Source organism: Drosophila innubila (genome assembly GCF_004354385.1).
Source record: "Drosophila innubila isolate TH190305 chromosome 3L unlocalized genomic scaffold, UK_Dinn_1.0 0_D_3L, whole genome shotgun sequence".
Taxonomy (NCBI): Eukaryota; Metazoa; Arthropoda; class Insecta; order Diptera; family Drosophilidae; genus Drosophila; species Drosophila innubila.
In genome coordinates, this window is record NW_022995376.1 from 6,712,006 (window position 1) to 6,818,921 (window position 106,916).

General features: G+C 38.2%; 5 protein-coding genes across 5 annotated transcripts in view; 1 reads left to right on the plus strand and 4 right to left on the minus strand.

Moving 5' to 3' along the window:
* Nucleotides 1-3,544, plus strand: part of LOC117788309 (connectin) — a 24,795-nt gene extending 21,251 nt beyond the window's left edge. The window contains exon 3 of the mRNA XM_034627039.1: nucleotides 1,665-3,544. Within this exon, the coding sequence (XP_034482930.1) occupies nucleotides 1,665-2,599 (935 nt within the window). The 3' untranslated portion in view covers nucleotides 2,600-3,544. The remainder of the gene's footprint in view (nucleotides 1-1,664) is intronic.
* A 26,404-nt stretch (nucleotides 3,545-29,948) lies between these two features.
* On the minus strand, nucleotides 29,949-46,532 carry LOC117787758 (ammonium transporter Rh type B). Its single transcript, XM_034626364.1, has 9 exons — nucleotides 46,527-46,532; nucleotides 41,890-42,082; nucleotides 39,742-39,910; nucleotides 38,874-39,039; nucleotides 38,550-38,811; nucleotides 32,461-32,651; nucleotides 30,875-31,069; nucleotides 30,722-30,815; nucleotides 29,949-30,662 (listed from the first exon to the last, which is right to left on the minus strand). The coding sequence occupies exons 2-9, from the start codon at nucleotides 42,056-42,058 to the stop codon at nucleotides 30,559-30,561; spliced, it is 1,350 nt and encodes a 449-aa protein (XP_034482255.1). The 5' UTR covers nucleotides 42,059-42,082; nucleotides 46,527-46,532; the 3' UTR covers nucleotides 29,949-30,558.
* A 484-nt stretch (nucleotides 46,533-47,016) lies between these two features.
* LOC117786963 lies at nucleotides 47,017-49,556 on the minus strand. The gene is made up of 3 exons (XM_034625395.1): nucleotides 49,426-49,556; nucleotides 47,742-47,825; nucleotides 47,017-47,438 (listed from the first exon to the last, which is right to left on the minus strand). The coding sequence occupies exons 1-3, from the start codon at nucleotides 49,475-49,477 to the stop codon at nucleotides 47,167-47,169; spliced, it is 408 nt and encodes a 135-aa protein (XP_034481286.1). The 5' UTR covers nucleotides 49,478-49,556; the 3' UTR covers nucleotides 47,017-47,166.
* A 1,142-nt stretch (nucleotides 49,557-50,698) lies between these two features.
* LOC117787529 lies at nucleotides 50,699-52,196 on the minus strand. Its single transcript, XM_034626075.1, has 2 exons — nucleotides 52,140-52,196; nucleotides 50,699-52,041 (listed from the first exon to the last, which is right to left on the minus strand). The coding sequence occupies exons 1-2, from the start codon at nucleotides 52,140-52,142 to the stop codon at nucleotides 50,875-50,877; spliced, it is 1,170 nt and encodes a 389-aa protein (XP_034481966.1). The 5' UTR covers nucleotides 52,143-52,196; the 3' UTR covers nucleotides 50,699-50,874.
* A 2,296-nt stretch (nucleotides 52,197-54,492) lies between these two features.
* On the minus strand, nucleotides 54,493-95,908 carry LOC117788382 (dynein heavy chain 3, axonemal). Its single transcript, XM_034627145.1, is given in 53 exon segments — nucleotides 54,493-55,346; nucleotides 55,766-55,976; nucleotides 56,419-56,828; nucleotides 57,029-57,188; nucleotides 57,249-57,428; nucleotides 57,493-57,975; nucleotides 58,301-58,473; nucleotides 58,539-58,713; nucleotides 59,477-60,036; nucleotides 60,276-60,443; nucleotides 61,050-61,222; nucleotides 61,292-61,426; nucleotides 61,903-62,113; nucleotides 62,935-63,082; nucleotides 63,143-63,454; nucleotides 63,751-64,838; nucleotides 65,015-65,140; nucleotides 67,049-67,280; nucleotides 68,116-68,430; nucleotides 68,565-68,770; nucleotides 69,091-69,273; nucleotides 69,344-69,487; nucleotides 70,690-71,898; nucleotides 71,968-72,138; nucleotides 72,889-73,076; nucleotides 75,020-75,222; nucleotides 76,580-76,773; nucleotides 79,978-80,146; nucleotides 81,564-81,678; nucleotides 81,739-81,837; nucleotides 81,895-82,042; nucleotides 82,467-82,637; nucleotides 82,694-82,798; nucleotides 83,309-84,199; nucleotides 84,965-85,031; nucleotides 85,502-85,659; nucleotides 86,157-86,304; nucleotides 86,370-86,487; nucleotides 87,304-87,488; nucleotides 87,714-87,904; nucleotides 88,919-89,133; nucleotides 89,192-89,357; nucleotides 89,422-89,841; nucleotides 89,905-90,196; nucleotides 90,831-90,997; nucleotides 91,493-91,609; nucleotides 92,390-92,537; nucleotides 92,597-92,729; nucleotides 93,107-93,265; nucleotides 93,327-93,596; nucleotides 93,682-93,723; nucleotides 95,330-95,533; nucleotides 95,589-95,908. Coding segments are annotated over 53 exon segments (13,230 nt in total). The 5' UTR covers nucleotides 95,812-95,908; the 3' UTR covers nucleotides 54,493-54,995.
* Between the last annotated feature and the right edge of the window lie 11,008 nt (nucleotides 95,909-106,916).

The window sequence follows — 106,916 nt, forward strand, 5'->3', positions numbered from 1 at the left end:
ATTTGTGACGAGCCATAAACTAGCTTTTTGCCTATGACGGCATTAGCTGGCAAGTAGGCAGCTCATTTTCGGTGTTGCAAGCTCACCAAAATGCTTCAAATTGTTGTCAGTAGACTGGGTGTTAATTGATTAAAGTAGAAAATGCTGAGAATAAGCATAGTTGACTTGCAGATATTCTGTAATCAGAGCTAAAGTAAGCTCAAGTGGTGAATCTATGTTTGTTTCTCAAATAAATTGTGTATTCTTAATGCGATTGTAATGAAATTTTGAGGAAATGTGTAGTATATATAAAAATAACAGATGACTAAATATTAAGCTCATATCTGCTAAAATGAGGCTGTGGTGAAATTAGTTCTTGAGCTAAAAATGGTAAAATTCTCTAAAAAACTTAGGAAATTTTGAAAATGCATCTCTTTATTTATAAGCATTACTTAATAATACCAATTCGACTAGTTTATAACTAACAAACGGAAAATTTGAGTAGCTCTCAGTCTTTATCAAACATTTATAGATCGAATTGAAAGCATTTGAATGGATGCTTAATAATTAACTATAAATACAAGTGTATGTGTGGGAAATATGTGAGAAATCTGTTGAGTTGTCTGAGGGAAATATACGAAATAATTTGCACAACTCAACTTAAAGGCGATTTCCCTGCTGAACGCCTCATTGCATCGTGATTTTCATTAGAATCTCTGGGGATTCTTCGTTGCTCCGTTTCTCATTTATGCGCTCAATTTGGGGCTAAACCATTCGAACTTAACTAACCAAACAACAAATTGGTTTGCGCTCGAAACGAATCAATGAAAATCGATGCAGACGCAGCGGGCGGTAGTCCCCCTCTCCCCTCTCGCCCCTTCCCCTCCACCCATGTTGTCGCCTGTTGCCCCCTGCTGTCATCTGTGGCACGCAGGACACACGAGGATGACTACAAAATAATTGACAGCAGCAGCAGTTGGGCGTTCAGCTGAGTGACAGAGCAACAGACAGGCACAGTCAAAATCCTGTAGCTGCAGAATTGTTATACTCAGATACGTGGGATCCTGGCAAGCTGCAACTGCTGCTCTAGCTCTAGAAGCTGCCGCTCTGGCGTCGCCTAAATTGGAAATGTCATTGAGGCGTTTAACTTGCATGGACATGGAACGATTGAAGCCTGGCAGTCAGGCAGAAGGCACGAATTTAACGGCAAAATCAGTTAAAACGTAGCTGGCAACTGGCCAGAGTCTGAAACGGATTTGGCATCGGAGTTCGATGGTTGGGGTCATCAGTCTGGTCAGGTCATGGTAGATGGCAGCCATATCCGATTCAGGAGTCTCTGTTTCTGTTTCTGTTTCTCTGCCCAGCAAATGACAGCCAATTGTTGCTGGCGGCCACTTAACAGCTGACGGCGTTGGCCAGCAGCAAAAATCAGACGGAAAAGCGACGCTTTCCTTCCCTTCCCACCCCATGCCTGACTCACACTCACACTCACCTGGGTTAGACACACAATAGGCAGCTTTTCCGGGGGAATGGACGACAACTTGACAAAAGCAATTTCAGTACGCCGTCCGAGTTGAGCTGTCAATAGTGCCTTTTATTTCTCTACTCATACCTGCTGCTATCACACTCACTCACTCAATCTCTCTCGCTGTCTCTCTCTCTCTCTCTTTCATGCACTCTTTTAGACAACAAATTCATCTGCGATTGTCGTCTACAATGGATCTTTGAATTGAAAAATCGCACACGTCACCTGCAGCTGCGGGATTCGCTGGAGAATTTCATTTGCACACTGCAGGAGCCGAAGCTGTCGCACTTTGTGGACCCGGTGCCATCGCATATCCTGGACCTGCTCAACATTGGCGGCTTCACGGCCATCGGCAGCAACAGCGCCAGCATGGGCGGCATTGGGAACGGTGTGAGCAGCGTGAGCAGCATGAGCAGCAACTATGCGACTCTGGATGAGCTGAATGCTGGCAACAGCATTGGCTCCAGGAAGCATGCCTCGAGTAAGTCGCGTCAGGCGTTGCGTGGCCAGCGCCAGTTTACGGATCTCGCCGAGAATAATGCCGTGGAGTCGAAGCTGCGGCAGCGACGCAAGCGGCAACAGCAGCAGCAGAAGGATGTGGCAGGTGTGGCAGCTGTGGCACAGACGCAAAAACGCTACGATTACTACGATGAGGCAACTGGCGGACATGTGTCTGGCATGGGATTGGGACACGGCGGCCTGGACATGGATGACAACCTGAATCTGCACAAACAGAGCTCGTTCTATGGCGGCGCCGGCTCCGGTTCCAGCAGCAGTGGCGCCATCTTGGCCCACAATGATGTGGACGTGCTGCTCGGCGGTGGCACGTTGCATCAACCAGCAGTTGGCGACTCTCTCGATGCTCTGGCCACCAAGAACTCGATCAGTGTGCGTCTGTTTATGCTGAAACCCGAGATGCTGCCCTGCCACGACGAACTGAGCGATCCCACCGAGCTGCCCCTCTCCCGTGACCTCATGGACGTGCGCAGCAATGCGGGACAGGATCAGCTGATCAATGGTGCTCCACTGCAGACACTCCAGATTGCCCTCTGTGTATCACTCAGCTCGCTGGTGGCACTCTTCAGCCAGGGTTGAATCCCTGAGCTGCTTGGCTCGTTCAATGAGTTTTAGATCGTTGTAAATACTCGTGAGCATTCATTTGGTTGTTCGAAACTAAAGAAGACGCCTAGCTCTTAAGTCAAAGTGAGAAGCAGCAAACTTCTTGGTTTAACTATTTTGGAAACGAGCTTCACACACAGCAACACACACAGGAACAGACTCACAACACTCAGATACACACTAAAGATACAGATACAGCAACGTGAAATCTAAACTAAACTCTTGTAAATATGTAAAAATGGAAATTCGAGTAACCTACTAATTTAATCCTAGCTGATAGCTGTAATATTAGTCTCTCGACTTTGACGCAAACTTTAATACAGAACCGAACTACAACCAAAAACATAACAAATTGAGAACCTCCGAGCAAACTGGCGTTTCATTTAAACTCAAACTAATAACCGTTAAACAAAACAACTGCAACAAGAACCGAACAAAAAAAACCATAAAGAAAATCTTAATAAGAAAAATGCAAGTGAGCAAACCAAAGTGAGCAAACACTGTACTACATAGCATATAGTTTGACTAGCCATAGAGTTGAATTATTTGAGATTCGTTTAACTTGAGCAAGGTACACACTACATACAGTAACAGTAAAAACTTGGAAAGCGCTAAACGTCTTAGGTACAGTGAGGTCAACAACTAACTAACTAACTAGAGTCAGTTTTAGTGTACTAAGGTCCACATGAGGCATGCCTGTAAAAAACTTGATAGAAAATGATAAAAACGAAGCAAAAAAAAAAGAGAAAGCTGAAATTAGATACAGATGCAAAGATACAGATACTTAGATACATAGAGTAATGCAGCCTGCATCTGGGTTCTATATATAAATTACAGTTAAGATTGCTTTCTAGCTGTAAGTCACACACTCACTCCTCACTCCCTGTCTTTAGAACTGCTGCTGCCACGCCCAAAAAAAAACCAAAAGAAAGAAATAGAAAATCGAGTATAACTGTCACCTACTTTTTCATTTCCATTTTCCAAGAACTCATGCGAATTGCCGAACTTATACTTTTATTTGTTCATTTGCTGCACTCAACCATAAATGAAAATTGAATAAGTGAATAAATAATAATTCAAATAAATTGCGAATTTAAAGTACTCATTTGAATAGATTCAAATTTTTAGCAGATGAATGAATGAATACAACTACGAGTATATAAAACCAAAAACCAAAAGAGCAGAAATATGCATAACGATTTTTGTAGCTTAAGACTGAATAAATAAAGGTAAATTATGATAATATATACACACCATATACTATATGCAATACTATATAAACATATATGTGTATGTATGTGTGTGTATATGTGTATATGCACGTGTGTATCATGTATTATTGTATTGTATTTGTATTGTATGTTTAATTGTATTGTAATAAATGCAAGCTGGGGGAAAGGGTAATGCAATTTATATAGAAAACAATAATAAAATGAATGAAGATAAAATGAGAAAAACCAAAATGGAAAATGGAAAATGGATAATTCATACATAAATACATACTTACTTACATAAAATTAATATACATAAGTGCATATTTCAATTTATTTAAGCTCGTCAATAAATTTATTGCCAATTTCATTATGCACAAAATATAATTTTCATTTTTGCAAAAGAAAACAAAAACGAAAAACCAACTGCAACTTTTTCATGTTTGATTAATGTGTATTTAACGGGAAAAAAAAACAGAAATTGCAAAATAAGTGTAAAATCCAAAAAAGCAGAAAATATTATTACAGAATTCAAATAGAAGAAAAGAAAATAAACAAAATTAATGAAAAGAAATGGCAAAGCATTAGAAGCAAGCATAGTTTTTAGTGGACAATCAGCAGATAACAAAGAAGAGGAAAAGCAAAGAAGAAGAAGGAGAACGAAAGAGAGCAAAGCATACTTGAAAGAAAATTGGTCAATAGCCAAAACTAAAACGGGAAAACTTGACAGTTTAGCAGCACGCAAAAAGCAAAAGAAAAACAACACTTGAACAAAAGCTAAGAAAAACTTTATAAAAAATATATATAAATAAAATGAATAAAATGGAAAATTAGTTTAAGCAATTGAACATAAGCTAAATGTATTTAGAGTTTTGATTAGAACTAAGCGCAATAAGAAAGTTAAATAAATGTGCGAAAGTGGCAAGAAGTAATGTGGAAAATGGGACAAAACCAAAGTGAAACTTCTAAGAAAACAGCACATTTTACTGGTGTTTTGGCTCTTAAGTTTTTAACAACAATTCTATTCAGTTTTTCAAATATATTGTCAAACGCTTTGATTATGCTTTTGCAACGACCGCAGCTGAGAATCGGTTTACTGAGATCTCTGAAGAAAATAAATAAATATTCGATTAGCTTAGTGACTCAATCTAATGCATTAAATGCTTGTAATAAATAAAAACTAACATTTTATTTAATTATTTGATAAATAATTAGCATAAGCTTATTCTTAACTTTCTAAAACCAAAGACTCCTGAGTTCCTGCTCTCAACTGAAGCTTTGCCAGATTTTTATTTGTGTTTCGCTATGAAAATTGTTTGAGTTTTTGTTTCTTTTATTATAAATGGTAAACACATAGCACCGAGTAAAGTAATTTTAAATATATATATATTACAATTAAATGTAGCTTACATAATTATTTTAACTTAAATGTACACAAAAAAGGATACAGTGAAATATTTACCAAAAATAAAACCAAAAAACCAAAAACATAATTATAAAATACTTATATAAATGTACTTGATGTAAGAAGTTTGCTAAAACGATCAAAGAAAATGTCAAGAAAATTCCCAAAAAACAAAAAAAAAACAAATATATATATAATGCAGATTCTGTGGCAAGTGTGTGTAGTGTGTGTGTGTGTGGCAAGGCGAAGGCGCAATTGAAGGCGTGGCAAAAAACGAAAAACATTCCAAACTGCATTCTGCCTGTCAGCCTGACGGCCTGCCCCTACCGCCCCACCCACATTTGCGTGACAAAAACAATTTTGAATGAAAAACGTCTAAATATATTTAATGTAAAAAAAAAAGAAAAAGAACTGATTAAATTGTGTTTTTATTCAATTTCGGCAAGGATGTAAGGATATGCGCTCGACAAATTATAATAAATAAAAGCTTCCTTTTCGCCTGTTTCATCACTTCCGCAATTTAATCGCGCACAAAGCATTTCGGCACTTGCCCCATCGCGTTGCTGCCACAAAGTATGCCAGCCATTATGCGGAAGGACACAAAAGCTGAAATATGCGCCGCAAGACTAAACTCAAAAGCGATTTTCCCTTTTGTTGTGCGCGAAATATTTTACTAAATTTCATTATTGATCGATTGGCGAATGTGGAGTGTGGATAACACTGTGTATAGTGTGTGGCATGTTGCAACGCATCATTCGCATTAGGTTTGCATAAGAAATTGCTTAAGCGGTGGCAACACACACATTACTCATACGCCGCGTTGCGTTCGCTGCCTAATGAAGTTGTATTGCACATTGGCGAGGATAAGCCGCCAATCGGCGACGCCTGTTTGCCACTTCATAAATGCCTGATTGAACGGGGGGCGGGTGGGCGTGTCGCTGCTTGCCTGTGCGTTTGCTGCTACAAAACATAGAGAGAGAGGCGAAAAAGTAGGAAAAAAAAAGGTAATGTGTAAAGTCTGCAAAGTGATAAATTGGATTCAAACAGTGGAGCAGATTTATTGATTTCATGGTTACACAGGAGGCGGGATCCTGGCGTCGCGTAGAGCCACGTCAAATTGAATATACGCCAGCAGCGACAAAAATCAAAAACAGATATGCAAATACATGCACACACACACACACACACACTCGCTTATACAAGAAAATGGCGCTGAAACGAACGCTAACAGCAGCCAACATATGGGAGAGCGAGTTTTCCAGGAGAAGGACTAAGCCAAATGTGTTTTTTTTAAGCCAAACGACGTGCAACGCGTCAAATTTTTGCAACTGATTATGCCACAGGCAAGAGCGAGAGAGAGCGAGAGCGAGAGCGAAGAGTGTGAGGGAGAGAGCGGAAGTGCCTTGCATTTGTGTGCGTGTGCCTACGTCACGCGGTTTGCCAGACGCGTTGCTAGACGATAATATCAAACAAAACGACAACAACAAGGGGCAATATGTGTGGGCTGCCAAGTGCCCTGCGGCTCAAGCTGAAGTGTTGCCCCACTGTGCCATGGTGAGTGGGGGGAGGGGGGTCTGCCATTTGGTCCCTATTATTACGCGATATGCCAGGCAACGGCCACAGGCATTGGCATTGCCGGCGACGAGGCAGTCAACAGCAACTGCGGCTAAAAAATCAATCAAGCGTCATAGTGCACTGCAAGAAATTGCAATGCGATAAGTTATTTATAAGCTTACTACCAAATGTCATCTTATTGCGCGATAAAACTGTCTCAGCTACGTTGTGTAAAAATTTCAAGTTCCTAGGTCATATGGTTTAGGCTGTGCAATGATCAGTCAGTGAGTAAGTAAAGGACAAAGAATTTTTTATTTGTATAGATTATTATCAATTGAAGGCTAAAGTTAAGTTAGCAGACATTTTCCAATTCAGCAATTTCAAATATATGCTTTATCTTAGGCAATATTTCGCACAGTGTACCTATGAGGAATGTCTAACCCCAACTCTTGGTCATGTACGCCATGTCCATGTAGTTTATGGCGACGAAGGACTCAGGCAGCGCATGTGATTGACATCTGTCTATGCCACAAAAGGCTGCAACTTGTCCTGCGATTTGCGTGGAATTTTCCTTTATTTCCCTTTCGTTTCTTTAGCATTTCTTTTTATAGTTTTTCTTGCTATTCATTTTCCATATTTACAAGCTGATTGTTATTATAATTCCAGGGACTCACAGTTATGGCAAATTGCATTGATGTTGCACGCCAGTTGAAGCTTGCAACATGCAAGTTAATCAAATAGAACAGACTGTCGTATCAATGTGGCACTCGGCAGGTTGTAACTTTTGACAGGCGAGCAGAGTGGGAGACGGTAGAGGGAGGGGAAACGAGATGGAGGCTAGATACTAATAAAGTTAACATGGCAAAACAACTTGGCAATCATGTGAACTTTATGCGCAAGCTAAATGTCGTTTTAGGATCAAAGGACACAACCAACGAGTGACACGCTCCAGCGGATGCGTCCAGCTAAAAGCTTTTGGCTCAAACGCACAACAACAAATGCAGTTGCAACGCGAGAGAGAGACAGAGAGAGAAAGAGTCAGTTAAAGAGTGGTACAGGTAAATATTGGCAAATTGTGAGGAGCCAAGTGAAGCATGTCGAAAAAAAATGAAAATATATAAAAGAAAAGCCAGCGATAACTCAACGAAATCTAAATACTCTTACTATATTTTATATATTCTGGAATGGGAAAGTTTTCATGAGAATTCCGACCGTTTAAAACATATCTATAGCTTTAAGCAACACAGAAACTTAATTTCTTAATTATTACTTCATAAGCTAGGCATATAGATGGGTAAAAAAGACTCAAAGCTATAGTTTTGTATTTATTTTCAGATTTCCATTTTGATACGAATCGCCTCTTCTTAACCTTTTTATAGTACACTACTCATACCCTTTCTAGTATTTGTAATAAAAAGTCTAAATGGTTGTGCAAGACAGCAGCATGGAAAATGTCAAGTGGAAATTCTGTTTATAGCTGCGTTCGTTTACTATTCAATTACACAAATAAAAAGAGGAAGAAAATTCGATTCACATATGTCAAAGTTTGCTTTGACTTTAGATATCGTATTTCAATCGAAACGTCTATCTGGCGATTTTAATTCTCTAATGGATTTAAGAAGAACGCAATTAACAAGCACACTTTGAATGTACTTTAAAGTTCGGTTTAACCAACGATTTAATACATTGTCTTGCGACAGCTATTTTGTTAGTATACTTTCCTCGTTTAATTTATACTTTTTTGTATTTATTTAAACTGCTGTTGTTTTATTTTAGCAAAGCAAAGTTTACCTGACAGTTGAGCGAAAACTATTGTGGAAAAACTTTACTCATTGGGATTATGTGTTAGCTGAGACTATAACCCGATTTAGAAGGGGTTAGAGTTTATATAGTTTTTTTATTTTGTATATGAATTAAAACCGCAAAGTGTTTGGTAAATGCTGAGCTTGACATTTGTCAATACTAGTAAGTGGCCAGAAGACTGGGCAAACGCAACGCAAACAGTTTAGAAATGTCTCAAAAATGCAGAAACAAACAAATACAATTTAACCACAATTCGAATTGTGGCAAAGCAACAAGCCAATCTCACAAACGAGCGGACAAACGGAAAGACAACATAGTTGAAGGTGGAGGCAGTGGCAACATAAGGAAACTTAAGCTAAAAGACTGTCGCATAAATACAAAACAATGCTAACAAAGTGCTTAGCCAATTTTCGGGCTATGCTCATACCCTGTACTTATAATTGCCAGGAATAAAGGCATTCCTAGATATATAACAAACTGAAATATAATTACTTTTGGTTAAATTGTTATTAAAATTAAGTATACGACGAGTACTTTTATGCAGAGTATATTCTGTAATATATATTAAAAGTAGGATACATTGCAATTGATAATTGTTATGATTATTGTAGATAAAATCTTGTTCAGATTAAGTATACGACGCGTAATGCCAATCACACTTGGAATATTTTTATATAAGGGGTACTTTATAGTCGAAATTGCCTCATTCTCTCAAATAGTCTGTTTGCTCTCGTGGGAATTTTGGTTATTGCAAACAATTTTCAATTATTTATGCTTTGGTTTGATTTTATGGCTTGCAATCGGATACGTTTGACAACCCCCTTCCACTCAACCAGTTGCCCAATTGGCAATATTAATAACCTTTTTCACAGTTGCCAAAGTGCTGCCATATCGAAACTGGCATCCTAATTAGACGGCAACTGACAGGACAGCTGTCCTGTGCATTGCTCACCAAATAACCAATAGCGATTGCGATTGCGACTCAGACTTCGACTTCGACTTTGACTTGGACTCCAACTGCGTCTGCGACTGCAAATGTGTCTAATGAAGTCCTTTGCTGATTGATGGCCAGGCATTTCCGACAGTTCCCCGACCACAAATCGAGCTAAGAGACTCGATTGCCACACGATTAATAGATGTGACTCAATAAGTCAGACAGGCCCCATGAAGGCGCCAATTTCCGAGAACTAACTGGAGAGACAGGCCCAAAGTGAGTCTCCTCAGTTACTCCCCTCTCTCTCCTCTGTTCGCTTTGCCCAACTGAGTGTCTTGCCAGTTTAATGGCAGCGCCTTTGATGGCCTGATCATTGCCCAAGTTTATTACTTTAAAATCGCAAAATGCGCCATAACATTAACATGAGCTGCACGAAACATGCGGGGGAGTTGCTCTGCGGGGGGGTGAAGGGAGAGCTGGGGTGTGTTGCGAGGTTGCCAGCTCATAAAATGGCTTTAAAAGGTCATAAATATAAATTGAAATTGCGTTGACAACAACAAAAAAAAAGAAATGAACAAGAAACTTTATCAGTTGGCAGTAGAGCAAGGAAATTTCCAGCCGAGAAACTTTATAGCATTATTTGCTATGTTTTAATTAAATTAAACTTGAAAAATATATTAAATAATTAAAATTTAGAAATATATAAAGCAAGTATTCTGTATTTCTTAGAACTTCAAATTTATATTTTGTTAACAACTTTGTAACAGATTGAAAAAGAAATGTTTTAGGAAATATTTATATTTCTGGTTAGAATGACAAGCTAACATGATAAGCAAGGCAAAAAACTAAATAAAAACTGCTTTATTTTTGCTGATAAATGTTTTTTCTTTGCTTTCTTTATTTTTAAAGAACTGAATTTATTTACAATTTGCATAAATTTTTTTTGCCTACACATAAATGTATAAAAAAGAAAATTCTTATATTTAGAATTGTATAGCTAAAAGTTAAAAAACTATTAAACTAATTGCCTCTACAACTTCAGCTATGAAATCCGAGCAGCTCGATAAAACTTTCAGCTGTAAGAGTCGAGTTAGTTTAGAGTATAATTTGCCAGCGATTGTGTGACGACTTTAAGCTGATTTTCACGCAATTTCCTTGATTATGTCATGGATGGAATGTAGTTTGATTTTATTTTTAGCAAATAAGCCGAAGCAAATAACAACAGAGGAGAGCAGTGAAGTCTTTACCCTGTTGCCTGGAGGCAATAGCAACCAATGACCCTTGCTGTGTCTAGTGTTGCCTAGTTACGCAGTTGTCCCCCATCTACAGGAACCGACCCCAAGCCGACTCAGGCCCACAACCAAACGCCCTCAATCCGGCGAGCAATCATTTCTACGGTCATTTGGCGAACGCCGTGTGCGCTACTCAGCCTTAAAATTGGAAAAAATGTGTTGGCCAGGACTAGAGCAGAGTAGAGCGGACGTTGCAGCATCAGCATCAGCTTCAGCTTCAGATACAGCTCCAGTTTGAGCTTACTGCTCGTCCCTTTTTATGACTGGCGTTAAAAATGTGCAGCGCCCGGCGGCTCGAGTGCAATAAAAGTAAAACACATTGCCAAAGGCAGCTTGCAGCAATATTTGCGCAATATGGCCAGTACCGGGACGGAATGGGCCAGGCTAAGAGAGAGAGAGCGCCATCTATGTGAGACAGCTAAAGGAGACGGCCTGCAGAGCATCCTTGGCTCGACTGCGTTCATTATTTATTTTATTTTATTAGAAATTATTTAGTGCTGCAGCAACAAGAGCAACAACAACAACAACAACACTGTCAGAACAAATGGCACCGCCTACTACTGCTTCATTTGGCCATTGGCAACGCGGCTGCATGCCTCATGCCGCATGCTGCACGGCCGGATTTCTTTTTATTGTTATCTCAGCCATTCAACTTGGGGCCAGAGCTGGCGCCCAAAGTGCATTAAAGTTGATTAATTTTATTAGTCGCGTTGTCTGCTTAAGCACGGTAAGCTTCAATACAATCCGGAACAACAAGAACAGCTACAAATCGGACTGAATACGCAGATTGATTGACTTACATATACTCTGTAAATAAATATTTAAGCCACTAGAAGCTGCAACTGTAGCTGAAGCTTTCTTTTAAAGACTTATTTAATTTAATAATATATTTATTAAATTTAAAATAATAAGTACATATGAATATTAAGATACTCTAGAAGTACCAATATTTTTAAGATTACAAGGTAAAGGTATAATAAATAATAAATAAATAATAAATTAATGTGATATAAGACATAAGTCACTTTAATATATTTGAAGTCATATTAGAAAGTGTAGGGTATTATTATAGCTTTATTCTCCTACAGATATTACCTTGGTTTTTTCTCAACTTCAAAATAGACTTTTAATTCCATTTTACAACAACTGAGTATAAATATTGGTTTCATTGCTGCTCCACAATTTATTGAGAATCGTTGTCCAACTTTCAATTAACATTAAATTACTGATGCTGACTGGGAAATGACTTTGTATTTAATTTTCGTTAATTATTCTTAAAAAATTCCTTTTAAATTGTGCATCGTTTCGGAAAAGTCGGTGGAAAATGCACTTTAATTACAGCTCATTTACTGTGGCGCTGTGTGAGATGCCCGGAAAAGCCGAGCGTTGTGATGAGTGAAAAATGCCTTTTGCAGTCAATTTGCTACCTTTGAGAAATATTTTAAATGCCTCACTCAATTTACAATGAAATTTTCACTTAACGGCCGCAAATCAGTTGCATGCAGTTGGAGGTGGAAAATGCTGGGAAAAGCCTCATCATAAAAACGCATCAAGAAAAGCCGCAGTGGTGTCTGGTTGCAGCCACAATTGATGTTGTTGTTGCTGTTGTTGTTGCTGTTGTTGTTGCCGTTGTGAGTGTTTGTGTAGTTGTTGTTGTTGTTGTGCATTTGGCAAGCGCGATTTGGTGATTGTCATCGATACGGATGCACATTATGCTGGCTCCGGCTGCGTTGTCCTTCTGCCACATGCCACATGCCCCTGCCTCTACCACACGCCACCTGCTCCTGCTCCTGCTCCCTCCGTTCAGTTCAATTCGATTTGAGCCGTTGCAGCCAATCAGCCGCCGGAAGCGACAATTGCCAATTGGGCGCCATTTTACACCAACAGCAGCAACAGCAACTACAACAACTACAACAACAAAGGGTAACAACCAAAAAAACCTCATCGTTTGTTTCCATTTGTCTGCTGGAGCGAGGGCAGCCCAAGGGGCAGAGGGAAACAACGTTTATGCGCTTGTTTGCGCGCATTTTCAATGCAATTTTCTCTGCTCCACGCACTCCATTACAGTCGCGCACAAAAGTATGCAACAGTCATTGGCAAGCGGCGCCGCTTTGTTATTTAGCCACTGTTCATTTGACGGACGCCGGCGACAACTGCGACTCCAACTCAGACTCCAAGTACGGCACACAGTTTCAGCTCTAACTGCAACTCGTGCTGTTTTGGGGCTTTAGTGGACGTACACCTGAAAATGACCATAATTAATTGCATGTACCTGCGGCCCCATTGACCCCCATGCCGCCAATTAGCGCCAGTTGAATGAATCGCCTGAATTGCTGCCTCTCTGTCGCGACACATTCTTCTCAATACCCTGTAGAGCAAACGCTTTCTAAATGGGTACACTGATACATTGACAGTTTGTCAAAATCAAATATATTAAATATAAGTAAGATCTCCAGATTTCAAATTTTGGAAAAAAAATTTTTTTTTTTAAAGTCAAAGGGGGGACTACATGATGTTTGTCGAAAAAATTCGAAAAATAATTTTTTTTTAATTATCAATTATTTTTAAATGCAGAATCAATCTAGAGACAAAATTGTGATCAAAATGACATTTCGCTTGAAAATCGATTCAGTTTTAACAAAGTTATGCAAGTTTGAAGTCTGGTAAATCTGTGGACTGACAACTTTACAAGTCAAGTTTTTTGTTAATTTTGGCTTGATTTTTGACAGGAAAATGAACCCTCTCAGAATCAAATTTAAAGTGTCGTTTTATACTAATTGGGGCACCAGGAGTTGAATAAAAGTAAAAACTCAAGATTTAAAATTTTGAAAAAAAAATTTTTTTGAAAAGTCAAAGGGGGGAGTACATGATGTTTATCGAAAAAATTCAAAAAATAATTTTTTTTAAAATAACAATTATTTTGAAATGCAGAATCAATCTAGAGACAAAATTGTGATCAAAATGACATTTCGCTTGAAAATCGGTTCAGTTTTAACAAAGTTAGGCAAGTTTGAAGTCTGGTAAATCTGTGGACTGACAACTTTACAAGTCAAATTTTTTGGTAATTTTGGCTTGATTTTTGACAGAAAAATGAACCCTCTCAGAATCAAATTTAAAGTGTCGCTTTATACTAATTGAGGCACCAGGAGTTAAATAAAAGTGAAATCTCAAGAATTAAAATTTTGAAAAAAATATTTTTTTCGAAAAGTCAAAGGGGGGAGTACATGATGTTTATCGAAAAAATTCAAAAAATAATTTTTTTTTAAATAACATTTATTTTTAAATGCAGAATCAATCTAGAGACAAAATTATAATCAAAATGACATTTCGCTTAAAAATCGATTCAGTTTTAACAAAGTTATGCAAGTTTAAAGTTTGGTAAATCTGTGGACTCACAACTTTACAAGTCAAATTTTTTGGTAATTTTGGCTTGATTTTTGACAGGAACATGAACCCTCTCAGAATCAATTTTAAAGTGTCGTTTTATACTAATTGGGGCACCAGGAGTTGAATAAAAGTAAAAACTCAAGATTTAAAATATTGAAAAAAAAATTTTTTCCGAAAAGTCAAAGGGGGGAGTACATGATGTTTATCGAAAAAATTCAAAAAATAATTTTTTTTTAAATAACATTTATTTTTAAATGCAGAATCAATCTAGAGACAAAATTATGATCAAAATGACATTTCGCTTAAAAATCGATTCAGTTTTAACAAAGTTATGCAAGTTTGAAGTTTGGTAAATCTGTGGACTCACAACTTTACAAGTCAAATTTTTTGGTAATTTTGGCTTGATTTTTGACAGGAACATGAACCCTCTCAGAATCAATTTTAAAGTGTCGTTTTATACTAATTGGGACACCAGGAGTTGAATAAAAGTAAAAACTCTAGATTTAAAATTTTGAAAAAAAAATTTTTCCGAAAAGTCAAAGGGGGGAGTTCATGATGTTTATCGAAAAAATTCAAAAAATAATTTTTTTTTAAATAACATTTATTTTAAAATGCAGAATCAATCTAGAGACAAAATTATGATCAAAATGACATTTCGCTTAAAAATCGATTCAGTTTTAACAAAGTTATGCAAGTATGAAGTCTGGTAAATATGTGGACTGACAACTTTACAAGTCAAATTTTTTCGTAATTTTAGCTTGATTTTTGACAGGAAAATGAACCCTCTCAGAATCAATTTTAAAGTGTCGTTTTATACTAATTGGGGCACCAGGAGTTGAATAAAAGTAAAAACTCAAGATTTGAAATTTTGAAAAAAAAATTTTTTTCGAAAAGTCAAAGGGGGGAGTACATCATGTTTAACGAAAAAATCGAAAAATAATTTTTTGTTTAAAACTAATAAGTTTTAAATGCAGGGTCAATTTAGAGACCAAATAATGATCAAAATGACATTTCGCTTGAAAATCGGTTCTGTTTTAACAAAGTTATGCAAGTATGAAGTCTGGTAAATATGTGGACTGACAACTTTACAAGTCAAATTTTTTGTTAATTTTGGCTTGATTTTTGACAGGATAATAAACCCTCTCAGAATCAAATTTAAAGTGTCGTTTTATACTAATTAGGGCACAAGGAGTTTAATAAAAGTGAAAACTCAAGATTTAAAAAATTGAAAAAAATATTTTTTTTTTTCCGAAAAAGCAAAGGGGGGAGTACATGATGTTTAACGAAAAAATCGAAAAATAATTTTTTGTTTAAAACTAATAAGTTTTAAATGCAGAATCAATTTAGAGACCAAATAATGATCAAAAAGACATTCCGCTTGAAAATGGGGTTAGTTTTTTTCGAGTTATGCAAGTTTGAATTCTGGTAAATTTTGTAAAAAAGTCATGGGGGGATGTCGGTGATTGATAAAAAAAATAGTTTTTATTTCATTGTTTTTTTGCTAGTTATTTTTGGTTTTTTGGAAATAACTACATATCATTTCATTTAAATACTCGTATACTTTTATGACAAATTTCATTCAAGACTTTTATTACATTAAAAATTTCAATATTTTGTCTTCAACTCTTTCCACATAAATATTTACACTCAAGTTAAATTCCAAGAATTCCTTTCACGATATTTCAGAAAATCTCCTATATCCAAAGCCCATTCATAATATTGTCATGTCTTCGCTTTATCTAGTTTTTGGTTTGTCCGGGATTCGATGCGTTGGATAATTCACTGGAGCACCATTATTGATATCGAGTGCTTCCCAATGATTAACAAGTTAACAGCTCTCGACTTGGCCACACTTTATCTACAAAAGTGGTCGCCACTTGGTCAGTTTCCTTTTTTTTTATGCTGCTGCATTGCATCACTCACACGTACACAAATATCACTTGAGCATTGTGTGTATGTGTATGTGTGTGTGTGTGGGGCTTTATAATCGAAGCGGCAGCAACAGCAAATCGGTTTCGCATGAAACACAATTGTCTATAATTACATTATCCCAACTATCAATTAAACCAAATTGTCTGCCGGCCACGCCGGGACCTAGCCCGGAAGTCTGCCAGACAGGCAGACAGACAGGCACACACGCATGATACACACGCCTTTCCACACACTCACACACACATACACACACCTCCCATTAGCCCTATAGCTGCAGCTTATACATAATGGGAGCTGTTGTATGTTTTTGTGTTTGTATAACAAGGACTCCTTCAAATACCCTGTCCATACACATGTATGTTCTTCAGAGTACATGTCACTGCATGTGTGGGTGTGTGTGAGTGTGTGTGCATGTGTATTTTCACTTGTAATCCCCGCACACAAAAGCATTTAAATAATTTTACTGGCGCTGTCGACGCTGACGCTGATATCGGAGTATTTTTCAAGTAATTGTTGTAATAACAATCGCAAAAACAACACACACATACAGAGAGAGAGTCATGGCAATAACACGCACACACTCACACATACACAATCGCATTGAAATATGGAATTCACAATTACATTTAGGCACACGCACACTCACATTCCCGTACTAACACACATACACGCAAATTCAAATTCGAAATTAATGTTTACGCGTTGAACGAAATCACGATTTAAGTGTAATTTTGATCTGTTGGACTGTAATTGTTAAGAAATTAAACTATAACATAAATATAATCGATATGGGACTTTTTTATTATGTTAAATGATATTATATTTACAGATCTATCAGTAGATAATGAATAGATAAGCTTGTAATTTTCTTGATTGTAGTCTGGATCATCTGTTCTTCTTCTGCTTACGAATATGCTTTAGTTTTATTGCATGCTCATTTTATATAGTCTCTTTAAATTATAAGTTATAGAGTGTACAATGTATACTTGACAACTATTGAAAAATAAATTATTTTCTATAAGTACCACATTTATATTTCATACCTAAAACCTATTCATGAACTGTTGCCGCATAAACGTAGCTGGCCAATTGGCAGCAAAGCAGAGACACGTTTTTCGTCCAACTCTCGAGTAAAGTTAAAATTTGTTTTGCTTTCACATTTAATTGAAATTTACGCCGCTTTGTCGGCGTCTCACTGTCGCGACAAGCGGCGACTTTTATCATTTTAAAGGCCGCCCGCCCGTTGTGTTGGTCCTGCCTCTGAAACTGGAATCGCAGTTGGAGTTGGAGTCGGAGCTGACGCTGCTAGGGACGCTGACGGTGCCGGCACGACTGGAGCCGTACCTCGTTCCTGGCCAGAGGCAGAGGCAGAGTCAGCATTGGAGGCCCGACAGCCACTTTGCTGCAAATTAAATGCATTTTGCACGCACGCACACTTATGCACTTACTTATAGTATAATACTGTGTATGTGTGTGTAAGTGTGTGTGTGTGTTGGCTTGTCATTTAATTTTAAAAAAGTTTCACAGCACGAGATTTACAGCGCCCGAATGACTAAAGAGTTTCACAGGCAAACCTTCAACTCTGGTTCCCTCCTCGCCCCATTTTCATTTAATTTAATTGAGAAGTTGTCCGAATGACTTGCTGCATGCCTCATGCCTCTTGCCTGGCTTTTCACTTGCCACATGCAATTGCAACAGCGGCTGCTTTCAGGTGAGCATTTTGCTGACAGCGTTGTAATCAATAAGGAATGTGTTTACACATGACCAAAAAATAAGGATCAGGTCAAGGATTTAACTAAAGAGACCTATTATTTATGGCGTAATCTTTCTAAGTTGCACAAGTTGGTTTATAATTAAAGAGAGAACAGGAACAGCTATTAGTGATCTTATAATGTGGACTTAGATGTCAAGATCTTTGCTCATCTGAGTTAAATTCGGTGAATTAGTGATTCTTTCAAGAAAAGCTGATGAAATTTAGCACACGAACAAAGAAATATCAAAATCAATTCGAAATACTATATTATATAACTATCTTATGAACAAACTGTAATTTCACCAAAAACATAAGCCCAAAAACGGAGTTTTGTATAATGAAATTTTGTTATTTCGTTAGTAATTTCAAGAAAATTCAGCTGATAGTGACGTATATTAGGTTTATTATAAACGTAATTTAAAAAAAGTAATAATTTCTAAAATTAAATATGTTATTACGGAAACTGATTTATTTATACCTATCTTCTCTATAAAAATCCTATATTTTCTTAACTTGAATCTCTTCCTACTACATTTTAACTTTAAGCAATTTTATATTGTAACGCAAAGTTTGACTATTTCTGTCTTTATCAGCTTGAGGCTAAGCATAAATGTAACAAGCTTTCTCGGTCAATATTAACTTTTATCTAAATATTAACTTAAGGATTTTAATTAAATATTTCGTACATATTTCGGCATCTGTGGCGACTATGTGCATAGCTAAGAAACTGTGAAACTATGGAACTCATATGACACTTTAGCTCCATCGCCCCAATGTATGCAATACCCGTAAAAGCATATTATGAACCAGAGTCTCAACTGAAGACAGACATGGACAGAAGGACAAAACGACAGAGAGACAGAGAGACAGACAATCAGACAGACGTACAAAAATGCAGCAAAGGCAAGTGCAATATTGATTGTGGTCAAATACAAAAAGGACATGGAAGCTGTTCCCTCTCTCTCTCTCTCTCCTCTCTTGCTCTCTCTCTCTCTCTCGCTTTCTTAGGGTATGAGAGAAGTGGTCAAAATGCTGCCTGGGGTTGCTGGCCACATTTTACGCATTTGAACCAGGGAATTTATGAAATTGCAAAAGGAGCAGCGAAGCAAATCAACTCACACAAAACTTCGACTCCATGTTGTAGGTAGACGTAGCTTGAACAAAGGACTTGCAACAGCAACAACAACAGCAACAACAGAAAATGCCATTTATTTGTTAATTTAGCCACGCAGCATCAAATATGTGAAGTCAACAAAACAACAGCCCTTTAGCCAGGTGTCCGGGAAGTGGTGGAATCACGTACAGCAACTGAACTGAACCGGACTGGACTCCCTTGGTTACCTGACAGACGCCGCAAGCGTTTTTAAGCTACTTGTTTCTCGGTTTCTATAATCCGGGGGAGGATTGGGAGATTGAGGATTGGCTCTGAGCTTAGTCGGAACGAGTAGTACTCGTCTAGCTTTGACTACGCTTCAGCATCTGCACTCCTCATTCTGCACTCTCTCTATAGCTCACTCTCTCCCTCTCTCTCTCCCTCCCTCTCTCGCTCTCTCTCTCTAGTTTATTAGTCCACAACGGACAGCCTAATGATGCCTGTCCACAACAGCGGCCTAAGCTTGGCGCTTGGCTCCGTTTGAGACCGTTTGATTTGGATTGTCTGTCTGTTCAGCCCTTTAGTTAACGCTACAATGACTACACATGCAATACTCTAACATTGTACAGGTCTATTGATTACTAGATGTAAAAAAGAAATAAGTAATTTCTAAATAATTATAAAAGCTAACAGATTAAAAGTAACTCAACGGCATTTGTTTGAGTTTACTTAAGGTATATTCATTTTGGTACAGGGCTATACATCTTTACTACCATGTGCGTATACCCTAATGGTTTTGAAAGGACAATAGAGAAGTGTAAGATAGAAAGAAACGTCTTTTTATTCTCATCAGCTTTGTCTCTTTTTTGCTCTAATGGAGTAGATGAAATTACGATTAGATAACTGATAGTAAGATAGAATACTCAACTGGACAAAAAAGCCCTTAGGTTTTTCTAAGTACATATATACTTAACTTTGTCAGCTATACACCCTGAAAATATTAATACTATATATATATGAATGGAAATCATTTTCTATCTTTATCTTTTTCTTTATCAAGAAAAAGCGACAATTTTCAATTATGATTTGTTAATTATGATTAAGATTGTTAAATTTAATTAACTTATGTCTATCTATTCATCTGAATAGTAGACTCTGATATATATCTATCTGTAAGTGAATGAAATGATTATATGAAGATGTTAAGTTTTAAGTTCTTTTAATATAAATTAGATATTTATCATTACAGGGTAAATTTTAAGTCGGTTACTCTGTAGAGTCTACTTTCTGGGACTTTTCAGTCCATAATTCCGAGTAAAAAATGTTTATCAAGTTGATTAAATGATAAATTAAGTAGATATCTCAGTTTTCATATATTACAGGGTAGCCAGCTAGTCTGCTATGCTCCCGTTTGCAACTGCTGCCTTGTATTTTATTTTTTAGACTCAGTGCCGTTGTTTTTGTTAACAATGTTTTCAACTTGTTGCCCACTCTCTTTGTTTTTTAATTTACATTGGCATTGTATAAATATTTAGACAAGCTGCCAGACTGCCAGCGAGAGAGCAGCTGCTGCTTCCCCCTCGTTGATTTATGCAGTGGGGGGGAGTCACTGAGAGGTGGTGGTAGATGGTAGATAACAGGCCGCATTCTCATGTTGATTTTGCGTCTTTCTGCGCTCTCAAGGCGAGTCGCAGCTTCGGTCCCCAGCGCATTGTTTGCGCAAATGCTTTTTCAACAATTGCATGCCAGGACTCGCTGATCCCCCAGAGATTAACGTGACTAGCACTTATGTGTGTGTGTATGTGTGTGTGTGTACGTTAGATAATCCAATTAATATGCACACAAAAACGCAACTCGACAGCAACAGCAACAGCAATAACAATAACTAAACACGAGCAGCAACTCGGAACTCAGAAACCTGCACGCCATGTTGAATATCTGCCAAACCGGAAGCGTTGTTGCAACAGCGGCAGCGGCAGTGGCAGCAGCGTCTGTGGCAGCGGCAGCGGCTGTTCAAACATTTATGAGTCTGGCCAAGTTGCCTGCCTCGCTGCCTTTGGCTCGGGCAGCAGATGAAGCAGCTACAACAACGCGGCATAAAACTAATTTGCGGCCGTGGCAATTATGCAGGTTGCAGGTTGCAAGCTGCCGCTTGTAGTTGTAGTTGTAGGTGGCATGACCAAGCCACCTGATAATTTCTTCATTTAGCCATATGAAGTTGTATCCCAAATGCAAACAGTTGGTCACAACACATGCATATTTATCGAGAATCGCGGCCAAAAAGGCAAACAAAAATCCAATGTTAACTTGCCTGAACACAGGTAAGTCTTCAGACCAGTTAAGTCACCTGTGATCCACTGTCAGAGGCAACACATTGAAGAAGTTAATTTTGCTTTCATTAGCGTCTGACATGAGCATCAGTTAACCCCCTCCCCCTCCCCGTTCATCCCCTGGCACCACAATGCGAAACTTTGCTTATTATAACTATGTGAAAGTGTCGCTCGCGTCGAAACGTATTCACTGGGCCATATTCAAATAACTCCCAGCTGGGGGTCCATTCTGGCCAATTCAAAGCCGCACACGTATTGCCAGCGAAAGTTTTTATTAAAGTGTGGAAAGTAGGGAAATAAAATCAGAGAGTGGACTCTTTTAGTATAACACTGCGTATGATTAATATGCTGTGCACGTAATGCCGCAAATATTGATTTTTAAATGAGATGACGCCACGAATGTGTGGCAAACACACACACACACTAACACACTTGCTACTAGACATCGAAAAATCGAAAAATCAACAACGAAATTATATGATTTGCTGTGTAATCAGCAAACTTTAAATGTGAGCCAAAAGCTCGCGCTGTGATTTGAGCTGATGCTTGATGGCTGTTGGGCTCATGCGGCGTATGAGTAATGCCCGCCTATAAGATTACTCATACGTAAAAGCCGCAACGAGAAAAAAGTGACAGTCACTGCGAGCGAATGCTGAAAAGAATTCCAAGAGTGCCGCCAAGCACTTTGACAAATGAAACACAGCCAAAGCAAAGGCAGAAGAAGCGGAAGTGGATGGAGAAAGTAAGGCAGTGTGGTGGGGGTGGGGTAGGGGTAGAGGGAGGGTGAGGGGGGCAGCGTGCGCGTTGGCGACACCGTCACTGGGTTTTAATGCCATTGATGGCTTATTTCAGGTTTACGACTTTATTTTTGCTACCTAGCCAATGTCTGTCTCTCTTTCCCCCCCTCTCGCTCTCCCACTCACTGCCTGATCAATGGCATTCACTCACGGTGCGCATTTGTAACTTTTGACTATAGCAAAACCAGCTCACATATCCACACATCCACACCCACACTCACACACACACACACACACTCATATCGAGCAGTCGCCTGAAAGTATGCTTGAGTGGTTTTTAGGCGCAGTTGTTTCTATTTTATTGCAGTGGCGAATTCCACGCTTTTTATTGCAACTCCATTGAAGTCGGGCAGGCATTGAACTGTAAATGTTTTTTATTATGTATGCATACCCTGTAAAACAAAAGGCATTATAGTTTGCCCATAAACACACAGCGCCAAACAGATTGTGACTCATTTCTCAGACTTCAATTCTTACTTAAGCAAAAAGGCAGACGAAATGTGTGGAGCATACTTTTATGCAGCAGTATAGAGAGCTTCTTGAGATGTCTCTTCAAACAATGCTTTATATTTTCTGCAGAATTAATAAAAGTGGCAGGAAGTCAAGAATTTAAATTACTTTGATGAAAATGTCAGCAGATAAAATTGTTAATTGAACAAAGTAAAAGTCTTCTGACATAAAACCTGGCAACAGTGGCAGTAAGAAGTAAATTTTTGCAAAATTAAAAATACATTTCCTAAAGGAATCTTGAACAATTAGGGATACCAATGCAAATACAAATTAATTAGTTTTATTATGAATTTCAGCAGACACAAATGTAATAATTCAATAAAAATAATAGTAATTATTGAAATAAATTTAGTTTTAAAACCAGTATAACATTTATGCATATGTTTATTCAAAATTTTTATAGTTCTTCATTAACTTCGACTAAAATCAGTACATGGAAAATTATAAAAAACTATTATTTAAATTAAATTGTACACACTATTAAATTTCGTACTGCAAAATATATAAAATGTAAGTGTGCCAGGGTATTAAATATTTACTATGCCACATAGAACTTTCCCCTTCATCAGTTTCACATGTAAATATTTCGTATGCAGGTAAAACTCTATCAGTCTGTCCAGATGTCTATCTGTCTGTCCAACTGTCTGTCTGTCTGTCTGTCCAGCTGTCTGCCTGCCTTTTCAGCTGTCCAAGCGCCTGTCTGTCTGTCTGTCCGTCTGTCCGTCTGTCTGTCCGTCTGTCCGTCTGTCTGTCTGTGCAACAGCATGTTGCATGCTGCTGAGCCGCTCAGCCGACAACAAATTTTTATTGTCAGCATATTTTTTATGTTTCAAGCATGCCACCCACCTCCCGCTTCCCACTTGCCCCTGCCACTTGCCACTGCCACTTGCCCCTGCCTCTTGACTAAAGCGCTTCCGTGTGATGTGACGAACGCGGCCTGCGCATTGACATTGTCTGTCTGTGCAACTTCTGCCCCTTGACCCTCGTCCCTCGTCCTGTATGCCTGCCTCCTTGCCACGTCTGCCGTCTAGCATTGTTTGCCGCTGGCGGTAAATAAAATATCGTTGCTATAAAAATACAAGTGGCGCCTCTCCTCTCTCCACCTCTCCACCTCTCCCCCCCCTCCCCCACCTACCTTCCTTCACAACACAACACTCCGCACAACCGCCCGCTGTTGCATCGATTAAGCGTGTCTAACGGTTTTGGGCCGTACTCTGATCCGAATCCTTTTTTGCTGCAGTCAACAGGGCAAAAGAATTTCCTCGTTGTTGTTGCTGTTGTTGTTGTTGTTGTTGTTGTTGGCGTTGTTATGCATGCTACACGTGTTGGTAACATATTTTTGGACATTATTACAATGGTTTCTTTTTGTTTGGCCCGACCCCTGAGCCCTCAGTTGCCCCCACCTCATCCCCTTCCTCCCCCCTCTGTCTCTCTCTTACCTGATTCTTTTGCCTTTTACAAGTGCCTCACTGTCAATATGGATTTTATGACTAAGAGTGTGCATCTGTGTGTGTGTGTGTGTGCATATGTGTGTGCGCCTTTTTTATAGACACTTGAGCGTATTCAAGTTCGCAGCGTGTTTTGAATGTGTTTTGGGTATACTCCACTTCTCCCTTGGGTCCACAGCTACCAGAAGTCCCTCAACTGCCACAACAAACGATAATAATAACAACAACAACAAGAGCTACAACAACAGCACAGTCAAGTGGCAAATGCATTTTATTTACTGCATATTTTATATGATATATTTTTGGTGCCCAAAAGGTAAAGTCAAGTGCGTTGGCGAACTTTTGATGGGGTTCATCATGGAAATGTTATACCTAAATTGAATGGAACTGACATTATGTTGGGCGCTTTACTGTCGGAGTGTAATAGTTTGTAATAAATGAAAAAACTTTTATGATAGAAATGCAATCAAACCAATAATATATCTACTTTAGAAATCACTCTGGGAGTTAAGGATTACCACTAATATAATTAGTATAAAAAACTAATTAAACTGATAGTTATTTATGAAATTTATTATCAAGGTCTGCATTAAAAATATATTATTTATTATATATTTATTTATATTCTGTAAATAAAAAAAGCAGTTACCAGGTTCAATTAAATGCTTTTTATATAAGCTTTGCTGGGTAAATTAGTATAACATTAATGGTTGTAATAGGGGAAAATCCATAAAAAATCCTAATTAAGAAAAAAAAGGTAAACCGTATTTAACAGAAAAAATGGGTTATTTAAAAAACATTTTAATAAAAGAGAGAATTCCTTTAAAAATTCGAAACTTATGAAACTTTAAACAAATGCGAAACATCATTATAGGATAACATAGATAGATTTGGAAAAGCAAAACAACAAAATTAACTTTGTTGTCTGACAATTTATCGATAAATAAATCGACAGGGTCGAACCACCCTATAAAGTACTCGAACCGAAAAAAAAACGATGAAAATGCGTTAAGACTTAAGTATTTTTCCATATTTATTTGAATGAAAAGTGAGCTGGCAATAAAAAAGATTAAAATGCAGTCATAAAATATACAATTTGATGTGAGCAGCACCCTTAATGAAAAGCGCTTGAAGAGCGGCAAGAAGAAGCAGCTGAAGTGGAAGAAGAATCATAAAGCCAACAGCGACAATCAGGATGACAACGCGTAGACGAAGGAGAAGGAGATGAGCAAGGAGGCGGTGACGAAGGCGTGGCAGGGGCAGAGGGAAAACCCCCAACTCACAGCGAATTTCATGCTTAAGCTCTGTAAAATTAACATTTAATTGAAGCCTACATTTCGGCGCTTCTGGCTGTGCGCAATATTAACGAAAAATGTGCTCAACGCTGAGCTGCCACGCCCACACAATCACATGGGGGCGAGTGCAAATCCCCAGGACACTGCGATACACAGGGATACAAGACAAATGCAGCAGAGTCAGGCAGGTGAATGGGTTGGTGGAAAGGTCAGAAGGGGGACAGGGAAGTGCATGTTGTGATAGCGTAAATTATGTTATAAAATTTATTTAATTTCACTTTTGCTGCTGCTGAACGTTTTGTTGCCTGCCCCACATGGAATGTGCGATGGCCATGCAAGCGCAGGTGGAATGAGATGTGGCATGCCACACCACACAACACACTCCACACTCCACCCTGCTGCCAGCTAGCTGATGTAGAATGCACACACAAACACACATGGCCATATCTAATGCCAGTTGGAGCGATAAGTCCCCAGAGTCTAGCAAAAACTGAGCTCGGATGCTTCTCCTGCTTTCCCCTTGTTCCCCTTGTTCCCCCCGCTCTCACACTTCGCGTGACACTGGGCAACCATATTTATTGTATGTGTCTGTAAGCAAGCCAAGAAACATGCAAACACGCTGCTTGGCCAGAGCAGAGAGAGAGGGAGTTGGCCAAAAATGAAATGGAAAGCGCGACCAGGTGAACAAACACAGCGAGCAATTCGCACGTGTGTGTCGCAGTTATTGGCAACTCTTAGCTGCAGTCCTTGGCCCCATCAAATAGAGATGGCAGCGTGAGCAGCAGTTATTACTGTAGGGCAAGAAAAGAACACGCAGTAACTACTGTAGTGAAAAGTAGGAAGGTTTAAATATAGACAATCCCTAGATGTGAGATAGAATCTTAAACAGGAGCCACTACTGTAGTTTCAGTAAAGACCAGTTGCTTATCAAGGAGTTACTACTGTAGTTACTGTTACTGAGGTTTAAGCAGTTCTTTGCACAGCTACTAAAAATGATATAGCTACCAGTGGCTCATCAGAGAGTTACTACTGTAGGGTATAATAGGCTATTTCCACGACCACTCACATTTGCCACATTTGCTCACATTTGAATGTGCCTCACGACCAAATGTGAAACTGTTAAGACACTTAAAGCAAAGCAGCTGTTCGGCTTCTGTGCACAAATTATAAAAAGCAAACAATAACAACATTTTATTATATATTATGATATTATAATTGGCGCAAATTTAATGCCTACCGAATTTATTGATGAAAACAGCTGGTTAAGGTGATTATTGCTTTTTTTTACGAGCTTATCGATAAACATCGCGTGTTCGATAAAAAAATACTGAAATTCACAGGGTCGAATGACAAAAAATCGGCTCATTCATTATGAATGAGCCAAAATGATCATTCGGATTTTGTACTGAAATGAAGTCCACATTTCGGCCAAATGATGAAAATGGCGTCGAATGAGCCAAATGTGCTGTCGTAGAAATAGGCTATAAGAATCTACAAAAATATACAGTAGGTCAAGAAAGTGTTTTGACAAAATCCAAATCCAAAATTTACATCATAATTAACTAAATGACTACAGCTGCTCAAAAATTGTAGCTCTAATCTTGCTAGATACAAAATAGTAAACAGTCGGTCATTAAGAATTACTATTGAAACTATTGTTATTCTAGCAGAGACAAGTTAACTTTCAGAAAGTTTGTAATAATTACTAAAGTAAGTAATAATTACAAGTTATTACACCAAATAGCCTCAACTGTTTTATATTTCGACCAACGATAGTTTTGCCTCACTCAGTCATCTCTAGCCCAAGCAATCTTTCATCTATAGCAACTACAAAAGGGAGAATGCGATATCGGAAGATTGGGAGCTCAACAACTTAAACGACTTGGGGGCCATCTAAATAATTAAATACCAATGACACTTAAACGTAAATCATGAATTTTGCAAGGGATCCATGGCCACGTGCAGGAAGCAGCGACACAGAAGGGACTCGAAAGAGACACAGAAGTGGATACAGAAGGGATACAGAAGGGATACAGTTGGGGACACAGCCTCGATAAGGCATTAAGCAAATGGCAAAGGCTTTAAGCCAGAACGGGAGACTGTCGCCCAACCATAAACAAAGACTGGAAAATGTCAACGCCGGCGGAAACAACACCCAAAAAATTACTGTAGCAAAATGTTGTACAAGTTTCCGCTCCGAGTCAGAGCTTCCTGCAACAAGAGCAACAACGGCAACAGCAATTGCAGCTGCAACAAATTCCCAGCTGGCGAGCTCTAACATTTTCAGCACTAACAACAACAACAACAACAGAAAGAATAGAGAGAACAATAAAGATAAAAACAACAACTATGTAGATGTATGTGCAACAATTTGTTGCTAGCAGACAAAAGGCAAAGTCAATGTCGACTGAGTTGTCAACGCTGTTTAAAGTCGCCTTAATTGCAGTTGTTGTTCTAGTTCTTATTGTTGCTGTTGCTGTTGTTGTTGTTGCTTCTCTTTTTTATGGCTGCCGTGTCAGAGTCACCGCCTGCAGCACATGCATAAAATATGCTGCATACTTCGTGGCGCACGGCAGAGCACAGTGAGTGCCAAAAGGCTGGCAACGTCGCCATCGCTGCTGCCTTTCATGCTGTTAATTATTATTATAGACGTGTGAGTGTCCATCTGTCTGGCTTGTCTGGAGCAGGCACAGTAGCTGCTCCAACGACCCAAGCGACCACATGCAATAAAACAGCACTTAGACAACGACATAGACATCCACACACACACTCGTACAGAGACAGCGACAGCAAAGGTAGACAGACATTCTGCATAGACGTTGTCTGGTCCGTTTGAACCGCTTGGCCTGGCCAAAATAGTCAAACGGCGCACCGGGGAATACTTTACCAAATTGCACAGCCCAATCTCACCCCAATACTAACTTCAACTCATACCATTCTTTTCTATTCAACCTTTGGTTAGACATCACTCGCATCCTTGGCCACTCATTTGACTACACGCTTTTGTCGTCCTTTCATCTCTATAAATATTTTTGCACTTAGTCGCCTTACACGTGTCGCTGTCCATCTCTCTCACTCCTCTACAATCACTCACTATCTTTTTCTCTCTTTCTCTGTGTATGTGCATGTCGTTTTGTCAACGTCTACGTGTTCCATTTAACCATTTAGCTATTATTTATCTTTTCACCATACCTTAAAAGCGTAATCCGAATTGCCATTTAATCTAATTTTAAAAAAAAAAAAAAAAAAGAAAAAGCTCAAATATTTAGTATCCTTTGTACTACATAAAGCTAGTAGATATTGTTGAAAAACTTTATAAAAATTAAATTAAAAAACAGCTTATGCGATAACCTGTTTTTCGAACTATAGTTTTTATGACAGCTATATGATAGAGTCATTCCAATTCGCTAAAAATTGAGACAAGATCTATAAGACAGAGAAATATTTGGTATCCGTGAAATTTAATCAGATAAATTCAACACTCACAAAGTCTACTAAGCAGCCACCTGATTTTTATTAATTAACCCTGTCATATCTATAAGTAATAGTAAACGAATTCTTCTAATTTCTTAATTTAATCTTACTAGTACTTTAACAAGCAACTGTTCAAAGTCTCAGCAACATAACTTTTAGCAGACCCTAGTTCAAATAGATCAGACCTTTAATAATAATACTATCCATTCTGTATTAATATCCAAAAGACATAGCAAGCAATCATTATCGGAACTTGTAATGTTTTCAATGCATAATTAAAACATTTAACTGCTTTTATAGCTCATTCAAAAGTTTTACCAACAATCTCTAGCCAATCTGTTCGTTGTTCATTGCAGTCATCGCCAAGTGATTACCAATTTCATTTGATCTGCTGCAACAGTTCTCATAGTTAAGTAGTACTTGTGGTAATTGTTATTCTTTGGTACCAAATCCAGCTAAGACGTTGCGAGCCAGCTTATCGTATCCGTAGTTACCCTCTCAAAGGGAAGTGGGTGCATTTAAAAGACATTATTGGGTTTCGCTTTTGTTTTATTTTGCAGGTGCGCTAATCGCCGGCTAAGCTGGCCGGAACCGACCAAGTAGCTGGCTAAAAGTCAGCTAATTAGTTGACACTTTGTCGTGGGCCACTTAATTAGCCTTTGCTGCAGTTTGCCTTCAACTCCAGCGAGTTGACTGCCGTTTCTCTTCTCTTCTCCCTTCCACTTTCCACCTTCCCCCTTTTTGGCTGCTCCTTTAGTAAAGTACTCCCCGCACATACAAATTGTTGGCGGGGACAACTGCATTCCAGTTGCGTAACAGAAATGGGCGCCAATTAAAGTTGGCGTCTGGTTCGGAGTCGGCAACGACATTGGCGCCATCCAAAACTTCGTGGGGTATATTTAAACTTTTTGCCATTGTTTGTGTTGTTTTTGGAATTTGTATGTATGATTTTAATTCCATTAAAATTCGCGGATAGCATGCAAAATAAATTTACAAAAATAATAATTGTGAACAGCAGAAAAAAGACAGAGTGAAACAGAGAGAGAGAGAGAGAGAGAGAGAGAGTAAAAGTTGAGGTGGTTGTCACAATTAAAAATATTTTCATTGCTAATACATTTTGCTTGCAATTTTATTCAGATTTCTCTTTTCATTATTATTGTAGGTTTTTTCCATTATTTTTATTGTTTTTTATTGCTGTGCGTTGCGCTAATTAAATGTGTAAATTTTTTGAACTTTTTAATTGAATGCGACAAATGTCTACAAAAATTAAGCGAAACAAACAGAGCACAAAGGATTGTCAGGATTCTATTTAGTTGGAGTTGGAGTTGTTGTTTTTGTTTTGAGTGCTGTTGAAGCTGCAACTGCTGCTGTTGTTGTTGTTGTTGTTGTTATTTTGTTTATAACAAAAGCTCATCAACAATTTTTAGTTCACTGAAAAAAGAGTCGGCAAATAAAAAATTCAAGCAAATAAAGCAACAAATTGTTTAACAAATGCAATCTAAACAAACAATATGTGCAAATGAGGACAATGTGTATACGTGTATCTCTGTGCTTGGCATAATAATATATAGTTTGTTATAATCAACTCTCGGATAAAACAGCATAAAAGCATAAAATAAAAGTAATATTTCGACATTTGACAATGCATATTCGATACTCAATAAATTGGCATGTGATTGTGTTTGGGAAGGAGGAGTCAGGCAAGTACAAAACTTAACTATTCCTCTTTGTTCTCCACTGCTGGCACCTCCCAATACTGCTCATCCTGATGCTGCTCATCCTTCTGCAGATTCCGGAAGCTGGTATACTTCAACACGGCGCCTGTAACAAGTTGAACAATTAAATTTGCGGGTAATTAAAGATTCAATTTGTATACGCACCTGCCAAGATACCGCCTCCGATGGCAATGAGCAGCGTTACGGCAATGCCAAATAGTTGATAGCCAGCTTGTGTGCTGGCATTGCGTCCCAGACCCTGAAGATGGGGAGGATTAGCTTGCGAAGGTACATAATCAATGGCAGCTGTTAACTTACGCCCATAATTTTGGTAGCTGTGCTATTGTTGCCCGCCATGGCTGGGAAAATGTCCTGCAGCTCGGATTGATAGTCATCTGCGGTGACCATTGAAGCATAGATAGCCGAGGCAACGGCTGAGATGAGGGCCGGCATGCCGTGTAGATTGTGTACGCCACAGGTGTCGTGCAGTCTCAGGTTGCTGCTCAACCAGGGCTGCAATTCACATGGAATATATCTTATTAAAGCACCTACAAAGTTACCTAATTAAACATTATAAAGGTGAAATATGCAGCTGCATTTCCGCTGGGCTGCTGTTTGGTCATTTCAAAAAAGCGTAAATTTATTTACACCACGGAATTTGGACCCGGAACGAACGCGACAACCGGCTACAAAATGGCACCAGCGGCAACGTCGGGCCAACAAACTTTACTCATTAGCGTCACATTTTTGCACTAGGCGCACTAATTAAAACGCAGTAGGCGACACCACGGTGCAGACTCGGGTCCAGAGTGCGAATGCTGGACAAAACTCAAACTGAAAACTGAAAACTGGCAACTGGCAACTGAAAAATCTAAAACCCAAACTCAAGCTAGTGCCTGCTAGCTAGGCATTTGAATAGCGACTCATGTTTGTATGGATTACATAGGTCTGTGTGTAGTTCGGCAGTGCGGATGTGGCCCCATTAGTCTGCTCCTCTTTTTTTGCCACTATATTTGTTTCTTTTTACACCCTGAGTCCATTGAAAATGTGTAAAAAAGGGTATAATGTGTTTGGCAAAATGTATGTAACAGGCAGAAGGGGGAGTGGCAGACCCCAAAAAGTATATATTCTTGATCAGAATCAACAGCCGAGTCGATTGAGCCATGTCCGTCTGTCTGTCCGTCTGTCTGTCCGTCCGTCCGTCTGTTTGAAAGCGTCGATCTCAGAGACCATAAGAGCTAGAGACTTTAAACTTGATAAGTAGAATCCTAAATACCGTACGCAGATCAAGTTTGTTTTTTTTATTTGGATCGGACCTCTATATCATATAGCTGCCATAGGAACGTTACATCGAAAATAAAGTTTAAGTATGAAAAACTTCTTGGTTTTTTGAGATATCTCAACCAATCCAAACTTGGTAAAAAGCGGCAAACTATATCATATAGCTACCATGGAGACGCTCAGTCGAAAATCAAGTTTTAGTATGAACAAATATTTTGTTTTTTTTTTAATATCTTAACCAAACTAATAGAATGTGCATTTAATTGGGTTTCGTCCATCTTGGCCGAAGTTCGTTTAAATCGGTCGACTATATCATGTAGCTGCCATAGAACCGATCGGTCAAAAATCAACTTTAAGTTTGAAAAAGTTTTTTGTTCTCTGAGATATCTTAACCACACTGTTAGAATATGCATTTAAGTTGGTTTTGTACATTCTGACCAAATTTGGTTTAGTTAATATCCATACATCATATAGCTGCCGTAGAAACAATCGGTCGAAAAATAACTTTCAGTACTGAGTATGTGGGCACAGGGTATCCTACTGTCGAGCGTGCTCGACTGTAACCGCCCACTTGTTCCTCTTTTTTTTTGGGAGGGGGGTGTAGTCGCAGTCGTTCAACTTACGGTTAAATAGCGATAGCCGAGCACCGAAACCGTGCCGGCGATAATGCCAATTAAGACAGCGCCGTGAGCGCCGAGCAGCAAGTTGCAAACGGTGCCAACGGCAACACCACCGGCCAGTGTCGAGTTCTGCACGTGCACCATATCCAATTTATTCTCATGGCTGACAAGTGCGGATACAACGAAGGTGGTCACTGCAAGAGAGAGAGAGAGAGACGGAAGAGAGAGAAAGAGTGAGAGGTAAATAAGGTTACAACAACATCAACAGAAAGGGGCACACTTCCAGTAGGCTGCTCTGCCTTTTCAACGAGCTCCACTTCAAGAGTTCTAGTTACGATTTCAATGGGTTGTCCTCACTCTGCACTGCTGGCCGATTCGAAGGACCTTTCATGGCTTTCGTATATTTGGCAATAGACACTTACCACTGACTACTGCCTATTGCAATGTGATTGATAGCCATTTTGTGTTACATTTTGTATACAACATTAATTAGCCACATTTTTGTACAGTACAGTACAGTACAGTAATTTAAAGTGTCATTTTATACTATTTGGTGCACCAGAAGTTAAATAAAAGTGAAACCCCAAGATTAAAAAATTTTGAAAAAAGTATTTTTTCCGAAAATGCAAAGGGGGGAGTACATGATATTCAGCGGCAAAATTCGAAAAATAATTTTTTATTAAATAATAATTATTTTTAAATGCAGAACCAATGAAGAGGCCAATCCATGATCAAAATGACATTCTGATTCAAAATCGGTTAGGTTTTGACAAAGTTATGAAAGTTTGAAGTTGGTCGAACCTTTGACCTAGCAACTTTACAAGTCAAATTTTTGTACAATTTCAGCATGATTTTTTACAAAAAAATCAAAGGTTTCAGAATCAAATTTAAAGTGTCGTTTTATACTAATTATGATATAAGGAGTTGAATAAAAGTGAAATCTCAAGATTTAAAATTTTGAAAAAAATATTTTTCCCGAAAATGCAAAGGGGGGAGTACATGATATTAAGCGACAAAATTCGAAAAATAATTTTTTATTAAATAATAATTATTTTTAAATGCAGAATCAAGTAAGAGGCCAAACCATGATCAAAATGACATTCTGATTTAAAATCGGTTAGGTTTTGACAAAGTTATGAAAGTTTGAAGTTGGTCGAACCTTTGACCTAGCAACTTTACAAGTCAAATTTTTGTACAATTTCAGCATGATTTTTTACAAAAAAATGAAAGGTTTCAGAATCAAATTTAAAGTGTCGTTTTATACTAATTATGATATAAGGAGTTGAATAAAAGTGAAATCTCAAGATTTAAAATTTTGAAAAAATATTTTTCCCGAAAATGCAAAGGGGAGTACATGATATTAAGCGACAAAATTCTAAAAATAATTTTTATTAAATAATAATTATTTTAAATGCAGAATCAAGTAAGAGGCCAAACCATGATCAAAATGACATTCTGATTCAAAATCGGTTAGGTTTTGACAAAGTTATGAAAGTTTGAAGTTGGTCGAACCTTTGACCTAGCAACTTTACAAGTCAAATTTTTGTACAATTTCAGCATGATTTTTTACAAAAAAATGAAAGGTTTCAGAATCAAATTTAAAGTGTCGTTTTATACTAATTATGATATAAGGAGTTGAATAAAAGTGAAATCTCAAGATTTAAAATTTTTAAAAAAATATTTTTCCCGAAAATGCAAAGGGGGGAGTACATGATATTAAGCGACAAAATTCGAAAAATAATTTTTTATTAAATAATAATTATTTTTAAATGCAGAATCAAGTAAGAGGCCAAACCATGATCAAAATGACATTCTGATTCAAAATCGGTTAGGTTTTGACAAAATTATGAAAGTTTGAAGTTGGTCGAACCTTTGACCTAGCAACTTTACAAGTCAAATTTTTGTACAATTTCAGCATGATTTTTTACAAAAAAATGAAAGGTTTCAGAATCAAATTTAAAGTGTCTTTTTACACGAATTATGATATAAAGAGTTGAATAAAAGTGAAATCTCAAGATTTAAAATTTTGAAAAAAATATTTATCCCGAAAATGCAAAGGGGGGAGTACATGATATTAAGCGACAAAATTCGATAAATAATTTTTTATTAAATAATAATTATTTTTAAATGCAGAATCAATGAAGAGGCCAAATAATGATCAAAATGACATTCTGATTCAAAATCGGTTAAGTTTTGGCAAAGTTATGAAAGTTTGAAGTTGGTCGAGCCTTTGACCTAGCAACTTTACAAGTCAAATTTTTGTACAATTTCAGCATGATTTTTTACAAAAAAATGAAAGGTTTCAGAATCAAATTTAAAGTGTCGTTTTATACTAATTATGATATAAGGAGTTGAATAAAAGTGAAATCTCAAGATTTAAAATTTTTAAAAAATATTTTTCCCGAAAATGCAAAGGGGGGAGTACATGATATTAAGCGACAAAATTCGAAAAATAATTTTTTATTAAATAATAATTATTTTTAAATGCAGAATCAAGTAAGAGGCCAAACCATGATCAAAATGACATTCTGATTCAAAATCGGTTAGGTTTTGACAAAGTTATGAAAGTTTGAAGTTGGTCGAACCTTTGACCTAGCAACTTTACAAGTCAAATTTTTGTACAATTTCAGCATGATTTTTTACAAAAAATGAAAGGTTTCAGAATCAAATTTAAAGTGTCTTTTTACACGAATTATGATATAAAGAGTTGAATAAAAGTGAAATCTCAAGATTTAAAATTTTGAAAAAAATATTTATCCCGAAAATGCAAAGGGGGGAGTACATGATATTAAGCGACAAAATTCGATAAATAATTTTTTATTAAATAATAATTATTTTTAAATGCAGAATCAATGAAGAGGCCAAATAATGATCAAAATGACATTCTGATTCAAAATCGGTTAAGTTTTGGCAAAGTTATGAAAGTTTGAAGTTGGTCGAGCCTTTGATATAAGGAGTTGAATAAAACTGAAATCTGAAGATTTAAAATTTTGAAAAAAATATTTTTTCCGAAAATGCAAAAGGGGGAGTACATGATGTTTAACGAAAAATTTCGAAAAATATTTTTTTGCTAAATAATAATTATTTTTAAATGCCGAATCAATATATAGACCATAAAATGATCAAAAAGACATTTCGCATGAAAATCTGGTTAGTTTTGACAAAGTTATGCAAGTTTAAAGTTTGGTAAATCTTTGGTCTAGCAACTTTCAAGTCAAATTATTTGTTAATTTTGTTAATGTAAAAATTGTGCTCGAAATAAAACGGAGTACATTTAATTAAAACGAACTTAATTCCCACAAATCTCTAGAATAAAGCGAAATGTGGTCCAATATTTATCTTCATGGCACATTGCTAGCAGGTTTCAAAGCCAGGGGCGTGAATAAGTCATGCAGGGATCAGCTTAATATGTAAGTGAATGTTTATTATATGGCATACAAATAATAATTAAGAGACAAGTTGCCATCGCAATATAATATGCTTAGGGTGAAAGCTGGATCCAGTTGGAGCAAATACTCGTAGCATGCTCTTAAATCATCCAAGTGGAGCAAATGGGAAACACAAGCCGCAATTCTCGGTCACAACCGCAGTTCATAAACACAAAACTAATAAAAATGTAAACAAGGATACACAGAGACGAGTCTTGTCGTCCTGTTGTCCAGGCAACATCAGAGAGGGAAGAGGGGAATAGGGACATACTTCAGTTTATTACCCAGGCAAACATAAATCTGCGCAAAAATAACACTAAATACTTAAAAATCTCCATTTTATGGCGAAACATATGTTGCAGCCATAATAATTTGCATAAATTAGTTAATACGGAACGCCGCTCGGTTTCTGTGGCAAGTGCAAATAAGCAGCGCAAATCACAACAACAGCAGCAACAGCAATGAAACCACAGCAATTTCAAAAACAGCTTTTGACATTGTCCAGGCGACACAACAATATTACCGAGAACAGCAAATGCTGGCTTAAAAATCAATTAAACAGCATTTTTACAGCCGGTCCCCAGGATTTTGTCGGAGTCGAGACTAAACCAAAGCAAAGCTAAGGCAAGGCCAAAAGCAACCGAGATTCGGGGCGTCAGTTGTTGTTACTTGTTGTTGTTGTTATTGTTGTTGTTGTTATATGTGTTGTTGTCGCTTGCACATTTAACAATTTAAATTAACGCCAATGGTGTCACTTGTGACTATAAAATGTGTTTTGTGCTTAACATTGTTGGCCAATGCGGGCAGCGGGCAGCGGGCAACAACCATACTGACCATGGCCAGAAGCAGAAGCAGAAGGAGACTCGGTATCAGAGCCAAGCTCGCTTCGAACTTGGTGTGAAAACAACAACTGGGGCGTATTTTGCTGTTGGCGCCGCATTTGGACACCAAATGGCGTCGTCTGCTATGCATGTCGCAACACCCGCATGGCCAACACACACACACACACTCTCACACCCAGACACAAGTATGACACACCCACAAGAACGCCTCTAATTTCAGCATTGAACTGAATCCCAGCTTTAGTTTAATTAAGGCAACAACTAGCGAGCCAAGTAACTGGCCACTGAACGGGACATACAGGACAAACGGCCCAGAGCGACGGCAATGGCGGCGTCCCACGTTGACTCAACTAATCGCACATCCTTCCGCATAAAATGTCCCTGCCAGACACCCCTTAGCCCTTTTGGTCCTGCCTAGGTATTGTAACATTGCAGTGGGGTATATCGATGAGCCTATGTGACTTTATAATAAAGATGTCCCTTGGGCACATTATTTACTGTATCTGTTTATAATATTAATAAGCTAAGCAATAAGTATGAGAATACATATATTTTGCAACTCTTCTGGCGGACATTTATCATATAATATGCAACTTTTTATTTGCTTGAAAGGATTTAAAAAAATGCAACCCAAATTTTTACCAATGCAGTCTTCCATAAAGAGTACTTCGAATCTAGTCATTTATATTATTCATATCTTAAAAAAAACTTTTCATTATTTGAATTAACATGTTATCATATTAAAAATTAAAAATATTAAATTAAAAGCAAATTTACAAAACCAATCTATTTTTTTATTATAGGAGCTTTACAGTCTTGATTATAAGTTCAGTTGAAAACTTTTCCAAATGAAACCTAAGTATTTTTAATTTTATATTTTATTTTCATTTAATTAAACTCAATTAAATTTAGAGAGTATTTAAAGTGCAACTTGTTTTATCCAAGCTTGTTCTGATGTGTCCTATGTTGCTGTTTAGGTGTTAGCTGCGTTGTTGCAACGTGAGGGCTTTAATATCATGGCCAGGCTGAGACCACAGCCGTCCCAGTGTCGCCGCCATAGAGAGTCATGAGCCCAGTCCCAAACCTGGACACAAACCCCAACCCGGAAGCAAACCCCAACCCGCTTCTCAAGCCGAACTAGCTCCCAAATGCTGCTTGCAGCTTGGCTTATCTCAACTGTTGTTGTTGTTGTTGTTTTTGTTGTTGTTTTTGTTGTTGTTGTTGCTTGTTGTAGTCGTTGCCAGGCGCCCTTTGTATACATTTAATTTGTGTTTTGTTATTTACATTAACCGAGCGAGGCAACAGCAGAGTTTTCCCTCCCCACCCTTTTGCTACTTGGGTTGTTTTTGCTTTTAGCACATTTTCTATATATGTTGTGTACGACATGGCCATGGTCAAACATAGTTGACCCACACAGACACACGGACACATGGACAGCTGAATGCTGGACAGTCTTCTACTGCTTCTTCTCCTGCTCCTGCTCCTTCCCTGCCTGCTCTCAGTTCTCAGCTCTTGGGCCGTTTTTATGTGCGCTACGTGCTCAAAATAAATTTTCAAATGTGTTAACGAAACTATTTGACATTTAATTAGTTTGTGAGTTGCATGCATAAAGATTTTTGCACTGAATGCGAATGGCACTGAGCTCTTAACCTTTTCAATTTCAATGCTTAGCGACCAAGTTAATAGGCTCGCCAACATTATAATTAACGCAGCTGGTCAGCATATAAGAAATATATATATGAAAGAAAATGGAGAAATCTAGGCCTGCCTACCACTTGAGCCAACTAATTGCCCGAACAGAGCTGTGTGGCACGTGACTCACCTGTTGCCGCGGCTAATGATAGGAACGTGTTCAAAATGGCGCGTTCTCCGCCGGATCCTTCAGCCAGCACCGAGTTAAAGCTGGGCCAGTAGACCCACAAGAAGGTGGTGCCGATCATTGCGAATATGTCGGACACATAGTTGGCTCCCTCATGCTTGCCAGCATCATTCTCATCCTTGGCCGGACGCAGCATCATGGCCACGGCGAGGCCAAAGTAGGCGCCAAAGGCATGAACCGTAATGGAACCGCCGCAATCGCAGATCTAAACAAGTCACAAAGGACACGGCTAAGACTACGGGGTTAGTAATGGATTAATGGACTTACACTCAGCACATTGAGCGCCAGATACTCGTTGGCCGCAAACAGAGCCACCTCAAAGATGGACATGCAAAGCAGCTGGATGGGCGTGGTGCGTCCAAGGAGTGCTCCCATGCTGATTAAAGGCACGGCAGCTGCAATGTCCGCATCGATGATGTTTTCCAGCGAAAGGCTGCCAGCAAAAAAAAGAGAGAGAGAAAGAACTTGTCACAACTCAATAAAAAGGATAAAAAGGGACTTTTGTCTCTGTTTGTTTGCAGTTTCACTTAGCCTAAGTAGCGCGTTAGACGTTCATACACTACACTGATAAAAAAAACTGTGCTAAAATCAAACACTATTAGAATGTTTTTATTATAAGAATAAATGTTTTTAAAAAATTAAGTCAAGATATATAATTTTTATTCCTGTTTTATATTTTGATATATATACCAATTTATTCTGGCTTGGTTATTTCTTACTGTGTGTTTTTCCTTGTAACAAGTGGGACTCGAACCGCCGTCTGCCTGCTGCTTTCAACTGAAACTGCGATTCTTACTAGAGCACCACGTTTCCTCTACTTGTTTCGTATGAAATAGTTCATTTACATTTTTACTTTCCTAGCAATTTAAGATTATTATTCTAGTACTAAGAACTTCGATTGCTTAGATTAATATTCTTAGTATTAATATAATAATCTTAAAATGGTCTTAATTTAATGAATTGGTCTTTTTTTCAGTGTAACTTAAAGTAATTGCATGAATTCATTACCGCTTTCAGTAATTTCTCTTAATTTCCATCAGAACACCAGTCAGTTAGTAACTTCTGTATGCAATTTATTCATGTCCTTTGTGCAATTATTTAGATTGGCAGCTCGCATTTGTTGTTATAAACTCACCCGATTTTGCCATCTTCCATGTGAAGGAAGCCCTTCATCAGCACAGCCCACTGTATGACCAAAGCGGACATGAACAGAGTGTAACCTGTAGCGCTGTATCCATATTTACGCAAAAAGGTCATCAGAAATCCAAAGCCAATAAATATCATAACCTGTATGTCCTGGAACTCTATAAGTACAAAAGGAGGTGAAAAGGGAATTAGTTCGTGCATGAGAGGGTTGACTGTATTGGCGCCTTGGCACGCTTATTAATTGAGTCAAGTCGTTTCAATTAGTGGCCCAATTGTCTGCTGCCAAAAGTCAATTGCATTGAGATTGATGTCACCATGGCGAACGGGAACGGTGGCCGAGCAGAAGCCATAGGAGAGCACGGCATCGAATCACCCTGGAGCCGAGCAGCTCTTAATATGTGTGTGTATCGGTGTGTGTGTATCGGTGTGTGTGTGCAATTAGTGTGAAATACGGTTTAATTTATTTATTATGAATTGCAACAAGTTGTTTACAGACGCATTTGCATAAATTGAAATTAATGACTTTAATTATTCATTTGTGTGCAGCTCATTCCGTCCCACTGTTTCGGTTCTCTCGGTTCTCGATACGATACAGTGGGGTATGATTCGGTAGAGTTCGGTTTTTGGGCTCTCGTCGCTTGCCCATTGTGGCAAAAGTAATTAATGCAATTGGTGCCGCGGGACTTCAAGGAGACTATGCGAAAAATAACTTCATTTATTTATGAGCCGCCAACACTTGGCAAAGGCAACAGCAAAAGCTCTACATTCAAAACATGGCAACTAATGCAACTGGAATGGGTAATAGCCTTAACAGTCTCAAAGCCATTTCAATATCAAGGATTAAATGTACATTTTTAGCAGGAGCTTTATGCCTGCTCACCAGCTTCTCTTCAGCTCTAATTAATTTTTGATCATCAATATTACGCTTGAACTGTTGACGTTTCTTGTTATTTTTTAGACATTTTCAAGGGGTCAGAATATGTGTGGTTTGCAATGTGGGTAAAATTAAAATAAACAGTTGAATAAAATATTCAAAAAATGATAAAGGCTAAAGCATAAGTCAACATCGATAAATGAGCTGAATAAGTTACTTATTAATATAACAGAAGAAAGAGGTTTTCATTCAGAATTTATGGACAGAGATGGTAAGCTTACGAAATGCTCTGCAAAATCATAATAATAAAATATAAGTAAGTAATATTCCCAGAATATAATGATTTAATCTAGTAATGAATACTAGGTTACATTTGCTTAAAAAAAAAAATAATCAAATAAGAATATAAATAAATATTAAAATGTGCCTCTTATGTAAATAGCTTTCTTCTTTATTATGTTTCGAAATTTTTTGTATACAATTTAAAAGAAAATAACATGAAGTTTATTTGTCGATAATTAAAATAATTTAATACAATACCTTTGTTTCATTTAATCATAATTTATTTTTTACATTGTTATCTTTTATCATAACATTTCATTTTTATATCTTCTTATGAAGTGGTTTGCATAACCTAGCCTAATTTAAAAGTATTTTATCTGCCTTATCATTCTTATCAGTTCTGATCAGTCGTAATCTTGTAAAACTTCTTTATTATGACGTTTTGATTTGCTACTGACAAGTTTCTTTAACTGTAACGAGTATTTCCCATAAATAAGGTTACATTACGCTATTAATCAGACTCAAGTGAGTCAGTTGTCTTTTGCTAAGAAATCTTGATGGCCTTATCAGTTGTAGATGTCTCGCAATCTCATCATGTGATGGACAGCACCTTAACAGCTGGCAAAGTCCATGCGCTATGCAGATAAAGTTGCCACAAATAAATATCATGTCAACACCGACGGATTAATGAATGGTGTTTAGTTGTCTTTTGAGTGTTGACCGGCAAGTTTGTTGTTTCCCCTTTTTACTTAGCTTGTCAGTCAATTAACATAGTTGTAAATTGTATCACATTTAATGAAACACCCCACAAACAATATATAGTATAGCAATCACACACAGAGTACCCCTTTAGTCATAAGATAAAATTGCTTAAATTTTTCACAACATTGCGACTAATTTTAGAATCAATGGCAAAATTTGCCAATGTTGAATGTTGTGTGTTGGAAAGGGGGATGGGGGGCATATATATTGGCTACTCACGCGGATATTTTGAAACGTGTTCCTTTGCTGATCCAGCGTCTTCAGCTCCGATTGGCGTCGGGAGCACAGCCTTCTCGTAACGCACGAACAGCCAGAATAGAACCAGGAAAATTATTTGCACAATCATCAGGACAATGTAGCCCGACACTTTGCCACCCGGCGTATGCATTGTGGAGTCTCTGTAGGATGTGGTCTCAAAGTCGCAACAAAAAAAGAAATTGTGAAATGCTCGTATAAAACAAGCGATTGGAGATTGTGCAAAGTCCTGGCAAAGTCGAGTGCAGCTCTCTCGCTTGCTCCCAAACACTGCGTCTCTCTCTCGCTCGTTGTGCAGTTGAAATCCGCCTTTGAGGCGCTGCAGCACGCGTGTGGATACGCCGGGGAATTAGAAGCGTAAGTGCCACCAGACAGGAAGTCGATAGCCCCAGCTACACTCTGTCTCTCTCTCTCACTCTCTCACTCACTCTATATCCCTTCTTCAAAATGCACAAAAATTTGTGTGCTTTTTAGTTTTCTAGCACACATACACACACGCACACACTTGCACTCGCGTGATAAGTGATAAGTGAAGAGGCAGGAGGCGGGATTCACATGCACGATCTGTTGCCGCTGAACGCAATGCGCGTACTGATGCCCAGCAGTGTGTGCGAGACTCGTAAGTAGCTGAAAACAGTTCGCAGTTTTCGCTATTTGGCTTGCGGTCAACGGGGCGTATGTGCGATATATCCACGGCGATTTATTCGCATGATATAACTATTTGATTTAATTTGCTTGCTGCTCGTGCAGTTGCTGAATTATTCACTGGCTACCCATAGCCATCTCCACACTCACACACACACACACACTCACACACACACCATTCACATTGAGTGCTTGTCTGCGGCTTCGTAGTTTCTATTTTATTTAAATTGTTTTGTTTTAGCTGCATTGTAATTTCAATTTCAAATCGTTGCTCTTTCCCCACACAACAGCAAAAAAAAAAAAAAAAGAAATGGTCATGTCTTCTGTGGTGTTTAAATTGATTGCTGCATAGTTATTATTATTTCATGTGCAACTTGCAACCTTTAGCTTAAACTTTGATATTTTGATAGACTTGAATTTGATTCATTTATCATTTAGTGAGTATCAGCATCGCATATAGAAAATGATACTACAACTGCATATGTATCTATGTATCTATAATCGCTTAGCTATCTTTTGCTTCTCGCCTCAAAACAATTAGCACGCTGTCAACAGCAATTGGCCAGAAATGGAGCAGCTGATCGCTCGCTGATGATGCAAAGCACCCGACAGACTTCAATTGCTTTGCCCCACTGTCTTCTCTGCCATAACTCGCAGTCATTAACAGTTTTTAGTAGTTTAGTGCGAAATTAATGGGCACATAGAGTCGCATATTCGTGCGAAGAGCTCAAAGATATATGTGGAATGTGTATCGATAAGTGTGAATAAGCTACAGTTTGAGCTATGAATATAAGTGGATTAATAGCGTAAATGCTGCCGCTTCTTAATAAAATATAGATGAATATTTATTATTATTTAATTTATTAAATGCTCAATTTTATCTACAATATTTCCATCTGTTTATCTATAATCTTGAATATAAGTGGATTAATAGCGTAAGTGCTGCAGCTTCTTAATAAAAAATGTATGAATATTTATTATTATTATTTAATTTATTAAATACTCAATTTTATCTTCAATATTTCCATCTGTTTATCTATATTCTTTCGCTCATATTGTTTTCACCTTGCACTCTCTTATTATTTTTAAATATAATAAAAATCAAACAGCATTTAACTAATTACCAATGAAAATAGCATGAAAAATTAAAAAGAGTGTGTAAAATAAATAATAAAACGTGCTCCAAGCAGTCAAGACAGTTGTTGCTGCTTAAATCGGTCGTTGGGGCGTATGATTGATATTTATTTTTTCAACAAACACAAGCACCTGTGTTAAAATTGAAATTCTCATAGCAGGCCAACAATAATAAAAAAAAAAAAGCAAAACAAGGCAAAGTAAAGTAAAGTAAAGTAAAGCAAAACAAACCGAGAAAACGACATAAGAAAATGTGTGAATCCGGCGCAAAAACCGCAAATGTTGCCAGGCACGCGCTCGGTAAATGCTCTTCAGATCTGTGAAACCAACACATACAAAATAAAAAAAAAAAGCAGGAAAAAGAATGGGAAGTTGAAGACTATTGGATTGGGGAGATGTTGTAGCCCTGGTACTATATCAGAGCCATTTGGTTCTTCGTTTTGTTGCTCCAGCTGCCTACGCTACACACACACACACACACACACACTTACACACACTTGATAGGGGATGGTCGGGGAAGTAAGGTACAATTTGCATCCGCAATCACTTTAAATGTTTCCGTTTGAATACGCAAATAAATCGAAAAGGATTTCCAATGAATGCTTATGAGTGTGCACCGTTTTTCCCTCGTCGTCGTCCTTGAAGCTTTGGCAAACCCTTGTTAATGTTGTTGTTTACAACAAGTGTACATGGCTAAATCCGGGCCAAAGCACAACACCAACAACCACACCCACAACAAATGAAAAGAAAAGAAGCAGCAGCAGCAGCAAAAAAAAATGAATTGATAACATTGTAAAACGGCTGCCAAACTGTCAGCTGCTACAGCTCGAAGATGCAACCTCGAGACTCAGTCTAAGTCTCAGTTTGAACCTCAACCTCACAACCTCAGGCGCCAGAGCCGTGCAACTTGTGGCCAGTCTGAGGACAAGCAAAAATCTATGCATCTACGTGTGTGTATGTGTGTGTGTGTGTACAAGTATTCTTTGGGTTTTTAGCTGAGCCATAAATAAATATGAGCGAATGTGCTCTGACACTGCAACGGGGCAGCAATGTGGACGATATGTTGATAAACTTTAACACCACAAGCCGAGCACAACACACACACACAAACAAATCACACTAAGACACAATTCTAAATACCCACACTGATAAAAAAAATGTTCTAAAATCAAGATTTTGGTCTCAGAACTTAGATTTTTGGTCTAAAAAATGCGTCGAGAACATAAAATTGTCAAATTCAGAGAACACATCTTGATTTTAAGTACATTTTAAATAAGTTCTTATTTTAAGAATAAATGTTCCTAAAATTAAAATAAAAATCGAAAAATAAAATAAATAAAATATTCATATTTAAAGAACAAAATATTTAATATGAATGTTCTTGATTTTAGAAGTTGGTCTTTGTTTTCAGTGCATAACTTAATAAAATCTGCGGGTGCTTTTTAGGAAGGAAACGCTTTCAACCTGGCGTCCAAATAAAGTAGAAAGCGTATTTAGGAATTGCCCCTGAATGTTGCTTTAAGCTCGCTGCAGTTGCAACAGTTGCAACAACTGGAACCACAGCAATAAGTAAGAGCTGTAAAGTCGTGTATCCGACTACGATATACCCGCTAATCCATTTTTATTACTTTTATACATGAAATTTAAACTCAAACAGTAAAAAAATTACCTGGTTTTTTTCTTTTCAACTTAAAAGAGTCATGGCTAAAGTTATATTCATTCGATCTTAATGCCATTATGTAAAATAATTACTAAGAGTATGCGAAAGCTTCTGCCAGCAAAAAGAGCGTTTTATCTTAAAAACTGTGAGTTTGATTTAATTTTGGTTGCTCTAGCTATTATAGTCCTTGATATATACTAACTTGAACTTATACTTACAGAGGGACATTACCAGAAAGACTGTCAATGCTGAATAGAATAGAATAGAATAGAATAGAGTCTAACATGCTTCCTTCTCTCTTGTACACATTGCAACGATTTTATTTTAGATTTTTGATATGCATAGGTAAATTTAGTTAGGACATGTTGTATGCTACTTGAAGCAAACCAATACAATATACCCTTTAACTCTATGATTAACGGGTATAACAACGGCAACAGCATCATCATCATCATCATTATTACTGTCGCTGTGCAGGACCAAGTCTTTTGTGTGGCTTTGTTATGCCAACCAAAGTATCCTTCAGCTGGCTGCCTCACTGGCTTTGCAGGCATTTGTATCGCTGGCTCTGCTTCAACCTCTCCCGCTCCCTCTCCCTCTCCCTCTCGCTCACTCTTTTTTTCTATTTTTGTCTGTCACTATGGCGCTGCATCTCGCTGGGGTTTTTCGGCAACTTGGCTCCGTTACACAAATTTCGACTGCCACTGTATGCATGTGTGGTGTAGTTGCTGCTGTTGCTGCTTCTTCTTCTTCAGCCGGTGGTTGCGCCTAAACGATTTGCTTTTTGTCTGTTTTGTGTCAATTTGAAATCCGCTTTGGTTATGCGGCTGCAACTCTACGCTTCTGCTGCTGCCTCACTTTTCCCCTTTCCCCTTTCCCCTCTGCTGTCGCTATAGCAAAGCCTTGCGCTGCGGCAATTGTTGGCATTTACAGCTACTTGGCTGCCATGGCAGCAAGCTCTCTCTCTCTCTCTCTCTCTATCAGTGTGTGTGTGTGGCATGCAACATCAGCTTGAGCTCAAGTGCCGCTGGGGGATTTTTCAATTGCGTTTATAATAAATTTCGATTTGTCAGCGCAAAGCGGACAACTTGCAGCGCTTCGTTGCCAAGCCAAGTAGCGTTAAGTGTCCGCCGCAAGTGGCATCAGTAGCAGCAACTACAACTACAACAGCAACAACAACAACAATAGACAAGTTAAGATACTTTTGCAAATACAAATTACAGCAAGTTATTTGCCTGCCCATATTAAAATCTAATTTCAGCTATAAGATAGCTAAAGTGCCATCACTGACACTCAACTATTTACACACAACGCTTAAAAGTATGCTACAATTTGTAGCACATGCAATGCAATTACTTGTGCCGCCTTAACGTATGCTTAACACTTGTAGATTAACTACTTTGGCTAAGACCAGTTTCAGTTGACAACAAAATGCGCTTCGATTAATAGTTGGACAACTTTCAATCTATCTGTCGTAGACAAGATACATATGCAAAGATAAGACGACAAACTGGATCACAAATCGGCGCCTCTAAATAGCCGTAATAAAAATATCAAAAGCCACGCCAAAAACTGTCGTTCCCCTCAAGTCTCCCTCAAGTCCATTAGAGTGATGATTAGCCATCCAAAATAATTGAATTTACATATCGTTTGTAACAAATAAAAATTTATTCGATTGATTGATAAGAAAAAAAAACGGAAAGAATTTAAAGAGACGTTGTTAATGGGGTTTTATGTGTATCGACTATTTCAGGTGGCGGATTGTTAACTTCTCAATGACAACTTCTACTTCCGCTTGGCCTTTAGGCAATCTCCGTAGCATGCGACGGTGCTGGCTGTACATGTGCTGGCTGTACAGGTTGCACTGGCTGCATTGGCTGCATTGGCTGCATTGGAATGCTGTGTTGCACACTGGGCGTGCGATCAATTGTCTTTGCTGGAGTGTAAGTTGTTGCCTGATCGGGGTCCTTGTCCAAAATGAACTTATACATGATAAAGTAAAGGGCAGCACCCAAAAGCAGCTCGGCAATCGCCACACAAAGAATCACAGCCCAGCCGGGAATGGCAAGTCCAGCTGTAAGAATAGAAATCGTTAGTAATTTTCATTTTATTTCAATTTTAAATTAAATATTATCTAAAATAATTGTTACATTTAAATCTAAACTAATATATAGCTGACCTAGTTATCTCAGAATTAAATTATGTATTGAAATTTAATTTTTAATATTGTTTAAATTTATTTAATTTATTTATTTATGCATTTTGTTTGTTAATAAATAATTTAGGCATTCGAGCTATCAATTTTTGTGATCTCTTTTTAATCGACGTTAAATAACTTAATAATTAAGTAAACAAATAAAACATATAGCTAACTTACTGAAGTATCTGCGAGTGAGAGTGCGTCGACCGCGATTAACGCGTCGTGTGGCATCCGTTTCCTGCATGCAACAAGCGAGCAGAACTGCAAGTAAATAACAAAAATAATAATAATAAATATTCAATAATTTACTAAAGACATAATGCAAATATTTAAAGAGCGCGCTGAATCGTGTGTGGTCTCTGACTCTAAGGTATCTCTCTCACATCATATCACACATCGGATCACATCACACATCATATGTAATGAGGCAAACAAAAAACAAAGAGCAAAATGCGAGAAACGGAACGGAACTCATTGAAAACGACGCTAACCATTCATCAAACAGTTGAAACTGACATTCTTCTTATTTGTCCGAAGAGTTGTTTAAATATTAATAATTAATTATTAAGAAAATGTTTAACAGCAAAGGCAAAAAAAAACAACAACAAAATAGCTTAGCGCGCGCGCCAAGTTCGATGATAAATCAGATAAACACTTGACCAAGGGAAGCGGGGCGATTGAGAAGTTGTCGTAAGAGACTGAGAGGGGGAGGGGGGGTCTTTGTTTTGGCATATTCTGCCATTGTTTCCATTCCGGATGTCAGTTTTGATTATCTGCTCGCTTCTCAGGCACAGTTCAATGTATTTCTCATAGTTTTCATGTTAATTTTTGAACTTGCCATTTATTAATTTAACTATCGATTTGAAACATTTTGAATAGCAAAATCAACATGGCCAAAATGCCATGAAAGGGACACTCGACCGCTAACCAAAAACTAATTGTTTTTCCATATTTCATAATTTATACGGTGAAATGATTATTATTGTTGGGCTTGGGCCACATCCGGTATTAGCAATGTACCATTACATTCAGCCTTAACCAAATTAAATATTTATAGAATAAATTCAAATATAATAGCCAAAATGAAATAAGCAATTCCAAGTGAAATTATATTTGAGCTCTTTAAATAATATAAAACAAATTGTGTTGGCCTAATTAATTTTTTGGATGAAGGTTACACAAAGCTTTTTGCTTATTTTATTTGAGGGGGAATGGAATTCTTTAAGTTTTCGACCTATACAAAACGTTGTAAGAAGCATTTAGTTTTCCAACATTTTCTTATCTAAAAATTAACCTTACAAAACATTTTACACTAATTTTAGAGGTCTACGAATATTTATTAGTCACTACAAACAAATACGAGATTGGGACAGCGATGAGTAAACCAAGTTTATCAGCATTAATGTTGGTCATAACGCAACGCGACTGATAAGAGCACATTTTTGTAGAGTTTCCACTTGTTGTGGATTCCATTTTCATTGTTTCACTTGATGACACACATTTTATTATTTATTTGTTACTCATATTCCTTAAGTTGAATCAGCGATGTACAAGATATTTTTAAATCTTAATTGTTATATATAAATGGAAGGCAGTTTTTTTTTTTTTTAATTAGATCTGTATTTTTTTTTTTTTTTTTTTTTTTTTTTTGTTTAGACTGGTAAAAACACATTTAAAATAACATAACGGTGAGTAAAATAAGATCTGTATTTACACTATTCCACTTGTTTTGTAACCTATTTGCATTCAGTATATTTGAATCCAAAAAAATGTAAAAAACACTTCGCAAAATACATATAACACTCTTTAATTAAAATCATAGTTACATTTTCACACTCTCAATTATTTTACAAAACATTACCTAGACATATCACCAAATAGGTGGAATACTTTTTTGGCCACATCATATTCATTCGATATATTAATTTGGAAACTTCAAAATAAACTTTTAAGCGTTTCGAATTCAAGGCAAATTGATCGCCAAAGTGTAAAGTGAAACTAAAGTTGAAAACCTGTGCGTTATTTTACCGAGCGACAGGTAAGCTTATCTTATCAGCAAGTTTTTATCGTAATATGACTGTTTCATATAAGATAAGATTAAATTGGATGCTTTCTGGGCTTGCGCAATGTAGTTAAGGGTGAGAAAATAATAATAATAATTATTTTTAGACCCCGTACTTAAAAAAAAGTACAGGGGTCTATTAGGTTTGTTTTAATGAATATGTGCGTAACTGGCAGAAGGAGGCGTGGCAGACCCTATAAAGTATATATATTCTTGATCAGCATCAATAGCGTCTGTCCGTCTGTCTGTCTGTCCGTCTGTATGAGCGCCTAGATCTCAGAGACTATAAGAGCTAGAGACACCAAACTTGATATGTAGGTTCCTCTAAATAGCAAGCAGATCAAGTTTGTTTTAGAATTTGGCCACGCCCACTTTACCGCGTAAAAATCGACATAGAAAATTTCATATCCAAATTAAAAGAACAATTTAAAAGCTAGTGACCCCAAACTTGGTATGTAGATTACTCTATATTGCAGGCAGATCAAGCTTGTTTCATTTTTCGATCGGACCACTATATCATATAGCGCCCATAGGAACAAATCAAGTTTTAGTATGCAAAACTTTTTTGTTTAATAAGATATCGTAGTCAAACTGATACAATATGCATTAAACTTGGTTTTATATATCCTGTCCAAAGTTGGTTCAAATCGGACCACTATATCATATAGCTGTCATAGGACCGATCGGTCGAAAATAAAGTCTTAGTATGAAAAACTTTTTTGTTTAATAAGATATCGTAGCCAAACTGATACAATATGCATTAAACTTGGTTTTATATATCCTGTCCAAAGTTGGTTCAAATCGGACAACTATATCACATAGCTGTCATAGGACCGATCGCGCGGAAATCAAGTCTTAGTATGCAAATCTTTTATGTTTTATGAGGCATTGTAACCAATCTAATAGAATATGGATTTAAGTTAACTAAATATTTTTTAATTTATTCCATTATTAGTTTTTGCTATAGAAAGTACGGGGTCTCCGACAGTCGAGTTTGCTCAACTGTAGCACCGGCCCACTAGTTTTGTTTTCCAAAAATGTTTCAAAATATTTTAAGAATATGACAGATATGTTTTTGTTTTTTAAAAATGTTTTATTAGTGTTTCGGTTTTGTACTCGAATTATTCATAACTCGTTATCATTGACTAATACGCTTATGTTAGCTTTCAATTGAGTTTGTCAGAGCCATGATACGGCCTCTGGCAATCTCAAATCCTGAGGGTGTAGGTGGGTAAATAGTGTAGGTGCTTAGTGACGGCGGTGCTTGAGACGACGGACAGTCTTGTAACGGTAACCATCATCGGCAAGGACGGTAGCCTCGGCAGGCACATCAATGATGGCAGACTCCTCGGCGACTGGGGGCAGGTACTCGGCGGTGGGGAGCTCGTTGACGTCACGACGATGACGGACCACTACACGCTTGACGGTCTTGTAACGGTAGCCATCATCGGCCAGGGGAGTCTCAACTGCGACTTCCTGGGACTCAGCCTCAACTGGGGGCAGGTACTCGGCGGTGGGGAGCTCGTTGACATCACGACGACGACGGATCACACGACGCTTGATGGTCTTGTAACGGTAGCCATCATCGGCAAGAGGAGTCTCAACAGCGATTTCCTGGGACTCAGCCTCAACTGGGGGCAGGTACTCGGCGGTGGGGAGCTCGTTGACATCACGACGACGACGGATCACAACACGCTTGACGGTCTTGTAACGGTAGCCATCATCGGCCAGGGGAGTCTCAACAGCGATTTCCTGGGATTCGGCTTCAACTGGGGGCAAGTATTCGTTGGACAACTCGTTGACGTCACGACGTTGACGGAGCACACGACGCTTGATGGTCTTGTAACGGTAGCCATCATCGGCAAGAGGAGTCTCAACTGCGATTTCCTGGGACTCGGCCTCAACTGGAGGCAGGTACTCGGCGGTGGGGAGCTCGCTGACATCACGACGATGACGGAGCACACGACGCTTGACGGTCTTGTAACGGTAGCCATCATCGGCAAGAGGAGTCTCAACTGCGATTTGCTGGGACTCAGCCTCAACTGGGGGCAGGTACTCGGCGGTGGGGAGCTCGTTGACGTCACGACGTTGACGGAGCACACGACGCTTGACGGTCTTGTAACGGTAGCCATCATCGGCCAGAGGAGTCTCAACAGCGATTTCCTGGGACTCAGCCTCAACTGGGGGCAGGTACTCGGCGGTGGGGAGCTCGCTGACATCACGACGGTGGCGCAGCCTCAGGCGACGCACGGTCTTGTAACGGTAGCCATCATCGCTCAGGACAGTTTGCTCGACCGGTACATCGATCGTTTCGGCGACGGCTTCGAGGTGATTGTCCACTGGGGGCAGGTACTCCGTGGAGATGGAGGTGGCAGCAGCAGCTGCGATCACAGCAAACACAACAACAAAGAATTTCTGTAAGAGAGAACAGAGATTGGATGAGTATGATGATAATCAGTGGGTTAGTCCTGTGTGTGGTCGTTTTGTTGTCCCGTTGAGGATGGTAAACTAACCATTTTTGAGATGCTCCTAGACGATGCGTGTCTATGAGATTAATCCAAATTTGATTCTGATTTCAAACCAGACCTTACGACACTATTTATACACAGATTTTGCAAAAAATAAAAATCAAAAATGTTCTCGCCGGTCAGCAGAAGCAAAGCAGAAGCAGCGCTCTGTGTATACCATTCACTTTAGAGAAGATACAAAATGAAACCGGTTACTTCCCCATGCGGCAACTACCGCATTATATTGTAGTAGCTTGTTGCGGCGATCTCGTTGTCGAGTTGTCTATGTCGATCGTTTGCTTAGGCCACTTCTTCATCATCATCATCATCATCTTCATCTCCATTGATCTATTGTCAAAAGTATCTCAAGCCGTGAGCACACATCAGTTGTACCTCCTCCTCCTATAGTTTGAATATTTACCATATATGTATGAAAACAAATGAACAAATGATGCGAACCATAAAAAAAAACTAATAATACAAATACCATATGTTTTAAACAAAACGAAAGTCAACAATATATTTGATTTGATTCCACCAAAAAAAATAAAAAGAAATACTAAATAAAAAAAAACAAATCGGCTAAAAACTTCTCAAACAACAGATATGTTGAACGTGGCCGCCACGACGATATTTGAATTGTCTCGAGACTTTTGGCAGAATCAACAATAGTCGAGGGCTCTTTGCATTCTTCTCCGTGATCATTTCGATAGACTCGATTTATGTGTATCACATTATACGATTTTTATTGCATATGAATAGCTGGGGTCGATCGATCGATTGTTCGCTTTAGTTGTAGATATCTCAATGCCTCCTCGCGTGGTAATTGCAAGCGGAAGTTGTCGTTGTTGTCATTGTTGGACACAACACTTCTTCATCTTAAATCTGCCTGATGGACAGCTATTTAGACCCCGTACTTCAAAAAAGTACAGGGGTCTATTGGGTTTATTTTAACGAATATGTGCGTAACAGGTAGAAGGAAGCGTGGCAGACCCTATAAAGTATATATATTCTTGATCAGCATCAATAGCCGAGTCGATATAGCAATGTCCGTCTGTCTATCCGTCTGTCCGTCTGTATGAGCGCCTAGATCTCAAGGACTATAAGAGATAGAGACACCAAACTTGGTATGTAGGTTCCTCTATATTGCAAGCAGACAATGTTTGTTTAAAAATTCGGCCACGCCCCCTTTGTCGCCCACAAATCGAAGAAAAAAATTTCATATCCAAATTATAAGAGTAATTTAAAAGCTAGTGACACCAATTTTGGTAGGTAGATTCCTCTATATTGCAGGCAGGTCAAGTTTGTTTCTTTTTTGAATCGGACCACTATATCATATAGCGCCCATAGGAACAATCGGTCGAAAATCAAGTTTTAGTATGAAAAACTTTTTAGTATCATAAGATATCGTAACCAAACCTATAGAATGTGCATTTAAGCTAGTCTTATACATCCTTACCGAAGTTGGTTCTAATCGGTCAACTATATCACATAGCTGTCATAGGACCGATCGGGTGAAAATTAAGTCTTAGTATGAAAAACTTTTATGTTTTCTAAAACATTGTAACCAATATGGTAGAATATGCATTTAAGTTAACCAAATATATTTTTTAGTTTTTTCCATGATTAGTTTTTGCCATTATAAGTACGGGGTCTCCGATAGTCAAGTATGCTCGACTGTAGCACCGGCCCACTAGTCTTTTTACTTCTTTCAATTTTTCAATATTTTTTTTGGCGACTCTTGATCAACGCTTAAGGCCAAAGCTCAGTTGGATTGAAAGTGTGTGCCACGATAGAGACGAGCTCTTGAGCTCTTGAGTGTTGCTATTTTCGGTTACGCCACATTAGGCATCTATTAATAACCGGGTGATTTAATAGATCCACTCAGATCGATCGCTATGAAATTTTTTTTGAAATATGCCTCTTCAATTTGTGCTCGTGGCAGAGTGCTTAATTTAAATATAAATTTGTATTTTCTGCTGCTCCAATTGTACACGAAACACGCAATAAATCTCATCAAAATGCTAAAAACCGATTATCATCATCTCCATCATCCCCTCTCATGTGGGCGTCTTAGAATGTTAGCATCAGTTATTGTCTTCTATTCTGTTTCTGTTTCTCTTTTATTGTGAGTTCTATTAGCTTAGACAATCGAGAATGTCGTTCGTTGGAGATCTCGTTTAAGAAGAGGATATGACGGGATCGAAGACCTTGGATAGTCTATTTTTATATTCAATCCACAATACACTATGCCACTAATGCTTCTTAACTAAATTTAAGATATGCTTTTAGCTTTTACAACCAGTTTTAAAAAATATCATATATCGTGGCACAGCAGGTGGAAATAAAAATACACATGCTCCTGGTTTATTTTGTCATTTATTCATTTTGTAAATGGCGCACATAAAAAATATATATTCAACCATTGCTCTACAGTATTCTGCATATTTAATTTATATCTGGCAATCAACATCATCATCAAAATGCCACTGCGCATTGCCCAATACCCATGCGGAAAAACGGACAAAAACAAATAGAATCGGGGAGAGAATTCGCTTTCTGCGCTTCCTGGCACAACAAAAATAACGCAAGAATCAAAGTATATATATATATATATATATATATATATAACTGTGTATATATCCACATATGTAGGTTTCCAAACGGGTCAGACGCTTCTCTTGATGCCAGTTTAATACTATATGTATATCCATAAAAATATAGGCAGTCGCCTCAGTCCATGTTCCAGTCTCGGCTCCAGTTTCAGTTCCCCGTGGCAAATGTAAATCGTATATAAATCGTCGCTTGGTATGGCACATCCGTCCCCGGTTTCGAGAGTCCAGGATGCCCGTAGGTCAACTTTTAGTCATCCAACTGGCAGAGGCATGCCGTGCCCCGATTAATCCAATGCATCGGAGTCTGGGAGCATCTCAACTGCAGGTACATCACAAAATTTGTAGAATGGCCGGTGGTGGAGAGAACACCGCGACGTTCGCTGGTTTTGTAGACGGGACAGTCGTATATTGCACCTGTTTCCGCCCCACCGCTACCACGTGGCTCCTCCTCACCACCACTGCCACGCGGTATCTCATCCGGCAATCTTAGCACCGGACGCAGATAGATTACGGGCAGAGTATCGAACAAAATCTTGGAGAAAGATTCATCAACTTCTCTAGTCTTGCGATTCCAGCGAGCGCCTTCTATAAAAATACCCTGGAATAATTGTAAAATTAAGAAATTATTAAATGTGTGAAAAGAAAAACGGTTTTCGGTGTGATCTAAATGAAAGTTCTTTAAAATTGTGCATCTATTCTAAAAAAATATATCAAAATAAAAAAATAAACTTATTTATTTGTAACTCAAAAAATTAATAGAAATAAAATCGGGCGTGTTATTAATAAAAGTTTTTTAAAATTGTGGAACTATTCTACAATAAAAACACAAGTGAAAAACAGATTTATTTGAAACTAAACTCTTAAAATTGAAAATTCTTTGCCTCTTTCTTACTTGAATAAACTTAGTCTCATCATTTATCTCTTTTTGTTCCTAAAGAGTTGGCCAAACAAACAGTTGATAAAGTATATTATGTAATTTATTATGTTATTGTAAATTCAGGAACCCTTGTAACTTACCCTAATATAGGCGCCTATGTCAGCTACCTGCGAGGTTTGAGTCTCGAATTTGGTAACAGCAAACTCAATGTTGATCATATCGATTTGGAAGCGATTCTTACGCGAATAGTTCTGAAGCACACCCGTTATGAAGGACTGGGTGAAATAAAAACCAGATATCCAGTATACATTTGGTTCGCCGTTGTCGATCCACGACTGGAAAAAAGCCAATCTGAGTAGGGAAAGCGTCAGACAGATGAGTTATCTTATTTTTCAATTTGTTAATAAATATTAAATATTTGACAACAAAAGGCTGCGAGTGCACAAAGCATTGGCAGGAGCAAAAGCACACACACACACACACACACACACACACATATACACACAAAGAGCATCGTCCTTTGATGTCAATAGCAAATAAGATTTTTGCCATGAATGGCAGCAACAATATTGAACAGCAACAGGATTGAGTTGGGCTCCAAATTGAGGATGAAGGATGAGAGAGTGCGACATATGAATGTGGTACTCCCAAACACATTTATTATATTTGCACAATTGCAGCAAAGAACGCAGCAGCTCACAGAATACAATACCATTCATTGAGGGCTTTACTCTTAAAATAGAAATTTGGCATTCACACACACACACACACACACACAAAATACGCTACTCACCGGGCTAGGAAATCGGTCACGTAGCTACCCAATGGCTTCAGCGAGGGATAGCTCTTTTTCAGCCAATCCGCCGGCAACTTGCCTATAATCATGGAGGCATGAGTCCGCTCCAATTCGGGTATCATGGCAATCTGTCCCTTGACAGCTTTGCCGACATTCACGAGACTCTTGCGTATATAGGACAACAGGCGATTGAATCGTATTAACTCCTGTCGCAACACTGTATTCATTGAATTCGTATAGATGACGGGATACGTCTTGGACACCTCTTCCAAATCGAATTCCTCGGGCAAACGCAGCAAGAGCTCCTTGCAGATGGCTATGGCAGGATCCTCTTTAGCACCGCCTGCCGAGCTGGCCTTAACCGATGCCATCAGATCGGTCTGGGTCAAGAGCACGCCGCTTATGAGCTGTGAAAATAAAAATAAGCAATTACTAATGATGATGTAGAATTTATAGGCACAGTTTATGATTTTTAAACATTTTTACTCCTAAAAGAACTCTCAGTATAATAAAGAGAAAATAACAGAATTAAAATGTAGCAAAACTTAATTTTGTAAGAGCTGAAATTAGAAAGACTCTCGACTGTATTTTAATATAAAATTCTTACCGCATTAGTTTCCTTAACATTGCGATTGATGTCGGCATTCTCGTGTAGACCATAAACCTCCGGTTGTGGACTCAGAGGAAAAGTGCCTATATACTCAATAGAGTTCAGTTTCGTAGGACTCAAAGGAACACAATAATTGCCCGACTGAGACAAGGCATAACTGTACACAGATTATTTGAAGTTATTAACTGTAGATAATATTATAAATAATTGCACTTACTTATCCTGTTCAATAGTATTGTTATTGTAAATCATATTCAGCAAGGATAATATCAGTCGACGATCCTTGTCATCGGTGACACGACCGCCGTAATTGCACTCACCGGTCAGATAGACATGTCCGCGGAAGGGTATGCTGTGCGTCTGTGTGATAAACATTTTCAGCTGCAACAAAGAAATTCTGCAAAAGATGAAACAGTATAAAATATATATAAAAATATATGAAAATCTATAGAAAAACCAACTTCAGATCCGATTCATTGAATTCATAGGGTATGTTCCAGCCAAGTGGACCGAACTCGCGTCGTTCCTGGACAACAGCATGGAAAAAGACCAAGGCAAATACGCCGCGTAGCCAACACTTGTTGGCCGAGTCGGAGAAGAGAAAGGCATTCGTAAAGAACTTGTCCCGCATCAGGGGATCCGATGTGAACGAACGATGCATGTTGGCCCGAAGTCCCTTGGGTGGCTCGTTAGTCATCTTGACCGAGTTCTGGAGCACAGAGACGGGGAACACAGAGCTCGGATATGATGTACACCAGAGACGATAGTCACTGTTGGCCCCATCCGTTAGTGTGGTATCATTGCATATGCGCTCCAAGTCGCCCATCCAGCTGAAGGCGACGTGACAGTTCTGCAATACGACCCATTGACCGTGTCGCGCTGCCTCCGTGATCATCTTTTCCGCACGCGGTCCTTGACCCTGACCCAACGATATGGTTTTCAATCTAGGCGAGAAGAAGTAGAAAAATAAGTTGGCAAATTTACTACACTTTAAATTTACTACAAGCCACTTGGCAAACAGTTCGCTTCCCCTTCCCAATTCTTGTTTAATTCTCCCAGCACTTGCTGGTGGTAGCTCTTATGTCGCCTCATCCGACCAAACAGACACATATCGTTACAAGGCGCACATGTCGCGCTTAATCGAAAACAAGCCATCCCCATTCCCATATCCATATCCAGACTCAACCCACCCATCGACTCCCCGACACCGACACCGACACCACACGACATGGACACGGAAATATGAAGCACTCTCGTTAATTAACTTACTTCTCGTACATGTTGCGTTGTTTGGCGAACATAAAGAGGCTGGCCATGGGATCAGAGCCAGCTGATAGCAGAAACACCAGCGGAATTTTCGGTGAACTGTCCGCAAACGAGGCGCCCAAATCGAATGGCGGCGGCTCCACAAACGACTTGTCCAGGTTACGTGTGATGAAAGCCTTGCAACAAATGAAGCACCATAAATAAAGCTACTATTTAAGGGTGTACTCCTCGCTCAACTTACTCTCACAGCTGGCACCAACTTATCTGGCCGCAGACTCTTCAGCACGATCAAATGGAGCATATCATTAATTTTATCGTAGGGCGAGGGCAGTGGCAAATCTTGAGGATTGACAGCATCGTAATAATCACGCCAGCCCGGAATATTATTCGCTATTTTCAGATGGAAGTTCTTCAAGCTGTCAATAAAAATGAGACGGCGATTTTACAAAAATTATTAAATTAAAAATATTAAAAAGTTGAAATATTCCTGAAATATTTAAGTATTTATGAAAAAATTGGAATTAGAATAGCAAAATTAGTCATATAGCCTGTTTCCACGACATCACATTTGGCTCATTCAACGACATTTTCATCATTCGGCCCGAATGTGGACTTCATTTCAGTACAAAATCCGAATGATCATTTTGGCTCATTCATAATTAATATGAAGATTTTTTGCCATTCGCCCCAGCGAATTTCAGTATTTTTTTTTATCGAACACGCAATGTTTATCGATAAACTCGTGAAAAAAAAAGCAATTATCACCTTAACCAGCTGTTTTCTTCAATAAAAACGGTAGGCATTAAATTTGCGCCAATTATATCAAAATAAATATTTAAAGATTGTTATTGTCAGCTTTTTATAATTTGTGCACAGAAACCGGAGAGCTGATTTGATTTGGGTGAATATCAAATGTCTTAACAGTTTTACATTTGGTCGTGAAAAGCAAAAAATGTGCCACATTCAAATGTGAGCAAATGTGGCAAATGTGAGTGGTCTTATAAGAACTGCGATGAACAAAATATTTGTTAAGAGCAAAATGAAAAACTGAGCTTCAATCAATTTTTTCGTGCCAGCTTAAAGAATATTCCTCAAAATCGTAATTTTGATACAGTTTATTATAGAATCCCGGATTTAATTTGTATATTTTATCTATATTTTTTTATTCGTTTTTCTTACCCGTCCAAATCGCTGGCACGAAAGACTCCAGCCCAGGCCTTGTCAGGCAACCATTCGCTATAGGGATTAGGTATGAGACTCTTGAAGCCAATGCCGCCGGTTAGGAAGAACAAGAGCTCATCCTTTTCCACACGACCCTGGGAAACCAGAATACCCAGACACATGACCAGCGAGATGACCAACTTATCCTTTTCGAACAGTGAGCGACAGACATTTGTATAGATGGATTTGGTGAAGTAATCATTGAGATTATTCAAACGCTCGGCGAGCACAGTGGACTTGGGTGCCTTCAGAATGGTGTTGACGAACAGATTGAGGAACCAGGCCAAGGAATACTGATACATGGGATCCACATTGGCCAGCTCGCTGATGCAGAAGAATAGAATGGCCGAGTGCTTGGACACGGGAATATATTGTTGGCGTGCCGCATCGATTTCAATCTCAGTGGCCACTGCAATAACCTGCTTCTCCTGAATATCCTCGGATAGAATCTTACTGGACGAGAGTATGTTGATGGCGTTCTCATCCTCCAGCACATTGCCCTCCGAAGTGGATAGTACCTGGGTAAGTAAGTAAGTTGCAGATTTAAACGTTTTGTTTCCAGTTAATTGAATTGTCATTGGCCACGCAGAGAAACATAAATTGTTTGTCCGGCTCTAATTGAATTGGTGGAGCAAACCAAAAGGAAACTACCAAATGCATTCAATGGAAAAACATTTATTATAAAGCAGCGACTGCAGTATATGCAATAGCAAATAAAGAGAGAGAGAGAGAGAGATAGAGAGAGAAAGAGACTTACCTCTAATATCTTGGATTCAATGGTGTACAATGCATCACGATTCCTTGCGGATTCAATAATCAATTGTTCCTTCTTCTCTTGCAAATCGGGACGCTCGTGTGCCACCACAATCGCTAGCAATTGTTCGCGTAATCCTTGCTCCGTTATCATGAAATTTAATACTGTTACCTAAACACGACAGAGAGACAGAGATGGAGACAGAGATGGAGTGAAATGGGAAGAGTGAGCACGTAAAATGGGGAAAAAATGAAACTCAAAATAAACACACAATGTGAGAGGGACTAAAAAAAAAAAAATGAATATACATAGAATAAAGACACGAAAACTGCTGACAACAGTTGCAGCATAAAAAGCAATGGAAACGCCAACAGAAGCGAAATGCTGGAAAATTTTATAAACACGACATAGCATAGAGCAGGGACTAGGACTAGGGATTGGGTTCAGGATAGGAATGAAAAGAGGACTGAAGAGGAGGAGGTAGGTCGCTAGTTATGCAGCAGCAAACAGACGGCAGCCACGTACATCAATGGAATGGATGTCGTTCTCGACATTCTCGATGTTCTCGTCAATGCCAACGAAAATTTGCATATTGCCGCCGTTTCTCTTTCCTTCCCAAAAATATCAATTTAAGTTCCTCGTTTTTATTACACAACAACTAACGTCATCATTGGCATTGGCTTGCCACAGACTCTCCAGCAATTGAAGGAGCAGGAGGTGGCATAAAAGAGAGTACGGAAGCGGCAATTGTAGACTTGCTGCATATGTCAAACTTACCATAACCATCACTTCCGGCGGATAATGCGGATTGCGCAGACATGTCGTTATGTAAAGACGAAAGTCGGGATTGTATTCAATCATTGTATCGCCACTTCTTATAAACAGACCGCCCTTGTGCTTAATAATATTCTTTTCCAATATGGGCGTCAGATTCGAGTCCAGTTTTTCACCTTGAATAAGTTTTTTTATGAAATTAATATCCAATTAAGACAATCTAGTCCAATCTTTTTCAAACTCACCCACATTCTCGATGAGCACAGGTTGGCCATATGTTAAGGCCAATTCCAAGACCTGCATATAGTTGGAATCGGTTTGCTTGACCACCTTAAGATTATTGTTCTTTTCCATATTCTTAATCCATTTATTGGCTTGCACTGTAAGAGATTTTATAATATTATTTTTAGAATTGTAGTGTAATAATTATCCCACAAAAAAAACCTCTACACGAGTTAAAAGTCTAGTGACGAAAGCAATTTCTAGCCCCAAAATTTCTGATATCCAATTTTGTGACGATCGAACAAAATTCAGTTTAATTATAAAATTTTAAATAAAAATATAAATTAATAAAAAAAAAGCGAAAATTGGCATTGTGCACTGTGAGCAAAAAGGGTGAGCTTCTTTGTACATAAAATTTACTTTTTGCGCAGTGCCGAATGCCAATTTTCTCTTTTTTTTTTTATTAATTTATATTTTTATTTAAAATTTTATAATTAAACTGAATTTTGTTCGTTCGTCACAAAATTGGATATCAGAAATTTTGGGGCTAGAAATTGCTTTCGTCACTAGACTTTTACCTCGTGTAGAGGTTTTTTTTTGTGTTTTTAATATTACTACTCAACAGTGTACTCACCCTGTGGATCGATGAGCAGCGAGTAACGACTTGAATTTGTCACAATGATGCCATTCTCCACGGAGAAATTGTCCGCCGGCAATCCGGCCAATGACCAGGCACGTATGGTCATCGGATGACCCAATGTGGTGGCCAATGAGAAGGTCTCACTGCTGGGTATATGTCGTCGCAGGCACACAGCATTCCAGTCTTCCAAAATGTTGGCTCGGTACTACAACAGAAATTAGGATTATAAACAATTTAAAAAAAAAAAAAAAAAAACATAGAATAAGGTGTTAAGCTGGAACGCCACTTTTGTTTGAATATTAACATGTCAGCATTTGTGCACTTTATGCACGCTCCACACACAAAATATACCCTGTATGTGTGCAAACATACATTTGAACATACACAGATATGAACAACTATGTATAAAAATGTCACGTCAGCCGTAAAACTAAGCGCTGGGAAAATTGAAAAGGCTACGCGAAAAGTAACAAAAAGAACATGGAAGCAATTTAAATTGGAAGCTAAATAAGTGTTTAGACTAAAATGTACCCTTTATTAAAGAGTAATGTAAATTAGATGATTTTTAAATCATATAAAGAAGTAAAGAGATGAAAGAAATGTACTCTGTTTTCTGCTGTCGCTTTTTAGCTGCTTACAGGGTATCAGAATAGCTAGCTGATTGCTTTGACTAACTATATATTATCATTTTTATTTTTCATATGCAGAATGGAGCTCTATTTATAGAGCAATGTGTCAATGTTAGATGTTAGCAAAACATTGTCCGCATTGACAGCGTCTGACATGCTCATCAGACGTGGACAGACTGCACAACACCCTGTTGAGAGAATGAGATATATGTAGAAGAAAAAAAAAAAAAAATTACTGGAGAGAAAATCAATGCAACGTGCTCATGCATATTAAAATCCTTTATGGAAAACTCGCACGGCCATTAGCTCCGGCTCCTGTTGCAGAATCCTGAAATCGGAGCTCTGGTAATGGGGAAAAGTGGCGCACTTGCACTTAAATTTCGCGACGCGAACTCACCTCGGTGGTAAAGAAGCCCAGGTAAGCGGTACAGCCACCAGCGAGCAGCACATCACCCACAATATTGCTAATAGATTCATGCAGATGCTTGGCTGCCTCCGACCAACGTGTCTTCTCGCCTCCCAAGCCGCCTAAAAGTTTTTCAGCTCTGCGAGAGAATGGAAATTTAGTGGTGAAGAATATACTATTATATGTGGTACTTTCTCACCTGTTGAGCTTCTTCTCGCAGTTCTCAATGTCGTCCTCCAGTCTCTTCTTCTCACGCGATTTCTCCGCAAAGAAATCGTTGAGCTTCTGTAGCTTGTCCAAGATGACTTGCAGCTCGGCTCGCTTCGCATTGAGCTTCTCCATTTGCTGGGACAAATCCCCTTCGGCCTCGGCCAAGGCCGCCTTCTTGGGCATGACGATGCGTGCAACTTTGTCATAGACATCCATGGCACGAACCCAACGACAGATACCCTCGCAGGCCATGGAGGCAGCCTTGATCTTCTCAGGCACAAAGTCGCGATCGGCTATATATCTGATAAAGGGGAGAGAAAGAGAAGAGTAGAGAGAGAAAAAATAAAAGACATTCCGAGAGAAAGAAAGGGAATAGATCAAAAAGAAGAGAGAATATGTGAGAGAATTACAGAAAAAATTAAAAAATAGGAAGAGAAGGGAAGCCGAAAATCAGAAAAAAAATGTCAAATGTTAAATAGTAAAATTATAAGTCAGAATGTGCAAGAGAGAAAGAAAGACAGAGATAAACATAAAAAAAGAGAGAAGAAAGATTACTATAACCTATACTTGAATATTTAAGAATTGGCAGAAACATACTTATCGCGAATTTTCTTAATGATAGCTGGAGGAATGTTATCCTTATCAAAAGTCTTTAGGGATTCCAAGAACTTCATGTCGCTGAGCATGCGCATGGAGGGACCCCAATAATCCTCCACCATGTGTCCACTAGGATCGGGTTTGCGATCCGGTTTAATGCCTTTCAGAACACACACCGCTTCCAGGGTTAGCTTGACACCATAGGGTGGATTCTTCATGGACTTGACCACACCAATGTCAGCGGGCTTTAAGGTGTTAAGCGCCTCCAAAGCCGCCTCCATGGCGGGTATAGCTTCAGCCAGATCCGTTTCGCAATCATCTTTGATGGCCTGGGCAGCAGCAGCTGCTTCATTGGCCGCCGCTTCATCGGCACCCACGACTTCCTTCTTCTTCTCAGCCTCCGCCGTCTCACGCTCAATGTTTACCATAATGCGATCCGTTTCCTCGGAGAGAACTTTCAACTTGGGCTGCAAGTCGTAGAGATTCGCCTGCATCTCTCCCACCTGACTGGCGGCAAAGTCTAGTTTCTCCAGACCCGTGGTGTATCTGTCGCGCAGTCTGGTAATCTCGTCCAGCTTGCGGGCATAGAAAGTGCGAAAGGCCTTGAGCAGTTCCAGATAAGCGGAGGGAGTAACATAGTTACGACGACTCAGCTCCAGATAACACTTTTCACTGGCATCCACGACGGATTGATGGAAGTACATGACACAGTAGACGAGATCCTCCTCCAGTTGGCTGAGTTCCCGCTCCACCTCGCCCATGGTCTCCCGCTTGCCGCCCTCGGGAACCTCCTCAGAGGGACGGGCCGATGGCGTTGCCGATATGGCAACCTCCTCCTTCTCATCCTCGAGCGGTCGATTCAGATTCATGGAGGTGACGAAGTAGATGCCCACACGAGACAGTGCCTCCTCTGGCCAGGGCATGTACCAGTCGATGGTGCAACAATTGATCAACGAGGGATACACACGTATGCGCTCCTTGAAGGATTCCCCAATGGGCGAGAAGGCCAATGCAATGTGCAGTTGCTCCCTAATCCTTTCAATATAATAGGCATACACCTCACTTGGCAGCGAGTCGAGTACTTTACCCTGCAGACAGATTGACACATAAGCAAGGACATTGGACATTGGACACTGGACATTGTACAGGACTCTTTCAGGTAGGCGAATTTGTTGCCGACAGGCGGCAAATCCTTTGAGGGATTCGACCACCGTCTACAGTTGGTTTCAAATTCATTTGTATGCGATTCTTTCCCTCTACTCACCACTTGCTTGGCCACATTTGCCATATTCTCCATAATGGACGCCTTGTCCTCCAGTTGATAGAGATTTGGCAAATCACCGGTATTAAGTACGCCATTGATATCCTCCACATAGCCCTCATCCGTTGCCTGTGAATATACAAAGAATGAAGAATATATCGAGAGCAAATCCACAAGCTTTGTTTCAACATTTCAATGTTGTTGTTGTTGCTGTTATTGTTGTTGTTGGCGACTGCATTTTTATGTATTTGGCCAAACCAAAGTTGCAACTCTCCAGCTTGCAACATGCATTTTGCATTCGTCCTAAGTGCCACAGGATTTCCAGCACACAGAAATTTTACAGCTGCCTGCCTTCGATTGGAGTTGGATTTTGGAATGGAAAATGCCATTGGAGCTGGAGTTGTAGGCTCCTTGAAGCATTTTAGTGTAATTGTTAATTAATGTGTGCATGGATAATTCTCTCACTCTCTCCCTCTCTTTCTCCCTCTCTCTCTCTGTCTGTGTGTGTGCACAGCAGGAGTGTAGATGCAACGGACAAGAAACCAAAATACAGCATTGATTGATTGGCCAGTTGTGAGTTTGAGTTGAATTTGCTCATCATCTTTCTAATTTGCACAGGTTGCATTGCAGCCAAACCTAAAAGCTATGCCTAGTCTATATCAGGTATATAATCATTTTACCATCAATTTGCAGAGCACAGCCTAACATAGCTGAATACTGTTGACAGAGACTGTGACTGCATAGTTATTACTCTATATGAGGGATTTAAAATGGTTAATGAATGAGTTAAGACTGTTAAGGGATTGCTTTAAACAGTAATATGTCTCCATATGCAAATGTCAAATCAGTGCTCAGAAATTTTCTATAGGAATGCATACAAAACATTGTAATGAAATACCAATACTTATTACTTGGAACAAGAGTATTAATGTTTGTTTGAATTAAAGATAAATATTATTAAGACTTTATTGTCTTTTAAATGAATATCTATCTGCATGCGTATTTCTATTTCGTTTATCTATATTTTGAGTTGAAATTAAGACTGAACTTGAACTGAAATTAAATAAATATTTTCTTAGAAACAAAGCTGAGAATATTGATTTAGATTTGTTTTCATTAAATGTGTAATAACACAGCTGAAATTGCAGACAACAATAAATTAATTCTGACTTACTCACAGCACCCGTAAATATTTACTCATTTATTCACCGACCAATATTATTTAAATTGATTTTTTTTACCATTTAAATCTAACTAACTAAATACTCGTATCATAAAATTTAAAAAAACAAGCATGCACTTTGTTTCGAATAGGGAAATACCTTGAAAGAGTCTTAATAGTTCGTTAAGCGCTTTTTGAGGTTTTCTTCTGCTGTTTTGACTCAGTTTTCTTATAGACATAATCACACATAATGCAAATTATGCCTGACAATTCATAATTAGCCATAAACAAACTTGGGAATATTTTCAGAGACATTGTTTATCATATCGATTGATTTTTGGACATGCTAATTTATTGAGTTCAAGTCTTAGATGGTTCTTGATTTGGCCATAATTGATAGCTGTTGTTGCTGCTATTGTTGTTGTCATTTCTGCTGTGTATGCAAATTATTTAGCAATAATTAAGTTACAGAGTTGCAACAATTAACCTAATTATAAATGTAAATTTTGGGAAGACAATGAATGTGGCTTGACTTGATTCGGTTTGCACACACAGTTTAAATAAGTCAATTTTAATATTCATTTTTGTGTTGCACAGTGTACACACACATGTGTCACGTTTGGACACATCTGTCCACGCGCCTGACAACCAACCATGTCTAGAATATTTAAATGAATTTAGATTAATTTCCCCTCAATTGTTAAACTGAGCTCTTTATGGGTTTGTTGGACTCCAGAGTGTTGGCATTGATTTGGGACTGAGATTTACAACATTCAGCATTAGTAAATGTCTATTTCATTGACCATAACTGGTTGTTGTCTCATGTTTTATGCTGATGGATTAATATAACGAGCTCAAACTAAAGACCCACTCACCTGGGCATCGGAGAATAGAAATACAGTGTGATTCAAGTTGAAACTTGATGCCATTAGTATCTTCTTTAAATCATCGCGCCAATCGGAAATCGTATACGACTTGGACACCTGGACGGTCATCAGACGACAGTCGGCTATGTGTGCTGCGAGTCGACAAGAACTTCGTCTTCCAGATCCTCCCATGCCCACCATGAGAATGTTGCCCCTTGGCATTTGCAGCACACGAGAAACCCTGGAAAATTGGGAGAATTTCAATAGAATTAGTGGTAGAAAAATTGTTGCTCTTCAATATATTTTTTAAAGGTAAATATATTAATTCTGGGAATTTTAGGTTTAAGATAAATATTTTAATTCATGAGAATAGAAGTCGTTAAAATAAAAGTATAAAAATATATAAATTCTAGGACCAATTATTTCTTTTTATCTTAACAATTAAGTGTTAAAATTAAAATTTGTGATTTTCGATTCTTTAAAGTAATATAATTTTATCAATATATGTTCCCTTCTTTATTTAAACTCTACCTGTTAAATATTTCAATTTATGAGAATAGAAATAGTTATAATAAAAATATGGGAATATATTAATTCTGGGACTTTTAGATTTAAGAAAAATATTTTAATTCATTAGAAAATAAGTCGTTAAAATAAAAGTATAAGAATATTTAATTTCAAGGACCAATTATTTTTGTTTCTTATCTTAACAATTAAGTATTAGACTTAATATTTGTGATTTTCGATTCTTTTAAGTTATATTTTTTTTATCAATATATGTTCCCTTCTTTATATAAACTCTACCTGCTAAATATTTTAATTTATGAGAAAAGAAATCGTTATAATAAAAATATAGAAAAATATTAATTCTGGGACTTTTAGATATAAGATAAATATTTTAATTCATGAGAAAAGAAATCGTAAAATTAAAAATATAGGAATATATAATTTCTAGGACCAATTATTTTTGTTTCTTATCTTAACAATAAAGTGTTAGAATTAATATTTGTGATTATTGATTCTTTTAAGTTATATTTTTTTATCAATATATGTTCCCTTCTTTATTTAAACTCTACCTGCTAACGTGCTCAATGGCAAATCTGAACATGACCAAATCCATTGGAGTGCTGGAAAACGAATTGTATTCCCTTAAATAATACTTCATGAGCTTCTCCAGCTTCTCGTAGCTTTCGCATTCATCGTAGAACTTGGGCTCGGCATCTGGCTCCATATAGTTGCCATAGAAGAGATTTCTCAGATCATTATCGCTGAGTTTTTCGCCCGGTTCAATGCGTTCAGCGAATGCAGCTTCAAGGGAGAAACGCATACAATTCTTGCAGGCATCAACAGCCATGGTCAGGAGACGGTCACGATCCAGTTGGTCAATCAGGCTGTGTGTGTGTGTGTGTGTGTGTGTATGGCGACAGCCAGACGACAATAAAAAAGAAGCAAAAAAAAAAAAAAGTAGAAAAATGCTTGGTCATAAATGAAGTGAAGTTTGGAAAGGAAGAAAAAGGTTATGTACCGGTCATAAAACACACGATAAGTTTCATGCGCCCACAAACGACCAAGCTTTTCCGGATCCGGCATACGCTTTGGCGGCACCATCACAATGCCCTGGAAGACGCGCGTTATGTCCCGCAGCGAGAAGGTGTAATGCGACTTGGCCGGAGTTGGTAAGAAGATGCGCATTGCCTCGCGATAGACGCTGACCATTGCCTCCGCTAAGCCCTGCAAAAGGTCACAGAAACAAACATACACACATCAACTTACCTGTAAAAACAACAACAGCAACAACAACAACTCGACAAACGCACACACACACACACTCAGCTGGCAGAACATGGACAGTCGAACTTTTGCAAAATGAAGTTATAAAATACGCCATTTTAATTTTATTATGCGACATTGCCTGGAACTGAGCCAAAAAAAAAACGCTGGGAGACAATTCCCCTGAGTGTGCATGAGTGTGTGTGTTGGATTGGATGAGTTGTTCTTGTTGTTGTGGACTCTGAACTGAGGATTGTGGGTTGAGTTGCTGAACAACATACACGCGATAGCAGCGCCACCTTCTCGGGATAACCCTTGGCAAAGTGCCAATCACCAATTGTCGTGAATATTCGAATGATGGTGGCATCCTCAAAGGAGTCAACGGCCACAACGAACATGTGGCGATAGAGACGCGGAAAGATAAAGTTACTGCCGCCCAATTGGCCCATGGCACAGACCAGAGTCTATAAGGCAAGATAAACCAGAGTAACTGTCAGTTTATCAAGAAAAACAACATTCATTTATCACACCCACCATGTCAACCAGCTCTATTTTGGTCGTGTCTATCAGATCCGACCAGTAGCCATGATCCAGCCACGTTCGCAGCAGCTCCAGCGGCGGCTGTGAGCCATAAGTATCCTTGGCGGGCATGGCAACATCATCACAGAAGACTATGCACTGCCGGAAATTGGGAAAATATATTAACACTACAGTGAAAGTATATAAACTCACACATATCTTTTATGCACTCAAACTCACTTCTTCACTATATATGACTCAATAAATTATTGACTTGTTACAAAAAAATTCGATGCAGATAAAGAAAAATTATATCAGTTTTAGAGTTTCACTAAATATCATAAAATATCTAGTCACTTAACCCTTTTTTAATGAAAGTTTTAAAACAAGTAAGTAGAAGAAAATAATATTTTACTATTGTAAAAATTAAAAATCATAAAATAACTAGTTACTTAAGCCTTTTTTACTTCTTTTTTTACTTTTATTATTGTAAAAATTAAAAATCATTAAAAAAAACTAGTAACTTAAGCCAAAAGAAAAAATTATAATAAAAAATAAGAAGAAGAAAATATAATATTATTATTGTAACAATTAAAGCCAAGTTACGAGTCAAAACTTTGGGTTCAGGTGTATTTGAAAAATACACCTGAATCGGCTGCAAGCCGATTCTGAACCGAACCTTGTAGAACCGGTTCGGTTCGGGTTTTTTAGCAGCTGAACCTGAACCGGATCATGAACCGAACCCTTGAAATTATTTACTTCGCGAACCCGAACCTTAACCAAACAGCTTTTTTAAATAAAAGGTTTGGTTCGAAAAAAAAAATAATTTCATAAATTTTATGGTTTTCTAATATTACGCAATTATTTGAGACTTCGGATTAAAGTAAGTCATATTTAAATGTTTAAATAAATTTAAGTAATCATCAAAATTTGATTTTTTTTTTTTTTTAATTTGTTCAAAATGTAGAGAAAAATGTATAATACAAATAATTTTTTTTATGAAATTGAACCAAGGTTCGAACCCAAACTTTGGGTTCAGGCTTAATAACCAATTCGCGAACCGAACCGATGTCTTGCTCTATGGTTCGAACCGACGAACCGAACCTTTAGCAAAATTCTGAAGGTTTGCAGCCTTGCTTGAAACAAGTCTTTTTATTAGTTTTTTCATTTGGCACCGCCAGAATAAATTTTGTGTTATTATCTAATCGCTAAAATGTTCAGAACAGTTCAGGACTAAGTAAGTATATTATACAAAAATATGTTCACCAAATTTATAAGCATTAAATCTAGGTATCAATGCGGACGGAAAGAGGGACTCTAATTTAAATACTAAATATATTCAGTAAGATTAAATTCCCTACCTTCTTGCCAAGTGCTGGCCCAAAGACGCCCTTGCGTCGTCGATCCAGCTTACTCATGATGGTGTCCTGCACCATTTGAGCCGAGGTGCGTGCCGAGAAGTTGATGATATTAATCAGATTGGCGAACTTGGGCATGCTCAGCAGATTGCTGGTGATAATGGCGCTTTTGCCCGTTCCCGTCGGACCGACGACCAGCATGCCGTAGGATTTGGCAGTGCAGAAGTCCTGCCAATAGGATATGTAACCCGTTTCCTTGGTCGGCACAATCAGCTCACTGATCTGAGCATGCTCCGGGAAATTGGCACTGCCAGACGAGGGATCATCTGAGGACTTTTGCCACGTCCACCAGTTTTCAGCTTCATCGAAGCGATAGTCGAGAAAGACCTGTTTCTCGGGGAACATTTGTCCGCGATTCAAGGAGAAGTATTTGGGCTTAGGAAACTCCTCATTGGAGCCATAGATGACCTTGCGGAGCAGCGTGTCGAAGGTGCGTTGACCAGCTCCAGTCAGAGCGGAGCAATATGCCCAGGCATAGCAGAAGAGGAACATTTGCTGGAACCACGTCTGATTGAAGACCTTGTGCTTCTCGAGGAAGTGCAGGAAGAAGCGTGAGAAGATCTGGTACTGATAAAGTGGTGACAATTCCAGCATTTGCTTGCAACGTGGCAGAAAATCCAAGGCAGCCGGGATTAACCAGTCCACCATGTCCTCAAAGAGCGTCATGTAGATATCGTTGAGTCCAATGATGTTGATCAGCACATGGGTGAAGCTCTTGTGGAAGGTGCGCCAACCCAGCTGCGAGGGCTCCATGTAAATCATGCCACAACGGGAAACGGTCGCAGGGGAAGCCTGCTCCAGATCGGCGGGCTCAAACATCATGTTCATCAGCTTGGTCATCTGCATGATCTCGCCGGACATCAGGCACAGCTTTTTGTTGTCATCGAGCACCGTGTTCAAGTTCTCGATCCACACGGCATCCACAGGACCATCGAACATGACCCAGGCACGTTCAGTTTTAGGTCCCTGCACCTGTTCCCGGAATGTCTTGGCCAGCACACCGTCGGACCACTCATGTGAGATGGGATCAAATCGTCCATATAGTTGTCCCATTGTTATGGCCTTTGGATTTATAATGCGAAAGACCACCGGAAATTCCTTGAGCGTCGCATCCTCATCAAATGCCACATTCCGCAGCGTCTGAGCAAGGATCTGCAATTGGATTCGGCCATTTTGTTCAATTATTAATTCCAAGCCATTTAATTGGCTGCCCACGCTCACCTGGTAGGCTGTGGTCTTCCCGCCCATTGAACCGCCCACAATCATGAGACCGTGCCGCACCAGCAACATCTCGTATATCTGCAGTATTTTCTCCAAATACCAAGGTGTGGCCTGCAGATTTCGTTCCGCCAGATTAATACGCAGCCACTTGAGGATGTCGTCTCGTTGCGGCTGTAAGAGTGAAACGAGTTGAATAAGCGGAATGAGAAAGAAAGAGGTGGAGAAGAAGGACTCATGTCGGGAAATGGCAAAGGGAATACAGGTGTAAATGAAATATGAAAAATATGCAATGAAATATGCGAGCAAAAGAAAAGTTGAATGGGCATTTCATTATATTCTTTCGCCAGAAGGTAAAGCGTTTTCTTTACACAGTTGGTGACAGTAATCTTGATGGATTGGAAAAACCATGATAATATGACCAATAATCAGGTGAAATTTCAAAACTTTAGTTTTTTTTTTTTTGAGTTAAATAGTTGAGAACAGAAACATTAAATTTTATGTTAGATGTTAAAATATATTAATTTGTAATAAAAAAGGAATATTAAAAATAGATTTCGGGATTGAATAAAGGACAACATTATATTTAATTTTATTATTCAAAACCTTTAAATATCGTGGCTAAGGCTACCTCAATATTTGTATTAAATAAATTATTTTAAATATAAAACAACTTTCAGGTGTTCTCCAATTTTACAGTATTATTTTCTCGACCCATTTTTTCGACTTAATGTCTACCATTTATTTTAGGGTATTCACTAGTCGCACCGCTGTAAAGTTAACTCCTTTTGTAATGTAATTTTATCAGGCATCTCAACCGGTTATAGCTTCAATTTGCGCTGTTCTTAACTGCGTCGCTTGCGCCTCATTACACCCGATATTTATTACAAATTTCTATATATATATAGTACTAGACGGACTTACCATGGGCAGCTCGACGCCTGGAAAGAGATCCATATAGATGCCAATAAAGAGGGAAATATCCTGTTCGAGGAATTTTGGCAAATTGACATCAACAATGGCGCGCAAAACAATCTCTGGCTCTGGGAGGTCAGCGTAAAGTCGACGCAACGATGCCGAGGCCAAGAGCACGGATTTCACGGCTCGCATACCTGTCCAGAAGGAGTGAGCAGTAGGGAAAGGATCAGTGGATTTGGGGGCGTGACATTAGCTTAACAGTTATGCGGCATTTTTGGCGAATGCATAACTTAGCTCAGGTTCAAACTGAGGCATTTCAGCGAGGGACTTTGTGGCATGTGGACATGTCCTTAAACGGCTGCTTCATTACAGATGCCGTGGAAAATGCGCAAAAGTTTACAACTGGACAGCGAGGCATGCAACCAACAACAACAGCAATAACAATAACAATAAGCAACAATAAGCAGCAACTAAATGTACAAATAGTTTTTATTATTACTTTGCAAAATAGCACGCAGACTACATTGTTGATGTGTGTGTGTGTGTGTGTGTGTGTGTGGGATGTGCGTGTGTGTCTGTATTTGTAGTGGTGTGTGTATGTGTGTGTGTGTATGTGTTGCATTTGTCTCTCACACACGCAGCACAAAAGCGCTGCAAACTTGCAAGAAAGTTTTTCAATTTAAACTCAAAATAAGATACTGATCAAATGTACTTTGCACATAAACTTGCACAGCTGCCAGAAGCCTGCAATTGCAGCCATTGGCCGGACACACACACACACACACACGCACACCCACACACACACGGAGATACACAGATACAAAGAGCAGACATGTTGTAATGTCATATGACATGTTATGTCGTAAAAGCGAGCAATATCTTTGCCTTGAAATAAGAAAGAAAACAAGTGAAAAGAAAACACGGAGAGAGACAGAGAGAGAAAGAGAGAGAGAGAGTGAACGCATTCAGGATACCAGGATACAGGATGCAGTAAAGCACACATCCACACAGCACGCAGAACAAGCGTAAAGTTGAAGTTACATGTGGAGAGTTGGAGGAAAAACTCCTGTTGTTGACTACTTTTGTACCTTATTAGCAGCCAGTTGCAGGTGAATTACAACAAATACGAATACAAAATCATGTTAAAAGTGCAGCTACAGTCAAACGTAGCTGTATAGTAGACATTTAAAAATAAAATACATTGACGAGTAATTGCTCCATATAACGGAAGTTATATTAAAAATTCAGAAAGTATAAAATATCTCTGAAATAGTTATCAAACCACTCAACAATTTAATTTAATAATTAGTTTGGCCTCTATGATCAAAATGATATTCCGTTTGAAAATCGGTTTGGTTTTGACAAAGTTGTGAATGCTGGAAGTTGGTCAGACCTTTCACCTAGCAACTTTACAAGTCAAAATTTTTGTCAAATTTAACATGATATTTTACAGAAAATTGAAAGGTATCAGAAACAATTTTAAAGTGTTGTTTTATACTATTTACGAGATTTGAAGTTGATTAAAAGTGAAAACTTGAGATTTTAAATTTTAAATTTTCCAAATTTCAAAGGGGGGACCCTTAGCATCGAACCCATGATCTAGAGGAAAATAGTTTTTTTACAAAATAAATTAATTTTGAATGCAAAATTAATAAAGAGGCCAAACCAAGATCAAAAGGACATTCTGCTTGAAAATCTGTCCAGTCTTGACAAAGTTATGAAAGCTTAAAGTTGGTCAGACTTTGAATCTAACAACTTTACAAGTCAAAATTTTTGTCCAATTTCAGCATGATTTCTTACAGAAAATTGAAAGGTATCAGAAACAAATTTAAAGTGTTGTTTTATACTATTTCCGATATAAGGAGTTGATTAAAAGTGAAAACTTGAGATTTAAAATTTTCAATTTTCAAAATATCAAAGGGGGGACCCTTAGCATCAAACTCATGATTTTGAAGAAAATAATTTTTTTTACAAAATAAATTAATTTTGAATGCAGAATGAATTAAGAGGCCAAGCCAAGATCAAAATGATATTCCGCCTATAATTCGGACAATTTTTGACAAAGTTATGGAAGCTTAAAGTTGGTCTGACTTTGGATCTTGGGAAAAATATTTAACTATCCGTAGATAATACCCACCATAATCGTAATGCGATTGGGATGACAACTGTTCCGAGCACAGCTTGTAAGCCTGCACGATCTTCTGGGAGAGAACACGCGCCATATCGAAGCCATTGGAATAAAGAGTGATTTCGCCGATCATCGCATAATCTGGCACCATCATGGCCACTGTGCGGAACAGCACCTTCAGATTGTCCGGCAGCTCTGTGCGGCCAGCATAACTGTTAATGGAGAGAAAGAGATGGGGTTGGAAATAGAAAGAGATTTGAAGCGATTGAACCAATCAAATACATCAAAATGCAAGTGCTAATGGCATAAATACTAAACCAAGAAGAGTCCAGAATTGGAAGCGAAGTCATAACACGTACTATGAGTGAGTGCTTCTAAAAACGTCTGGCTGTGTGACAAATTGGCAGGACTAAAATAAAAAAAAAGGAAAAGGGAAGGAAAGAAAAAGCAAAGGGAACACTTGCGTTGGCCAGGAAAAACTGCTAACCAAAGGATATTAAGACCTTTGCTGAATGGCAGGCAAAAGGCTTTCGACTCAGTGTTCAGACACAGCCTCAGTTACAGTTATGACTACCAGCCAGAAGGGGAGGGGAGGGGAAGGGCGTGTTGCAATAGCCAGTGACTAGGCCTAATACGCATGTTTGTCGCAGCTGTTCCACATGCATGCCAAAGCAATAAATATCCCTAACCGTATGGGTGGAAAATCTCCAATAACGCAATAACTACCAATATCATGACCATGCCCCAAAGGCCTGCCATTCTTTTGCAAACTAATAGCCTCACCCTGGCACTGTCACTGACAGTCCCCCCTCCCCTTATCATCCTCTCGATTAGCCCCCTCTGGGCGTGGCATAGGCATAGTCCGTGTCGGCTTACAAAGTAACTAAATGCATTTTCAAATGCACAACGGCAAAAAGAGTTGGACATAGAACGGAAAAACTAACAGAGAGGGCTACAGTCGAAATAACCCAACTGGAAGAGACCCTTTACTTATTTTGAAAAATATCATAGATAGCAATAAAAAAAAAAAAAAATAACCAAAAAAATGTTTTTTCATCTTTTGGATCGAAAATTTCTTTCTGCAATAATTCCATAAGTTTTTATCCGATCGTAGGAAAATTTTCTGAACAGTTTGGAACTATTTCTGATTGCTCTTTGAGCCAGTTTTCAACGTTATAGCTTTAAAATTGTTCTAATATTTTGTTTTTATTAATAGTGGAGCGGAACGAGAAGTTCCAATATTCCAAAAAATACTAGCTGCTTAGAGCATACAGATTAATTGCAAGTTTGGTGTTTCTAGTTTTTTAAACTATGAGATCTAGGCTTTCATAATTATTAATGGGACCCACAAAGCACATTTCTTCTTTTCAAGTGTATAGACCCTTTCTACGTTTTCAGTACAGGGTCTAAAAAGAAGAAAAAAATAGAGGAGGCAAGTAAATTGGTGGCGGGGAACGTTGAGCTGCGTGAAACCGCAGCTGCTGTTACAAGTTGAAGCAGGAGCTGGAGAAGGAGTTGAAGTTGGAGTTGGCTCTGTCTCCGTCTCCGTCTCTGCCTGCCAGCACTCACCCAGGATTCATGGTTATGAATATGGAACAAGTTGGATCCAGTTTGAGCATTGTATCCTCGAAAAAGAATTTCACAACCTTGCGACCAATGGCTCGCTGTATGGTCAGAATCTGTTGCGCGACCACCGACAGCACTTCCAGCTCAATGCGATTGAACTCATCGAAACAGGCCCAGGCTCCCGACTGTGCCAGACCCTGTAAGAAAACAAAAAAAATGAGAAAAAAAAATGGAGCAAAAAAATGTAAGAACATTCATAAAAGGGGAGAAAATGAAGAAAAGAAAATATGGAGTAGGAACAAGGGAAATAACACAGAACACAACGAACGCATCCAGCAGAGAAATGGCAAAAATAGCAAAGGCAAACAGCAGCATAAACATTATTTTCAGTTTCTCATCGTTTGCTCGGCTTCTGTTTTGGATTCTGTTCTGTTTTCGGTTCGATTTCGTTCGGTTTGTATGTACATATGTGTGGGTGTGTGTGTGTGTGTGTGTTTAGTTGTTGTTGCCAATGTTTCGCTGCTCAACAAACGGCAAAGGCACAAACATTGCAGCAGGGCTTACAAATGTAGACGAGCCAGGAAAACAGGGTTGCACCCTGAAGGGGTTTCTCTCATTCTCACCCTCTCCCTATTTTTGAGAGATCGGGAGCGTACGAGCTGCGATTGGGTCAGCGTGAACTAGGGGCCAATACGGCGCCCTTTGATATGCTTTCTTTTGCATGTTGCAATAAATATGCAGCTTTATGCTAACAGTACAAGCGCTGGCAGAAAGGGGCAAGAACAGGGGGCAGCTTGCAATATGGAGCAAGGGATACTCGTAACATATGCCAACTGACTGCTGTTGCTGCAGAATGGGCACACGCTGGGGCAGAGTGGCAGAAAAGTGCACTTTAAAGAGTTTCGATAGCTGCGCATACTTATTATACAACAACATTTCTATGTATTCATTGTTGTTGCCACATGTGAAACGAGAATAACGAGCAGGAGCAGCAGCAGGAGCAAATGAAATTAAAACTAAATATTTAAAGTTATACAATGCTCATATATGTTTTCTGTGTAAATTTATAAATAAAATTGGCATTTATATGAGTTTGTTATGCGCAAAAAAAAGTTGCAGTTGTGTGAAAACAAATAAGTTTATTATTACGCAGCTGACATTGAAGTCGTATTAATCTCTTATCAAATTTAATTTAATTTAAAACATGCTATTACAAATCCAATTAATAGCACAAAGCAAGGATTCAGTTTCATAGTTTTTACTATAAAACTAAATAACAGAAAAATAATAATAATAACCAAAATTAAAATAAAATAAAAAAAACAACAAGAATAATAAAAAAAAAACTATAAATCTCATAAAACAATTTTGTTTAAAAACAAATATTCCAAAAACAGCCATGTGATTTTAAGAGAACTTTGCCAAACTTTCGTTAACATAAGAAAAACTTTCAGATTGGCAGTTTTTGTTGTTATGTCTAAAAATTAGCTGTAGCTTTTATGCAGATCCTTATAAATAAGATATTAACTCGACCTGATGAAAAGAGTTTATCTTTCTAGAAACGTATTTTAATATTAATGAAAACAGCAGCATATTCTCTATCTTTTCATCATCCTCTCAAAACTGATGGGGTATAATAAAGAAATAAGTAAACAATTTGCTGTAATTTGTTATCAATGTGCGAGAGTTTCCACAGGCATTTTCCAGAGCATCAGTTTTTGCAGCAACTACTGCTAAACTCGATACACAACAGCAGCAGCAACAACAACAGCAACAACAACAATAACAAAAGTATCGATGTGGCATCAACAACTACACTCAAAAGCTGTTTTACATGCTGTTGCGCGTTCGCACAGTTTTTCAGCTCAAAGTCCTTGTTGTTGTTTCTCTTGCTATTCTTGCCACTGTTCCTATTGTGCAATTAGCGCCACTGTGCGTGGGTATGAGTGTGCTGTGTGTGTGTGAGTGAGTGTTGTTTGTAGAACTTTGTCTGCGCGTTGCAACACAGAAAAAGGAAAAAAATTGCTTTGCCTTTGCGCCAAACGCGTGGCATTTGAATACTTTGAACTGTATCAAAGTGGTTTGTTGCCGTTGGCAGCTGCAACAAAGCTCGCGCAACATGACCCCATACCACCGCCCCCCCACCTCCTCCTCCTCCTGCCCTCTAAGCGCTTTTTTCTATTTCGATGAGAAATTGAGAAGTTTTGGACATCCATTGAATGTGGGCTTTTGTTTGTGCCAAAGTTGTTGCAAGCTGTGTCCCATTGTTGTGGCCATTTTATGGGCATTTTCATTTATACTATGTGCTGTTGCTGTTGTTGTTGTTGTTGCAACAATAACGACAACTATTGTTGCAGTTGCATGCATATTTGCCATATCTTGGCCGGGGCATAAATCGAAATCAAAATAGTTGAAATTGTTTGCCAATTGTAAATTATTTTATTTGTTGCAAAATTGTTTTGGCCTGACAAACTGCAGACATTTTGCGTATTGCTAAATTTACGACTTCCGACAACGGAACGTACAATTCAAGGGGGAGGTGAAGTGGGTGGTTATCAGTATTAAAACTACTTTCTAAAAAAAAAACACTGGCTGACAACAAAAACAATACAAATGATTAGCTTAAACTGAATAAAAAGCAATAAAATGCACGCTTACCACTCAAATGAATTCATTAATCTAAATCGAAGTTTTCGGGTTCTTAACTCGAATTTAAAGTTTGTCATTAATTGCAAATCGCATGCAAATTAACGACAGCTTAACCACACAAATCATGAATCAAGAATATCGAACGGGGCTTTAAACTATTATGCAATTAGCCAGCAAATTAAGCGATTTAAGCCCAAAAGAAATATCCATAAATTTCAAGCTACATCACCCACTTAAAATGTGTATGTGTGTGTGTGTAAAAGAGAGCGGTTAACGACCTGCTTATACAAATTTGCATAGATTTTTGATAGTGAAACATAGGCAGACTTAAGAAGAATAAGTTAGTGCCTTAGTTACCATATACTTCAACTGGTTACTTTCACAAAGTTTGCCTAATTAGTTAGTCGAGAAGGGAATTGCATAAATTTCAGTCGTTCTGACTGTCCCACTGTCTGTATGTGCCAGATGGTGAATGGCTCCGTTGTGTCTGGACAAGAGATATATCTATGTATCTGTATTCGTGTATCTTTGTATCTGTGAGTACTGAAAGTCATCATTGCTGCGCGTGCCGCTGCCTGGAACAGGTTCCTTATTTGATTAATGTTGTTGACCAACATTAGACCATCAATTAGCAGCCTGTATCGAATCGATTCGCGATGTTGCTGAAGTCACCGCAGACAGAGCGTCGCAATATTCAGAATGGAAAAGTATCGCATTGCGATTTGTGTCCAGAAATGTGTTAGCTTACTCACCTTGAAGAACTTGCCCAATGCTTTGTAGTCCAAGCCGTCGGAACAATTGAAGACCACACACTTTTTGGCCACAGCCTTGGCCAAGTCCTTGCAGGTCTCCGTTTTGCCAGTGCCCGCGGGTCCTTCAGGAGCACCACCCAAACACAACTTTAAAGCGCCCATCAAAGTGCTGTAAACGGGAATTAGAAAAGTGCTTTTACAGTTAGTACGGTGGTGGGTTGAGTTTGTTGTCTTCAACATGCCGAAGCATGTTTTTAATATCTATTTTGCATTTTTTCACATTTTCCGAGGTTGCAGCTTAAAAAAATTGTCATTTATGGTTTCATTTTTTGCCACGGCACAACGACGAAGCAGCTTTTATACCCTGCACCCATTAAATGGGTGCATAAAGTTGAAGTAATGCATAAAACGGAACAGGAGACAGTAGTTGTTGCCCTATAAAGTAGATATACTCATTAGCGGCCATACAAGCAGTCACGATCTGACCTGATTTTAGTGAGTTATAAAGCTAAACATAATTTTTCTTAAGCTTTCATTGACATCAGTTTACAAGTGACAATAAATTAAAAAAATTTTATAGCTTTTCCTGTAGTTTTGGTAATGTCTTAAGCTATTAAGTATTAAATATACAAAAGATTAAATTATAAATATGAAATCTATTCTGGTTATTTCTTAAGATCCTATAAATTTTAATTTTTAAATTCAAATTATTTAAAAAAAAGTTTAAATACAATAATGTTACTAATATATTCGGATAAGTCCTATGTAAATAAACTGAGTATATTCCAAACATAAAGAAGCATCTTGAGAATATTACAGGACATAGGCAACATCTCATTAACATTTTTTAGTAAACTCTATTATTATTAATAACATTTCTAAAGGGTATTTAAGCTTCGTCATACAGTAGTCAGCTTTATTTTCATCATATTTTTTTGTGCTTGTTATGCAAGTTCATATTTTTATCATATTGGCAGCGCTGCCAGCTTCGCGTTCTTTGGCTGTATATTTTTTAGCTTTTCCGGTATAACCATTCACAAATATCTATACACTCGTTTCTCTTCTTTTTTTAACTATGCATGTGTGTGTGAATAAGGGAGTGTGCATGTGTAAGTGTGTGTGTGAAAAACTGTCCAACATTGATTTATTTGTTTAATATAAAAGTTTTATCGGAAACCCCATTAAAATGTCCTTTCTGCCAGCTTGCCCAGCCAACGAGCCTGGTTCATGTCCTGCTGTTGCTACTGTATGTCTTGTTGTTGTTGTTATTATTGTTATTATTGGCGTCTTGTTGTTGCTGTTGTTGTTGTTATTGTTTGCGTTTGTCGTAGGCAGCTTAAACATCAAAAAGGTTTTCATCTCTTTTTTGCGTATTTTGTTGAAAAATGAAAACGAAAATATATTTAAAATGCACTGAAATAAAATAAATATTTTTCCAATAAGCGTTGACTTTTAAGAGACACTGTGGACAAGGCAGAAGGCTCAGCTGCTTGGAAAATGTTTGTCAATTAATATTTGCATGTGTGTGTGCGGTGTGTGTGTGTGTGTGTGTATTTTATGAGATAAAGATATAATTTGTTACCCACCGATAGCAACGATCTGTTAGAGGCGTAACCACCAGACGTGGTAAATTGCCCAAATATTCCATGCCATATTTGACATCGGTGACCACCATACTAACACACACCCAGTCCTCATTTTCTGCAGCAAAAGCGGGGAGATTAGTGGAGATTTAGTTAGTGACTTGATGCTTTTACTCACTCTCATCGACTTTCCAATAGTAGCGCAACTGTGACATCCAATCAAAGTCCTGTGTGCTGGTTATACGCATATCCGTCAGATACTTGACCACATCGCGAGCTAAGAGAAAGAAAAAAACACTCTCAGTGCAATCAAAGGCGAGTCTTGTCTACTTACCATGCACATCCAGCACAATCAACGCCTCGACGGCAATCCTCACGCCAGCCTGGAGATCCGTGCGGACGAGTTGCACAAGTTCGCCAATTTGTGCATTGGACTTTTCCAGGTACGCTGGCAGTACCTTCTTCTCTATGGCCTCCTCCACCTGGGGGCAGACGAAGAAAATGAAGAAGCAAAAAAAAGGAATATAAAGTGCATGAAAAACTACAGCAACAGGAACTGCAGCAATGGGCAAGCAAATAAATGGCAAAATATGATTTTCAATTTTGCAACGCGAACGAAAAATACATTCAGAGAGAGAGAGTCAAAGCCCAGGAGGAAAAGCTGCGCTCACAAAGAGCAGCGGGGTGCAGTGAGAGAGGGGAGCAGTGGGAGCAGTGGGAGCAGTGGGAGCAGTGAGTGAAGGGAGCAGGAAGCAGGGAACAGGGAACAGGGAACAGAAGCCAAGCTAATCGCACTGTCAGTCGTGTCTTGTGACAGCAGGACAGTTGAACCCACCATGGGATAGCGCCTTTGTGGTTGAGAGAGAGTTTTTTGCGGTTGCCAACGATTGCGGGCTATTTGCTTACCTCATAGGTCCAGGCCATGCAGCTAATACCAAGGACCACTTGGCCAGGCCAGGAAACAACCCAGGAAATGCGATCGACCAATGCATAGTCCTCCCAGGACTCGCGCATTTGTTCCTTGACGCTGTCCAGCATTACATACTCGACCTCTTTAAGCCAAATCTCAACCAGGCCCTGAATGGAAGATTAATTTAATATAGCAACAGATTTATGTGAAATTTAAAACATACATTGGCCGCTTGAGGATTAATTCTGCGCACCAGAGCAACACGTTCATCCTCATCGCTTATCATTTGAGTAATTTCCCCGGCTTCATCAAAGGTTAAAGTGCCAATCTGCAAGGATTAAGAGATTATACTCTAGCAACAATTGATATTATATATTTTAAGCAAGGCTGTAAATCTCAAAAATTTCAGTTCATTTTCTTAATATTTTCGAAATTGATTTGCAATTATTTACTTGATAATGAAAGCAAAAAGAATTCTTTTGGTAATAAATTTGGCAATACTTTAAACTTTTGAAAATTTTTCAACTTTTCTTATATATTTAGTTTTAAATATTAGTTTATATATAATGATCAGTCAGCAAGTCAGGACAAACAGTTTTATATACATCGATTACTTTAATTTTTAATCAAACCGAATTTCTGAATTTTGAACCATAATTTTTTTTGGTAAACAGTTCTTCAAAAATTTTTTAAATTTAACAAATTTAAAAATCTTGAAACTATTTTTTTCGAAACACAACTTTTTTGAAGAAAATGTAAATTAAAATTATTTATTTAAAATTTCCCAATAAATGGAAAGTTGGTAATTTTAGTTTTAAGCCTTTATTGTCATACTTACACCCTCGAAGCATTTGCGTAGATGCGGCTGGACACGCATTGGATCCTTGGTCTCGGAGAGAATCTCCAGCAGTTCGTCATTGGACAGGAAGAAGAAGCGAGCGAAAAATAGACGCTTCTGTTCCAGATACGTGTTCAAGCCCTTCTGCACCGTCTCCAGATCCTCAATGGCCTTGGTGAAGATCTCCAGCATGCTGGGATATTCAGTGGCCGCCATTACATGTCTGTCCTTTATGGTGTGCTTCATAATGCGTCGCCAGATCTTGTCCACAGCCTTGAAGTTGCGTCCCTCGAGCGGCATTTGTCGCATAATGTCCTCCGAGCTGAAAATGGGCTCCAGATACATCCAGGTGACCTGCACCTGTGTCCAGGCATCAATGATGTTCTGTATGAGCAAGAGACGCTCCTCCCAATCATCCGCCTTGGAACCGAGAGCGACAATAAACGGAGATCGCTTCATTGCCTGCGTTCGCATGATATGATCATCGAGCAGTGTTTGTATATCGTCTATGGAAGCAAGGATATGTGTGTCCGAGTCACGATACTGCAGCACATCGAACATGACATCCCGCCAATCGGATTGCATGTTCTTCAATCCCATATTGAGATCGTATTCCTTGCCCGCCGCATTCGCAATCTCCTCCAGCTCCGGCAATATGCTCATGATATCCGCATCGATCATGTCCTTGAGTGTGGGATACAATTTTGGATTGATTTGTCTTCCCAGTATCTCGGATACCTTGTCCCAGTGACGCTTCTCCAGGCCATGGCGACAGATCGAGTCTAGCACTGGCAAATAAACTCGAAACTTTTCGATTTTAATGCGCATCTGTTCTGCGGCACGTTTCGCGACAGGATTGTAGGACAGCTGCCTCGACAGCTTGTGCATAATCTGGTGATGAGAGCGAGAGAGAGACAGAGTGAGAGAGAGTAAGACAGGGAGTGAGAATGAGTCAAGTGTCAAGCGTGTGCGTTGGCTTTTTAAAGCCAACTTTAAATGCAGTTCCCTGTCTGCTAAGCCGGCTAAACGGGAGTTCTTCATCCTCCTTGGGTTTCCTCCTATTTTTTTTGTTGGCCACTATTGTTTGTTGTTGCTTTGCTGTGTCCCCACTTTGCCGCTTCAGCTGTGCCGAAAAATTCAATTCAACTGCCTTTCGCTTTGAGCTTTGTGGCACTATTTTTTTTTTTTTTTTTTTTTTAGCCATTTCCTTCTGCCCCAATGCCGTCCAAGTTACCGCCAAATATGTTGGCAATTTTTTTCGTTGCATACTTTTCGGCTGGCAGCATTTTTTTTTTGTAGCTCTTTCTCTGCTCGACCGGGCTACTACTGTTGCTGGCCGGAGGCGGCTTGAGGTTTTTAGTTGCATTTTAGCTGCTACATTGGCTTACGAGCTGACTTGGCGACACGGGACTGACATGCACAGACATGCATGGCCAGTGGCAAAAGCGAACAGCAGGAGCAACAACATGAACAGTGGATCCGGCAACAGCTCAAAACTTTGCTACTTCTGTAGATCTGTCTGTCCGTCTGTCTGTACGTCTGTCCGTCTGTCGTATATACACGCAGCATGGATGCACAGCTCGCTGCTCGTTTTTATTTCCGCCAGGCAATGACAACTTCAACTTCCGATTCCGATTCCTACTTGCAACTACTTACCTTGAACATGGTCTCGATCTGCTCCCGCACACCATCCGCATTAAGGCATTCGAAACGCTCGAACATCCTGGCAAAAAGATGTAAATAGAAATATACAAAAAGTACAGATAGAAATGGAGAAAAACGAGTGGGGAAAATAGACAGAAACCAGTTGAAGTTTTTTTCATGCTAGTGCAACAAGCAACAAGAAGGACAACAACAACAACTACAGCTCAAATCTGGCTATTTTCCGCTGCACTTCAAGTCAACTTTGTGCTGGCATTTGCATTGCGGATTTGCCAACGGCAATGTCAGTGCAAATGCCCAGCAGGTAAGTAGACTGACAGACTGACTGACTGACTGACTGCCTGTCGGTTTGTCTTGCCGTCTGTCTGGCACTTCAATTTCAAATATTTTGTCATTTGCGACAAGTGCCCAAAGGAGCCAAAGGAGGTACTCAAGCGCTGAGTCCATGTCCTTGCTGTTGTTGCACGTTGTACGTTGCACGTTGCACGTCTAGAAATAATTGCAATCGTTTTAAGCGTTGCCATTGCTTACCAAATGAGATAATCCTTTTCGAATTCATACGATGTTTTCCATAGTTTCTCAATTGGTTCCATTTTCTCAATGATTTCGCCCAGCAGCGGAAAGGCGGAGACATCAATTTGCAGCAGCCCCTCCTCCACATTAATTGCCTTCGCCTCACGACTCAAGTTCTGCAAAAAATACACACGCAAATTTAAGATATCAACTTTGACTGCAGTTCAACGCAAGTCTGCACACTTTAAAAATATTGGAAAAATTTTTATATAGAAAAAAAATATTTATTTTTAAACATGTTTTAAATTTATGAATGGTTCCTTATGCCTAAAAAAATATTTATTAAAGAGACTCTTAACTTTTTAAGTATCTTACTTAAGATTAAGTTTTCTTATTTTTACACTGTTCAAAATCAAGCTTATAAGAAAATTAAATTATGGATTATAAAATTTAGAAAAGTATGAAAATTTTACTACTATTTTTTTTTTTGGGTTGATCTTTACGCATGTTTTGGACAAAAACTCTTATTTTTCAAAATAAATTTTCAATTTTGAGACCTTTTTCTGAAAATTAGGCAAAATTTTTAAGAAACAGAAATAAGATCTTTTTGATTTCAAAAATCAGTGTTTTTATCAGGCCTTTTTTAGTGTTAGTGTCGAGGTATGCCACTTACCTCAATCGTATTGAAGAGTACATCTACTGTATCCACACGCTCCTTGAGTTCTTCCAAGGTGAGCACATCGCGTATTTCCCGTATACGAAAACCATCCATGGTGCGTTTCTCTTGGATCAAGAGCTTCTCGAATTGTAGGCGTCGTTCGCTATTGAGTATTTGGATGAGGAATGAGTTGAGAATTCTGCAACATTAAAATTTAATAGTACTTACCGCAATGCCATCTCCAGATTATCACGGACCACAGACAAACGTGCAGCACTCAGATCGAGTACCTCCTCCAACTCACCGGGTAGTATGAATGTGCGGGAATTTAGATGAATTTCATCGCCTGTAAGTATGTATGATATATACATATATATATATATGTATTTATAGAGTTGCTAGATGAAGTGAGTGTACAAACTGTCGTGCATGCTCTTAATTAACTGTGCTTAACTCTTAATTAATTGGCTACGCGCGTTTTTCGGGCAAACTAATTAATTATGTGTACGAGTATCTTTGTGTATTATCCTGCCAGTCTTTCTACACTCCTCCTTTCCCTTTATCTACCTATTTACTGACAAGTTTTGTCTGCCTGCTTTTGTAAATGCGGTTGTCGTATTTGGTGTGACAAAAGCCACAGACAACTGGACGGACACAGAGACAGAGAGACAGTCATATGGCTTGCACACATTGTAGCTATTTCAAAGATACACACACACACACACACTTGACGATAAATCGCACTTGTCTGCCAATGCAGATGTGTGTGTGGAAGTGTGTGTGTGTTTTCTAAGGGGGTTGGGGGCTGAGGTTTTGTCTGCATTTGTCGGTTGTCAAAGCAACTTTCACACATTCATGAATTTGTTAAGCTCATTAAGTTGCATTTTCGGGGTTTTAGCGCAGCTCAATGTTTGGTGTCTCACCGCAAGTAATTATAAAACCAATTAGTAGACTCAGCTTGTTAGTTGAGGTTAATTATGTTAAGCATGCTCACTCTTCTATACTAAACTTGCTCCCCCTCTACCTTTCTTCAAGCTCTCACAACTCGCACATCACAAAGGCAAACAGTGGAAACTCTGTAAAACAAACGAAAGCTGCAGCTCGTTGGCGTCAGTTGCCAGCTGCACAAGCAGCTGAAAGTTTCCCTTCCCCGCTCACTTACTGGTCAGGTATGCATGTGTCAGCAGGAATACAACGCGCTTCAGCACAAGCTTGATTTCATCCTTTATGGCGAATATGCGCATCTCACGGCACTCGGTTATATAGTTTTGCAGGGCGACCACCTCTGGAGTTTCCTCCGGCCGCTCGCCGGCCTTCATCGACATCTCCTCGAGCTCCTCACAGATGCTGAAGTGGCACAAATAAACCAAAGACCGTATAAGCAAAAATAATCAAAATAAAAGAAGAGAAAAGTATAAAAGTATAAAAGTTATCTATTAAGTGGCATTGCCAATGCAGTCAGCAGTCAGCACAAAAACTTTAAATGAAAGGCACTTGCAATTCATTTGGCTTTCGAACTGGGACGGATGGGGGATGCTAGGATAGAGGAAGGAGCAAAGCTCTTGTACTTACGCGCGATTCTCGTTCAGATTGAGTGCTCTGTAAAAATCAATTATGAAATCGTAGATATTCCTCACGTACATGCGCAAGGATTCTTTAACATGCCGATTATCCAGCAGGAACAAATTTAACGGTATGAAATCACGCAGATAATAGGTCGTATCGCTGACGGCGCGCAATTTTTTCATTAATTCCTGAACAACCTGTTGTCGATGGAGCAGATGGAGAAATGGAGAAGTAGCGGGTGCAAAATGCAGCATATAAATGAATATGCATTTAATAAAAAACCGTAACTATATATATAATACATATATAAATAAATGTGTGTGTGTGTGTGTGTGTGTATTTGCATTACATGCATGAAAAAATTGCAGGCAACGCGTTCGCAATCGGAAGCAATTTTTATTTTAAATAAATTGCGCAAAAAAGGAAGTTCGATATTGGATGCAAGCAGGAGGGAATATATTGTTGGTAAAATTGTCGGTCGTTTTCATAAAACTTAATGAATGTGAACTGAAAACTGCTGGTCAGAATGGGTTAATTGAGAGAGAGTGCTCGGACACACATATATACCCACACATACATACACATATATATGTTGTTAATGTGCAGCTGTCTAACCAAATATTTTATGCACTACGTGAACCAAATGACATGGCAAATTTTGTGCACTCGACAGCAAATGAAATTTAGTAATTGAACCAACTTTAATTAACAATGCCAAAACGAATTTTCCATTCCATTCAGGCGATCAACAGCTGTGCAACAACAAAGCTTGCAGCATAGTTACAGTTGCAAATACAGATACAGATACAGGTATAGCTAAAGATACAGATACAGATACATCGCAAGAGAGAACGAGATGTTGTTATGTAGGCTTCACTCGCATAACTTGTTCAATTACAGAAATTGCCAGGCAATTTTAGCAACAGTCTGACACGACAGTCAGACAAATTGTCTGTCAGCAGTTTATTAATATTGCATAATGAAATTTTATGTTAATTCTACGCATCATTGCGTATAATCAAATCGAAATAAATAATTAAATTCATTTCAAGGCGAGACGGCAACGCAACAGCCCAAAGGCATTGTCATAATGCGAGGCATGCAACACAAGGGATGCAAAAATTTCTATTCCTAATAATACACACATACACACACATTTCAACTTACACATTTTACATATATATATAATTTTGAAGTAATTTCATACGCACCACTAATTCCGGCAATGTATTATCTGTCCAGATCTTTTCGACCATGGGCATTATCATCTTTTGGAACAGGCCATAATAATATTTGTAGATGGGCTTCAAATACACATTCACACCACGCCAATTGACCCTAACAATGGCCTCAACCTTGTCGCAGAGTGCCAGAAAATCCACATGATCCTCATCAATATAGTGCAGACATCCTTCAGTTTCCGGTACTAAAATAATACAAAATATTTTAATTTAAATATAATATAAAGGCAGTTCTCTACTTACCTCCGCCAGACATGACATATTCGAGACGTGGTATCTCATAGCCAACCCTTAGAATGAGCTTAAAGAGATCCCTAATAATAGCTGGCAGCTCCGTCATATAGGGATAAATATATAGCTTGTAGGAATGTTCTATTTCAAATACCGCCACATCATCGAAATCGGGCAACTGTTAACATAAATCAAGTAAGGAAATCTTTATATTATCAGACATAAATTATATCTTTGCTTACATAGTCCATACTCTGAAGTGCAGGTCCAGTTTGAAATGGATCCGCATCGTCGGCATCAAATTCATAGATATTTTCATCAGGCCTAATGCCGGGACCAAAGTCAATGGGTTCATTATCAAAATGAGCACCAACTACAGATACAGTGAGTGCCATCAGTGGTCTTCGTTTTAGCTTTGGATTGTACATGGAATATTTATCTATTTGATTGCCATCCTTGAATCCACACAAGACTTTAAATAGATACGTAAGACTCTTGTTAATCAGACTGCCTAAATGACGGGACATCAACGAGTGAACGCATTTAAACAGGGTATCTGCGCGTCCTCCATACTTGCCCGACATGGGCACCAAATCCTTCCAGCTGTTGCGCATCAAGTCCATTAAATCCGCACAACGTGGCAGCCAATCATTGATCAGCAGCTGTCGAGGATTCATTTAGAAATTGAGCAATATATATAATATATATAACTGTGTAGAACTTACGTCTCTGACTTGAGCACAGCTTTCCTTGACAAAGGTCTGCACAATGTCCGCATCTAAGGGTCGTTGGGAGAGCAGCAACTTGGAGAGATCCACAATCACCAGATCCCCATAGAGTTGATGCCAGAGTAGATTCAATGCCTGCACCGTTGGATGAGTTGTCATTAGCATTTCACCAATGCGACTCTTGGACAGCAATAGACGAGTTCGCCAAGGCACTGGGGATGTGATGGTTAATGCGGGAAAATCAGGTGGCTCCACCTCCAGCTGTAGGCGCTTGCGTTCCAAGTTGGATCTGGCCAGGAATTAAACATTTTCAGGATCAGAATTGAATTTTATAAAAAAAAATATTATAATAAAATATAATTTTTTGTAAAATTTCTTTTGAAATAAATTATATTTTTAATATGTATTCAATAATTTCAAAACAATAATTAAAAATTAACTTAACATAATTTTATATTTTAATAAAAAAGGAAAACTCATAGTATTACGTTATTTCTTAATACAATTCTTATATAAATCTTTTTTCGGCATTTTTAAAATATATATAAAAAGACAACCTGGTAGTATCTTATTTTTATCGAAAAAAAAAATAAAACTTCGACTTCCGTAAAACAACACGAAATATAAGTTCAAAATAATAATTACAAGTTAAATAAATATTAAAATGAAGAACTTTGATATTTTTATTTTATCTTTAACTTAATTTGTATACTTATAATTTTTTCATTGCCAAATGCTTTTAGTCGTGCATAAATAAATAAATAAATAAATAAAAAATATAAATAAATAAATATTAAAAGGAAAAGTAATAACTTTGTTGTAATTCCATTTACTGTACAATATTATTTTAACAGTGATTTTTTAAATTAAATTTAGATCCAAAGTAGTTACTTTTGGGTTCTGAAATTTACGGGTAAACTTACTGCAGCAGATATCGCAGAAAGGCACGCTTGACAAAGTAACGAAAATCCTCCTGCAGATCGATAAGGCAAACGATGATGAGAATGGCCACATCGGGGGCTGTAGCTCGTTCACCAACAAATAGATAATCCATTAATATAACTTCGGGCGGCAGTTGAGGCCAATATTTCTGTAATGAGTTGATTAGTCAGTGAATCATGGCAGGTAGCACAAACTTTTTGGCAACAACCCCTCCTTTTCCCTCCCTCCGTCGTTGTCGTCGTCTTGTTGCTCATTAACTTGGCTGCAGTGATTTGCCAGTTGATGGCAAGTGCTTGACTTGAGCAGTGCGTTCTATCCAAAAAGCCAAAGTTTCTATGGAGCACACGTCAAAACATCAACACTCGTCTCTACTGAGTTACCCCCCCAGAACCTTCTCTATCATTTATCCCCCCCCCCCCTACCCTGTACGACCTGTAGACGTGCTCACGTTCGGGAAGCGTGTTTAATATGTTCTCGTTGCTGACAAACTTTTGGGCCAAAAACTTCTTGAGCGCGCGTTAAGTTTGCTAATAATGTTGACGCTCACGACTCCCAGTTTGCAGTCGGAGATGAAGTGGAAGTGGAAGTTGGAGTAGGAGTAGGAGATGAGTTGCCAGCTGGCAATGTGTTGACAGGAACTTACCTCTTCCTGCAATATGAATCTGAAGGCATCCTGCAACATTTTGCAACGTGGATTAATATGCCTTATAGCCTTGCGTATGAGTCGAGATGGATATGTTTCCAGCTGCAGCACACTTATCTGTACAATAAAAAGTAGTGGCATTAGTAACTGTATATTTAACTTTATTTTAAACTTCAACTCTATCTGTTATCTTTTATCTGTAAAGTGCAGCTGTTAACGGATGAGCTATAAAAAAAAAAAACACCATTAATTCGCCACCTTTCCATCTTTTTTTTTTTTGTTTGTTTATTTTTTCACAACTAATCACGTTATTCATAGCTTTGGCCACGCCACAGCCGCCCCATAATGTTTATGAGCTATGAATTATATAATTTTTATAAGCACGTTTCTCCCAGCCAAAAGCCAACGCAGCTTAATTTACTCGCACGCTCACGCACACATATTTACTTTGTATTAAGTTTATTATTATCATTTTTTATGTCCGTCTCTGCGCTTGGACTCGCACTTGGACACGGACATGGACAAGAAGCTGGAGGTGGAGGTGTAGGTGGATGCCATGGTATAAAAGTTATTTATGTTTGTCGGTGCTCATTTTTGATGTGGCTTTTATGTTTCGGACTTGGGGAGTTGTCAGCAGCATCGACAACACAACACACACTGTAAATAATCAGTAAGTCCTCTCTTTTTATTTTAGCATATGTTGGTCAGTTGCATAATTCAAGAGATTTATTCTCTGACTACTTATGAGTACAAGTAATAGATGTAAAAAGAGAAGAAGTCAGATGTTTTAGCACTCTGCAGTTCCTTAAAGAATATATTGCAAGTGAGTTGCAGAGAGAATTTAGTTTAGATGTAGAAGTGTGAAAACCCTATTAAAGACATATTCTATCTACTTACACTCTGTAACAGGCATTTATAACGCTTTTGTATTGGCAATGTAAACTTCTTCTCAGCTGACAACAATTTGCGCTGATATTTCACCAACAATTTTAGCTTCTGATCCTCCGGTTCCACAGGCTGCAAAGGTGCCATATAAGGAAAGCGTCTAAAAGATAGATAACAAAATAAGTAAATTAAATGAAATTAAAAAATAAATATACATACGTTGCTTCCATTTTCTTGAGGCACTTTAAAAAATCCTCATTAGTAGCAAAGTTACGACGATGAATGCGAGGCTGACTGAGAGAGCACTTGGGCTTTTTCTTGAATTAAAATAAATAAAAAAAATTTATTATATCTCAATATTATTATGACGATGTAAAGAAGATCCAAGTCCAAAAAGTTTTAAATTTTTACAATAAAGCGTTTTAAGTAGGCGACAAAGCTTAAATAAAAACGAGTTTTACAGAAAGCTTTGATGTAATTTAGATATCTTAAATTAAATTGCAGATTGTGTACTTTCAATAATTTTTTATATACCAAGAAATTATTTATTATGATTATTTTAAATAAATAAGAATCGACTAAAAATCAACCTTTAGTAGAAATAACTATGTTGTTTTATAAGATCTTGATAATCAGTCTTACCAAAATAAATAATATGGAAAATTTTAATTTTTCGTAGTATATCACAACTTTTCTATAATAATTTAATTAACTTCATTAGAGAATAACTGCTTACCCGCTTTCGTGCCATGTTATTTAGATCTTCGCAGGTCGGATCGTTGGAATACTTGAGCAATCCGTGATCAGTGCTATGCTGAGCCTCCTTTATAATAGGTTCAATCATTTTATCAATGATTTTGCCCATACGCGCCAACTCATTGCGGCATTCTATAAATAAGAAAATAAAAATTCTTTAAAATGGCATTGCATTATTTTATATAGTTTCTACCTTGTGGCGTTCTAAGCGCATAATGATCGCCAGCTTGAAACCTTTTTTTCTTGGTCTGCGGGTTAAGGGTTGTCACACGCAGATGCCTCGCTTGGGGTGAATTATAGGCGCCAATCAGCTCAGAGGGCGGACCATATTGACGTCTCAGTTTGTTGGTCCAGAGTGAAGATCTTGTGCCGCAGTCAAAATAAAAGATACGTACACGTCTTTTGCAGTAAATATCCAGAAGTTGATTGGTCATTTCATAAATTTCGTGCTCGCTGGGTCGCTCTAAAGGGGAGGTGGGGGGTGGGGGGTGGATTGCATCAAATTTTTAATAATGCTCGCTATGTAAATATAAAGTTTTATTTATTACCGCCAGCCATCCATCTGTCAATCCAGGGAAATTGATGACAAGCTGCAAGCAAAAGCAAACCGAAAAATGTGAAAAATGAAAATGTCATGGCATTTAATATTTGCACACGAACTTGATATGTCTGCATGTAATTGTGTGAGTGTGGGTATGGGTGTGTGTGTGTGGGTGTGCAAGCATTTTACATATTTGTTTTGCTTGTTATTTTAACATTTTTCAAAGGCAGCCCATGAAATTGTTTTAAATAAAAGTCAATGCAGTAAAGTTCGCTTTTAAAATGATTAAACTAAAATTAATTTTCATTTGAGTTTCCCAAACCCCCGTAGGCTGCGCTGGCCAATCTCCCAGCGGTAATTTTACCAAATGGACCTCGTCTGTGTCCTTTCTCCACCCACAGAAATGTTTCCCGGCTTTTGCTATCATGATGTTTGTCACATTTTTATGCTAATGTTTATCGACAACATACTTTTATGCCTCATATTATACACACATAAAAATACAAATATATATAAACACACATATAGATACATACATATATGAGTGGGACTATACACCCTCGGTGTCGTGCTCTGTTTGCATTTACATCTATCCATAGCTGATATTAAATATTAAAAAACTATACGTAAAATGAAACATTTTTATCACAGAGCCAGCGACAAAGTCTCTCGTTGTCCCCCAGTAAATACAAACATGTTGAAATTAAATGGAAATAACAAATGTAGTCGACTTTAAAATACACTCCTGAACTCACGTTGTCTTTAACTAAGTTTTTAAAACTTTCTATATATCACAGAAAAATATATATGTTAAATTTCCTACATTGGAATCGACTCTTAATCGTAGCATCTTAATCAAAACTTATTTTTAATGTAATTCTTATTATATTTACAGGTAGATGTATTTTCCTGAAATATTATTAAATATTTCTATACATTTAAAAGTATATAGTCGATCTTCTCAAACACTATTTAATATGAATATTTTAACAAAGTAATACCAATTTATTTTAAAACATATTTATACGTTAATAAGCAACGATGAAATAATTTTTGTCATTTAAGTTTATTTGCTAATAATACTTGCCTTTATTAAGAGTAAAGGTAGCAAAAAAAAAAGGAAAAAATTTATATATATTCCATGTAAATGCTAAATAAAATACTATGATAAACATGTTACAAGGGCCAAATGTTTTTCCCTTGCAGTTCCTTCCCTTGGAGCCTGTTCCTGTGCATTCCCAAAGGATATTCAAATAAATGTCATACGCATTTGTTTTTTGGTTACTTTTTTTTTTGTTTTGTTTTTTTTTCTGCATATTTTTTGGTTATAAAATTTTATGTTTAAAGGATAATGTTTGAAATTTTTATGTTTACAGGTGAGCAACGAGCTGCCACAAGGGGAAAGGGCATGTCATTTGGGGCGGGGGTATGCCCTATGTGCATGTTTTTCGCATTTAATAAAGTATTAAGTGTTATGTTTCTGTGGTTAAGTCGTTGTTTTTGTGTTTGTTTGCTGTTGCTTATTGAATTACATTACATGTTGTTGGGCAATTTGTTGTGCACCTTCCCCAAAGCTTTTCCCTCTGTTTGCAGAGGTAAGAGGTCTAATGCGCAATTGTTGTTCAATTGGTTTACACTGGGCTTAACTCACTCACCATTGTTGTCAAAGTTGTAGGCATGATTCTGGGCTTTCCGCAGCATTTCAAATTGTTCAGGCATTACAATATCCTCCAGCTGAAGTTCCCGCAGGCTATCATCATCACAATCCTCGTATTTCTGCTTAACATTCTCCAGATCATACAGATGAAAGTCAAACTCTCGATTGCAACGACCAACAATTGTATCATTTTGCATGTGAGCTAAAAGGGAAATTTCTTTATTAAAATGTTTTTATAGTAAGTTTATAGTACTTACAGATTTTCTCGAGAAGAAAGTCCTTGATTGGATCCAGCGGCAGCTGATCAAATTCATATTTCAAGTCGAAGAAGGGACAATCATTGAGGGGTCTTTTGCCGCTTTTCTTTTGCGACTCTGCGACACGTTTGTGGTGGAGTGTACGTTGCCGGCGATAATTTGCATCCTGCAGCCGGGGATCACAGTAGGGGCGCCTTTCCGGCGCGATCTTCTTTGAGGCCATGCCGGGGGCGACGGAACGTGTACAACGCTTTTCAGTTTAGTGGCAAAACGAAAGAAATAAACCAAAAAAATGTTGTTTTTGTTGCCTGATATTGCCGGATTCTAAACAGTTTTTTTTGCCTGACATTGTTCGCCAGACAAAATACACGTTGGAAAACTGTAATAATAAAAGTTTACAACACGGACATTTGTGTGGCCAGGCCAACACAGTGGCTCTTGCTGCATATACGTGAAATGTTTATAAACTAACTTCGGATCGGAGGCAATGGCAACGGAGACCCGGACAAACAGCGTTGGTTGCGCCTGGCAACCAGCTAAAAACATCCACCTCCTGCTTCAAAACTGGCTTGCAAATGTTGTTATTGGAGTTAGACTAACAGCAGCTGACGGAGACAGAGACAGAGACGGAGCCGGTGACGGTGACTGACGAAGATGTGGCTGACACTCCATCAATGGTTGTTGCCCCAACTCGCCTTCCGCCTTCCGCCTTACACTTCTCTAGCTCAACTCAACTCAACTCAGCTCAGCTCAATAATATTTGATATTGGTGAGTGTGAGTCTGGGCTCTTTGCAATGCCAACGGCAACCGGCAGTCGGAGAAGAGGCATCCAGGGAGCAGCTCCAACTGCAGGTAACCCAGCATCGTTTCTTGAATAGCACACATTTTTTAATAAAGCGCAACAAATACGAGCCAGGACTTTATAAAAAGATATGTACACGTTCCTGCCACCGTTCTCCTTTGCTACTCATGTTAACCATTTTATGCCGGGATCTACAGCTGAAGCACTTCCTCTGTCCTCTGTCCTCTGTCTGCCTCTGTGTATTTATTATCCTATCCGGACGGACGACGAACGCACGTCTGGCACTCCTCATTCAGCCTGATTATAACTATGTTCACAATAAGAAAATAAAATGAAAATAATAATAGTACATAATAAGCCAATATAGGTTGTCAGTATGTACAACTTGGCGGATTTACCGCTATAATTAGCTATAAATATCAAGAAAGAAGATATGACAAATCCTTCTACTTCAACCCCTAAAAACATAAGACCACGATGATATTAACTGAATATCTCTGTGGTTAAAATCACTTAACTTTACTTTACTTAAAACTTAAAGTCTTGATTAAGAGTTGAAGCTTGTGATTTAGAACCTCAAATTTTCAAAAACGCAAGAGGCAATCCATTGCATAAATTTAAATGCAGAATATATTTAGAGGCCGAATCATGATCAAAATGACATTTTGTTTCAAAATCGGTTCGGTTTTGACAAAGTTATGAAAGTTTGAAGTTGGTGGAACCTTTGACCTAGCAACTTTACAAGTCAAATTTTTGTACAATTTCAGCATGATTTTTTACAAAAAAATGAAAGGTCTCAGAAACAAATTTAAAGTGTTGTTTTATACTATTTATGATATAAGAAGTTGAATAAAAGTGAAATCTCAAAATTTAAAATTTTGAAAAAAATATTTTTTCCAAAAAAGCAAAGGGGGGAGTACATGATGTTTAACGACAAAATATGAAAAATTATTTTTTGTTTAAAAATTATTATTCTTTATTACAGGATCAATTTAGAGACCAAATAATGATCAAAATGATATTCCGTTTGAAAATCGGTTTAGTTTTGACAAAGTTATGAAAGTTTAAAGTTAGTCCGACTCTTGACCTAGCAACTTTACATGTCCAAATTTTTCTTCAATTTGACATGGTTTTTTACAGAAAATTGAAAGGTCTCAGAATCAAATTTAAAGTGTTGTTTCATACTAATTATGATATCAGGAGTTGAATAAAAGTGAAATCTCAAGATTTAAAATTTTGAAAAAAATATTTTTTCCGAAAAAGCGAAAGGGGGGAGTACATGATGTTTAACGACAAAATACGAAAAATTATTTTTTGTTTAAAAATTATTGCTTTTTATTACAGGATCAATTTAGAGACCAAATAATGATCAAAATGATATTCCGTTTGAAAATCGGTTAAGTTTTGACAAAGTTATGACAGTTTGAAGTTAGTCCGTCTCTTGAATTAGCAACTTTACATGTCCAAATTTTTCTTCAATTGTATAAAGTATAAAGTGTTGTTTTATACTAATTACGATATAAGGAGTTGATTAAAAGTGAAATCTTGAGATTTCAAATTTGGAACTTTCGAAATTCCAAAGGGGGGACCCTTAGCATAAAAATCAAGCGATCACTATGAAATAATAAAATTTTCTAAATAAACAAAATTTAAATGCAGAACGAATATAGAGGCCAAACCATGATCAAAATGACATTCTGCTTAAAAATCGGTTGAGCTTTAATACAGTTATGACAGTCAACAATATTATTATTTTTTTAATCACAATACATCATAATAGAAAATTAAATGAGACTCTAATGAAGGTTGCAATTGCCGCTTTTTTAAATAAATTGAATTAAATTCTTTTGTAATGAAAGTGGGGCATAAACAAGCGTCTATCTACGACTACATGGCACAATTATCACAGCAATTAATTGTGGCAAATTAATTGGAAATTTGATTAATGGTCAAATGATGCCGTTGCGTTGCGGTGTCCTATTTACCATTTACAAGGCATTCAACTTTGACCAATTCCGAAGCGTAAGTGGTGTGCGGTCATTGTGTGTGAGTGTGTGTGTGTGTGAGTTTGTGTATATGAAATGTATGTGGTTCCTGCTTATAGACTATAGTGTATCAGTGTGTGTGTGTGTGAGGTGTTTAGTCCATTGACAGATCGTGGGAAAGGGACAACCTACAAACAACCTGCGACCTGCTTGTCTCTGCTGTCACGTGCCTAAGCTCGGAGAACTGCAATTTGCCGCTTACAGCGGACTTTGCAGGTGTCATGACGGTAATGGTAACGGTTTAGTTAGAGGCAATCGGGGATCGGGAATCGGAAAACGGTAAACGGTAAACGGCGTGCCGCTGCAGTGCGTCCAAAGCCATGCGTGACATATATTTATTAACTGTCAGAGCAGCGAGCCGTTGGGCTCTTAGAAAATTGTTGCAATTCCATTTGCTGCAAAACAACGAAGCAAAAAAAAAAGTAAAAAGAAAAATTGATTCAGCTCATCAATTGTCACAAATAATGATTACTACGCATTTTCAGAGCAATTGCGACAAAGGCGTGCATGACACGCATCAAATTGCATTTAGCTCAGTTTGTCATTGGGGTAAACAAAGGGCTGTGTAATGCGACGAGGGAGGGGTATGGGAAGGGGCAGGGTCGCACGCCAGTCACGTGACCTCAATGCTAAAAATAGACAGGCGTTTGCCCACGAATCGGGTGTCGAATATAGTTGTGTGGGTGGCCAGTTGGCAAGTTGGGTGGTTGGGTGGCTATAGCGATTACAGCAGCAAAAACATCAACATCATTATTAACAAAGTCAACGAGCGTCGGCGACGACGTCGACGTCAACGTCAGCGGCTTATTGGCAGGCATAATGCGATGGCGCCGAGTCATGCCAATCCGACAGAACAATTTCTGAATAGCTTTAAGATTATGTTGCAAGCCTAAGCTAACCTATAATCTGCGAAAAGTCGATATCCAAATGCTCTTTAACAGTATTTAAGTAAATATTCAAAAGCTTAAAATACGACCGATTATTGCAAATAATAATAAATTACATTGCTATTTATCGATAGTGATCAAATTTTATTATTGGAGAATATCGATAAATGTACTTACCGATAGTGATCAATTGTCAAGACAATATATCGGCTAGCGACTCACCGATATTTTTGGAGCTATCAACTGCCGTAACACTGTAAAAATGTTATGTTTTTAAACTTTATCAAATCAACTTATTTAGATACATTAACAAAATATTTCCTTTTACGTATTTTTTAAGTAACGGGTATAAAAATTCTATTGTAGAACTTCGAAAAAAAAATTAACTATTTTTAGTCATTTTTCAGAGGTAACTTAATAATACCTTAACTGGTGTTAAAAAGGTTTACACTTTCTAAACATTTATGAATATATCTCTTAGTAGTTGATTTACTGTATCAAACTTAAGGCAATAGTTTTAGAGATATCGAGTTTTAAAGTAAGAAAATAATGTTTTATACCGTTTTCTGACTTAGAAATTCTACGATAATTTCAAAAAACTTTGTAACTTTTTTTACTTCCCTAGATTTATATAATTGCATTATTTGATTCATTCAAATTGATGTTCTGATAGCTATCAGTTGAAGCATCAAAGTCATTCTGTGTATTGTGATTATTGGTGAGAGTATAATTCAAGAAGCAAAGGGATAGTGCTGATGGCAAAAGTTTTCCATTCTTTGCATTCCTTTTTTTTTTTGCAATACTCTTATTTTTTTTATTTATGTCGCATTTTGCCCACGTGATTAATGGCCAACTGTAAAAGACGTCGCGACTTGAAAAATTACACCGAAATAAACGACAGGGGCGTTGTGGACGGCTTTTTAAAACAGGCTGTCACACGTGAGCCGACAGGGGGGGGTGGTAGGGGGTGCGATACGGAACGGTTGCCGGCTGCTGGCTGCGTATCATGGTCGCAGGAATCAACGAGGACAACAGCAGGAGGCAGACGCACGTAAAAGATGCAACAGGAGCCAGAGCAAATGCCATGTGATTTACACGCAACAGTAGCAACAACAACAACAGCAGGAGGAGGGGGAGGGGGTTGGCGTGCAAATTAGGGGTTGACTCAGCCGACCCGAACCCGGACCCGGACCATTGTCAGGGCGGAGCGCGCACACTACTGTCAATTGAAAACGTGCCAACAATTTGCAACGACGATTAATCGTGCGACCGACCAAAGTCAAAGCTACAGTTGCCACTGCAGATCCCAGAGTCCCAGTCTCAGTCCCAGTCCCGGTCCCATTCCCATTCCAATTTCCATTTCAAGAAGGCGTACAGAGACCAGGAGACTCCGCCGTAATGCGACATTTGTGCATGCCGGGCGCATTTAGCGTTTTGTTTACGACGTTACGGCAGTTGGCCAAGTTTGCCAACGGAACATTTGACTAATTTGTGTGGGTTTTATTATGCGTAGATGTAGATGGGCATTGCCCACGACAAGGTCTACGTCTATGTCTATGTCTACTTCCATTGAGTCAACCTTTTGACATATGCCTAATGAGCACTTAATTCCCTGCCGCTAATTGGCTTGAATCAAAGACCATCCGCTTGGACTTTGACATTTGTAAGAGTCAATGCAGTGGGCTAAGAAAATACGTCTATATTTGATATATTGGTGATATTTTGAACGCCTACAAAGTACAGGCAGACATTTTTCTATATATAATAATAAATAAATTCAGAGAATTCAGCTCTAATTTGCACTTCAACATTAATTTGGAATTTAATAATGGTAAGTTAATTCCTGGAATAACATGCCATTTCAACTGAAATATACATTTTCTGAATATGAAATATAATCATTTGACAAACGCACACACACGCACACTGTCACACACTCGAGGGGGTTGCCATCATTAAAGGCTTTTGTATGCAATTACATGCCGCATTGAGCAATCATAAATTAGCTTTTTGAAAAGTGTGATATAAAAAAAATATTAAATAAAAAACGAGAAAAAATAATAGTTGGCATTAGAGAGCCGAAGAGTTAATACTCTTAGAGATGATAACTTAAGCAATTCAAATTAATTGTTAATAGATTTCGACATCAGTGATAGAAAGAATGAATTTCTAGTCTCAAAACTTTTTACACTCAGCAATAAATTGAATTACAAATAAAATGCTATATATTTTTTATTATAATTTTTTGTATAATCTCTGATGTTACACTTGCTGCAGTGACACCTTTGATAAGTGTATAACAAATTAAATTAAAATTAACAAAAGGTATTTTCCGGCAAACAATTTAATGCCCATAATGAGAACTGTGTCCGTTCAGATCGACATTAATAATAATATACAAAATTTGCATCTGCAATTCAGCTTTTCGTTATGCATATTTCATAAAAATGAAAAGAAAAATGAGAAAGGTGAAAGCAAAAAAAAAAAAAAAAAATTAATTCACATCTATCAGCTGTTAACTGAAAATTGGAAACTGTATTTATATTTGCTTTTAATGTCAACAGTCATCAATGCAAATGCACTGCAAAAATCTCGAGTACATCGAGCCGCAATTTATTAACCTGACTCGACGCGTTGTTTGTCATGTTTTCAAAATTATAAAGCAAATGCATTCAGAATACGTGATTGGTTCATACCCTGTAAACAGAACTAAGAAGAAGGAGTTGAGTTTAGGTAGATTTTTTGCTTAAAAACTTTTGTTTATTTTCCGATTATGTATTCAACATATTTTTTTAATATATAGAATGGATTTGAACCAGAGTCTTTATAAATTTTAAAGTCGTCTATGCCTTTTGCTGACTATCACCTTTTATTTACATTTTATTTTTTTCAATGTAAACAGGATATGCATATTACAATTGATATTGTTGACTTCATGATATTTATTTATTGAGAATATTCATAATTTAATAAATTTCAAGTTGGGCAAACTTTAAATGCAGCCAACATACTCATATTTTTGCTTATTTTCACAACATTTTCGACAACAACAAAAATCCCGGCCAAATATTTGAGCAAATATCTTGCAGATACACATCAAACTATGTACTGAGTACTCTGTCTACAAGTATGAATATACGTACGAGATGTTGTATTTTGTGCGTGTAGCAACATTTTGCAATGCGTTGCTTAAAATTTCCAGCGCTAAATTGTTATGGTCTCGTCTATTCTCTCTCTTCTCTCTCCGTCTGTGTCCCTAACTGGGCCATAACCAAAACCTTAGTCAGTCGAGAAGCGTCGTCAAGTTCTTTGTAAAGTTTTTGCCAAAATATGCTTGAAAATATTTACTCATGAGCTTGTTTAGTTAATCCATAAAAACTTGGCATGTGCTGTCCGTTCTTGACACAGCCAAAAAAGACAATGCAACATTTAAGAAAATTTAAGCCGCAAGCGACTTCAAAACGAGATGAGAAAGAGAGTTGTCCTTTTGCTGAAGGAAGCACATGATTTAGTTCTAGTCCAGCAACTGTTTCGACTGTCTCTTATTCTCGTTGAGGATTTGGCATTGTCTTTGCATTTTTTACTTTTTTTTATTTTTTTTTTTGCTTGTTGTCCTCTTATAATTTTTGAAGCTGACAAAAAGGCCAAAAGCCCCCATAGCACTGTGTCTGAGCCCTAGTCCGACGATTCGGGCCAACTAAAGCCTCTGAGATAGATAGACAGGCAAACAATTGCTGTTTGGATCCTGTTAGCTTTGCTGCTGCTTTGGCTGCTCTACAAATTAGTTTCTAATACCTTTAAGTCAAACAGTGGAGGCCGAAACAAACACACACACAAACAAACAGACAAACAAACAGCCTCTGTCTCAGCCTGTGTGTGTGTGTGTGCGTGTGTTTGTGCCACGAAGTTGCATCAACACGCCCCCAGCTGCCACAATTTAACAAAATCACTTGAGCGTGCTTATGAAATGTTGTTGTATGCTCTACGTATCTATGTGTGTGTGTGTGTGTGTGTTGGTTTTCTAATTACACAACCCAACCAATTGGTTTACAGTAAATTGTATTTTAAATAGTTCCATTTAGTTTTACTTAAAAATTGACTACAAAGCGCAGCTGCTGCTTCCTTTTTCCTCAAAGTAGTTTTAAAGATTGCGTAATGATGCGGTTATATCTCCTACCCCTCCCCTTTCCCATGCTTTTCCCCAATTTTCGTAGTCCTCCCCCCATACAGAATGTGGCCTTTTAATGAGCTATTTGATAGTTTTCTCTTTACACGCTCACCTTCTGTCTGCTGTCTACTGTCTTCCGTTCTTTTTTGTCTGCCATAATTTTTTTGGCAAAAGTTTTTAAATTAATTTTTAATTGCTTAAACAGCACAAGTTAAGTCCAAACATTTGGGCAAGAACATAAGTTTTTAAAACACTTTATTAACTTAATATTTAAATTTCAGTTAGTAGCTAACTGATTTATAATAGTTTATAGAGTTTAAGGTTGTTCAGAGCTGCAATATTCCATTAAGGTAGTTTGATGGTAAGCTTCGTTAAGATACTTTATGGATATATAAACATATTATTTTATTTAATAATCATAGATAAATAGGCGAAGGTTAACCAATTGTTATAAGTATTTATTGCTAAAACTTCATGTCTTTTTTTGAAGCTTAAGCTTGTTTGTTTCGTTTAATTCAATTGCAAATGCTCTCAAGTTTGATAGAGGCTGTGCGAAATGTCTCACGTGCGACCTTCAAGCAAATCCCAGCAAACTGTGAATATATTTATTTAAACATTTCTACATTTATACATTTATCCGTAGCTTTGACAGCCGACAATAAGCGTAGCTACAAATGACTTGTGGTAATGCCAGCCGTAAACTACAAGACCTTATGGGTAATAAGAGCAACATTTGCATAACATTGGCCAAAAAGAGTTGATGACGATGACAACCGACTGGGGAGACTGTGCGAAACGGGCGACCGTCATTTAAATCAAAAAAGTTGGCACAATGAAAGCAGCGGCAACTGCTTTATAAAAGAAAATTATGCAAATTGCTAATAAATTATAGTGAACCAGCGAACGAACATGTAAAAATAATAGCCAGCAAGAGAGAATGAATAGTGTGGAGTATCCGAAGAACCCAACTGAATCTGATTCTCAGTCTGGTACTGTATGGAGTAGTATATGGAGCTGTAGCTGGTAGCGAATTGAATTACAAATGGAACGACAATGCCATGGAACAGGGACAGGAATTGAGCGAATGGACACAACGGCGCTGTAAAATCATTAAAATAATAAGAATAATAATGCACAATGTAAATGAGTGATAGTCTAGCAAATATCCTTGCCGAAAATCCGATTTATCTATTTATTAAGGCATCCTTATGAAAGTTTGAAAATAGCTTAATAATAAATTAATCTATATGCATAGCAACTATCAAGAGTTTATCCTTTATAATAAGAAGATAAGTTAATTTTTAACAATTGACATTGTAACTTTTATAATAAAATCTGACTTTTAATTAATGGAAAGATACCCCTTTCTGGCCATGCTGAGCATTACAGGGTATATAATAAAGCACTGTATGCTTGCAAGAAGACGTCGAGGATGAGGCTGTCGTCGCCGAGGACACCACGCAGGACGTGGACTGGTCGCATTAACTGGCGAATGGATAATGGCGAAACTTTCTGACATTTATTGTGTTTGTGTCGAATGTTTATTTATGGATTGCATGGCGCGTATTTACATTACAATGGGCATAACTAACGGCTGCAGGATACTCGCATCCCTATAGATCCTTGTATCCTTGTTTACATAAGCGTATGCGTAAGCGTATTAAATTAATGATACTTTCTAGTTCATAAAATTCGTTATATGTGGCCACGTTTCTGGAGCGGGCAAACTCTGAATGGGATATGAATGTCGAACGTCAAAACACAAATCAAATAATCACATAAATGAGAGCGCACGCATGTATGCGTATGTGTGTAGGGCTGTGTGTGTGTGTGTGTGTGTATCAGTTGTGTCTATTGAATTGTAACAAATTGATTGTCATAAAACATCGTTTATATATATTAGAATGTGTCATTGGACTGTTCATGCTTCAGTTCAGTCAAGACGTTCGAAAATTCGCTCACTCTTCATCTCGACTCCATTTCTCTTGCTCTGTTAGAGATTTCACAAGTGGCGCTGTGAATGATTGCGATAAAGATGGTAGCACTAACAGGAGTAAGGGGGTAAGGGGGTTGGGGTCGGCACCAGCCGCTTTATGACAGCAATAGTTGCCGCCTCAACTGACTACACAGAATTTATGGCTGTTTACGACAGATTGCACACTCCATTTGTTTTGTTTACCACATTGAAAGCACTTGACACACATCCCGATACGAGAGAACTGAGTACTGTGTGAGAAATGTGAGAAAGTTCACTTCTAGCTTGTGTCTCCTTTAATTAGTTGCCTTTTTGTGCCGCTTGGGGGCGCCACTGTTACTCGTAGCTTAGCCTAGCAGCTGTGACAAGACTTGTCACAGTTTCACGACATCATATGCATATGATTTGTGAAAACTTTTGACTGTCCCTCATCGTGGGAAGAACGGTTGGAGGGCGGGGAGACAGGAAGACAGGGGGCGTGGCTTGGCAAGCTGCCGCCAGGCTGCTTGTTTTTGCCAAGTTTATGAATTTCATAGCAAAAGTTTTCGGCAGCGCATACGCGCAAGTTGTAAGCTATTGTTATACCCTGTTTGCAATAAAAAGGCTAAACGAGGTAAGCCAGACTTAAGCAAATATATGATTACATAAGCATATATTCCCAATTAGCAACTGCTAGTGATTAAATCATATTGACTTAAGACATTCTAAGAGCTAAAGGCATTATATTATTTAAGTAGTTTGTCGAATACTCTATAGACATATATGTAGTTATATTTTAAATTTGTAATCTTAGCAAAATTTGAATAAGTAGGGTATCTCTAAGTCAAGCCTTCTCAACCCTATCCTGTTTATTTCTGTTTCTTGTTAGTGCTTTTCTTCCAAAATCTTTGATATCGAGTCTGCCAGGATTTACTACAAAGATACGAGTATTACCAAGTTTTCGTTAGTCATAAAAGTAGTCCCCTGTTTACTCAATTAGCTGATAGTGCGCAAGTACTGCGTATATCATGATATCATCGCTTCTGAGACAAAGAATCACCAATATTAATAGAAACACAAGCAGAACAAACAAAACTGAACACGAGCCAAAGATCCAAAGAGTTAACGAACCAAAGCACAATTCACAAGCGACCTTTCCATACATCAATTTTGGTTGATTCAGTTCGTTGAACTGAAATATCGTAGTACGCAAATTACCGATAACCACTTGGTTAACTAAATCTTGAGAGCAAAGCTATTAATGGATCACGCTAAACACTTGCTGTCATTAAGATTTGAAATATTATTTCAATAATTTTGATGTCTTTTGTATTTTTTTTATTATTTTTGCATTAAAACTTATTATACGATATCAATGTTGACCGTGAAGCATTCAAAGCGATCCCCAAATGAAAGCGAAACACAATTTTTAGTTCCGCACTTTGTCTAGGCCCGAACCGGCTTCCAGCCA

Bases quoted from the DNA above. Each gene is read 5' to 3' on its own strand.
- LOC117787758 (XM_034626364.1), bottom strand. From the start codon at position 42,058: ATGCATACGCCGGGTGGCAAAGTGTCGGGCTACATTGTCCTGATGATT. The intron at 38,812-38,873 runs GTAAGTCCATTA...TGACTTGTTTAG, and splicing joins TGGCGCTCAATGTGCTGAGT to ATCTGCGATTGCGGCGGTTC. The intron at 30,663-30,721 runs GTGCGTATACAA...AACTTGTTACAG, and splicing joins CGGAGGCGGTATCTTGGCAG to GCGCCGTGTTGAAGTATACC.
- LOC117786963 (XM_034625395.1), bottom strand. From the start codon at position 49,477: ATGAATATGATGTGGCCAAAAAAGTATTCCACCTATTTGGTGATATGT. The intron at 47,826-49,425 runs GTAATGTTTTGT...ATTTACTTGCAG, and splicing joins CTATTTGGTGATATGTCTAG to TTCTGCTCGCTTGTTGCATG. The intron at 47,439-47,741 runs GTAAGTTAGCTA...CTATTCTTACAG, and splicing joins TCTCACTCGCAGATACTTCA to CTGGACTTGCCATTCCCGGC.